Source organism: Equus caballus, chromosome 24, assembly GCF_041296265.1.
Source record: "Equus caballus isolate H_3958 breed thoroughbred chromosome 24, TB-T2T, whole genome shotgun sequence".
NCBI classification, from domain to species: domain Eukaryota; kingdom Metazoa; phylum Chordata; class Mammalia; order Perissodactyla; family Equidae; genus Equus; species Equus caballus.
This window is the reverse complement of record NC_091707.1, coordinates 17,450,239-17,594,417: the sequence shown is the minus strand read 5'-3', so window position 1 is coordinate 17,594,417 and position 144,179 is coordinate 17,450,239. Positions and strand designations below refer to the sequence as shown.

Sequence of the window (144,179 nt, the reverse complement as noted above, 5' to 3'; positions counted from 1 at the left end):
CTCGACACTATGCTCGAGTGCTCTCCATGCTCAGTGGCCCCACGGATGAGTGGGGACGTCGATCAGTGAGATGGAAATAGCAGTAGAGAGCCTGCTGCTGGGGCTGAACAGGAGAACTGAGGGGCGGCTTTGGACGTGTTGAATCTGAACTCAAATACGTTATGAAAACCAAACTCGACTGATAGTCACTCTCAACCTTGCCATCTCTTCTCAGTCTTTGCTTGGATGTTACCTTCTCAACAAGGTTTACCCTGGCCGCTCTGTTTAACATTGTATCCTGTCCTGTCTTCATATCCCCTGTGCCCCCAACTCCTCTTTCCTTGCTTTTCCCTGCAACATTTGTGACCCCCTAGTGTATTACATGTTTTATGTATTTGTCAAGTGTATTGTCGCTGTCTGTCCCCTCTGAAGGATGTCAGCTACTCCCAGGCAGGGGTCTTTGTTTTCTTCACTGCTGTCTCCCAAGGCCCTATAACAGGGCCTGGCCTGTGGTAGATGCCAGCAAATATTTGTTGAATGGATGATAAAAATTAATTTTTGCCAAGACTGTTTATAGACTCCCAAATTTGTCTAGAAGACTAGAATTCATGTTTACATGTCAAAACCACAGCAGTGACCAACTGGAATAACTCCATGAACAACTTTATTTTTCTTTTTTAAAGATTGGCATCTGAGCTAACATCCCTTGCCAATCTTCTTTTCTTCTTCTTCTCCTTCTTCTTCTTCTTCTCAAAGCCCCCCAGTACGTAGTTGTATATTCTAGTTGTGGGTCCTTCTGGTTGTGTCATGTGGGACACTGCCTCAGCATGTCCTGATGAGTGGCGCCATGTCTGCGCCCGGGGATCAGAACCAGCAAAACCCTGGGCCACCAAAGCAGAGGGCATGAACTTAACCACTTGGCCACAGGCTGGCCCCATGAACAACTTCTACTGATTTATATCTTATCTTAGTGACTACTATTAAATTAGTTGATTAGATCTATTTTGACCCTTTCCTTTTTAGTTTTATGAGGAATGGCACTGTTTCCTGATAGGTGCTTTTTGTTGAGCTTGTTAAGATGAAAAATTGTGCTTGTGTTTTCTCTTTTGCTCCCTATGGTTTTTCTTGACTCTCATTGTATTGATGTGCTAACATCCTTAGTGTAGTCAGCTAAGTAAGTAAATAAATCAGCTAAGGAAGGAAGGCACGGCTGGGTCAGGGCTGTTTCTCTGCAGCCCTCACGTCTGATGGCTAAAGCGAACGCTCTCAGTTTAACTGCTGCCCTCACACGTTGTCGCGATAGACACTTACTGGAGATTTCTGTCATGAACAGACCGTGATTCAATACCAGCCAGGGAATTTTCACAGGATAGCAAAAGGCATGTTCATTTTCCATTCTCTTAGGTCCTTCCAGTTCTCTTATTCTATTACGTAAAATCAGGAGAAAGCAAAATATTTAATACTACATTATCTCAGCTGCCGCTGCTCTCCCCCAAAGCCATGATTCAGCGATGAGCACTGTAGCAATGGGTACTGCAAGCACACAGTGTACGGGGGGTGAAGAGTCCTCTTGGAATACTCACAGCCACGGTGGAAAGCGTGAGCCTGTTACCCAGTACTCTATATTCAAGAAACCACATCATAAGTTTTTCCAGGAAATTAGTTCCCAGAAAAGAAGTTCTCTTTAGTCAAGCATACGCTTGTGTGTGTGTGTGTGTGTACGTGTGCATATGTATATGTGGTGTATATATGTTTATATATGAGTGTGTATTTGTCCATGTGTATATGTGTGTGTATACGTATATGTGTATGTGTGTGCAAGTATGTGTATGTATGTGTGTACATATAGTGTGTGGGTGGTGTGCGCATGTGCGCTCTATGAGGAAGGGCACAGTGTAACCCAACGTACTTTCCTCCTTGCCTTCGTTACCCAGAGACTTGACGCTGCAATCACTCCTCGGCAGCACTAATGAACTCTTCTCAGAGAGTTCCTGGAAGACGCACTTCTCTGCTTCCCCAGATGTCCCCGCTCTGTTTCTGTCTTCAATTGCTGTGTGTGTGTGATTGTTCACATTGTGAGGCAGCTGAAATCCTTTTTGGAAGGTGTGAGATACAACCTGCAGTGTGGTCGGTTCCTCTGGTCTCGGCTCGTGTTTCTGGCAGGGGAATCTGAGGATCTCTCAAAGTGATAATGACAGCAAAAGTGGACTTTTACTTCCCTGCTCTGGAAAGTAAACTCTTAGTTCTCCAAAATTTTCTGCACATAACTTTCTGCTCACAGCAAGTAAGACACAAAGTCAGGATTCTGACTGCAAACCTCCAGGTTCTGAAGCCTGTGTGGCCACAGGGTGGACAGAAGCCCCGTGTTTTCCCTGCCTTGCTGACTCAGGAGGGGAGACTCCCAGGTTCTGCGTGCAGCTGGGCCCTTCAGAGCCTCTTCCCTGGCCCCCAGTGACTCCGCCTCACTGTGCGACACCCAGGAGTGGGCACGGTGACAAGAGTGCTGAGGCAAGGGCTCCACGTGGTGTCCTCTACTGGACCCCGGCTCTTGGCCTCCCCCCATGTCCCAATGGAGGGAAGTGAAAAATAACCCTCTGTCGTCAGGCTAAGGGTAAATGACAACATCCCAGCCGGGATCCCGGGCCTGTGGCTCCAGCCTCGCCGGGTCCTGGGAAAGAGAAGAGTTACATATATAACCATGTCTCTCGGCGGGGGGCTGGGGTTTCACTTGAGAGTCTCCACCCCCGCATCCCCAAATGCTGTCCTTGCCCTTTGTGAATTAAAAAAAGCAGATTTCCAGTAGAGCAGGCCCCGGCACCGGCCTCGTCTTCCTCCTGCCCTGCTCTTCCTCTCCCCCAACATCCCATCTCCCTACTTGGTTTCAGTATTCCCTTTGCTGGGTTTTAAATCTCAAGCTCCAGCCCTCCGCTATCCCCCTTAATTTCTCTGTTGTTCTTTCTATTTCCCTGAATAGCGTGGTGCCACGTCAAGCCTTCCATCCTGTGCTTCAGCTATTAAGGTGTTGGCTATATGACACAGTGGATTTTGATTCGGATCAGTTAAAGCTAATAGCAATTTTCAGTAAAATATTAACCAAACACACACAAAAGTCGCTCGCGTGGCTCCATCCTCTCCTTCAATAGGGTTAATGGAGTCAGCTATTTACTCTGTCCACTATTCCACTGTTTTCCCACCTTCCACTCCAAATAAGAAAATGACACTAAATTCATTTAATACAAACCTATATTATTGTCTCAGGTATTTTAAGCAATGCTAGTTTGGAGTGTGGTATTGGAGAACGGGACCACAGCGTAATCTAAAACTAGGATGGGCACATCCACCGGGCACCCAGCTGTATTCCCCAGAGACTCACAAGCGCTCTGGTTGCATTCAGTTGCAATTCAAATGTGCAGACCCTCTCTCTGTCCTCCAGGAAACACAGCAGTCCGCTCCACCCCAGGCTGGCAAACTGAGGGCTTGACCTCAGCGTGTGGGACAAGCCCTCTTATTTGATTAGACTTCTGACAGGTCAAATATGTTGACCGTTCATGTTCTCTTGGCTTAGTAATCAGTTAGCTGAAGTTCTGGTCCTTTCAGCTTGGGGAGATGCAAATAATCTTTATTGAGCATCTACAGTGTGCCAGGCATTAGAAACCCCGACAGGGTCTCGTTTTTAATCTCCTCAGACTTCCTGTGGGTAGATGGGCTCATATTCCAAGTTTACATCTAAGAACAATGAGAAGCAGAGAGGATACATAGTTTGTGCCAGGCCACAAGGCCAGTTGGCGGTCGCGCTTTAGACAGCCCTGCGCCCCACGGTGCGGGCCTCTGCCCTGTCTCTCAGGCCTGAACTTACAGGGTCACTGCCCTGTGGGCAGAGTTTCTTGGCCAGGGGTTAGGAGCGGTGAGCTTCGGCTGGGCCGCACAGTCCCTGAGATGGTGTACAGACTGTGTATCTGTGTGGCCTTTCTGAGGAGGGGTCCATATCCTTCTTCAGTTCTGAAAAGGCTGCATGATTTAGAAACAATAGGCGCGACTGCCCTGGGCTTCCCTGGGGACTGGTGACAGGGCTCTGGGGACTCCACCCGTGCTCCTCGCTCTGACTTGGACTTAGCCAGGTGCTTGAGTAACAATAAGATATCAACAACGACTGTTTGCTGAGGCTCTGCTCGGTGCCAGCTGTGCCGGGCACCCTCGTCCTCGACAAGGGCTGGGGAAGCGCAGCGGCCTGCCGTACGGCGGCTGTCGACCTGCCCGGGGAGTGTTCAGAACAGAGCGCCCTGTAGCTGCTGAGCGTAGGAGTCTCCAGGCCTCTTAGATTTCAGATAGGACGCTGTTCTCTCCCACCCAAGGCCCCTCATCCCCCGGCTGCAATAAACCCCTCGAAGGTGCATGGCTCCATCACACACAGAGCAGGGCACAGAGGAGAAGAAAGGCCGATGTGAGAGCCAGCAAGCTGCACTTGTCGCTCCTCTTCTGCCATCAACTCCAGTGGCTCTGAGCTAGATACTCTTGTTACTATAGTGTTCCCATCTCTAAAATGAAACTAATACCTCCCTCCCTCTCCCCCTCTTAGTAAACCAACAAACCAAAACAAAAAACAAACTTCAAAAATATGTGGGCCTTACTTACGATTATGAAGCGAATGAGGTCCCGATCATTTAATGCAACTCAAAATTAATTCATTTTATTGACATCTTGGAATATTTGTTTTTAAGCATCAAGCTGGGGGGATAAAATAACGAAGACACACCTCCTGGCCTCAAGGAGACTAAGACCCAGTAAGCATAGAAAGGCAGGTGTATAAAACAGCTGTAGCACAGGGTAGAGTGGAGTAAACCATGTAAGAAACCTGGAAATTACTTGCCGTGGGGGTCAGAGAAGGAGAAATACTTTGCTTGGGGATTAGATCAGAGAAGGCATCATGGAGGAGGTGGCATCTGAAGCCTTGAAAGGATTTCAACAGGGGCAAACATTTCTGAAGGCATGAGCAGCAGACAGCGACGAAGGGCAGCGGAAGTGTGGGGCACAGTCAGACCCTGCTCGCAGCCAAGGTTTCCTGGAAGGTAAGAACCTGCAGGCTGGAGCGAGGGCCAGAGTCATTTACCTGTCACCTCTAGAGGGTCTGATTTAAAGGCCTCGAGTAAAATTTGGGCTTTAGAATTTTTTACGCCCCTGGGTGATTCTCATTTGCAGGCAAAGCTGGGAGCTATTGGGTAGATGGTCTTTAGGGTTCTCTCCAGCCTCTGAGAGGAGAATTGTGCCCTTCTTTTTGTTTTTTTTTTTTAAAGATTTTATTTTTTCCTTTTTCTTCCCAAAGCCCCCCGGTACATAGTTGTATATTCTTCATTGTGGGTCCTTCTAGTTGTAGCATGTGGGACGCTGCCTCAGCGTGGTTTGATGAGCAGTGCCATGTCCGCGCCCAGGATTCGAACCAACGAAACACTGGGCCGCCTGCAGCGGAGTGCACGGACTTTAACCACTCAGCCACGGGGCCAGCCCCAGAATTGTGCCCTTCTTGACAAAAGGGACTTGATCTGAAAATGTGGGTGACTTGTAATTGCTGAAAACCTCATTTAAAGCCTTTGTCCTGGGGTGATGAGTGCCTGAATAACCCTGGGGGCTGTTCAAAGCGTGTGGTCCAAAGCCCAAGCATGGCTTAACCGAGTTAGGTGGGCCTGGAGGGACTGGCGGCCTGGAGGGACTCGCAGCCTGATGGTCCTGCGCCATTCACCTGGGGCAGCGTCTGCCCAGCTCCCCCGATGGCTGCTAAGGAGAACACAGGCCTCAGGTCGCCAAATCTTGTGCCTTTGCAAGAGCAGCCAGAAATCTGGCCAAAGATCCTGATTTTATGATGCTAGTAAAAAAATTCCAATTTTTAATATAATGCTCTACAAGCCAAGCAAAACACAAATGCGAGCCAGATGCGCCCCCCAGGCCCCCGGTTTGACTCCTCAGCTTACAGTTGCGATTATTAGAAAGAACTGGCTTTCACCTCTATCACATGATGGCTACTCGACAACAGTCTTTAGGGAGACGATGCTTGCGCTGGCTTCGTGTGTCCTTTTTTTTTTTACTGCACTGTCTGGCCGAGAAGACATACAAAAAGCTCCCGTGTGCATTTATTAACTAACGGCCAATATTGTTTCGTCTCCACTCTCACTCTCTCTTCATGTTGTTTGAAGCAAATCTCAGATATCATATCATGTCATCAGTAAATATTTAAACATAACCACAGTACAATTATCACACCTAAAAATGAATAAGTATTTCTTAATAATATCCAAAGTTCAATTTCCAATTATCTAAATGTCATAATTTTGTAAAAGTTCGGTTTGTTTGAATCAGAATCCCAATAAAGTCCACACATTGCAGTTAGTTGATATGCTTATGTTTGCTTTTGATATTGTTTTTTGCATGTTGATTTTGCTGAATTGGCTATTATTAATGTGTTTGTATGTAACCTTCCACTAAAGGATTTGTAAAAATGTAATGAAGGTTTGCAAGGCCAAGCTCTGCGATTATGTTAGAAGTTTTTCGATATGGTAAGTCTTATAGACAGCTAAATTCTGTCAAAGAAAAATCCATTTTTAATGCATGATTGAATATTGATAATTAATGGGAACTATGAGGAAGTCATATGCAAAGATTAATTACCAACTGAGCTCTGAGAACGTTTTTCTTCCTTTCTAATCTTACCTCCTGAGAGAAATATTCTATTGGTCCTAGTGTGAATTGACAGATATGTCCAGAAAGGAAAGCCACAGACTTTAATCTTTATTGGTCATGCTTAATTGGATGTACTATTATTTTTTATTTGCAGAGACAATATTTTTCAGTTAATTCTTTCTGAAATGCTGGGGTGGGAAGGCGGGGACACTGAGGCCTCTCACCGCACTGGATGGATGAGGCTTTGAGGCCTGCGGTTCAGAATATTTCTCCTTATCGGAAGTGTTGGAAATCAACTTCTTACGCTGGGAAGTCTAGTCGTCTGAATCAAGATCATTGTCTACGGCCAACTCTGTTCACAGCTGTCACTAAACTCTGACAAAAAGGACTTCCTGCTTCAGAAAGTAGCTTGAGTGAAACGGACCCCTGAAATCCAAGTTCACTAAAACGAGGAAAAATATTGTGAGTCCATCAGGAAAAAAACAGGCGTGGCCGTCTGCCCCTCCCGGTGCGCTGCAATTGCACGTCCACTGAGGCTTCTGCTAAGGGGCGTCACAGTCAGTCTGTGACTGGCAGCAGCTCAGATTCGGTTTGCAAAGGTGGCTGGTGGCCGGTGGCTAATTACATGTTTGACAAACTTGTTGTTAAGACAATGCCGCATGTGTCCTCCCCCAGCCGCAAATTGCCAGGTTACTGGAGAGTTTCCTGTGTGGATACTAATTATGCCTAATTTGGTCCTGAGAGTTCTGCATTTGTCTTTCTGTCACAAAGTTTGTGATTACAAATCGCTCATGTTGATTGGGAGTGAGGCTAAATTTCTGATGGTTCGCACATGTAATAAAGCCATTCATGAAACCAGCAGCATTCAGCCGTCTGTACAAAACACAGAACATCCACGGTTATTTGCATCCCTGAGAAAAGTTTGCTTTCTCTAGGTATTTGTTTTCACAACGAATTAATTACCTGAAAAACATAGACAGAGCTTCCAAATGTGACACTGTGTGGAAAGGACAGCCACATGCTCTCTGGGAAGGGACAGTCATTATGTCCCCGAGGCACGTGAATTCAACGCCACACAAGCAGGCAGGTGGGCAACCTGGCTCCCCGGGGGGTGGGGGCAGATGCCACCCTACTGTGGTCTCTGATGTCACCCCTGCCTGGGAGGCCCTGGAGAAGACGGCTTTGCTTGAATACCGGAAATGGCAGGCAGCCCCTTGACAGCAAATCTACTAACCAGGAGGTTCTTCTGGGCTACGAGCCCAATCCCTGGCTGGGCTCCTGTCTGTGGGTGGTGGGAACATGGGCAGGAGTGAGGCCCTCAGGGCAGAGTTCTGGGGCCTTCTTGCCCCTCGTCACATTTGCCTAAAGGTTTTCCACAGAGCCTGATTAAGACACTGACTCTCCAATATTCTTGTCCTAGGACAACTCTAGTATCTGGTCTCCCAAGAAAAGAGCCTGGCGAGTGTTCCTGCTGCTGCAGAGCGAAGACGGCAGCCCCTGGGCGTGAGCCTGAGACACGGGTGGTGTGCGGAGAAGAAGGGGAGGGAGGGAGGTGAGGAAGCATGGAGAGGGCAGTGGCAAAGACGCATGTAGCTGCTGGGGCTCTGGGGACGAAGCGGGGACAGGGAGCAGAGGCAGGAATGGAGGGGAGCCAGTCCTGCCAGAGTGGACATGGCAGCAGGAGCGAGCAGTAGTGGGCAGGTCCTGCAGGTGCGGTCCTGCCCTGGGGACAGCGGGAGGTGGTGGACTGCTCCCATCCAGGTCCGGGCGCCAGGTCCGTCCTCACCTCGCCAGGTCTCTGAGCTGGGCCTCAGGTTTGCCGTCCTTAACCATCATTAATGAACTACAAATATCTGAAAACTGAGCTATAAACTGGCGATCTCCCTTTAAGAAGAGCCTTGTGCGCTGGCCTCCTGTCACTAAATCCCCAGGTGTTTTCTGAGGTATTTCGAGTCAGTAAAGTACTAACTGTTATGTTGCTCTGAACTGATTTTATCTGAACTTTGGGGTCGTCTGCTCCCCCAGGAGACTGAGGCCACCTTTGCTGCTCTATCAAAAAGCCTTCTATGTGACCGCAAAAATCAGAAATCCGAGGAGTCGAAGCTTCCCCAGCTGCTGGTGTGAGCATGACCAGGAAAAGACGGTTCGTTTGCCCAATAAAGGGGGCCTCTCTTCCAATAGGTGGTCATCGATCAATACGGAGCAACCAGAAGCATCCCTGTTACCCCAGAAGTGAGAAAACCAATCCTGTTAACTAGTAACCCAAATAAAGTCAACATCGCTGGCGACCAAGATTAGCCAAGCGGCCACTCCCAAGGTCAAGGAGAGAAGCTCAGATAGCTTGTTTCCTCTTAAGAATGGCAAGGGCCAGGTGACTTTGAGGTCTGTAATTGTGTCCCTCTCAGGTCCTCATCTGACTCCAGTAAAGTATAAATCACAATTACATTATTACATCATGCAAATTCAAGCCACAGTGGCTCTGTGGTGACAGGTGTTTTCTTCAGGTTAGTTTTCATGAGGACCACCACTTATATTGGAACTGGAGTTGAATCAGCAAGGATCAGGTTTGTTTTCTTTAAAAAGCACAATGCACAGTAGCTGTTGTGTTTCCCTTTGTGGTTCATGCATCGTGAGTCAGGGGAGGAGGGTGCAGGGGGCTGGATGATCTAGCAAGCTTCCCTGTTTGAAAACCCTGCTGAATCTATTCCGTCTCCTCGTCTGCTGGACGGGAAGAGGAAACCTACTTGACAGGGCAGAAAACGCACTAGGAGCCTGAATTTGGTGTTGTGTTTTGAGTTCAGGATCTTCTGTCATTTACTAGCTGTTTGGGGACAAGCACCCAAAAGTCTCCTCAAGTTTAGTTTCCTGATCCATGTGAAAGACGATTCTGGCTTCAGAGTCTCGTGCAGAGCAAAGGATAACGAGTGTAAGAGAGCCATTAGCACCCTGTGCCCCACCCACCCCAACCTCGGCCTCGGAACACTGTCAATGGATGAGCCAGCAAAGTGCTGTTGCCCTGCTTCCCGGAAGGGACCCCCTGGGGAGACATTCAGATGGGTTCTGGCGGTAAGAAGCCTGCAGGATGCCCTGGTCCTCGTCCTCAGTAAGGCGGAAGAGAGACAAGGCTGCTGCCCGTAAACAAGGGTGCTCCTCTGACACAGCACCATTGTTCTGCCTCCACGCCCTCCCCAGACTGCTTCAGGTTCTCCTGAGGGGCAGAGGAGCGCCTGCAGCTGCAGGCGCTCTTGGAGAACAGGCGACTGTTTTTTCTGGGGAGCCTGGCCTGGTGTAGAGCAGACTCAGAGCGGAAGAGGAGAGGGCAGGCGGGTATATGTAAGAGGAGTGGAGGTGAGGGCAGTGGGGCTGCAGGGAGGATGGTCAGAGTAGGTGCTAGTTCTGGATGGGACCCGCCCCAGCGACTCCCAGTCAAAGCTGTGTTTGTAATGCCGTTCCCCGGGCTGTCATTCTCTGTAGCACAGCCTTATGTTTACTATTTCCTAGCTCTGCCATGAAAATTTGTTGCAGGCAGAAATCTGGCATGGGACGTCTCAAGTCAAGAAGTTTTTGTTTTTCCCTTTTGATAGATTTTGAAGCACAGTCATTTAGTCAGTTTGACCTAGGGACGTTATCTCAAAGGAGACCTCCTCCCCCATCTTCTGGAGGTGACTTCTAGCACCAGAAACAGCTTTTTCCAAGATGACTTCAACCTACCCTCAGGGACCGAGCCTCTCCTGAGCACACCGTTCGTTACTCTCTGACTGATGGCAAGCATCACAGCCTTCCTCTTGGCATCCTTTCCTTTCATTTGTTCTGTGCCCCGAGCTTCCCTGGGCACTAGTGAGAATCTTGCAAATAGAGAGAAACACCTTCTGTACAAGATAGAAAGCACAAAAAAAGGAGGGGGGAGAATGACGGATGTTTGAAGTGCTTAAATTGCAGTCATAATTACTAAGAAATTAACATTTTGTTGGGAAAATTTAAAATATTTAGAATCCAGGGGGCCGGCCCCGTGGCCGAGTGGTTAAGTTCTCGCGTTCCGCTTCGGTGGCCCAGGGTTTCGCCGGTTCGGATCCTGGGCGCGGACATGGCACTGCTTATCAGGCCATGCTGAGGCCGCATCCCACATGCCACAACTAGAAGGACCCACAACTAAAAATATACAACTATGTACTGGGGGGCTTTGGGGAGAAAAAGGAAAAATAAAAAAATCTTAAAAAGAAAAATTTAGAATCCAATATAAATTTCTTTCAAGGCAGAAATGTAAATTTTGCATTTTAGCATTTGATCAAAGGAATGCCCACGGACAAAATGAGGGTGCTTGAAAAAGCAGCGTAGGCTACTTCCATTAAAACAAAGTGTACTGATAATTAAGGGCGAGATTAGTAAAAGCTTTACTTTTAGGTTAAATTTTAATTGCTCCCACTGTCCACTCATTTATTCATTCATCAAATATTATTGAATGTCTACCTCTTGCCAACTTCTCATTTAGGAAATATTATACAGTTGTTTTCTGAGGTTCTCCTTGGTAATCTTGTTATTTGACATTGTTAAAGCATTTTATAAAATGCAGTTCTTACTCGGAAAACTCCTTCTCTGGCACCGAAGACTTTTTCCTTCATAGGAAGCTGGAGACGCTACAGAGAAGCCACAGTGCCAGGAGCCGGATCACAGCACTGAGGGCAGAGTGGAACTCTGCATTGACTCTCTTAGGAGTCCACATAGGGAGAAAGTGTTTCTTGCGTACCCATTACAGACTAAATGCTTTACAAAAGTAATCCTATTTAATTGTATTCTCACAAACTACAGGTAGATAAGATTTCCAGTTTGTAGCTCAAGAAACTGAGGCAGGAAGGGATAATGAACTTGTACAAACTCAACAAACTAGTAGGTGTCGGCACGGCCAACCCTCTGGGCCTTTCAGCACATTGTCCATTTCCTCGGCACATGGCTTTATGGAGTGCCAGCTATGTACTAGGCTCAGTTCCGGGCACTCAGGATACAATGGTGAACCAGAGTCTCTGCTCTCTGGGGGCTTCCAGCCGGTGGGTGAGAAGGCAGTAAGCGAACATGTGATGAGGTGCTGGGTAGTGGGGAGATGAAGGGAAAGGAAGCCGGGTGCAGGGATGGAGAATGGCAGGGCGGACCGGGCTCTGTGGGTCTCCAGCGTCTCTCTGCCCAGCGTCAGGCATCCCTCTAGTGGAGTGCACTGAGTTAGCAACCTCCTTCCGGGATGAGAAGAGAGGATGCGTGGGAGTGCCTGTGGGCGCACACGCAGTCATGCGCTGCGTGGAATGGTGAGGGGGACAAGGAGACCAAGCAAAATTTGCAGAGGGCTTGTTCCCTGGGCTTCGGTCCATTCCTCTCTTTGTTCCTTTTCAACGCTTTAATGGCCTCCCAGCACCCCCAGCCTTCTCATCCACCTCTGTCCTTCGCTAAGTGCTCTGCCTCCTGGGCGATTCTGCTCTGAAGATGATAGGTATCACCTCCCCCCCTCCCAGCCCCTGGGATGCCACCATTTCCTAGTGACCTTGCTGTGTTCAGTCCTCCAGGGCCCATTAATGACCAGATAGCTAATTTTCTCTATACCGAGTTAGCTGATTTTGCATTTGTATTACGTTTTGATAGCTGCAGATACACCTGTGTTGACCGGCCCCAGGACCTCCTCTTATCTTTACATTCACTCCTTGGTGACCTCATCCAGTCTCAAGACTTTAAATACACCTAGAAATAGATGACTCTCAAATTTATACTTCATGCAGACCGCCCTATCTGACTTTCTGACCTCTCCCCCGGAAGTCCAACAGCATCTCAAAATGAAGACTGCATGTCCAAATCCTGGCTTCCATCTGCAGCTTCTCCATCAAGTAAACGGCAACTTCATTCTCCCAGCTGCTCAGGACGGCAAATTTGGGATCATCCTTCACTCTTCCTTTGTTCTCACACCCCGAAAGGGTTGACTCACTTTCATACAAATTCCGAATTCAGCCTTTCCTCACCGTGTCCTCCGCTACCCCCTGCTCTAAGCCACCACGGTATCTCACTTTGGTGATTCCAACAGGCTTCTGACCCTCCCTTTCTTTGGTCTACTCTCAGCTCAGCAGCCAGAGAGTGAGCCTGTGAAAAACCAAATCAGACCACATGGCTCTTTGGTTTACACCCTCTGGTGGCTCCCACCTCACTCACTCACTTGAGGAGTCAAGCTGGAAACCCAGCTCTCTTCACCCCTGCCTCTCTGGAAAAAACAAAACCCAAACCAAGCCCGGCCTGCTCTGGACGTTTCCCTCTCCCATGGGAGAGCCAGGGCGGCCGCCATTTTCAGGCCACACCCTGGCTCAGAGTTACCTTCACATGTTGATCAGTAAGTCATTTTAAAGTTGGTCAGGATTAGATTTTCTAAGAAATGTCCTCTCCAGATCCGAGAACTCTCCCTCCTAGCCCTGGAAGATAAGATGTCTAGTGGCTTTATCTAAGGAGAGATTGTCCCCTTTGTTGCCACCCGTATGGGAATCAGAGCCCACACCCACAGGAACTGCCTGTCTGTTTCCAGGAACATTTCACCCAGCGGCTCTCTTCTGCTTGGGCCTTCAACTACTTTCTCTCTTTTTTTTCCCCTTTAAGAAAACTAAGTCCGTTTTAATTTTATGGGCTTGACAGAACTAGGACAATAGGACGATGTTTGCTTGGATCAAATTTTTTTGTGCGAATTTTTCTGGCAGAATCAGTGTTTGCAAGAAGCAGATAAAACTTGACTGTTGAAGAACCTTGCTGTAGCAAGCAGCTGCCTGCCAGCAAATCTCCAGCGAACAACAGAGCGGGAGTCATTGTTAGCCAGGTAGGAGAGCCGGGAGAGAAAGCCCTGGGGCTTCCTTGTTGGGCTCTGAAGGAGTCAGTTGTTCAGCAATTACTGTGAGACAGCAGATCTGGGTACATGAGCTCGCTAAAGATAACATCTCAACTCGGTTTGCCCTCCTTACACAACGCAGGTGCTACGCATCCAGGGAGCCCCACAGCCCTGAGATATTTTATTCACCTCACACTCCGAGGAGTTCACTGACTGGAATTCAATAGAAACTGTTCTCTGTGTGAAAGTAATTTCAGAAAGTAATCTAGTTTATGGAAATGAAAGGCATCAAAACACAAAAAACACTGTTTCTCTACAAGTGCTTTGCCTCAAATATTTGACATGGAAATTTGTATAATCCCTCTGGAGGCACGTGGGCTCCACCAGTGGTAACATCTTTTGAAATGAGTTTCACAAATGTTTATTTGCCGTGCCAGGCTGACAAATAATTTAGACGATCGAGGCATCTTACCGGAATCAAACTTAATGATATGGATCTCAGACGACTGTGGAGGCTAAAAGGTGTGAATTTTAATTGAGTGTTGGGGGTGACGTCACTTTCAAATACTGCCCCAGGGAGCAAAGGTGTCACTTGGCTGCTCTGGGTCCCGAATGTCTTTGCTATATAGTGTACCTCAGAAACGACAATGGATTGTCCACTGCCACATTCTGCCTCCTTTCTCCCACAGCGAAGTCTTCCTAGACCTGCCTGGAGGGAGGGGCAAGGGGAGATCCTGAAGCAATGGGCAGGCTCAGGTCCCATGTGGGCGCCTGGTGAAATGAGGCGGGCTGCTTCTCCCCACCCCTTAAGAAAAGAGTAGGCACAAGATGAGCCCTTAGCAAGACAGGCCTTAGGTGAGAATAGAGTCAAGGAAGAGGGAGAGAGGGAAGCTTACGTTTTCCATTATCTGCTGAACCTGAGTGTCCATGCAACCCCGATTTTCTTCCTTTGGGGGAGAACTGGCTTGTCCTCTTAGAAAACACTCTGTTGTCCTGTGACAACCCCTTTCCTCTTGTACAGGAGGCCCTAGTGACGAGTGTCCTTCCTTGGAACCCAGGTCCACAGTCAGAGAGTTAATATAATCCATATGGCTCAGCCAGTGGCTCAAGCAGCCCTGTTTTACAAAGATCAGCAGCGTGGCTGTGTCTGCACGGTGGGTGAGGAGCAGAGCCAGTTGCAGACCAAGGTTGCTGCTCCCTGGTCCAGCATCTTCCCTGTCCCAGTCACCCTCCACAGCCTCGATGATCACTAAATGCTGATGGTGTACCCAGGCCAGAGGAGGTTCTCCTGGAGCAGGGAGCCATGAATCTCACATAAGACCTAAAGAGTATGCAGCCCGTAGAGTGTGGTGGAAACCATGGGTGGGATAGTGAGCTTCTGGCTTCTCGACACCTCCACCCCATGACCTGTTTTCTGAGTCTATCCTGACCTCCATCCTGCTGTCTGTGAGACTCCTCGATCTGGAGGCCTCATGAGCACCTCAAACTCTTCAGCTTCCATCCAAGCCTGTTCCTGTTGCTGGATTTCCATCTCTGTTTGTGATACAAGTCATCAAATCTAGAAACCTCAGCACGGCCAGTGCCACTGTCTCCCCCTCTGCTCCACCTCCATTCTTTTGATGCTACCTCACCGTCCAATCTTCTTTCTACTGGTATTCTTCAACAGGGCGTAGTGGTTGTCCTGTTGTGAGGTTGTCCTATGCATTGCAAGTCATTTAATATTCCCGACCCTTGCCCACCAAATGACAGCAATGCCCTCCAGTCACCGTGACAATCAGAAACAGCTCTAGACGTTCCCAGATGTCCCCCAGGCTTGATGTCTTTCCAGTTCAGAAACACAGGAACTTTTCCTCTGGTTTTCTTCTGTCACTACTCTGGATTCTGACAATTTACTGTTCATCTGAGATGCTGGATTTCAGGTGATCTAACTGGCTTTCTCACTCCGAATCTCTCCTTTCCCCAGTGCATGTTGCACAAGGCTGTTACATAATGTTTCTAAAGCCCAGCTCTGATTCCGTTACTCCCTCTTTAAAACATTAGCGGCTCTGTACTGCCTATGTGATAAAATCTAACTCCGTAACCTTGAGTTCAAGACTCTGCACAAATAGGCCTTCACATCCCTTACTTTCTCCTGTTTCCTTTTCAAGATCCTCATGTCCCAAAAGGAACGGTGAGTGAATATTTGGCCAGAGTGCCAGACAGTGGATGATTTGCGGGTTGTCTGGTTAACTAACACTGCGTCATAAACCCCTCAAAACTTAGTGGCTTAAAACATCAACCATTGTTATTTTTATTATAAATCCTTGGGCAAGAATTTGGGCAGGGTTCTTCTGGGCAATTCTTTTACTCCATGTAGTGTGAACTGGGGTACTTGGTGGTTTCAACCAGTGGCTGGTCTGATCTGGAGGATCCAAGATAGCTTCACTTGTGTGTCCTGGCACCTCAGCACAGACAGTGGCAGGCTGGGCTCTACTGGTTCCCTCCCCTTCTCCATGTGGCCTCCAAGCCTCTTCAGGTGTTCTCCCCAGAAAGGGACTGGAACTTCTTCCACAGTAGCTCAAGGTTCTAGAGGAAGGAAGCAGAAACTGCCTGTCCTCTAAAGGCTGGACCCAGAACCAGGAGAGCAGTCACAGCCTGCCCAGATTCAAGGAGTGGGGTGGGGGCACAGACCCACCTCCCGAGGGAAGGAGTCTCAGGAATTTGCAGCTGACTCTAATCCTCCACCACAGGGTAGATTACACCGTATGAGTGCTATGACAGCACAGATGGCAACCTGTGGCTTCCACCTTTACAGTTCTGCAAGTTTCTTTCAGACATTCTGTCCTCAGCATAGCCCTGAGGTGGAAAAATCCTCACATCAGTCCTATTTTACCCTCTCTCTAGTGTCCCTTGGTCTGACCTATTCTCACCATCTGCTTTGAGAAAGCTTTAATCAACGGCACTTCATGGCCACACCCAGGGCCACTGCTGAACCACAGGATCTGGAGCAGCTCTGTTCAATAGAAACATAATGGGAGCCGCAGGACTCACTTTACATTTCCAGTAGCTACATTACAAACTAAAAAGAAACAGACAAAATTAATAATCCATTTTATTTGACTCACTGTGTGAAGAAATTAATATTTTAACATGTAATTAATAAAAAGTAAAATTATCGAAATGGTTCACATTCTTTTTTTGATACGAAGACTTCAAAATCCAGTGTGTGTCTTACACACACGGCACGTCTCAGTTCAGTCCAGTCCAGCTACATGAGGCCAGTGTCTACCATACTGGACAGCACAGGTCTAAACTTCTGTCACCGTTCTTTTCCCCCTTCTCACGCCCCCTCCAAACCCTCTACAAGTGGATTCATGCCAGGATAAACACTCAGGCATCCTTGAAGGGGCAAGCCACCGAAGGAAGAGCTGAAGGAGAACCTCCCTCGTTGCTTAGGTGGGGGTGGGATAGAGTGACGACTGTTGGTACATTTTCCTACAAGCTACAGACCCACCGCCTTCTTCCTCTGCAGCTGCCTTTCCAAGTCAGATCCTCAGTCTACCTATCTCGAGCAAAGCACTCTATAAAAATTCAGATTGACTAAGGAGCTAAGTGGCTATTCAGTTTAAATAAGCATTCTGGTTTATCAAAGAATTCACTTCAGAATTGCTTAAGCTGGAGCATTTCTCTTGTGTCTTTAAAATACATCCATTTATTTTTAAAAGATTTAATCACATTTCACCAACATCTACTGAATGAAATCAATTATCCCTACGACGGAAGTTTGGCTGAAAGGTGATTTCGGGGAGGAGCCTGTGCCCAGAGGGGAAACACCCATAGAACGCTAAGGCTGTAAGAACGTCACAGAGTCCAGTCCAGGGACAGCAAAGGCCGGCACCAGAGCCAGCTCGACCCATGGCTGACAGCACAGTGGCCTGCCCTGAGGACAGTCCTCATGAAGAGGCCCCGGCAGCTTCTCTACACTTCCCCCCAGACAGCTGCTCCCAGTGGACCCGCAGCAGCGCTGAGATGCAATCGGCTCTCTCTGTTCTTACAACACGTAGGGCAGCTGTGGGATTACCGCTGGGCCCCCACCAGTGTTCCAAAATTCACCTGGGCACCCTATCCAGGGCTGATTGGTCTAGAGTGGACACCTCACCTAACCTGGACCCGGAGCCCTTTCCTAAGATTTCACATTTAGGAGACCAAGAGAGCACGTCAGTGAGTCTCTCTGGCGGCTGAAGCTGTAAACTGGAAAATTCAGGAGCTGTCTGGGCTCTGTTTTACCATCAGGGTAAGTCTGAAGCCAGAGGATGGAGCTGCTACTCTGAGGAGAGTCAAGGTGAGACAACAGAGCCCTGGCGGCGTCCCTTGGGCCCCTCGGTTGTTGAGCTTTCTCTTGGTTTCCACGATACAACAGCAACCGTCCACTAAATTATCCTTCTGTGGAAGGACAGTGACTTGGCTTCTCTTGTTTGTAAACCTAGAGTCATAAGTAATATACAGGGCCGGTGTCATGGGCATTGCACAGGGCCCTGTGCTTAGAAGGGCAGTGTTTGGTTTAATGGTCTGCTGTCACCATCTTGAAAGTCTTAACAATTTAGAATAAGGGGCCCTGCTTTTTCATCTTGAATTGGGCCTGACAGATGACATAGCTGGTCTTGCAGATATGCCTTCATTTCATAAGAGGAGGTAACTGAGACAGATGAAGTCAGTAATTCATTTAAAGTCTCAGAGCAGGGTACAGAATCCATTTTCGGTCCAGTGGATTCCAGGTTGGGACTGAGAAACTGACATAAACAGATGAAAAGGGGGGAGGAGGATCATTTTGTTTCTGTTGCTTCTTCCATGAAACGGAAGCTCCCTAACCCCAAATCTTAATGGCCATTGTTCTGCTTCTCAGTTTTCCTGTAAATAAGCAGGAGGAAGGGTACGCAGAAAAAGGCTCGCTGGTGTCACAGACCAATTGTTCTGAGAGAAGGAAACATTTGCCACGTTGCCAGGGCCGACCTCATTTCCCAATTTCCCAAAGACCCAATTTCCCCAGCTGCTTTGTTGACATAGCAACAGTGAATTCTGAAAAGGTTGTTATAACATTAATATGTATTTCGTGGTGGGCTTGCCCTGTGTTCTTCCCTAACCTTGTGATCTGGGTCTGGAAAGAGGTGTTTTTGGCATCTGGCCACTGAAATATAAGAAACCCAAGGCCCACTTCATTGAGTGGGATGAAAACGAAGGAGCAGCTTCGTCTGTCAGCACTTTCAGACAATTGGTGGAAAGGTGGGCTGCCCAACCCCCCAGGCTTCTCAGCCTTCCCAGAGTGAAGGGGCTGACTATGTAGATGTTTTAAGTAAAAGCTGCACCTTGGGATACATTTCCATCCTCCTACTACTCAGGGTGTTAAATGTAGCACCTGTGAGTCATTGTGTAGAAAATCAATTACACCTTGGGCCCAGTGATAAGAATTCATCCCCCTGAGCTCAATTTTCAAAAGGCTTCAAAAGGCCTCCCACCTCTTTTCCTTTTTCCAATGCAAATGAGCAACACTCAGGAAATTTGCATGCCAAATTCCAACAAGGGTTTCAAGCGAGTAAATGGTCATATTTATAGTAATAGCGGTAGTAGATGAGTAAGAGGTATTTAATTAATGTATGTTGAATGTGTAGCGTTTCTATAGCACTTAGTTTTCAAAGCTTTTCTTCCTCCCATACATCTATTTGATTTTTAAACAAGCAAATAAACAAACCAGAAGCCCTGTGATGTGGATGCAAGGGAATTATTATCCTCCTTTTACTGATGAAGAAAATAAGGCTCGAGACAGGTTTTATCATGCCCAATGTCACATAACTGATTCATAAGTGTCAGAGTGATGATTGAAACCTGAGTTTGACCCTCAGCCAGCACTGCCCTTCTGCTGTGCCACATTGTCTCATAGTATTTCAGAAGGGACAGAGGGACAAAAAGGAGTGGTATTAAGTTATTGTGGGAAAGTGCAATCAATAATTGCTACAATGTGTTAAAGGCTTACTAGGTTTCTGCCATGGATATTAACTCAGTTAATTATTTTAATTATACTTTTTAGTTTGAGATAACCGTAGATTCACATGCAATTGTAGAAAATAAGGAGAGTCTCTCCCAGTGGTAACATCTTGCGGAACTACAGACACCGTCAGAATCAGGACACTGACGCTGACACAGTCAAGACCGTATTTCCTTCACCTCAGGATCCCTCATGTTGTTCTTTTCTAGACACACCCACTTCCCTCCCCGCCAACCCTTGGCAACCACTCATCTGTTCTCCAGTTCTATAAATTTGTCATTTCAAGGATGTTATGTAAGTGGAATTATACAACATGTAATCTTTAGGGGTTTTTTCCCCACTCAACACAGTTGTCTGCAGATTCATCCAGATTGTTTCCTATATCAGCAGTTCATTCCTCTCTATTGTTGAGTAGTATTCCATGATCTGGATGCACCAGTTGGTTTAATCATCCCCTATTTAAGGACATCTAGGTTGTTTCCAGTTTTCAGCTATTATGAATAAAGCTTCTATAAACTTTTGTCTACAGGTGTGTGTGTGAACATAAGTCTTCACTTCTCTGGGATAAATGCCCAGGGGTGCAATTATTGGGTTGTATGATAGTTGCAGGTTTAGCTTTTTAAGCAATTGCCCAACTGTTTACATTCCCACCAGCAATGTATGAGAGGTCCAATTTCTCCACATGCTCACTAGCATTTGGTTTTGTCATTATTTTCACTTTAGTCTTTCTGATAGGTGTGTTTTTCTGATATTTCATTGTAGTTTTATTTTGCCTTTCCTTTATGATCTTGAACATCTTTTCATGTGCTCATTTATCATTTGTATATACTCTTTGATGAAATATCTCTTCATGTCTTTTGCCCATTTTCTATTGGATTGTTGTTTGTTTTTTGTTTTTATTTTACTGCTGAGTTTTGAGTTTTATATAGTCCAGATACTAGTCGTTTATTGGATATACGATTTGCAATATTTTCTACCACTTTGTATGTTGTGTGTGTGTGGTTTTTTAAAATCATCTTAACAGGGTCTTTTGCACAGCAAACTTTTTAATTTCTTTTGGAAGATTAGCCCTGAGGTAACTGCTGCCAATCCTCCTCTTTTTGCTGAGGAAGCCTGGCCCAGAGCTAACATCGTGCCCATCTTCCTCTACTTTATATGTGGGACGCCTACCACAGCATGGCTTGCCAAGCAGTGCCAAGTCTGCACCCGGATCCGAACCTGTGAACCCCCGGCCACTGAAGTGGAACATGCGCACTTAACCGCTGCACCACCGGGCTGGCCCCAAACTTTTTAATTTTGATGAAGTCCAATTTATCAATTTTTCCTCTTATGGATCATGCTTTTGATGTCAAGTATAAGATGTCCTTGCCCAGCCCTAGATCCTAAAGATTTTCTCCTATGTTTGTTTCTAAAAATTTTATAGTTTCCCATTTTATATTTAAGACTATGATCCATTTTGAGTTAATTTTTGTATAAGGTGTGAGATTAAGTGAGGTCTTTCATCTCTCTCACCCCTGTGCACATCCAATTGCTCCAGCACTGGCAACCTGGAAACGACTATTTTCTTTTGTTGAATTTCTCTTGCATCTTTGTTAAAAGTCTGTTGGGCATATTTGTATGGGTCTATTTCCAGGATCTCTGTTCTGTCTTGTTTAATTTGTAACAACTTTTTGCGATAGAAGCTCTTGCTATCTCCATTTCACAGATGAATAAACTGAGGTGAAGAGAGTGGAAGCCAAGTTTCTATCATCCAGTATTTGCTATTGTAAGGGGCATGCAATGAACGCTAGCAAACACTTCTGCTTATAATGAGGGAAAGCGGTATTAAAGGTGGGTTCAATTACACTAAAGGTTATTCTATGAAGAGTCAAATCAGAAAGAAGCCTCTATGCTTCCTTTAGAGACATCCCCATCCAGCTCATCAGAAAAACATTAAGAAACAAAATAACTCAACGTGGACACGATAAAGTGATTGAAAACTGGATTTATCGTTCTATTAGGCTCAATAAACATCACTTTATTGCCCTAATAACCTAATGAGAACCATGATTTGTTAAATAAACTAACCATCAGGTGAAGAAGAAAACTGTCAGTAGGGGACCTTCACCTGCTGACGGACAGCTGTGACGTGAAAGCTGGCATCATGTGGTGATTACGCGAGAGGTTTATCAGAACGCAGATTCCTGAGCCACGTACTCCAGCTACTCAAGCCAAATCTCCAGGCTTGAGCTGCTTCTATTTAATTTATTTATTTACCTTTCCCCCCTGTGCTTGTGCATGGTTTCTGGGGAATTTTAATGCATTTGGTCATTGGATGAACAAGAGAACTAAAACAAGTTTTAAAAAATGTGGCAGACTACCTTTCAGAGAAGAAGAGTTGGGTCCCATTTCAAGAAATTGAGAGGACATGAAAAACCCTTTTATAATGTCCGCTCTTTGGTTTTATGGGAAAAAAAGAGCTTCCAAAATTTTGCCACCAGCTTCTTTCTCATATTCAGGACTGAGCGTGATGGCTAAAGATTTAATCAACTTTTAATTTAATAAAGGTTGCTCTGCAGGGTTCAAAAGCATTCTACGTCTAGGCAAAAGGGACTTTTCTGGTAGAGGGTGGTGGTTTATTTAGGAAAGAATCTAACACAGGTACCTGAAATTGTCGTTCTCTTCCTTTTCGCTGATGAGCACATCAAAGATGGAATAATCAATTCATGAGCAATCCAGAATGATCTGCTCTTTGATTTCTGGGTCATCTTCCAAGAACCTCAAAGGTTTATATATGTTGTCTTCTTAATCTTCAGACCACATGGAGTGGATATATGGTTTACTCCTCAGCATACATCCCACCTTACATTAGCCTAACCTTCTTCCACTGCTCATCTCCTATCACCCTCACAAGTGATGGGTCAGAATTGGGCACAGTGTGGAGAATTTCCAGTGCCCTCCATTTTTGGTTCTACCCTCCTTCCCTAGCACATAGGAAGATCACACTTCTCCATCCACTTGCAATTGGATCGGGCCATATAACTAAAGGGCCACGAATGAAAGTAACAAGTATCACTTCAGGATTCAGTGTTAGATTGTTGCCCAAGACCCTCCACCACTCTCTTCTTCTGTCACAGTGGAAGAGTATTTGGAGATGCAGGTGCCCCAGAGATTTCGGAGCCAACTCACAGACATCTCCACCCTGGAAAGTCTCTGGACTCGAGGCAGACTTTGCATGAAGCAAGAAATAAACCTTTGCTGAGATTTAGGGATTATCTCTTACTAGAGCATAATTTAGCTTAAGCTATGACCATATTCTAGAGAGGAGAGATGAGAGAAAGTCCAGTGGGGGCTTTGGGGAAATGTTTCCTCTCTCCTAAAAAAAGGACAGGAAGAGGTGATTTCTCTTTTTCCTCTGGATTTTGGGTCTGGGTGTGAGGCCTGGTGCTGGCTGCTACAGCTGTGTCGCTCCCAGCCCAAGGGTGAGGCTAACACTTAAGATGGCAGAGCAGAGAGGACTTGGGTCCTTGATGACACCTTTGAGCTGCTGAATCAGTCCCAGAACTCACCGTACCTCTTCTTTTTTCTACGTGAGATAATAAGTCTTCTTATTATTCAAATTGATTTGATTTGGAGTTTCTGTTACTTGCAATTGAAAGCATCCTAACTGATAAATTAGGGCTGTTAGCAAGGCAAGATTAAAGTTACTTCAGTTCTCTGCAACTATTACTATTGTAGCAGAGACATTGCTAAAAGCTCAATTTCTCATTTAATTAAATGGGAAACTAAATTTAAAATAAGATGATGTACAAATTTGCAATTGTTCCAAATGCTGTACAGTAATTAAATCTTTAAGACTACTTAAGTCAGTAAGAGAACCTGTCTTCCAGCTGCGGGATGACACAGAGGTGCTGCGTCTTCCTGGCTATACAGGGATGCTCAGTCATGATGCTACAATCTCCCACAGAGGTCCTGGTTCCTGGCCTGCTAGACTCAGCCTCTCCACAAATGGAATGTACAGATTTCACAGTTGCACAGGATGTTTCACACGGAGGGTAAGGTAAAGGAATCTGAACAGGGCTTGGTGGCACCCTGGGATGCCTTTTAAGCTGAGTTTCTCTTCTTGGTGCCAGCTTCCCAGGATAGTCTTTTATTAGGGGGAGTCCAGGTAAAATATGTGCCTTGTCACTCCAGTTCTGAGTGGTCCTAAAAACTCAGAAAGGAGCATATATTCTTGATATGACTCCCTTACAATCCCTTGGAGGAATCCCCACAGGAAAGTCTATGCAGATCCAAATTATACCCAAAGGACCACCTGGGAAGGCAGACGAAAGGGACCAAGATGGGGCCAGTGACTCAGTAGCCAGAGAAAGCGCTGGACCAGGAGGACAGGGAGGGCCACCACTGAAAGGGTGTGTGCGAGAACAAAAATGTTCTTCGTGGGGAGGGGATTATCCATGAGTGTTTGTGCTTCTTCCTGCTGCCCCTAAAATTTAACTTGCTTGTGTTATATTATTTTATATTGTATTATGTTTGACTTTCGGGGGACACAGATGGAGTTTAGAGTGAATAGTTAACTATGACATGTGATATGGGCAGCCATGGCTCTCATGCATTCACCCGCTCGCTCATTCATTCGTCCATGAAAAATATGTATTCAAGTCTCGCCGCATGCTAGACGCTGCTAGGCACACAGATAAGGAAGAAAAGATGCTGTCCCTGAATTCAGTATACTGGGGAGACAGACAAATCAGCAGGCCATGACCACCTAACATGACAAAAGCTGAGGGAGATTGTGCCTTGGCAGCTATGGGGACACCCCAACATATATCCCACAGCACAGCAATTCCACCAGCAGAGATGCACTGTCTTAGATTAGGGAGCCTTCTTTAGAAGGTCCCTGTTAGAAAGGATGTCTCACCTTGGGTTCTCCCAAAAAGGAGAGTCTGAGACAAGGGCTTATGTGCAGGTAGTTTATTTTGAGAAGTGAACTCCGGGATCTGGAGTGGAGGAACCAGGGAGGAGGAAGCAGGGAGAAAGGCAAAGCCAACCTGGGGCTGCATCAGGGAGCTGGTTATCACTGTGGATGTGTGGGATCAGTCCCCAGGGGGACATTCTGCTCTTATCTCCGTTGGTCAAAGTTTGCTTTGGGGGTGCCGACCCCTTCACACCTCCAGGTTGTGCGTGGATGTGTGAGCATCGTGGATGTGTGAGCATCGCTGAGCTGGCTCCCATAGGCAGTGGAGGGAGCAAAGCCCCGGGCAGAAAGCGGGCGAAAGGAAGCCCAGCTGAGGAAGGGGCTGTCCATCTGCAAGGGGGCACAGGTGTTGCCAGAGTAGCAACTGGAGCCAAAAGGTGGACTGAAGCCATGTGAGAAAGGGCACAAATCTGTCTGGCATAGAGGAAACGTTATCTGAGGGAGAATAAGTCACGATTACATTAGGCTAGTGCCAATCACTGAACACATTTATTCAATTCAAGGGTTTGCTGAGCTTTCTCCTAGAGTGCTGCTTGGCTTAGTCCAGGTCCTCCTGAGGAAATGGAGCAGAGGACAAGTGAATTTGATAAATCAGTGGGAGGAGAACAGTTGGAGGGCAGCAAGTGGTGGTGGAGAGGGAGAGACCCCCGAGGCCAACTCAGGCCACCAACTGCCTGAGGAGAGTGTAGAAAGAAGCCTGGGGTCCACCGTGGAAAGAAGGAGAAGAGCGCCAAAGTACATCCCCCCACTTCCCTCGGGAGAACTCCCTCCACAAGGAGAGCAAACGAAGACCCTTCAAGACAGGAGGGCACTAGGGACTCCAAGGAGAAGCAGGCTGGCACACTTTTGAGAGGCCTCAGAAGCCTGCATCTTAGCATAGTTCCTGAACAAATGCCACATTGCAAACCAGGCCATTACACACGCTTGAAACCTAAGCCATGTGTCCCCAGGAGGCGAGGCCAGTTTCTATACAGATTGGTCACGAAGAATAGCCTTCTTATGGCCTCACCAAACTTGGGTTTCACTGGAATTGAGTTACACCGCTGCTTGAACACACAATACCCCTCAGCCGGGAGCTAACACGCCACCTCTGTGCCCGTAACTCTGTGCTGTAATAGAGTAACTGTCAGAACCACTAGGCATCAGCTCTGACTCCTCTTTCCTTATTGGTGCTGGAAAATACCTTAGAGGTGTTTAAAAATAAATGCCCGGTGTTTTATCCCAGAAGGCCAAACATAGCCTGGAATTCCTCAAGCAACCTGGGCCCTATTTTTATTTTTTGCAGTTACAAAGATCCATATGCAAGGGTTCTAGTTCCCAAACCAGGAGAGGACAAAAGAGAGAAAATTATCCAAAATAAAGAAACAGAGTTTCAAGTCTCCAAAGTCACAGATGCATTCATCTCTCCCACTGCTTGCCCGCGTCTTGTGGCAGCCCCTCCTCAACACTCGGGCCGGCTCATTTAATCGCACATCAACAGCTGAGGCAGGTGTTGCTTTTCCCATTTTATAATCAAGGAGACCTGATGAAGTAACTTGCCTGAGATCACACAGCTTGAAGGGGAAAAGCCAGGACTCACACTTTGAAGTCTGATTCTGAAGCCCAGGGTTTGGATATTGAATCGGGAAAAAAAATAATTTTTATAAAAAGAATTTTAAAAATCCCCGTGAAAATTCCTTCTCTCCAAAAGGATAAGAGTCGAGACATTTCTAACAATTCGTCATAACTCCTCTGGGTTCTTGGCTCCAGGAGCAGAGATGGTACCCTTCCTCCTACTTGATGGTTCTGCAAAACCAGGCCTCCCAGCCACCCCACTCCGCAAGCGCAGCCAATTACTTCCTATACCCTCCTGCTAATTACGCCAAGTTATTCAGTCCCTTTGGAGGGGGGGGAGAGGTGGGGCCAGTTGGCCATAAAATACCTGCCTTCCACGAATATTCCTCTCTGGGGCTGAAGACTATTCTTGGCCACCCAGAGCCGGGAGCAGTAATATCCCTGAGCGGGGTAGACACGTTTTCTTCCTTTTTGACTCCAAAGGACGTTTGATTGCATCCCATGGTGCCGACAGGATAGCCTCCTGGTTAGATGAGTTGTCAGTTTTGACTGTCCTCCATGGCGGGTCGTGGGATGATTGATTTGCCTCTCTTTATTACGGAGAGTTCCTCTCTCACACACGGTGATGCCTACTGAATCCTTCTGAAGCCACTTGTCAAGTAAAATGAGGCACTTGAAAACAAGTGAATGAACAACCTCCTTCTTTTTAAAATTTTAATCGATTCTTTCATTTTGCCCTTGCCTTTGGCGGGTGACTTAGCATTTTAAATGCACACCTTTTCTCCATTATGCCCTCTTACCTGTTCATGGTGACTTTCAACTCCTTCTTGTGGAGCAGAATCAATATTCTGCTATTCCCTGTCATTTGGATGTTACTTTGTGCAAACAGTAGTTTAAGTAAATAAAAAAAATAACATCAGGAGCTCTGCTGTCTACAGAAATCAACAACAACGAGAAACAAGAAGTGGATTACCACTGAAATCCCTTTTGTTCTAAATTGTAATCAACTATATTGGATGCGACGTTTGTCCATTTTAAAAATTTAATAATGGGTTCTGGTTCTCCTGGTTCTATAAAAAGGGCATTTATAAATATTAATATGGAATACCAGGGAAAGAACAATACATAACAATAATGAGAATCACAAAATCCCGTCACATCTGACACTGCCATATCACCAGCTTAAGGATTAGCAGGTTAACCTTAGAGTTAAAAATATTGCTTCATGATTAAAAAAAAAATCTCAGAATAAAAAAAGCTCCTTGTTGCATTATATATTCCTTTTGGCTTCCTTACTTTCCTCCAGGTTCCGGGATCATTGCTTCAATTACCATTTTTGGGGACAGCAGGCCGAAGGGAAGGTGCTGGGTGGACTTATCTGCATTCTTTCTAGCCCAAGTCACACTGAGCTTGGGTTTTGTCTAATTCTAACCCCTGACACTGCTGGAGTCAAAGGCCTGGCCACTAATACTCCCATTTTAGCTGGTTTTTTTTATCCACCCGAAGCTCCATTTTAAATGATAAAGTTACCCAAGGTGTCAGTTTTCACCAGTATTTCTAAATACATCTAGTAAAAATGCAGCAATTTCACAGAAAATCCAAGCTATTGAGATCTAATCACTGCTTAAGCCGTGGCTTTATTCAAATCTGGATCACCAATATGGCTTAAGATGTAAATGAAGTGCAGAGAGAAATAAAGCAAGAAAATCTCCGATGGCCTTTCTCATTGCGATTCGCTGCCCGGCCCTTATCAGTCAATTAACGCTGCTGAACTTCAGTGGCGGCATCAGTGTAACAGCCCATAGCTGCTGTCCTTCTCCAGCCTCAGCCAAACAAAACACACTTTCAGTAGCCTTAATATGAAATGGAAAAAAGGTCAAAATAGACAGGCTTTGCCAAATAAATCCTGAAGATCCATTCTAATTTCCACCCATGGATCTTCTAAGTCGTCCTGGATGCTCTTTATGATACGTTGATCCACACTTAGTTTCATTAAAACTTTGTGACTTGGTATTTTTCAACCTGATAGCTTCACTAAACTAGTTCTCAGAGTGTGTGCTAAGCCGCTATGCATAAAACTACTTTGCTGTCATGGTGGCTTCTAATATCACCTAAACGCAGGCAGCGGCTGTTCTGGAAATGAACCTGATCTACATGCACTCCATCTGAGCTTGGGAATTACTGTGCTTTTGCTTTTACTGGATGTCTTATGAGGAAGAGGTGCTGTCCTTGCAGCCCCCACCCTAAGCCCTTCTGAAACCGAATGCTAAATTATCTACCATCCCGTATTTGTTCTGGAAGCAATCTACACAGAACACGACTTTTATCTGCTAAGGTTTCCAACTGGGATTAACAGATGCTAAAACATTTGGGGAGGAGGGAGAGAAAGAGGGACACACGGAAGAGAAAAGAATTAAAATTAAGGTCTCTTCCAACAATGGCAAGGCAAAATTCAGAGGAGATTCAGATGAAGCTAAAAAAGCAAGAGGTCTCTCCCAGGGGCGCACCAAGGACCTGGCTTTACCGACATGAATTTTAAAATGGTCAAAGAAAGGAAATCACCACCCTGGGCTCTGGGCTACTCTGACAATTACTTCCGAGCTGGCTGGGGCTCCCTTGCTCGTTAGTGCCTCCTTGGTGTCCCTCCACTTGGAGATCTGACAGAAGCCTTTATTTCTTTATCAATTGCTGTGGTCAGTATACATTACTGCAGTCAACAGAACTGTAGGCAAAGAGGTGAAGGTTATTTTTCTAGGGGAAAAGGGGACTAAACATAAAATAAATAAATCAGCAAGGCAGAAGAACCAATTCCTAGCCACAGCTGAGTCGGCAGTTGCCATGTTTTCAGGTAACATGGTGTCTTCCAAGATTTCACCCAACATGACAGGTGGACAGCCTTGCTCAGCGTCCACTTACTCGGGCACAGGGTGGGAAACCAGTCTTCACTTTAGTGACCTTGCCTTTCTCCATAAGCTTCCTCTCAGGCTGAAATCTGACACCAGGCCTGCATTTACATTTATAAACTGTCAGGCTTTGCAATCAAGTCAACCTGGATTGGAAACCTGACTCTTTTGGCAACTGGCTGTGTGACCTCAGGCACCTTCTCTGAGACTCAATTTCTCCATCTATAAACGGAGATGGCAGCATGGATTAGGTGAGAGATCTTATGTGGAGCACCTAGGCCGGTGCCTGGTACATGCTCAATCCTTATTACATGACAGTTAGGATAAGGAGACTTGTTATCGTTGTGACTCTGCAAGTACTGAAAACTGAGCGTGACTGTTCACTGGGTCTACTGAACAAAACAAAGCGCACGCTGAAGCACAAACCTCCACTTTGCCAGCGTTGTTGAAAGCCTCTCACTGCAGCCACACTGCACCTGCATGCCCCGCGTTACCTGGGAATGAAGGACACCTAATCCTACACGCCGTCCTCTGCCCACTCCTGCACCAGATCGTATGTTGTGCAGGCTTGAGTCCCCAGGAATGTTGGGAGAAGGAGAAAAGGCCTTAGGGGAATTCTTAGAGCAGCACTGTGGGCTCTGCTACGGGGCAGTTAGCCACCCGCCTTCGCTCTCTGCTCTCCCTGCCCCATTTCCCAAGATGGCCCCAGGAGCTCTGCCCGCCGAGCCCAGGCGCTGGCCATCTCGGAACATGCTCGGTTCTGCTTTCCTTGTGAATCTGGAACCTCTGCGAACCTAGGTCAGAAAAGCGAAGCTTTCCGAGGAGAAATTGATGGGTATAAAGACCAGAGGGGCGGAGGAAGAAGCCGCCAGTGAAGTGCGTTTCCTGTAATCCGGAAGAATCTGGTTTCAAAGTTCGGTTTTAGGCTTCCGGAGAAGTGTACTGATCACCTGTACTGATGCCTGAGAAATGAGTTAGTCATCTCCTTGTTGATGGCATCAAAAAGCTTCTGGCAACCCAGGGTGCTGGAAGAGGCCTCCTACAAAGTGGTGTGGGTGGGAAGAGCACTGGGCAGAGAGGTCGGGGACTCCTGTCCTTGCTCGCCACAGAATCACTGACTACCTCTCTGAACCCTAGTGTGGGCATCTGGAAAATGAAGCGGTTGATACCATTAACAGGAATGATTCCTGAAGGGCGAGACTATAGGGAGAGCTTCCACTCCCCACTTTGAACACGTCTACTTGTTTAAAAAAATTCCTTTTAACAACATACTCGTATTATTTTACAATATAAAAGTTTTCACTGAAAATGACCCTGAAGTAACGGGCTGGGACTAGATATTCTATAAGATCCGCGGGAAATGGTGGGTATGGATTGCAGAGGTGGCCAGGTGGGACAACTGAGGAAGTCTCTGAGCTCTTGTCATGGCCAAGACAAGCTAGGATCAGGAATGTCATCATCAAGATGATCAGATGGAATTGGGCCTGTAAGACCCAGAGCCTGCTGAGACCCGGTTCTCACAAGTCAGATAATCATAGGACCGACTTGGCTACCTCCCAGAAGGCTGCTGGTCCTTTCGAACGTTTCCTGGAGCCATGAAACGGAGTCCTGAGGGAAGGGGAGCGGAGGGCTGCAGCTGCCCTGTGTCTCCCTTGGCTTGGAGAATGGCCCCTATGGCTCAGACTGGGCTGATAGGATGATCCTCCAAGGTCAGGGTTTGTTTGCACTTTGCAAAGAGTGAGCCTGGCTCCCAGCAGCAGCTTTAGTCAATTCCCAGAGGCCATGGGTCTAACACTTTGTGACTGGCCTTTTCTGGCCCAGGGTAAACTCCCTGGGTACCCCTGCCCTTCTCCCCTCTTCATGCCCATGTCCTTTCACCAAAAGGTGGCTCAACAGCTTAGATCAGTAGCTTGCGTATCAAACCTGGCTGCCTATCAGAAGCACTTGGGTCATGAGTTAATGACACAGATTTCTGAGTCCCATCCCAGGAGGTTCTGGTTCAGTTGGTCTGGGTGGGACTGTCAGCTGCCTTTATTATGAAGCACTCCAGGTGTTGCTGATGCCACCAGGCCAGTACAGTGACACCCACTGTGACACATTACCAGATGATTTCTTTAGGGCTACCCAGGTGCAGCGGTGTGGGCCTGAAAACATGGTCACCCACAGACAAACCATCCAGAGCCTAAACGCTAACCCCACCCTGCCCCCATCCTCTGCGAACGTGGGTCTCAGGGGTGGGAACTCCACATGGGGCTGCACATGTTTCGACAAAACTGAGAATGCCTCTCCTCTACCCACAGTCACCACTGCCCCTGCCCCCTCCCCTCCCCTGATGGCAAGTTAATGCACGGATGAAACAAACCTCCAAAAACAAGGAAAGCTCTGCGTGGAGCATTCTTGGCTTCGGGAGAATTCGGTCCAGTTCACCACCAATACCAAGGCTGGCTTTTGCTTATGTTGATGATAAAGACTGTAAACAAAACATCCTTTCTCTACTAATTAATTCCCTTCGAAGAACTCTAAGGATCTTTAATTACACAGTTTGAAAACAGTGGTTACCCGATCGGGCCGATCGGCCTGTGCACACTCCTCTCTCTGACCACCTGGATGAAATCTTTTCTTGTTTTCCTGCTTCACACTCCTACGATGGGCTTGCAGTGAATCCTGTCAACTAAACGCCTGACAAAAGTGCTCTGATGTCAGGTATAAAGAATGCCACCTACAGCTTAATGTCTGAAAAAATTCTGAGGGCTGCAAACAAGGAAGGTTTTTGTCTTCTTAATGCCCAGTATGCAATCGAGTGGAAATGCTACTTCCACCCGTAATCTACAAATGAAATTAAAGTTGTTGAAAGACGCAAGGTAAACCAGAAGCCTTTGTTTCTTTGCAGAACAGGAAAAATTTAAACCACTAAATGTTTTAGCAGATTTACTAAATTTCCAATTAAATCTTGAAGTCTGTTATTGCAGAGCCCTGAGAGGGCAGTGTCTCTTTCCTCTCTCTCTCTCCCCGCCCAACACACATATAATTATCAGCAAACCCACTACATCCTCTCATATTCAGCCTCACTCTGTTCCATTTGTGGGGAAATTGGGGTGCAGAGAGGGGCACACAAGCTTGAAGGGGAATGAGGCCAGCTCAGCAGTGGCTTGGGGCATGGCCCAGGCTAGCCTTCGGAAAGGAGCAGCAGTTTGCCCCACGTGAGGGTTCCAGGGCCCCAGCGGGTGGAGGCAGCCTGGCTGGAGCGGGAGGGCTTCAGCGGGAGCGCATTCATGGGGAGGGCGTCAGATCTGCTGTACAAGAGCACCCTCTGCCAGCTGGCATGGAGGGCTGGCTGGAGAGGCCTGGGGCCCAGAGTTGGGAAAGGGCACAGGACCCTGCACAGAAAGCCGGTGGGGCTGGGGCCGGGCAGGAGAGAGATTCTATCTGCACAACTAGACAGAACATTCACCTCTGGAACAATAGCAGGTCCAGGCAGGGGCGATGCTGATTTTCCAAGGGCTCTCCACGTTAATCCGCCCCACCAAATCCAGCCACTAGGAGCCTGAATGGTCCTCCAGACACCCATTCAGTAGAAAATGACGGGTGATTTTTGCCCTTGTCTCCGGAGATCTCCAGTGAGCACCGCTGCTCCGGCTGACATGTGTTTGTAAAGATAAAGCACCAGCCTACTTTGGGGGCCCTCCCAGGCTATTACAAAGAGCAAGTGGTGCCAACTCGGGCTCTGCATGGCTTTTTAGAATTGAGCTGTTAATTTTTTTTAGATACGCACCTCTTTCTGAAAAGGATTTGAAGCAACTTACAATAAAGGCAAACACAATAAGGTCATTCAACTAAAATTAGAACAGCAAAGCCATGGAAAGGAGGGAGAAGCAAGCAGTGACTGTGAAGTGTAATAGAGTTACTAGGATTTAGCATCAGATTAGTCTCTGAGCTTCCTGGCAGCCCAGGCAAAACAGGACACCCAATTAGATAGTCCATACACCCTACTAGAAGGAGTCAGAACAATTCTCCAAGAGAAGCATGCTTTTTACTCTGGCATTGTTTCTTTTAGAAAGTCTTTTAGCCTTTGTATGGGAACTCTGAAAACATGATATAGTGTGTTTGACAATCTTTTTGTATAGCAAATGCAGAGCCTACTCTGATATAGCTATTTCTTGCTATAATCTTTGGTGCTTGTCAAAGGCATACATCAGTCAAAACTCAATAATGGTAAATCTTAGTGGGAGAAAACAGAGTGGGGGATGGGGAGTAGCTAGACACATGTGCTACAAATTTTAGCTCTTCCGTGCTTCATTCATTCATTGATACATTAGATATTTATTAAGTCCCTACTGAATGTCAGGTTCTGGATGTGGGGGATACAGCAGTAAACTAGCAGGCAAAGTCATACTCTGGGGGTGTGATCTAAGCTGATACTAGGAAAGAACTCGGCATCCTTGGGGTGGGGAGAGTGGCTAGTAGGCAAGCTTAGTTAGCCTAGTTGCTGAACAAGGGGAGGGTAACAGATAGGATGCCTTCAGATATAAGTCTCAGAGATCCCACCTCCTCCTGCCTTAAACAATAAAGAAATGTGTTTTCTTTGACTCAGCAGCTCAGCAGTGCCTTTTCTATGCAATACCACCTTCACTGTTGGCTCCGTCCTCAGCTGACAGATATGGCTGCAGGAGTTTGGGAGTTACAAAGACAGGATGACCTTCAGAGTCAGGCAGGAGACTGTTCCCGTGGCTTTCACTTAGGACGAGGACATCTTTCTAGACCCTGTACCCACCCCATTCAACAGACTTCTCCTTTTGTCTCACTGGCCAGAATTGGCCCACATGCCCATTCCTGATCCAGTCCTGGCAAGGGGGCTGGGGTGACCCTTAGACCCAGTAGGCCACCCTTGGAGCTTGGGCTGGAGCTGGCTTCCCCTGTGGCACTTGGCCAGGTAGGGAAGGAGGACAGTTGAACAAACTGGGATTGTGTTAGGCAGGGAAAGGAGCAGGGGACTAGAGGATGCTGGAGTAGGCAGCTAGCACTGCCATTTTGGTCTTTAAATGCCACCTTCCTGGGACATCAAGATTAGTGTTGGTGAATAGTCATCAAGGCTGTTGGAATGTCTGTCTTCTTGGCTTTCTTAGAAAAAGAACATTCTTACAATTTGCCTTATTTCTTGAGTCAGACTTACTATTTCCCAACCTTCTGCCACTGCTTCAGTTTAGACCTTTACTTCCACTTGTACATTAAAAAAAAAAAAAAATCTCCTACCTAGTCTTTCTACCTCCAATTTTACTCAAATCTAAGCCATTTTCCATACTGTTAGCAGAACAATCTTCTTAAAAATAAATGTACAATATTACTCCTTTGCTTAGCAACTTGTGACTTCCTATTGTGTACAATATAATGTTAACAATTTTTGCATTAGCACACAAAAATGAAATATTTAGGTATGCATTTAACAAACATGTACAAGATCTATGTGAGGAAAACTAAAAAATTCTGGTGAAAGAAATCAAAGAAGATCTAAAAAACTAGAGAGATATTTGTGCTCATGGAAGGAAGACTCAATTTTGTTAAGATGTCAGTTCTTGAGGATTGCTGGGAAGATGGAGGTGTAGGCAGACTCTGAACTCGCCTCCTCCCATGGACTCAACAAACTTACACCTCCCCTGAGAACAATTACCCCTGAGACAGAACTGGAAACTGGATAAAAAGAACCCCTACAACAAGGGACAGTGCTGACTGAAGTGAAACAGGCAGGAATTCCTCCTTGGAGAGAAAAAAGCCACATTGCAGTTGTGGCGCTTCACAGCCAGGGGCAATCTTACTGTATGAAGCTCTCCCTGGAGGAGTGGGGCATCTGAGCAGGAGAGTACCTGCCACAATAAGCAGCTTTTGGACTTAGTACAACCAAGATGAGTGGCATAATATCTGGCTTTGCTGGCTATTAAGTACTTTGGGGAATAGCCCCAGAAAAGCTATTAGACATAAGGAAAAAAAGCCTGCTCTTAAAGGGCCTGTGCACAAATTTACCAGTTTTGGAAAGCAACACAAAGTCACCAGAAAGAAAGGTGCACAGCCCTTTGGTGAAAAGAGACTCACTTGGTAGGTTCTGGGCACATCTCAGGGAAGCAAGAGGTGACTGGGACCACCTCTCCAGTGACTGAGACATTGGTGGCAGCCATTATTGTGACCAAACACTGGCATGCTGACACAGACACTGGAAGACACCATTGGAGTTTTTTCCCTGATCTGTTAGTGCAGGGCTTTGCCCCACCAACTAGGGCACCGATTTAATCCAGCTCATCCAGGGCAGGCAACCTGCCCTTAGGGACTGGCCTCACCCACCAGCAAGCCCTTGGGTAACTTGTGGGCCTGCTTAGATGGGGGTGTGTGGAACTGCTGCAGCAGGGTGAGTGGGTTCCCTTCAGCTGGGTGTGGTGTGCACACATGTGCAGGACTGCATTGATGGGGTGTGTGGGCCTGTGGGTGGTGGGTCTTGTCAGCCTCAGAAGACTTGTGCTTCTCAAACAGCCACATAGGGGATCTGCCTCCACCTTCCAACACTTGAAACAACTATTTGCTGCCACACATGGGGCTGGTTCCACCCAGCTGCACTAATGAGAGAACTGACAACAGCCTTGCAGGCCAGAGGCATATCAGCAATTGTAAGCCCCTGAGCCTAGCAAACAGCCATGCTGGGGGCCTACTCAATAGAAAAACTGCAGCAGGAATGTCCTGTTAGACCTTGCAGCCAACTGTGCTGGGGCTCTCCTGACCCAATAAAGTGAGTGAAGGGACCATAGCAACTACACGCAGCCAGTGTTAAAACCAGTTGGCCAGGGGGACAACCTAGCCTTCCCATGCACCTGCAGCAAGAGCAACCCTGCCACAACAGAAGGACACACATAGTCCACACAGGGGACACTCCTGGAACATTTGAAACTGGTGACAAGAGGGAAGCATACTGCTGAGCTTCATAAGGCATCTCTTAAATAAGGCCACTTCTCCGAGATCAGGAGACATAGCTGATCTACCTAATACATAGATATAAGTACAGAGAAATAGGCAAAACTAGGAGACAAAAGAATATGTTCCAAATAAGGGAACAGGACAAATCCCCAGAAAAAGAACTAAACAAAACAGAGATCAACAATCTACCTAATAAAAAGTGCAAACTAATAGTGATAAGGAGGCTCACTGATATTGGGAGAAGAATGGATGGATACAGGGAGAAATTCAACAAGGAATTGGAAAATATAAAAAAGAACTAATCCAAACTGAAGAATACGATAATGGAAAAGAAAAATTCACTAAAGGGACTCAATAGCAGAGCAGATGATACAGAAGAATGGATCAGTGAGTTGGATGAAAGACTAGAGGAAATCACCCAAGTTGAACAGATAAAAGAAAAAAGAATGAGAACCATCTAAGGGACTTCTGGGACTACATGCAGCACACTAACATGCATATTATAGGTGTCCCAGAAGGACAAGAGAGATATAGGAGCATTTAATCCATTGACATTTAAAGTAGCTATTGACAAGCAGGTACTTACTGCCATTTTGTTACTTTTTTTCTGGGTGTTTTAGTGGTTCTTCTCTGTTCCTTTCTTCTTGTCTTGCTCTCTTCCTTTGTATTTTGATGACTTTCTTTAGTATTGTGTTTCCGTTCCTTTCTCTTAATTTTTTCTGCATTTATTATAGGTTTCTGGTTTGTGATTACCATGAGGTTCAAATATAATAACTTACTTAAATAGCAATCTATATTAAGTTGATGGTCTCTTAAGTTTGATCTCTTGCTAAAAGCTCTAATTCTTTACTCCTCTCCTCCCACATTTTACGTTTTTGATATTTATCCTCTCTTTGTGTGTGTATGTATCCATTTACCTCTTATCATGGAAATAGATAATTTTAGTACTTTTGTCTTTTGACATTCATATTAGCTTCATAGTAGGTTGATCTGCTACCTTTACTGTATATTTGCCTTTACCAGTGATTTTATTTTATTTTTGGTAATTTTCTTATTCCTATTTGTGGTCTTTTCTTCTCCATTTAAATAAGTCCCTTTAACATTTCTTATAAGAGTGGTTTATTGATGATAAACTCCTTTCATTTTTGCTTGTCTGGAAGACTCTTTATCTCCCCTTCCATTCTGAATGATAACCTTACCAGGTAGAGTATTCTTGGCTGTAGGTTTTTTCCTTTCAGCACTTTAAATATATTGTGCCACTCCTTTCTAGCCTGTAAAGTTTCTGCCGAGAAGTCAGCTGATAGCCTTATTAGGTTTCCTTTGTATGTAACTTCTTGCCTTTCTCCTGAAGCTTTTTGGATATTCTCCTTATCTTTAATTTTTGACATTTTAATTATAATGTGTCTTGGTGCTGGCCTCTTGTGTGGTTCTCTCTGTGCTTCCTGTACCTAGATATCGGTTTCTTTCCTTAGGTTAGGAACCACAGAATACACATTCTTTTCTAATGCACATGGAATATTCTCCAGGACAGATCACATATTAGGCCACAATCAAAAGGCCCAGGGTGGCTGATTAGATTAAAAAACAAGACCCATATATATGCTGCATACAAGAGACACACTTCAGATGTAAAGACACTCACAAACTCAAAGTGAAGGGATGGAAAAAGATACTCCATGTAAATGTCAATGAAAAGAAAAGTTAGGGTAGCAATACTTAGACAAAATAGACTTTAAAACAAAAACTGTAATGAGAGACAAAGTAGGACACTACATAATGATAAAGGGAGCAATCCAACAAGAGGATATAACACTTATATATATTATGCACCCAACAAAGGAGCACCTAAATATATAAAGCAATTATTACCACACATAAAAGGAGAAATAGACAGGAACACAATAATAGTAGGGGACTTTAACGCTCCACTTACACCAATGGATAAATTATCCAAACAGAAGATTAATAAGGAAACATTGGCCTTAAATGACACATTAGACCAGATGGACTTAGTAGCTATATACAGAACATTCCATCCAAAAACCAAAGAATACATATTCTTTTTGAACACATGTACATGGAATATTCTCCAGGATAGATCACATATTAGGCCACAAAACAAGTCTCAATAAATTTAAGAAGACTGAAATAATACCAAGCATCTCTTCTGGCCACGATGAAAGAAAACTAGAAATCAACTATAGGAAGAAGACTGGAAAAGCTGGAAATATGTGGAGATTAAATAAAATGCTACTGAACAAATACTGGGTCAATGAAGAAATCAAAGGAGAAGTAAAAAAATACCTGGAAACAAATGAAAATGAAAATACCATATGCCAAAATTTATGGGATACAGCAAAAGCAGTTCTAAGAGGGAAGTTTATAGGTACACAGGCCTACCTCAACAAACAACAAAAATCTCAAATAAGCAATCTAACAGTGCACCTGAAGGAACTGGAAAAAGAACAACAAACAAAGCTCAAAATCAGTAGAAGGAAGGAAATAATAAAAATGAGAGCAGAAATAAATGAAATAGAATTTAAAAACAAGAGGAAAAATCAATGAAACTCAGAGCTGCTTCCTTGAAAAGATAAACAAAATTGACAAACTTTTAGCTAGACTCACTAAGAAAAAAAAAAGAGAAAAGGCTCAAATAAATAAAATCAGAAATGACAGAGGAGAAATTACAACAGACACTTCAGAAATACAAAAGATTATGAGAATACTGTGAAAATCTATTTACCAACAAATTGGATAATCTAGATGAAATGGATAAATTCTTAGAATCATACAACCTTCCAAAACTGAATCAAGAAGAAATAGAGAATTTGAATAGACCAATCACCAGTAAGGAGATTGAAACAGTGATCAAAACCCTCCTCCCAAATAAATGTCCAGGACCAGATGGCTTCCCTGGTGGATTCTACCAAACATTCAAAGAAGACTAAATGCCTATCCTTCTCAAACTCTTCCAAAAAACTGAAGATGAGGGGAAACTTCCTAACTCATTCTACGAGTCCAACATTACCCTGATACCAAAACCAAAAAAGGATAACACAAAAACAGAAAATTACAGGCTAATATCACTGATGAACATCGATGCAAAAATCCTCAACAAAATACTAGGAAATCAATTACAACAATATAATATATAAAAAGATCATACACCATGATCAAGTGGGATTTATTCCAGGGAGGCAGGGATGGTTCAACATCCATGAATCAGTCAATGTGATACCCCACATTAACAAAATGAAAAATAAAAACCACATGATCTCAATAGGTGCAGAGAAAGCATTTGACAAGAGACAGCAGCTGTTTATGATAAAAACTCTGAATAAAATGGGTAAAGAAGGGAAAGTATCTCAATAGAATAAAGGCCATTTATAACAAACCCACAGCTAATAGCATATTCAATGAAGAAAAACTGAAAGCTATCCCTCTAGGACAGGAACCAGACAAGGATGCCCACTTTCACCACTCTTATTTGACATAGTATTGGAAGTCCTGGCCAGAGCAATCAGGCAAGAAAAAGAAATAAAAGGGATCCAAATTGGAAAGGAAGAAGTGAAGCTGTCACTATTGCCCATGACATGATTTTATATTTAGAAAACCCTAAAGAATCCACCAAAAAACTTTTAGAAATAGTAAATGAATACAGTTAAGTTGCAGGATACAAAATTAACATATAGGGGGTGACCTGGAGGCACAGTGGTTAAGTTTGCACGTTCCGCTTCTTGGGGGCCCAGGGTTCACCGGTTTGGATCCTGGGTGTGGGCATGGCACTGCTTGGCGAAAGCCATGCTGTGGTAGGCATCCCACGTATAAAGTAGAGGAGGATGGGCACAGATGTTAGCTCAGGGCCATTCTTCCTCAGCAAAAAGAGGAGGATTGGCAGTAGTTAGCTCAGGGCTAATCTTCTTCTTCAAAAAAGAAAAAATTAACATACAAAAACTGGTTGCATTTCTATACACTAACAACGAAGTAGCAGAAAGAGAAATTAAGAATACAATCCCACTTACAATTGCAGCAAAAAGAATAAAATACCTAGGAACAAATTTAACCAAAGAGGTGAAAGACCTGTACGCTGAAAAATACAAAACATTGTTGAAAGAAATTGAAGAAGACACAAAGAAATGGAAAGTCATTCCATGCTCTTGGATTAGAAGAATTAACATAGTTAATAATAATCCATACTTCCTAAAGCAATCTACAGATTCATTGCAATCCCTATCAAACTTCCACCCTTTTTATCATAGAAATAGAACAAAGAATCCTAAAATTTACATGGAACAACAAAAGAACCAAAATAGCCGAAGGAATCTTGAGAAAAAAGAACAAAGCTGTAGGTATCACACTCCATGATTTCAAAATATACTATAAAGCTATAGTAACCAAAACAGCATGGTACTGGCACAAAAACAGACACACAGATCAATGGAACAGAATCGAGAGCCCAGAAATAAACTCACACATCTATGGACAGCTAATTTTTAAGAAGGGAGCCAAGGACACACAATGGAGAAAGGAAAATCTCTTCAATAAATGGTGTTGGAAAAACTGGACAGCCACATGGAAAAGAATGAAAGTAGACCATTATCTTACACCATACACAAAAATTAACTCAAAATGGATTAAAGACTTGAACATAAGACCTGAAACCATAAAACTTGCAGAAGAAAACAAACATAGGCAGTACGCTGTTTGACATTGGTCTTAGCAGCATATTTTCAAATACTACATCTGAACAGGCAAGGGAAACAAAAGAAAACATAAACAAATGGGACTACATCAAACTAAAAAGCTTCTGTACAGCAAAGGAAACTATCAACAAACAAAAAGACAACCCAACAATTGGGAGAAGATATTTGCAATCCATATATCTGGTAAGGGGTTAATATCCAAAATATACAAAGAATTTATATATCTCAACAACAAAAAAGTAACAACCTAATTAAAAAATAGGCAAAAGATCTGAACAGACATTTTTCCAAAGAAGATATACAGATGGCCAACAGGCACATGAAAAGATGTTCAACATCACTAATTATTAGGGAAATGCAAATCAAAACTACAGTGAGGTATCACCTCAAGCCCATCAGAATGGCTATAATTAACAAGAAATAACAAGTGTTGGAGAGGATGTGGAGAAAAGGGAACTCTCATACACTGCTGGTGGCAATACAAACTGGTGAAGCCACTACGGAAAACACCTTGGAGATTCCTCAAAAATTTCAGAATAGATCTACTATATGATCCAGCTATTCCACTGCAGGGTATTTACCCAAAGAAGGTGAAAACATGAATGCATAAAGATATATGCACCCCTATGTTCACGGTGGCATTATTCAAAATAGCCAAGACTTGGAAACAACCTAAGCATCCATCAAGGGACAAACAGACAAAGAAGATGTGGTATACATACACAATGGGATACTATTCAGCTATAAAGAAAGATGAAGTCTTGCCATTCGCAACAACATGGATGGACCTTGAGGGTATTATGCTAAGTGAAATAAGTCAGAGGGAGAAAGTCAAATACCATATGATCTCACTCATAAGTAGAAGATAAAAACGACAACAGCAACACAAACAAACACATAGACACAGAGATTAGATTGGTGGTTAGCAGAGGGGAAGGGGGAACAAGGGGGGGTGAAAGGGGCAACTGGGAACACATGTACGGTGATGGATGGTAATTAGTCTTTGGGTGGTGAACATGATATAATCTACACAGAAATCAAATATAATAACATACACCTGAAATTTATATAATGTTGTAAATCAATGTTACCTCACATTAAAAAAAAAAAAGATGTCAGTTCTTCCCAACTTGATCTACAGATTTAGTGCAATCCCAATCAAAACCCCAGCAAATTATTTTGTGAATATAAACAAATTGATTAGGAAGTTTATATGGAAAGGCAAAAGACCCAGAAGAGCCAACACGATATTGAGGAAGAATGGAGTTGGAGGACTTGTACTACCTGCCTTTGGACTACCTGACTTCAAGGCTTAAAGCTATAGTAAATTGAGACAGTGTGGTACTGGTGAAAGGACAGACAGATCAATGGAACAGAATAGACCCACAGAAATAGACTCAGACAAATGTAGTCAACTGAGCTTTGACAAAGGAGCAAAAGCAATTTAGTGGACAAAGGACAGTCTTTTCAACAAATGGTGCTGGAACAACTGGATATTCACATGCAAAAAAAATGAATCTAGACACAGCTGTACACCATTCACAAAAACTATTTGTGAATAATTTTTCACAAATGGATTTGTGACCTAAATGTAAAATGCAAAACTATGGACACTTTAGAAGACAACACAGGAAGAAATCTAGGTGACCTTACGTTGGGCGATGACTTTCTAGATATAACACCAGAAGCACAATCCATGAAAGAAACAATTGATAAGCTGAACTTTATTAAAATTAAAAACTTCTATGAAAAACTATATGCCAACAAATTGGAAGAAATGGACAAATTCCTAGACTCCTACAATCTCCCCAAACTGAATCAGGAAGAAATGGAGAATCTGAATAGGCCAATCACAAGTAAGGAAATAGAAACGGTAATCAAAAACCTCCCCAAAAATAAGAGTCCAGGACCAGACGGCTTCTCTGGAGAATTCTACCAAACATTCAAAGAAGACTTAATACCTATTCTTCTTAAACTATTCCAGAAAATTGAGGAAGATGGAGTACTCCCTAACACATTCCATGAAGCCAACATCACTCTGATCCCCAAACCTGACAAGGACAACACAAAGAAGGAGAACTACAGGCCAATATCGCTGATGAACATAGATGCAAAAATCCTCAACAAAATTCTGGCAAACCGAATACAGAAATACATCAAAAAGATTATACACCATGATCAAGTGGGATTTATACCAGGGACACAGGGATGGTTCAACATCTGCAAGTCAATCAACGTGATACACTACATCAACAAAATGAAAAACAGAAACCACATGATCATCTCAATAGATGCAGAGAAAGCATTCGACAAGATCCAACACCCATTTATGATAAAAACCCTCAATAAAATGGGTATAGAAGGAAAGTACCTCAACATAATAAAGGCCATATATGACAGACCCACAGCCAACATCATACTCAATGGACAAAAACTGAAAGCCATCCCTCTGAGGACAGGAACAAGACAAGGGTGCCCACTTTCACCACTCCTATTCAACATAGTACTGGAGGTGCTGGCCAGAGCAATTCGGCAGGAAAAAGAAATAAAAGGAATCCTAATAGGTAATGAAGAAGTAAAACTCTCGCTGTTTGCAGATGACATGATCTTATATATAGAAAACCCCAAAGAATCCATAGAAAAACTATTAGAAATAATCAACAACTACAGCAAAGTAGCAGGGTATAAAATCAACATACATAAATCAGTAGCATTTCTATACACTAACAATGAACTAACAGAAAAAGAACTCAAGAACTCAATCCCATTCACAATCGCAATGAAAAGAATAAAATACCTTGGGATAAACTTAACCAAGGAAGTGAAGGATCTATACAATGAAAACTACAAGACTTTCTTGAAAGAAATTGACAACGACATAAAGAGATGGAAAGACATTCCATGCACATGGATTGGAAGAATAAACATAGTTAAAATGTCCATACTACCTAAAGCAATCTACAGATTCAATGCTATCCCAATCAGAATCCCCAGAACATTCTTCACAGAAATTGAACAAAGAATCCTAAAATTCATATGGGGGAACAAAAGACCGCGAATTGCTAAAGCAATCCTGAGCAAGAAAAATAAAGCCGGCGGAATCACAATCCCCGATTTCAAAACATACTACAAAGCTACAGTGATCAAAACAGCATGGTACTGGTACAAAAACAGGTCCACAGATCAATGGAACAGAATTGAAAGCCCAGAGCTAAAACCACACATCTATGGACAGCTAATCTTCGACAAAGGAGCAGAGGGCCTACAATGGAGAAAAGAAAGTCTCTTCAACAAATGGTGCTGGGAAAACTGGACAGCCACATGCAAAAGATTGAAAATTGACCATTCTTTTTCACCACACACCAAAATAAACTCAAAATGGATCAAAGACCTAAAGATTAGGCCTGAAACAATAAGTCTTCTGGAAGAGAATATAGGCAGTACACTCTTTGACATCAGTTTCAAAAGAATCTTTTTGGACACTGCAACTCCTCAGTTGAGGGAAACAATAGAAAGAATAAACAAATGGGACTTCATCAGACTAAGGAGCTTCTTTAAGGCAAGGGAAAACAGGATTGAAACAAAAAAACAGCTCACTAATTGGGAAAAAATATTTACAAGCCACTTATCCAACAAAGGGTTAATCTCCATAATATACAAAGAACTCACACGGCTTAACAACAAAAAAACAAACAATCCGATCAAAAAATGGGCAGAGGACATGAACAGACATTTCTCAAAAGAAGATATGAATATGGCCAATAGACACATGAAAAGATGTTCATCATCGCTAATCATCAGGGAAATGCAAATCAAAACTACACTAAGATATCACCTTACACCCGTTAGATTGGCAAAAACATCCAAAACCAAGAGCGACAAATGTTGGAGAGGTTGTGGAGAAAAAGGAACCCTCATACACTGTTGGTGGGAATGCAAACTGGTACAGCCACTATGGAAAACAGTATGGAGATTCCTCAAAAAGTTAAATATAGAAATACCCTATGACCCAGCCATCCCATTACCGGGTATCTATCCTAAGAACCTGAAATCAGAAATCTCAAGAGTCCCTTGCACCCCTATGTTCATCGCAGCATTATTTACAATAGCCAAGACGTGGAACCAACCTACATGCCCAGAAACTGATGATTGGATAAAGAAGATATGGTATATATACACAATGGAATACTACTCAGCCATAAAAAAAGACAAAATTGGCCCATTTGCAGCAACGTGGATGGACCTCGAGGGTATTATGTTAAGCGAAATAAGCCAGTCAGAGAAAGACGAACTCTATATGACTCCACTCATAGGTGGAAGTTAATATATCGACAAGGAGATCTGATCGGTGGTTACCAGGGAAAAGGGGGGGTGGGGGGAGGGCACAAAGGGGGAAGTGGTGTACCCACAACATGACTAACAAAAATGTACAACTGAAATCTCACAAGGTTGTAATCTATCATAACATTAATAAAAAAAATTAAAAACTTCTGCTCTGCAAAAGACACTGTTAAGAGAGTGAAGAGACAGCCACAGAATGGGAGAAAATAGTTGCAAAACACATATCTGAGAAACCAGTTATCTAAAATACACAAAGAGCTCTTAAAACTCAACAATAAGAAAACAAACAACCTGATGAAAAAGTGGGCAAAAGATCTGAACAGATACCCCACCAAGGAAGATGCACAGGTGCCACGTAAGCATATGAAAAGATAATCAACATCATATGTCATCAGGGAGTTGCAAATTAGAATGAGATTCCACTACACACCTATTAGAATGGATAAAATCCTGAACACTAACGGCACTAAATGCTGATGAGAATGTGGAGCACGAGGAACTCTCCTCCATTACTGGTGAGAACGTGGTACACACTCACTTTGGAAGACAGTTTGACAGTTTCTTACAAAGCTACACATAGTCAGCATATTATCTAGCAATTGTGCTCCTTGGTATTTTACCCAAATAAGTTGAAAATTTATGTCCACATAAAAACCTCCCTTATTCATAACTGCCCAAAACTTGGAAACAACCAAGATATCCTTCAATAGGTGAAAAGATAAACTGAGGTACATCCATACAATGGAGTGTTATTCTGCAATGAAGAGAAATGAGCTATCAAGTCACAAAAAGACATGGAGGAATCTTAAATGCATATTGCTAAGTGAAAGAAGCCAATCTGAAAAGGCTACATACTGTATGATTCCAATTATATGACATTCTGAAACAGGCAAAACTATAGAGGCAGTAAAAAGATCAGTGGTTACCAGGGGTTCGAGAGAGGTGGGGAAGGCTGAACAGGTGGAGGATGGGATTTTTAGGGCAGTGAAACTATTTTGTATGATACTGTAATGGTGGATATGTGACATTACGCATTTGTTAAAACCCCAAAACAAGAGTGAACCCTAATGCAAATTATGAAGTTTAGTTAACAATAATGTATCAGCATTGGTTCAGCGATTGTAACAAATGCACCTCACTAATGTAAGATGTTAATAATAGGGGAAACTGTGTGGATTGGGGGGAGAACGAGAAGAAAGGATGTATGTAGGAACTCTCTGTACCTTCCACCCAATTTTTCTGTAAATCTAAAATTGCTCTAAAAAATAAAGTCTATTAATTAAAAAAATCTTTAGTACAACATGAAAGACCCTTCACCGTGAGAGCGGGACCATCTTCCTCAGCCTTATCTCCACAAATTCTTACCACACATCCTGTGCATTTTGGCACTTCTCATTGTTCGTGAACACACTGTATCATTTTTTGAATCTACATCATTGTACTCTGCTTAGAATACTGCTTTCTTTATTCATTGCCTGGCAAACTCCTATTTATTAAAGTAAACATTGCTGGCATGCCTACTATGTGCCAGACCTATCAAAGTCCCTATCTTAGAGAAGCTGACATTCTTTTGGAGAGACAACCACTATAAATATTTCACTAAAGTATTCAGGTTCATTCAGCCTTGCAGTTTATAGTTCAGAGTGTCAGAATTATCCTCATAGTTATAGGATGGCTTCTGGAAACTTCCCCATTTCTTCAGATGGTAATGTTGCCACTGCCCAATGGTGGAGGGATGAAATGGATGTTGGAGTATCAACTATCATGTATATTACCAATGTGTCTTCCCCTGTAAATAGTGTGCCCATTCTACAGGTTAGCAAGTGAGGCTCAGAGGAGTTCAGGAGTTTAGGTAAGGCTACTCAACTAGAAGATGGCAGAGGTGGTATTCAAACTCAGGGCTCTGAGGAAAGAATTCCTACCACCTGCTGGTGGCTTCATCCCAGACAGCCCAGAAAGTAGCCCCAGCAGGGAGCTTATTCCAGGCTGTAGGCTGGTCTGCCCAAAAAGCCAAGCTGAAATCCAGCAGGGTCTGTCCATGAAGAGAAGGTTTGGAAAGATCCTCCAACCCTATCAATAAATGGAGGCACTGGATCCAGCCCCTTCAAAGTTTCAGCATGCCAGAGGAGAGCATTGTTAGTTTTCGCGCTCCTGCATCCTCTCTGCCTAGCTCAATGCCTGACCCAGAGCTGATGCACTTCAAATACCTGCTGACCGAGTATCAGTAAAGATCCCTTAGCTTTATCAAGTTCTTACCCCTTTTAAGGCCCTTCCAGCTGCGCTGTCTCTGATGTGCACATTAGCCCTAAGGACAATGCAGAAAGAATTCATAACTCTCACGCTATGATAAGGAAGGAGTCTGGACCAGAACCCACATCTCCTCACGCCCAGAGCACATTCCCTGTGTCAGACTGCCCTCGAAGAAGCAGGGGCTCCATGCGCAGGGCAGGGCAGGGGAAGGAGGCTCACATTGACTGAGCGCTCACGACTGAATTACCTAATTCAGCGTTCGCAACAGTCCTGTGGGGTTGGATAATATTTCCACTTTACAAATGAGAAACTGAGGCTCATCAAAGTCGTTACTTGCCTAAGGTCGCAAAGTTAATAGGTGCCATCCTAGATTCAAAGCCATTTCCACCGGACTCCAAAATTCATGACTTTTCTTTATCTAATGCCAAGATACCTCCCAGTTTTCTAAATTAGGAAAATTTGAAAGGGTTCTATGAAGTGAGTGTATTTTTGGCATGGAAGCTGGCCCCCTGCTGCTCTTTAAACAAGAATGAGGCAACAGTAATGCTTCAGGCTCAGCCGGGTCAGTTGAGAGTTGAGATCCGATGCTGCCCTCAGCAAAGGGGGGCCAGTTCTCGGCACACGGCCTCCGTCCGGGTCAGCTGACGCCTGAGTGGGGACCGCTTTAAGAGGAACATTGATCTGTTACACCGCGGAGGTGACCACAGTGGGAGATGTGAGCCTGAATAGCACTTTTTTTTTTGACGAAGAGATGAGTTGTGTCTAACCTGGAGACGACCGAGGAAGTCCGTGGTGTTTGATAAAACGTGGAAAGCACTTTAGTAGAGGAGCGGTGGACTTACACAACGTGTTCCAGGAAGCAAAGCCATGAGCAAACTGCAGTTCACTGAGAAAAGAGGACTCGACCCCAAACCCAAATCCGTGGCGGAAAGGCCAGCCGACACGTGGGGAGCTCCCTGCGGTCTGTTCATCATGGTCCTCCTGTGTCGTCACTTCGCACTCCGTGCCCACCTGCCCGCTGTGCAGGAGAGGAATTTCTGCGTGTCTCAGCCCAGCTTCTCTAAATGTCAGTGCGAGAGGCAATAGCTTACGAGCTCCCTGTTTATTGGGGCGGGCGGCGCAATCCCAGGGGAGCAGAGCCGGGGAAAGTGGAGTGCGGAGGGAAGCAGGGAGAGAAGCACGGGAGCGGTACTGAGCTGGCCATCGCTTTGTAGCAGGAACGGCTGACGGCTCCGTCTTGTGGGATGTCTTCAGTCTTCAGAGAGGGTGTGTGAACTACCGTGTCCTAGAAGAGTCTATCCAGGAGGAGAAAGAGCCCTCAGGTTCCCTCCCATCCCCCTTCCCACTGGCCAACCTACCTGTGCGTGGTCAACTTTCCTGCACCGCGGATTGTGCACATTATCCAGGCTCTGGGCAGCCACCGGGGAAGCCACGGCCCATGAGCGAACAATCCGGCCGGTGGGTTCCTCCGTTTGTTGCTGCACCGGTGACCTGGCTCCACAACCCTGGGAACAGTCAAGCTGTCACTAGGTGCTCTGACCTGAGAGTGAGGCGAACATATGGTGGCATTCAAACTGAGTCCACTCTGCCCTCTCAGTCAGAGCTGGTGCCAGAAGGGAAAACAGACCGTCTAAGAGTAAGGACAGGAGGGGAAGGAGTCAGAGCAGAGCCAGTGATCCTGGGATGTGTGTGTACAACGGCAGTGGATTTTGAATGAGTACTTACAATGGACCAATTTGCATTTATTACATCATTTAGTTATCTTAAACCCCTATGGAGTAAATATTATCGCCCACATTTTACTGATGAAGAAACTGAGGCTCAGAGAGGTTAAGTAACTGGTCCAAGGCCCCCCAGCGGGCAAATGAGAAGAGAGGACTCACAAGTCTCCTGGGCTCAGAGCTCACACTCCTGACCACCTGCCACACCCCAGCTCCTCACCAGGGCTGGTGCTCCTGGAGGACAGTGCCTTGAGACACAAATCCATGAGGCTGGAGTAAGCTCCCTCTTAAGGACCTGGGAAACACACGGTCGTCGGAAGAAAGCAAGCAGGTTATGATGGTAAAATGTAAAGGCATGTAGGACAACAGACTGAGCGAGGAATGTTCGAAGGCTCACTGTGGTTGACTGCCCTCCCCTAGAAACGTCTCAGTTTATAGTAAAAATTACACATTTTATTCTGAATGTGTAGGTAGAGAACTATGTGGGAAGCTTTCCGGCAATCTCTGAAGGCAAAGAAATAGGGCTGTAGTGAGAAGGCAGTGCTGAAGGGAATGCTCCTTCGTGGGGACCCAGGAACTGCGGGATGCTGGGGCGCCCTGCCTGTCTGCCGGCAGATGAGAGGGAGGAAGGCAATCTAGCAAGCACAGGGCCAGGGCGTGCAGGGTCGGGAGCAGGGGGGTCAGCGACGTGAACCTCAGGCCCCCCTGCGTGGAGCTATGAGAGGAAGGGCAGCAGCATACAAACGATTTAGCAAAGGAAGCAGCATTGTGATGCTGAGGTCTCCTTTTCTTTCCGGTGTTTATCCAATTCCATCCAGAACCACAGAGGCACGTTGAGAGGTGACCCTGTGACAGGGTCTGTGAATTACCTCCAGCCTCTGAGGACGCCAGAGCTTCCAAAGGGATCACGTGGATTTCTCCTCAAGTAACTGAGGCTCCTCTGGATGGTGTCTGCAAACACTTTGGAAAGACGGAGGAAGAAGAAATACTTTTTCCCGCTTCCAAATTAGGGATAAATTGAAGATCAAGTTGAAGAGTAAGCCTAAGTGAACGGAGCCTAGAAGGAGAGTCGGCTCCTCGGCTGCTGGGCAGGCGTTGATGCGGCGCTAGCCCAGCGCGGGGTCACTGTCAACATCCTGGGAGGTGGTTGGGACAGAGGATCCAGGGACTGTCCAGGAATGGGAAACTGCCAAGTCATCTGAAAGACCATCCTTTCAGGTCTGGGCTGAGGCATCCTAACAGGGAAGCAGGCTGTAGGATGGCGCGGGGCTCTCCAGATACGTTTAGCACTTGGCGACCATTTGGAGGGCAAACCTCACCTCCAGTAATCCTGAGAACAAACATGATGGAGAGACCCTCCCACCCACACATGTTCCTCTGGCCTCCTCTCGCCTTCACTCCCCTATAAATTTCAAACTCCTGAGGGTGGCACACGAGGCCCTTCAGAACTGGCATCAACCAACCAGTCCATGCTGTCTCCCCATTACTGCAGCCCTCACTGCTATTTAAGAGGCACACAGACCTATTTATTCCCCCACCACACCACGTTCCTTCATGTCTCCCAGCCTGTGCCCAAGCTGTTCTCTCAGCTTGGAACACAGGTCCCACCTCCCTCTGGAAAGCCTTCCATTTCCTCTGAGTCTGGGACGGTGCCCTCCTGTGGACTCTCCCGTGCTCAACCCGCGGGTAGCGTTTATTGCGTGGCGATTACCCATTGACCGGTCTGTTCCTAGAGCTCCTCTGGAAACTCCCTCGGGCCGGAATCCGCCGGGTTTCTGCTAAACCTGCAGCTCCTGGTGTGCGGCCAACCACCTATGAGTTGTTGGACAAGTGGATTCTGAAAAAAACAAGTATTTTTTCAGTAAATATATAAACAAAACGCATTCATAATTCAAGTCATTAAAGTTCCTATACATGAAGTCTTAAAATAGTAGTATAAACTTGATTGGCATTTAGTTATAGGAATTCTGAGAGGGGCTGTAGGAGTTTGGGATGAATTCATGGAAGCTTGACCATGGAGAGGGGAACTTTGGGGATGAGGGGGCTCAGGAAGGAAGGAAGGGTTTGGGGATGGTGAGTGGAATTAGATGGGCACAAAGGAGAGCCCCTCCCGGAGAGTGATGGGCATACGCTGCACAGGTTGGGTTTGGCACCTTGGTTACCTGGCCAAGGACTCTGGGCTTTACCTTAGAGGCAGGGTTTGGAAAGAGGAGTGACACCACGATAATGGCAAGTGAGGAGGATGAGTTTGGTGTTTTGCACAATCAATCAGAGATGGGAAGGCTGCTTGGGAGCTACAGCAGTTATGCTGCACACAGCCTGGGTGAGGTGATAATAATAAAGATGGTACAAATGTTGACCTATGGTGGGTTCATTATTGCCTCAATTGTTTACCTGCCCCCATGCCCCTTAATAGCGTTACACATTCACAGCCCAGCCATGGCCTCGTGTGGACAGAGTGTACTTTCCCTCCCTCTTGACTTTCAGCTTGGCCAAGTGACTTGCTTTCACTGATGGGATGTTAGCAGGTGGAATGTCAACAGAGGCTAGGATGTGCTTGTATGGTTGGACTTTCTCCACTGGCCTCTGCCATTGTCGTGAGAAGAACATGTATTGCTGGTTCCAGAAAAATGAGAGATACTTTGAACAGCCTGGAGCCAAGCCCAGCTGCGCCCAACGTAGATTAGCTGAACTTCAGTCTAATTACAGGTGTGTAAGCAAGGAACAAATTCTTGGGGTTGTAAGCTGCTGTCCCACCTTTCTTCGACCGCTCCTCTTCACATGGACTCATCCCTTCCTTTACCCAGTCTACCATCCGTTCTCTCTGCTGTGTCAGGCACCTCAGTCTCCAGCTGTTCTCTTTGCTTGCTCCTTCTCATCAGCATTAAAGCTAGCTCCGCTCTCTCCCATCATTAAATTAAAACCTCCATATTGACACCCTAGCCCCCCTCCAGTAATCATCCTGTCTCTCCTCCTCAGTCTGGTTTCTGGGAGAGCTGTCCATACCAGCTGCTACGCTTGTCTGCTTATCCTCCGTCCCACTCATCCCTCCACACTGAAATTGGGTTCTCTCTACCACTTCACAAAGCTGCCATTTGTAGACAGCTTCCTCTCAGCCGTATTTGCCTGTGGATCACTCCCTCTCTGAAACCCTCTCTCCCCTGGGTCATTTGGTACCAATGGGCCGTTGCTTCCTAGTCTCCTTCCAGGGCGCCACTCTCCCTATCCTGTTCCTCTGGGCCCTATCCTAGACTCTCTTTTACTCCTTCTCTACATCCTGCTTGTGGGACCTCACATCTATCCCAAAGGCTTCATCTATCTCTATGGCTTCCAATCCTCATCTTCAGCCCAGAGCTCACTCCTGAGTGCAAGACCCATAAATCCAGATTCCTAATGGAATCTCATTCATTTATCCAACAAACATTTTATTGAGCACCTCCTATCTGTCAGAGACGGTTGTAGGTGCTAGATATGTGTTTGCTGTCATGTTTAGTGCCATCAAATGGGTTCTGACTCCTGGCGACCCTGTGGACAGCAAAGCGGGAACCCTGCCCAGTCTTTTTGTGCCATCTTCTCACCTTCCAGCGCTAAGGCAGAAAATGCTCTGCTGCTGTTCATGAAGTTTTCATGACCAGTTGTTCTGGAAATTGGTGGCCAGGTCCTTCTTCCTGGTCTGTCTTGGTCTGGAAGCTCCACTGAAATCTGTCCACCGTGGGTGACCCTGCTGGTATATGAAACATCGGTGGCACGGCTTTCAGCATCACAGCAACATGCAGACGCCACAGTATGATAACCGACAGACGGGTGGTGTGGTTCCCTCACCAGGAAATGAACCCGGGCTGTGGCGGTGACAGTGCCCCTGGGTCTGGCTGCTGGATATGAGGTGTGAACAAAACGGACAGGAAGCCCTGCCCTCACAGAGCGTACATGCCACTGAGGCAGGGAGGTGAGACAATAAACAGACGAGTAAAATAAACAGTGCATGAGAACCACAGGAAGATGGTGAGCAGAGGAGGCCGTCACCTACTCATGTTTGGAAGGCTCAGCCGAGCTGCGTGTTACGAACAGGCTGGGCTGGAGCGCAGAAATAGGGTTGCCAGTTAGCTGGCTTCTAATTTTGAATGCCCCGCAGGCACCTCACACTCAAGACTCCTCATTGCCTTGCCCCAAACTTGCCCTCCCTCCTGTGCTCTGTAGTCATTGAAGGGCACCCACACTTCCCGGACTGGAGCTGGGACCTGACCATGGCAGCCCCTTCCCCTCTCACCTAACCAGCCACGAATCCTGTCCATTCTGGCTTCATTCATTCATTCATTGATTCACTCATCCATTCGTTATTTCACTCATTCACCAAATTTTTACTGAACACTTACCAAGGTTCAGCCCAGTACTAGAGAGGAAAACAATCAGACATGACCCCTGTCCTCTAGGAGCTTAGAGTTTAGTGTGGGAAATAGACAGTCAAAGCAAAAATAAGCTGATAAACCTATGACTTCCTCTCATGATAAGCCCATAAAGAAACTGAACTAGTCTCAACAAAAGAAAAGCCCGAAACTCTCAGCCAAGGTGGCCAGGAAGACCCTCCTAGGGAAGAGACAGGGCTGAGAAGGGATGTGTTACGTAAGAACAGGGCGTTAATTTCCTAGAGCTGCCATCGCCAGGGACCACACACTGACAGAAAACAACGGAAGTTTATTCTCTCACACTTCTGGAGGCTACAAGTCAGAAGTCAAGGTCTCAGAAGGGTCGTGCTCCCTTCGGGGCTCCTTGCCTCTTCCCAGCTGCTGTGGTTGCTGGCAATCCTTGGCTTGCAGACACACCACTCCAATTTCTGCCTCCATCTTCACACGCCTTCTTCCCTCTGTGTCTATATCTTTGTGTGTCCTCTCTTCTTCTTGTAGGGACACCAGTCATTGGATTTTGGGCCCACCTTAATGCGGTATGACCTAATCTTTTTGTTGTTGTTGTTGTTGAGGAAGATTCACCCTGAGCTAACATCTGTGCCAGTTGTCCTCTATTTTGTATATGGGTCACGGCCACAGCATGACCACTGATGAGTGGTGTAGGTCACACCTGGGAACCGAACCCTGGCCACCAAAGCAGAGTGCACTGAACTTAACCGCTAGGCTACAGGGCCAGCCCCAGTATTACCTAATCTTAATTAATTACATCTACAAAAACTGTATTTCCAAATAACATCATATTCTGAGGTTCTGAATGGCCATGAATTTTTGGGAGACACTATTCAACCCAGTAAAAGTGGCAAGATCTTTTTCAGGCAGATGGAGCAGTGTTTACACAGGCTCTCAGGTAGGAAAGGGCTTGGAGAGTTTGGGGCCAGGATGGCTGAAGTGTGGGCATAAGGAGTAGGACAGACCCTGGGGAACTTGGACAAGGAGGCAAAGCCAGGCCACGGAGGAAAGAGGGAGAGGAAGAGGGAGTGAGAGAGAGGAAGGTGGAGGGAGAAGGGGAGAGAGGGAGGGAGAGGAAGAGAGAAGGAATGAGACACCAAGGACCCAGAAGAGGACACCCAGAGGAGCAGAGTCCTCAAGAAGGCGGCCAGCACAGGATTTCAGAGTTGGCACAGGGTTGGCTTGTGATCGGAGGAGGTTTCAGGAGTGGAGGAGGGCGAGATGGACACAGAAGCAAGTGGGTCTGATGGTGAGGAAGAGAGAAATCCTTGCTAATGGCGTCTGTGTTCTCAATGAAATGGGAGATGGCTGGAGGGTGGAGGAAAGGGAGCTGGAGTTTGGAGGAGAGAAGAAGCTTGTTGTGATGGTTGTCTGGAGAGGGAGGGAGAGACCAAGCTTACCAGGATTGACAGGCGGTGTTAGGAGCCCTTTTGAGGTTTGAGGTTCTCTAGCATATTCCCACTCTTCTTCATTCCTACCATCACTTTACCTAGCTGGGCACATCATCGCCTCTAAGTCATGGCAGCCGCCTCTGATTGGTTTCTCTTCTTCCCGTCTTGTCTCTAGTCCCAGTCTATTCTCTGCTTTGCTGTCACTGTGATCATCCTAAATGACATGTCATCACATCCCAGTTTAAAATGCTTCCAATAGTGTCCCATTGCCCTCAAGATACATCCCAAACACTTTATTGTGGCTCTTAAGATCCTCTAAGAGCCGGTCCATACTTGCTTCACAGCTTCATTTCTTGCCACTTCAAATTCCGCATTTCAACCACCCAGTATTACTATAAATTCTATGAATGTGCTATGCTCTCTCCACCCTGAGGCTTTGCACTTGCTCTTCCCTCTTCCAGAAATATTCTCTCCTCTTGCTCCGGCCCGCACCCCTCCTCTGCCCTGACCATCTCTCCTCCCCATTCCCTTCTCCGTGGTCTCCTCCCCCAGGCAGCTTTCTTTGACATCCCCCCCTGGATTCCAGGGAGGTTTCCTGCATCACCCTCCATGGTTCCCTTCTTATAGCAGTTACCACATTCTAATGTAATTGCTTCTTTATTTCAATTTGGCCCTGGTAAAACTATCGACCCCCTAAAGTACCATACTTACGTTTCATATTGCCTGACATATAGTGGATATTTTTTAAAAACCTGTAAATAAGTAAATAAGTGAAAAGATGAAAACGTTAATGTCCATGCTGAAGGTCATGCGTCACTCAGAGCTTTAGAGCAGTTGACTCTGCTGCCCATGAAGACACAAGCGATTGAACTCCACACAGGCGACATCAGGGGATTGCTCTCGGCACCGCCCTAGGCCCTCTGGACTCAGCTACTTGCTTCACCGTCGGAGCTCTGCTGGACTTCTGACTCTCCATCGTGAGCTGCAGGAGGCTTCCACACAGGATAACCGCTGTGTCTTTCTGCTCCTGTCTCTTCTGCAATCTGTGGCCTCTGTTATTCTGTGACAGGTTATGCTTTTCTTTATAAGTCATCTTCCAGCTTCTGAAAGCCTTGGGACAGTGTATGCTTGGTACTCTCTTGGGTCATTTGATTTTGAGTTCTCAGAAATTCTTGGGGGTTTTTTCTCCCATCATTTCATTATAAAAATTTTCAAGCATACATAAAGGTTGAAAGAATTTTTACAGTTAATATCCATGAGCTGACCAACTGGATTCTATAATTAAGATTTTACCATATTTGCATTATCATGTCTCTCTCCATCCTTCTATATATCGATTAGTCCATCTTTTTTTCTTTCAAGTAATTTTATCGGGATTATACTGGTTTATAATAGTGTGTAATTTCAGGTGTACATTATTGTTTATCAAGAAATTCTCTTTTTCAAGCTGCTTTTTCCCTGTAGCATAAACAATTTTGTCCCAGTTCCCACACTTGAGTGGCACTTCCTAGTCTGCCCTCCAGCAGCGTCCAAAGATGTGCTTCCACTCACGCCTGCCCACGTTGTCCTAAGATGGCTTCTGAAATGACCATGGAAAAGCGGAAGATGCTCCGGTGTCTGTTTTGTGTCTTTCCCATCGGCAGGCCCTCTGAGTTTTTTGGAAGCACGTTGGTTCCATCAGCTCATGCAGCCCCAATTCCTGCAACCCAGCCATGAGCGCTCCGCATCTTTAACCCACTGCATCGATGATGTAACAGTGTCCTTTCCCAGTTCCAGTCTTTACAGCAGGGGGTCCCCACCAGCTTCTGTGTCATTAGCTGGTAAAATCAGCTGCCTTTTGCTCTTCTGTCCTGTGTTCTAATCATCTGCTGACTAACGTGCCCTAGATAGCACATACACAGACACAATGCACCAACTTTTGCTAATTCTTCTATTGCTAGGATAGAGGAAATTAAACAATTCCCATCCCCCCTCCCTTTTTTTGTGTTGCTCTCCGTACTTATAAATTCTTTTTTTTTTTCACTTATTATATTGAGGTCATAATGGTTTATAACATTGTGTAATTTCAGGTGTACCTTATTATCAGTTTCTGTATAGACTGCATCATGCTTACCGCCAAAAGTCTGGTTTTTATCCGTCACCATATAAATGTGCCCATTTACCTCTTTTGCCCACTCCCCCCTCCGCCGCCTTCTTCTCTGGTAACCACTAATCTGTTCTCTTTGGCCATGTGTTTGTTTATCTTCTATACATGAGTGAAATCATGCAGTGTTTGTCTTTCTCTGTCTGGCTTATTTCACTTAACATAATACTCTCAATGTCCATCCATGTTGTTAAGAATGCAACCATTTTCTCTTTTTTATGGCTGAGTAGTATTCTAGTGTGTGTGTGTGTGTGTGTGTGTGTGTATACTACATCATCTTTATCCATTCATCAGTTGAAGGGCACTTGGGTTGCTTCCATGTCTTGGCTATTATGAATAATGCTGCAATGAACATAAGGGTACATAAATCTCTTTGAATTGTTGATTTCAAGTCCTTTGGATAAATACCCAGTAGTGGGATAGCCGGATCATATGGTATTTCTATTTTTAATTTTTTGAGGAATCTCCATACTGTTTTCCATAGTGGCTGCACCATTTTGCATTCCCATCTGCAGTGTGTGAGGGTCCCCTTCTCTCCACACTGTCTCTGACATTTGCTATTTTTTGTCTTGGTAGTTATAGCCATTCTGGCAGGTGTAAGGTGCTATCTCATTGTAGTTTTCACTTGCACTTCCCTAATAATTAGTGATGTTGAACATCTTTTCACATGCCTGTTACCATCCGTATATCTTCTTTGGAGAAATGTCTGTTTATATCCTCTGTCCATTTTCTGATTGGGCTGTTTGTTTTTTTGTTGTTGAGTTGTACAAGTTCTTTATGTATTTTGGAAATTAGTCCCTTGTCGGATATACGATTTGCAAATATTTTCTCCCAGTTGGTGGGCTGTCTTTCATTTTGTTCACAGTTTTCTTTGCCTTGCAGGTGCTTTTGAGTCTGATGTAGTCCCATCTGTTTATTTTTTCTTTTGTTTCCTTTGCCTGAGTAGACATGGTATTCAAAAAGTTGTTGCTAAGACTGATGCCAAAGAGTGTACTACCTATACTTTCTTCTAGGAGTTTTATGGTTTCACGTCTCATGTTCAAGTCTTTAATCCATTTTGAGTTAATTTTCACGTACAGTGTAAGATAATGGTCTACTTTCATTCTTTTGCGTGTGGCTGTCCAGTTTTCCCAACATCATTTATTGAAAGGACTTTCCTTTCTCCATTCTAGGATCTTGGCTCCTTTGTCGAAGATTAGGTGTCCATAATGTGTGGTTTTATTTCTGAGTTTTCAATTCTGTTCCATTGATCTACATGTCTGTTTTTGTGCCAGTACCACACTGTTTTGATTACTATAGCTTTGTAGTACATTTTGAAATCAGGGACTGTGATATCTCCAACTTTGTTCTTTTTTCTCAGGATTCCTTTGGCTATTTGGGGTCTTTTGTTCCATACAAATTTTAGGATGTTTTGTTCTATTTCCATGAAGAATGTCATTGGGATTCTTACTGACATTTCATTGAATCTGTAGATTGCTTTAGGTATTATAGACATTTTAACTATGTTTATTCTTCCAATCCATCAGCATGGAATATCTTTCCATTTCTTTATATCTTCTTGAATTTCTTTCAGTAATGTCTTATAGTTTTCAGTATATAGGTCTTTCACCTCTTCGATTAAATTTACCCTAGATATTTTATTCATTTTTTGTGATTATAAATGGGATTATATTCTTGACTTTTCCTTATGCTAGTTTGTTTTTAGTGTATAGAAATGCAACTGATTTTTGTAAGTTGATTTTGTACCCTGCAACTTTGCTACAGTTGTTGATTATTTCTAATAGTTTTCTGGTAGATTCTTTAGGGTGTTATATATATAGGACCATATCGTCCACAAACAGAGAGAGTTTCCCTTCTTCCTTTCCAATTTAGGTACTTTTTATTTCTTTTTTTTTGCCTAATTGCTTTGACAAAAACCTCCAGTACTATGTTGAATAGGAGTGGTGAGAGTGGGCATCCTTGTCTTGTTCCTGTTCTTAGAGAGATGGCTTTCAGTTTTTCACCATTAAATATGATGCCGGCTGTGGGTTTGTCATAGATGGCCTTTATTATGCTGAGGTACTTTCCCTCTATATCCATTTTGTTGAGAGTTTTTATTATAAACGGATGTTGGATCTTGTCAAATGCTTTCTCTGTGTCTATTGAGATGATCATGTGATTTTTAGTCCTCATTTTGTGAATGTAGTGTATCACGTTGATTGATTTGCAGATGTTGAACTATCCCTGTGTCCCTGGTATAAATCCCACTTGATCATGGTGTTTGATCCTTTTAATATATTGCTGTATTTGGTTTGCCAATATTTTCTTGAGGATTTTTGCATCTACGTCCACCAGCAATATTGGCCTGTAATTTTCTTTCTTTGTGTTGTCCTTACCCAGTTTTGGTATCAGGGTGATGTTGACCTCATAGAATGAGTTAGGAAGTATTCTGTCTTGTTCAATTTTGTGGAATAGTTTGAGAAGGATAGGTATTAAATCTTCTTTGAATGTTTGGTAGAATTCTCCAGAGAAGCCGTCTGGTCCTGGACTTTTGTTTTTGGGGAGGTTTTTGATTACTGTTTCAATCTCTTTCCTTGTGATTGGTCTATTCAGTTTCTCTATTTCTTCTTGATTCCGTTTTGGGAGGTTTTGAGTCTAAGAATTTATCCATTTCTTCTAGGTCATCCCATTTGTTGGCATAGCACCTATAAATTTTTGTTGGAACAATCCTGCTTTACCTTTTTGTCCATTTCTGAAGTAGCATTTATTTTTAGTTCAGAAGAAACTATTTCTTCTTGTGTACAGTTTATAAATGAGCTTTTTCAAAAAAAAGCATGTTTTCATCTCTGTAATTGTTTGGAGTGTAGCAGGTACAGTGCATTAATGTTCAACATTTACTCCACTCACCTTCTAGAATGCCTTCTGCATTGCAGAGGCTGGGAAATGAAAACTGTATTTCCCAGAGGCCCTTGCCGCTGGGGTTCTGGATACGAGTGAGGTGCAGCCATTCAGATGCAGTCACCTGGGACTTGAAGGTGGGAGTGAGACATAGCCCCCATTTGTGTTCTTTTTGCTGGCAAGCAAAGTCACGCACATTTTGTTTTGCTGTGCCTGCTCACTAGCCTTCTGTGTGTTGAAAGCAGCGGTGGGTCAGCCACTTGCTGGTGTGGGTTCTAGTGGGCACTTGGGTGGTTCCAGTTGTAGCTGTTGCAGGGACTTCCTGACCATGGTGGCTTCCTGAGGGTGACAGTGGTGCCACAGTTCTGGAGTTGGGGGCAGGAACAGTAACTTCCCATTTGGCAGAGGGCTTCCTGGTGGTAGAAGGCCTCTGCTCTGTTGGCGGCTGGCTTCTGCAGAGCAGTGGTGAGGTCATCCTGGAAAGGTTACACCCAGAGCCTGTCTCTTCAACCCTCCCAGTAATGCTGTGAGCCGTGTAATGCCTTGTGATAAGCCCCTTTCTGCTGAAACTAGCTGGAATGGATTCTGTTCTTTGCAATGGAGCCCTGTCTGATATACCATGGGAGTACTTATTTGCAATATTAAATATAGTTTCTGATTAGAAAGATTTTAAGGCAAGAGAAGTTGCTATCTAAGAAGAGAGGAAAGGTTTATAATGTTTATTGGTAGCAAATTTTTATTCATAGGAGCCAAATCAGGGCTCTTGCCATTTTGGGTATGCGTACAATCCTCTGCGACAGTACCACCAATAAGATTTTAGGGGTGGATGGGAAGCAGAGCTCTGGAGACCCCAACCTTCTCATTAAGCTTGAACTCATCCTAAAACTCAACCCTAAATTCTTAAGCCTGCATGTTGAATTCTTCTTCCACAACCTTTCTAATGATGGATGGCCTCTCCCTGTTCTCTCCCTGCCGTCTCTTTGCTCCCTCCCCTCAGCAGGCGCCCTTCACCACCACCACCCATCCCCCCACCAAACACACACAGGGCCCAGTCCATTTGCAAAGAAAGACTGTGATATAAACAACAAACTACAGTTTCAAAGGAGGAATGATAACAAGATCTGCAGGAGAGTAAATCCCAGGGAGAAAGAATCATTGTTCCCATATGAAAAGCAGGAGAGGGAGAGAGTAATTCATGTGGCAGAGAGAGGCCGATAAGGAGAATGGTCTAGGAACGGGCAAGTCAGTCCTTGTCTGTAGGTCCAGGTTCCACTTCTCTACAATTTAAGATTAGGCGCTACTTGCTCATGCTACAAAATTCAAAGCTAAAAAGGGCACAGAGCAAGTCTCCTGTCATCTCCAAGCCCAGGTTCCTGGTGTCCCCCCCGGAGGCCAGCTCTGGTGGGTTTCTTCCCCAGCTCATTTTCCCAACAGGGCACTTCTGATCCCTGGATTGTGTGGAAGCCTCCAAAATCATGGGGAAGAGCTCCAGAAGGGGGAGAGGAGTCTGTGGTGGTGGGGGGTGGGTGACAGCCAGGATTCCAGACCCACCGGCTGGTGCCTTGCCGAGGGTCTGATCATGCAGCATGGATGGGACACCTGTGGTACCCACCCTCAGCCACATGAGCCTCACGAAACCACTGATTCCCCGGCGGGAGGTAGGCCCACGCCTTTTCCTTTAGCATTATTGTCTGTTAGGTTTTATAATGTTGTGTTTTATTCCCACAGCTTCCCCCTTCAGCTGCAAATTAGAGAATGGGTAGATGTTTGCTTATATATGTCATGTTGTTGTCCTTTCGGGTCCAATGCATCTGAAGCAGGAGACTGTGTTTGTTTTTTAAACTAAGAGAAACACCAAACACCCTCTGCCTAGATGGTGGAGAGCTGCCCCATTAGGAGTTTACACAATAAAACTCTGTGCCAGTTATAGCAGGTATTGAGACCAGGAGAAAGAGAAAGAGAGAGAGAGAGGAAACCTGAATAATCCTTTGGCAATTCTGAGTGTGACACAAGATTCTCTTCCTTCTTAGCAATTCTGTGCCTCATTCCTGATAATTTTAGGGTCTGCTGTGTCTCTTGCTACGAGCATTAGCATCAGCAGCTTTCAAAATGACTTACCAGTTAACCCCTCCAGAAATCTTAAGACATTATTCTTTTCGTCTCCAAATTTCCCATCTCTAAGCCTTCTAATTCTCCTTCAAATTTCCATCTGTAAAGTTAATACAATCCAATAAGAAAATAATGTCCTCTTGAGACGTTGACATGCTCAGAGCCATTTTATCCTGCCCTAAAGCCTGGAAAGTTTGAATTTTCCTTAGGATAAAAAAGTAAGAAATAATAGAATAATTCACTGTACTGTAACAATTAAATCCATCAATTCAACATTGCGCATTGGTAAATATAATGCTCGCAACAACCAAAGTCTCCCATGTATTGACAGACAAAAACAAAGTTATAAATCTAAACCTCCTATTCCGAACCACATTCCTAAATGTAAATAAGCATCCAAGCATGTTGCTACATATCTTTACAGAAGCAATTACCAGCAAGCCTTATCAGGGGCTAAGTCGCCAACACACACAACGCTTATCTGCTACGCCCTCTACTGGACAGAGTACACAAGGCAAGTCACATTATTTCCAATTAATTTTTGGCATCATCACGCTGCATCTGCTTTAGGAATGCAAGGCGTGAAATTTATAGTAGCAGGTTTAATATTTCACCCAGCCAAAATTATTTCGCTACAAAGACTTACCTTTGGTGAAATATTTTGGGTTGGATTTTTTTTAATACATGGATTGCTTCTCTCCCTCTTGCAACCCACCGTCCAAACTCTCAAGCTGTCACCAAACTCAGTACGTGGCAGGAATAATTTCATGCTGAGTAAAATGTGTTTAATTTTAGATCCTGTAAGAATAATTACTTAGCATAATGCCACTTAAAATGTATTTCTATCTGCAAATGCTAATGAAGCTACAAAAACCTGAATCATCTTTGGAAAGAATTAGGGTATTAAGGGTGCTCGTCTTCACTCCTTCTTCTCCTGTAGGGACTGCCTCAAGACAGAAGCCGGACCAGAGGAATGATCCGAGACCAGATCCCGCTGTCTTCAAACCAGGTGTGAGTCCAGTGGCTTCTCGGGGCATTTCCTCCCACAGACCTCTGCTGAGGCTCCGCAAGAGGCTGGAAACAGGGCGTCGGGCCCTCGGAGATGCCCCCACTCAGTGGACAGCCACGCGGGAGTCCCCACGCAGGGCCAACGAGGACCACCCACCCTACTGGCGAGGCTGGCTGCAGGCCTGTGGCCTCTGGCCTTAGGGGTCTTGTCTCTTTGATCATTGGTGCGCCCAAGTCGTGAAGACAGCCGTTCTACCTATTGCTCATCTTGAGGCTTAACACAGTAAACAAAGAATGACAAGGAGTAAGAGGGAAAAGGAGTGCTTTGCCTTAAAAAAATTGTTTTAACCCTTTTTGAAATAATTTTAGAATTATAGAAAAGTCGCAAAAATAGTTCAAAGTTCCTGTATACCCTTCACTCGATCTCACCGAATTTAATATCTTACATGACTGCTAGTACAATTATCAAAACCAGGACACTAACGTCAGTGCAACACTATTAACTACACTCAGATTTTAATTCTGATTTCACCAGTGTTTCCACTAATACATTTTTCTGTGCTAGGGTCCAACCCAGGGTGCCAACTGCCCTTCGTCGTCACGTCTCCTCAGGCCCCTTCGCTCTGGGACCTTCTCTTTCCCGACTTTGACACTTTTGAAGAGCACTGGTCAGGCATTTCACAGAATGTCCCTCAAATTGGGTTCGTGTGACGTTTCCTTGTGGTTAAACTGAAGTTGCCCATTTTTGGCAAGAATACCACAGAAGCGCAGATTCCATCTCATTGCTTTGTGGAAGTGGGACCTGTCCTTTTCCAGCAATGAAGCTGGGCAAGGGCACGAGCTGAAGGCCCGGACCGGTCATGCACCCCTGGGAACCCGAGAGCTGGGCACGGAACCTCGGGCGCGCGGCTCGCCTCGCTCCGGGTCCCTCCTGCCTCGTTCCCGTGGGGGCGGCGGGAGAACGAGGGCATTGCTTCGCTCCAGGCAGACAGCGAGCGCCAGCAGCCCCGCGCCACCGAGGTCCGCGGCCGCGAGGAGGAGCCGAGGGCGGCGCTGTCGTGCAGGGGGCCCGTGGGGACAGAGGGGCGCCCAGAAGGGCGGGCGAGCCGCGGGTCTGCGGGTCTGGCAGCCCTTTGTGTTTCGGCGGGCTCTGGATCACCCGAGAAAGACGCAGGCAGGCCCCGGTGGGAACCGGCTGACTCGTGCTGGGGGGGCAGACGTTTCTGAGCGCCGTCCCAAGCAGAGGCAGTTTCCATTTCCTCCGCGCGGTTAGACGTGGTGGTGAGAAAGGACCTGGGGCAGATTTTGAGGACCTCCATTTTGGCTTTCTCCCCCTAGAATGGAAGCTGCGTCGGGGACAGGCCCTGCTCTGTCTGGCTCCCCTCCCCCTCTCAAAGCCTAGGTCCCGGCCTGGCCCATTGTAGGAGCACAGAAAATGTTTGGTTAAATTAATACAAAGATAAGTGAGTGAATGGAGTACTCATTAACAAAAATACTGCTGGGCACTCCGCTCATCCCCACCTGGAAACCCACGACCCCGGCCCCAGCGTGGCCTCGGAGCCCAGCAGCGGCCCTGAGCGCCGACTCCAGCCTTTCCGCCCGTGCTCGTCCTGCAAGTGCCTGGAGAGGCTGAGCTGGGACAGGGCTGTTCTGTGAGAGGCTCCTGGGACCAAAGGAATCCACCCTGCTCGGGGGAGGTAGAGTCAGACTAAATGCACAGACAGACGGCAAAATCTAAGTTTGGGGAGAGGAGGCAAAGAATGTTGAAGCCGCCTTCCGGGCGGCCGCGGCTCGGGCAACAGCGGAAGGAGGCAGGATGGCATGGTGACGGGAGGGGGGATGGCATGGTGACGGGAGGGCAGGATGGCATGGTGACGGGAGGGCAGGATGGCATGGTGACGGGAGGAGAGGATGGCATGGTGACGGGAGGGGAGGATGGCATGGTGACGGGAGGGGGGATGGCATGATGACGGGAGGGCGGGATGGCATGGTGACGGGAGGGCGGGATGGCATGGTCACGGGAGGGGGATGGCATGGTGACGGGAGGGGGGATGGCATGGTGACGGGAGGGGGGATGGCATGGTGACAGGTCGCACAGAATGGATTTTCCCCGGGGCGGGGGGCAGTGTGCAATCGCAGGTTGAGACGTGTTTCCTTTATTGATGGGACTGATTTCATTTCTTCATCTGCTCAGTGCTTCTTGGTTACTCTTAGAATTGCCGGGTTTCCATATAATTTAAATAACACTTTATAATTATCACTATAGTTTAAATCGAGTTATTTAAGTTTTCCAGATGCATATTTAGTGAGGACTTTTTAAAACATACAAGAGAGAAGCAAAGCACTAGCAGGCTCTGAATTCTTACTTACTCGGGTTTACAGAGTAGATGAGAAGCGGTTTTACTGGCATATGAATGAAAACAGCCAGCACTGTGACAGGTGCCACTACCGCACACTGTTCAATGCACTTTATATGCAGCAACCCATTTCGTCCTTACAGACGCACCCTCAGGTCAGTGTGTTATACGCCGGTTCCACAGAAAAGGAAGCTAACGCACACAGACACTTCCAAGTCATCCAGCTGGCAGGAGGCAGGGCTGGGGTCTAGCTCTAACCACTACATGACCTGGTGCTTCTAGTGCCATCTAGAAGGCCTGTGCTTTCTGGAACAGCCTGTAACCTGGGAACGTGAGTGGAAGAGTTGGGAAGGACTAGGTTTCCACTCTTTGCTCTTTTAGGACAAAAAGAACACAGCAGGCGCACGTCCCGGCGTGCGCTTCTTCAGGCACGCCGTGAGAAGCGGGGCCGCGCTCCCTGCGGGGTGGCCGGGGAGCGCCTGCAGGAGACTGCACGAGGCAGGAGCCTCAGGGAGCGGGCGAAGGTGTTTGCTCCAGTACTTGTTTATCCAGGAGCATTTTATTAAAACGAACATCGAATCTCCATCTTAGCAAAATTTCAAGCAGGTCACATGCTTCACAGGACAGTCTAAGAACAATTATTACGAAAGCTCATGGAATTGCTTTAAAACAAAGTTCTGGTTGGTCTGATTCTTGTAAAGGTTCACACGCTTGCTGTGTACAAATTAGCTGACAATATTCAACAGGTTTAGGCTCAGTAGATCATCTGTTTGTTCACAAGGGGGCACGGAAAAGGAAAACGGTGTTGTCTGTTAGCATCAGAAGGAGCCTTTGCCTCATGAGCAATATCAAATTTAGTTACCTCCCAAAAATGAAAGGTCAAATTACTTCCAACTCTGACAGGAAATGCAGGACATTTAGATGGTTTCTGATCACTGAAGCCATTCAATGGATACCGAATGGGATTAGTTGTCATAACAACAACAATAATTATTATTATTGTTATATATTTTTACAAATCACACATATGACTCACATAGTTAAAACTAGACAAAGAGGCCCCCTGCCCTTCTGGACACTGTTAGAAATTTTTCATAGTGTGGCGGAAGCAAACAGGAGGATCGTGAACACTGGCTCTAGGTGGTCTTGGTTTCTGTGAGGAGAAGCCCAACTCCTGAATCGGTGACCTTCCCTGTGGGGCTGGGACACACTTCCTTCTGCAAAACATGGATGTGCTTACATGTTTGAAGCCTGCGTGGGAAGAGAAGGCATGCATAAACCAGCGCAGGCTTTCTCAAGGGAGCTCTCAGTAGCTGATTCAGCTGGAATGTAATTTATGCTAATAAGTTCCTAGATTTCAAAGTGACTTTTTCTTATCACACTAAAACCTTTTAATTTGGATGTATATTCCTTAGTCTAAGTGGTTAGAGAAATTTTCTGTCAAAAGCCAGAGATACAACTGGCCCTGTCTAAAAAGGAAAGGAAAAAGAAATTATATTTCAGAGGTTTGGAGGAGGGGAAGAAAGATCGATGCATGGCTTTTAAATAATTTCCTAAGACATAGTTCTTGATTTCACACACCACTCACTTCTAGAAAAGTCTACCATAATTTTAAGATGGCCACATTACTTGGAGACTTTAATGTGACACAGCGTTGACAGTGAAATGTAGCTGGTTTCATTGAACTGTGCTGCACGAGGCGGAAGTACACCAGACTGAGCCGCGGGCTCAGGTTCTAGTCCCAGCTCTGCCACCACCTAGCTGTGTGACATTAATCAAGTCTCTGACTCACTGTAGGCCTCAGTTTCTTCATTTATCAAACTACATTAGTCATGCTACTTATACCAGATGATCCCTTACTAACCTTTTTGGTGGCTTTCAAATTTACTTTTTACTATGACCAACAATAAGTACATTTTATGTTGTGACCCAGTACACATACATTTATAGATTTATTCGTGAATGTTTTAGATATGTACAAATACACACAGAGTGTGAGGCATATGTTACACACTCATACATGAAATGAAACTAAAAATTTCTTGAAACCGTACTTACCCTTGCTGCCTCAGATGCGGCACGATAGTTTCCATTTCATCTCATTAACAAAACGCTGGTCAATTTCCACTAAGCTGGCTTCATGACCCAGTTTGACAATCACCGTAACTAGGCACAATCCTGCACCTCGAGGGACTGGCTCCCGGTGACTGCAGGTGACTGCAGAGGTTAATGGTTAAAATTCTGATCATTGAAAGAAAAATATAAAACTGTGTAGGTGCAGGCCCACATATTGAAGGAATAGGCGACAATTTTAGTGAAAAATTGTGACACACTAAATAAAAACAACCACTAAGTACAAGCTCTATCATGGAACTTACCCCTTTTTGTTTTTTTTTAAAAGATTTTATTTTTCCTTTTTCTCCCCAAAGCCCGCCGGTACATAGTTGTGCATTTTTAGTTGTCGGCCCTTCTAGTTGTGGCATGTGGGAGGCTGTCTCAGCGTGGCCTGTTGAGTGGTGCCATGTCCGCGCCCAGGATCCGAACTGGGAAACCCTGGGCCGCCGAAGCGGAGCGCACGAACTTAACCACTCGGCCACGGGGCCGGCCCCATGAACTTACCCGTTTTAAGCTCTGAACTTGATAATAACTGAACTTTGGTTTTTCCTTCTTCTAGAAGCAAAACTTTTTTTCAAATTCCTCTCATCCGTTAGACCGGCTTTTGACTCTTCGGTCAAAGGAACCCTAGTGTTTTGATAAGTGGATCAGCTTCTCTTTATAAACAACCCCTTTTAAAGTTTCTGTCACTTTTGCTAGAGTATTTTAAAAGAGCCTTTGATTTTTTTTTATATTAACTTTTAAAACCACGGTGAATAATAAAACAATTATATAACGTTTTCCTTCCATTTTGAAAACCTATTTTGAGGGAAGATACTAAAGAGTCGTCTAGTCCCTGTATCCTTTACCCGTCCTCAAATCCCCAGTGGGCCATCTGTTGCAGTTTTTGAGTTCAAGTCCTGGTGTGCCAGGGTGTTACAGGGATTTCTGTGCCTCAGATGATGCTCGTGGATCCAGGGAATCATCAATATGCAGGGGATTCATTTAGGCTCCATCACACCATAATGCAAGGATGAGAAAACTGGATCTGATTCCCGAGCAGTGTTCCCTTTCTGGCTTTAATCACACGTACTTTCGCATATAAGCGACAACCACAGGTTTTAACGGTATTTCCAACAGTTCAACCAGCTAGGGAATATTTCATTTAGATGAGAGAAATCTCAAAATATCTTTTTTAAAAGGTTACATTACAGAATAACCCCCTTTAGGTAATACTTCTAAATAGAAGATGATTATGGTTTGTTTGTATATTTTAAAAAACAGGACATAATCTCCATTCACTAGTTTATAATATATAACATAGAATGAACTTACCAATATAAAGATTGTATTCCTTCCATCATACTTTTCCCCTGGGAACTACTTATACAGATTTATAACCAATTCTAAACAATTAAAATTGTGAAAGAGTTTTAAATCTGGCTTGTTTCCAATTGTCTTTTATTAGACCTTTGACACCAACCTCATCTGAGGGCAACTATGCACAGAAAGACTGGAGGCCGCTCGTGGGCTCTGGGAGGTTGGGTCACTGGGACAGGAATGTGGCCCAGTTATTTGCCTTTGTGTTCTTGATCTGTATCTTGAAACTTTCTCAGCCTTATCAACTTTTCTAAAATCATCACTGTATCTCTATTGCTGACAAGTAACGCTCATCAATAACGCTTTGGATCTGCGGAAAAGGTCCAGATAACTCCACTTACAGGTCAATAATTGCTGCCTTGTGTTTACCGCTTTGGAACTTCTCCTCATCTCTCCCCCTCACCTTCGTTTTTTTTGCAATATGACATAAGCTAGTCTTCTTAGTACATACAATTCCCACCAAATATGTTACACTGTTGAAGAACAAACAGATTTTTTTTTCTTCAGAAAAACTTCTTTCTTAAGATACATTACTATTAGTTTCCTTTCCGATATCCAGGTAGGCACATTGCGCTATTCCTGAGGCCTTTTTTATACCATCCATGCTGATCCAAATCAAACAGACCTTTAGAGGGTACTGACAATGACGTCTTCATTGACTATGATCGCTGCTACAGCTTTAGCTCCCTGTTTGCTCTGTAATACTGTGCCAAGATCTTGGCCTTTAGATGTTCCCAGAATCTCTGGAAACATTACTTATTTGTTTGTGAGTATAAACTTTAGAACATTTTTGCATCCACAACAAAATATGAGATGAACAAAGCAGTGTGGATTGTTTTCTTCAGGGCAGAATTATTTTCTTTACCTAACCATAGGACTTGGAGTCAGCTAGAAGAACAGAATTTTAAGTAATACCCCACATTTGTGCATTTATAAAATATCCCAGAATTAAAACAGAGTAAAAGGATTTGCTGTAACAGGATCTTTTTTTTTTAACATTTGGTATTAAAATTTTTTCTGATTATTAAAAGTATTAACATTTTTAAATTCTGAGGGATATTGTTGGGACCTATGATTAAGGACTCACATTGTTTGACTTTTAAAATATAAATTTAAAACACTGCTTTTCATATCCTTGCCTGGTGACTTAAAGAAATCAGCAGGGTATCATAAAATACTCCTAGTACTCAAAATGGCTTTAATTAAATATCATAAAGGCTAACATCATGGTTCTATCATAAGAAAATCCTAAGAATATGGACAGAAATAACTTTTCACAATTTCTATTTGAAAATTTCAAGATAGTATCCTAGTAATTGATTCCCTTCTATTTTGGCTGCATTTTGAATAATAGAACAAAAGTATTTTTTAAATAATGGCCCCTTTGAACAAACAAAGAAAAGAAGAAAGTCAATAACAAGAACCACGCATACCTCCCATCAGGAGAACAGGGCTGGGAGGTTTGTCAGAGAACGCGGGCCACATCCCCGCCTCCACCACCCTGCAGTGTGCACTGGCCTCTGGGCCGGACAGGAGGCCACGGCAGCCTGTGGAGAGGCAGACAGTTTTGCTGGCTCCCACTTGTTCCTCAGGCCAAAGTCCAGGCAGAAGTTGGCCTTATGGGGTTCCTGTCGTCCTGCCAACACACGGCACTCCAGGGACACTGCTAGGAGAAAGCTGGCCAAATCCTGCATCAGAAGTCACCTCCTTCACGTTCTCTTCCATGGCGGGGCTTAGACTACAGGAGACCCCTTCTGCCAGATTTTGTGGTGTTTGTGCACTAGCCAAGGAAAAGTAAGAGAAGGAAAAAGAAAGCAGCTTGTTCAACCTCACAAATAGAAAGGAGAGAATTCTTCAAAGTAGTTGATCTGGGAATGAAGCCCAACATTCCAAAATCTCAGCTCAGTTTGCTATTTTTTCATTTACTCACGGTCTTTAGAAGTTTAAATAATCATGATCCTACCTACTCTGAGCCGTCATATCATTACTTTCTCAAAGAGAGCGTGGTCCAAAGCTATTGTTGCACAAATACAGAACAATTCACGCACCATTTGACAACAGTCAACACACAAAGCATATTCAGACATATTATGTAGCGTCACAGTATACACAAATTTGAAAAGCAGATACTCTCAAAAAAAGGCCTTTACTGGCCATTCTTAAAGCCGTAAACAGGAACTATTACTTCTAATAAGGTTCCTCCGATACCACATGTATGTGTAGATGCTCAAATGAATATTTACATGCATACACGTGGATGTTCAGAAACAGACGTGACGTCTCACACATGCACGCAGTCTCCTTTCTGAACCAATAAAGACGGCACTTTTTCCAGGGAATGTTTATTTGAATTTTATTGTACTTTTTTTTAAGCGGAAATCATAATCTTACATAATTTCTTTCAAATGGATAAACTTAAGACAATTTATCAATGCTTCCTTAAATTTTTACACCACACTGAACTCCAACAGGTTTTTGTTTTAAGGTAAACCAGGTTTTTGGTTCTTCCCTGTGGAGAAGTTACTTTCAAGTCAGTGAAAGTTCTTGGCCCATGATTAAAAGTCTTTGCCAATTAGTACTCAACAACTTCAATTCATTTTTTTCTGGTTCAAGATGAGTAGGAGCCTAATAAGGCTGTGATAAAAGGGCAAAAGGCACTGAGAGCCAAAAGCGGATTAATGAGCTCCTCCATTTATTTGTCTTCCTAACAGCTGAACTGTTACAACTATTGACACTCTTCAAAAGGTCCCGCTCTGAACCCCGTCCAGGCACTGCAGGCTCCAGTGGACATCTTCAAACCCAGAGAATGCGGGGCAAGGGCTTCCCCTGTGTGATGCCAAAACCAACAAAGCCCCACGGATCAGGTAATGAAACTTCAGCTTTTCCCCTTTGAGATTTATTTACTGGCAGCTGACAAGGGGCAAATTCAGCTCGAATTGTGCAGTCAAGGCCCTGTCAAGCTTTTCGAGCCACCCTTGTCTTGAAGCACCTTCATGACTGGCATTTCACTCAAAAGCCCTCGGCACTGGTCCTTAACAGCTTATGACATCACAAAGGACACTCCAGACAGATGCCTACATGGCATCCTGCAGCATTTTAAAAGAGAATTAGTGGTTTTAATTATGGTCGTAGTATGAAAGGGAACCATGCAAGCTCCACAGGAGACCTTTGATCAGACCCTTTTGCTAGTACAATGCCACGGAACTGTGACTATTCCTGGTAAGGGGCCTTTTCTTGCTGAATGACTCACCAGTGATCTTTGAATGCAGACAGGCTTCTACCCCTCCCTCTTCATTAGTGAGCATTTCTATACAGTGCTTGGAGTCTAGGAGCTCCACAACTGGGCGAAAGAATCCCCACCGATTCTGCCCTTTCCTTAGGAAGTGCTGAAGCACTCGGACTGACTTTATTCATTAAAACAAGTTGCTATTAATTAACTGTCATAATAAAATAAAGAACTATTATTTGCATTTCTTACTATGTTCTCTTTAGTAATATGTATAAAAGATGCTTGTAACAGAAATGAATTCATTGAACCACTTCCCCGTCCCCTCCCCCCAATCTCCACCGTTTTTTTTCCTTTTGGCAGCAGGAGCTGCCTAATTATTGGGCCAAGATTTATGAGCCCAAATAGAAGTAAAACACAAATATAAAATTAATTAAGGAAATACAAAATCCTTTTTACTTGCCAATCAGTTTATGCAACTGAGAAAAAAGCAAACAACAAATTAGCTTTAGGTTTTAGTGATTTCAGAGAATTATTTAAGACAATCAAATATACACCTCAACTTTTTTTCAAAGGATCACCCAGTTGTGTTTAGCTTGAAGTGTGAGATTATGTAACAACCACAGACACAAGAGGAAAAAAAAAGAAAAAGAAGCATTCTAACTTGAAGCATAACAAGATTCACTCTTAAAAAAAAAAAAGATTTCACTTTTGGGAAATAGAGAGCGTCTTTGGTCTGGTATTAACGTTTTCAGAATTTAACCTTCAAAACCAATGCCAATAATCAGGGCCCTGTGAAGACTCGCAATTGATGTTTTAAGTGTATGAAAATAGTTCGTTCTCTTCTAGCATCTAATCAAGCACAGTCATTTGGTGGAAGACTGGAGGTGGGAAGCTTTTTGAAAGCGTCTCACTGAGATGCTCGTTTGGTAACGTGGGATGAACAGAGCTCGCATGAACAGCACATCTCAGTCACTAACCCCGTTAAGCAGTGCTGCTGCGCCACGTTACTTTTATTTAGGAGGTGACTCAGTCTTCAATTTTTATACGGTTTCTTTTCTTGGATGAAAGTGTTCGGACTTCAGAATTTTGACACTGAATGAGGAGCGGGTTCTCACGTTTTGCTGTCTCAGACATTTTTCGTATTTCTCAGACTTTGCAGTTCTTTTCTCAGGTGCTTCAGAGCAACTAAAATAGCAGCCAGCTGCGGGTCATTCCGTGCTTTCTGAGTGTAGAGGCGGAAATGTCTGATGGTTTCCGATAACAAGACTTCAGGGTCTGCACCTCCTTCCCGAAGGCGCAGCAGCCGCTCACAGGCGATGGCATAGTTCTTGTGCCAGTTCACTGGGTGTTCCTTTTGTAAGTAGACAATCTCCTTATAAAGCTGGAAAACAGTAAAAATGTTGGTATTCCCTTGTTATCCCTTGACTTTTTTTCAAAAAACAGAGAAATTAATAACATAAGAAAAAAATCGAAGCAGCCTACAGTAAAAATCTAATGGTTACTGGGCCATGCAGAAACGCAAGGACGTTGCTGTAATTATTGCAGTAGCAGGAGGCAAGGACGCTTCATCTAAAACTGCTTCTGGGGTTTTCAGATGTTGCAGAGGGAACCTAAGACACGCTGTGTCAGGACAAAATGCTCCTCCTCCAGAAAGATGTTCTGGAAAGGGATTTAGTTCTAATCATGGAAAGCTGTTTATCAACAGGCAGAAAAGTTGAAACTCTAAATTTAGCTGTTGGGGAAAAAAATAGCTTTCTTTAGAAACTGCATGGAAAAAGAACTTTAAGGAATTTAAATTCCGTCCCTCATTTTTACATAAATTTCTCTCTACATTAAAAAGAACAGTAATAACAATAGCAACAATAAAACAATTTAAACACACCCAGCATCAAGTAGGCTGGGCATAACAGAATGTAAGAGACATCCTTAAAGTGAGATTTTGAAAATCTTCACAGTAACCTACAATTATAATTTTCATAGTTAAAAGTTTGCCCACAGGAATTCAGAATTTTGTTTTTCAATATCAGAGATAATACTAACTGGAAAGAGTTAGAATTTTTCTTTCTTTTTTTTTTTTTGGCGAGGAAGATTTGCCTTGTGCTAACATCCATTGTCAATCTTCCTTTTTTCGCTCCAGGAAGATTGTCCCTGAGCTTACATCTGCACCAGTCTTCCTCCACTTTATATGTGGGATGCTGCCACAGCATGGCTGACAAGTGGAGTAGAACGGCACCTAGGATCCAAACCCGAAAACCCCGGACCACCAAAGCAGAGCACATGGAACTTCTAACCAGTCGGCCATGGGGCTGGCCCCATGAGTTAGAATTTTTGATACTGAATTTTCCAGAGGAACATTTAAAAAATAAACAAAAAAGAAGAACGAATCTGCAAAATGGAATATTACCCTTGCTTACTTGGGAATTTCACAGCCTTCCTGGGGATTATCTATTGAAGGGCAACTCACAGGATCTTGAATCTCCCATGGCCCCATGAGAGCACAGAGCAAGCAGTGGTGCCTTCTCCAGGACAAGTGCCCTCCGGATGAGAACTGTACTCACCACGTCATTTGGGTGACAGGCAGCCAGTCACATTCTCTATTTCCCCAACCCCTACTCCACAGCAGACAAATGCATATCCAACCTATTTCAAAATAGCATCCCATGAAAAAGTCCCCACCCTGTGTCTGACATGCCATTTTGATCTGTAACGACCCTTAGTCTTCAAGGTGCCTTTTAAAGCAATTTTCCCCTTAGTTTCCTTCACTCCATAAAATAGGAAAGAGTCACCTCATGCCTTCACATACATCAAAGCTACTGACAGCCTCCTGCTCTTTTATTTTCTTGGTAAAATAGTCAAAGTTCTCTACCTTTCCTCAGTCTTTTTTCCTTGTTCCGCTGTTTCTCTTGCTGAGCCTCCCTCGGACGAGCGACATGTGTGAGTGCGTGCACACTGCCGACACAGAGGGGTACTCAGGAGCTGCTCAGCTTCCCTACTTTCCTGAGTTTTCAAAATCCTGTTAAGGTTTTGGAGTTCAAAACCGATGCCAGCACTTCAGTGAGCATTTCCCAAATGGCTCAGGACAAAGAGAGGCTCCTCCCGACCTCTTGCTGTAGTCTTTAGGCACTAGAACCAGCAGACTGTCCTTGTGAGGACGCTGTTACTGATGCATCACCGGCACGCTCTGACGGCCTGTCAAGCCACGTGAGCCGCAGCTTGAGAGGCCAGTCGTTTCTCATCACGTGAGTTATATTTCTTCCTGTGTGTGTGTTACTGTGACAGTAGTCTTGGTGGACTATATTCTATTTATTGGGGACATCTTTAACTTATCACATGTATCCTAAAGCTGACAGGGATACTCCCTGCGTCCCCACTACACCTGAACTTAATGTTCTGTACAAGCTATGGAGCGGGATAATGGAAACAGTAACAAAAATATCTTTCACCTCTAAAAAATAATGTTCTTGAAAAACCGGTACTGGGGGGTAGATTTGTGTGGACCCATCAAGTATTTGGCCTCATTTGTCTTGCAAACAATGTCAGACATCTGGAGATGTACGCACAGGAGACACCCATAGAATGTGCTGCAGACTGGCGTTCACAGAGATTAAAGCTCACAAGCCCAAAGGGACAATAATTCAGGAATTAGCTTCCGTAGTGGCCTCACAGCTGACCGTGGAACACATTACTGATCAGAGTATGTCATAGCAGTAAGTCTCAGATTTCTCCCAAATACATACTTGTTTTTCACAGGATCAGAGATAAATAGGACGTGATATGACCAGGATATGAGAGATATTCTATAAAGTTTAAAGTTCACGCTTTTTTAAGAAAAATTCACCAGCTGGAACGGTTAATTGACTCATAGTTTGACGATCAATGGCGGAGGCCTTGAACCCGGACCTCTCGACTGCCAGACAGAGCTCCAGCATGCTGCCTCCTGTCGTTAGTTGCTTGCTGCCCTCAAGGGCGGGCGCCTTGGAGGGCCCTGCCTTGGCCCTGTGGCTCCCTCCTTACAGCCTGTCCTCCTTCCTCCACTCTCTCACGACCCTGCGCCACCACTTGTCTGGCTAGCCCCTTCTGATCATTTAGGATGCCGCTCCAGTGACATCTCCTCTGGAAGCCTCCCCCTCAGCACTCCCCTCTCCAGGAGGGTGTCCCCAGGCACAGCTCTCTGCAGACTCTCCTCCAGTCACAAGCCTGAGCTGAACTGAGCACTTTATCTTCTGTCTCCCTCCCTCACCTGCTGCCTCTTCGATAGCAGGGACAATGCTCGATTGTCTCCACCACAATACTGGGTACAGACTGGGTGGTCAATCAGTGCTCTGTGAGTGAATGAATAAATGAATAAACAATAAACCAATGATCACAAAATTTAGGAGTAAAACCAGTCATCCTGATTGGACATCATGCTATTTTGACTTAGCACCAAACAAGTGCCCAGGCTGAGCAGATCCACAGCAGCCTCAAGAGAGCAGGAATACCTCCTCCACTCACACAGCCAGCCCCTGGGCTCTGCTCTCACTGGTCCCTTGCCAGGACGTCTGTCTCCTACAGAGCAGGCTCCAAGACTCTCCCTGAAGGTGTCTGAAGAGGCTGGTGCTCAAATCGCAGAAGAGCAGGCACTTGTTCAAGCAGAGCTGCGGCAAGCCTCTGCTCACACCCGACTCCATTGGAGGCCTGGCTGCGCAAGAGCTCAGTCTGCCTGGTCTCAGTCTAGTCGGCTTCCTGGGCCACAGTTAGAAGACAGCACCACTGTCCAAGACCCTTGAGGTTTCTCATGAAATCTCAACCAGCTATGGCCCCATCACCGCAGGGCAGCCAGGGCCATGACTTCTGCAGAGAAGGCAACCTGTCAGACTTGGCTTTTTTTAATAAAGCTGATATTTATAAAGCCTATTGCTGTTGTAACAAATAACTACAAATGTAGTGGCTTAAAACAATATAAATTTATTATCTTACACTTCTGGCGTCATAAAATCAAAGTCTTTGCAGAACTAACAGGGCTGTGTTCCTTCTTGAGGCTCTAGGATCTGTTTCTTTGCCCTTTCCGTCTGCAGAGGCTGCCTGCACTGCCCAAGTTGTGACCCCTCCGCCATCTTCCAGGCCAGCTGTGCAGCACCTTCAGATCTTCCTCTCTGACCTCTGCTTGCATCGTCGCATCTTTGACTCTGACCTTCCTGCCTCCTTCTTAGAAGGACCTTTGTGATTACATTGGGCCCACCTGGATAATTTAGGATAATCTCCCCACCTCAGGTTCCTTAAATTAATCACATCTGCAACGTCCCCTTCGCCATGTAAGGTCATCTATTCACAGGTTCTGGAAATTTGGACATGGACATCTTTAGGGGGACCATTATTTGCTGACCACAGCCATTTACTTTAGACATTATTTGTGATACATATGAGTATTTTTCCACTTATAATGCTTTATAATGCCAAATAAATCTGGAAACAAACAAAAAAATTCTACTGTGATATACCCTCTCTCCATCCCAAAGAATCACCCCCACCCTCCTGCCCAATATGACGATATACATAAAAGTATAACCTACGGTGTAGGCGTGAGTGTAGAGCTGGGCTTTCACATCGGAAGGCATACTTGCTGTTTCTGCCAGGTTAAAGATGAAGAACGGTGTTTTCATCCTGGGATTGGGGATGGGTGGGAACCTCTATTAAAATCATGTCAATTTCACATTCAAAGCTAAATCTGCCAGACCTTCCCATTGATAAGGAACATACAAAACCCTTTATTATATTATTTTTCCTTCTCTCATATTCATAGACCTTTACTCTGAACCAATAGCAACCCCTGCTTCCCCCACTGCAAGACACTGCATTCACACTGACTGTCAAATCTTTTAGAAAAAAGCTTATGTTCATCATGACTACTGGACACTGTTTTTCCTCCAGATGTGCATTATTGTTATGCAAGAGCATCTGGGGAGGGAAAGACTTGCTGAGTTGGTCAGCACAAACCTGAAGGTGCCCATTGCAACGGCTCATGCCATGTGTGACCAGTTCTTCAAAGGTGGCTGGGCTCTTTGACCACATGAACTCATCCAAATTGTATTCAGCACACCAATTAAATCAATACCTGCCCGAATAATGACCTGCTTTCTTCTTTTATGTGATTTCTCCCCCAGCTTTCCCGCATTCAATCACAGTGAAGAATTGTGCAAACATATGGTATATCTTTGATCCATTCTTCAAAGCAAGTATTTGTCCCTGTAACTAGACTAATAACTTGTAATATGCTGTTGTTTGACTTTTTAAAAGGCACTACTGCAAAAACTATGCTATATTTATTTTTATAATTGCTATTTTGGAGCTGTATTTCTCGACAACTTTTTACAAACCTCTTTAAACTTAAGCAAACCCTTTATACCATAACTCAATTCTTGGTGCAAAGCTCAGTCCCCAGCCCAGCATGGGCATCAATACATTTTTGCTGACGGAAGTCCTTCATAAGGAATTGGTACCTCTGTCTGTATCAGTGAGGACATTTACATTAATATTTAGGCCAAAGGCTGTTAGTGTTAGATATTTTGATTCTTTTTTATTTTATTTTATTTTAAAGATTTTATTCTTTTCCTTTTTCTCCCCAAAGCCCCCTGGTACATAGTGGTATATTTTACTTGAGTCCTTCTAGATGTGGCATGTGGGACGCTGCCTCAGCGTGGTTTGATGAGCAGTGCCATGTCTGCGCCCAGGATTTGAACTGATGAAACACTGGGCCGCCTGCAGCACAGCGCGTGAACTTAACCATTCGGCCACGGGGCCAGCCCCTATTTTGATTCTTTTAACAGAATGACAGGAACCAAGAAAATCAACAGCATCAACATGAAGTGTTCTGTACAGGAACACAGAGAAGCGCAGCATCCAGCACGTTAACAGGCACATCTCTTTTCATACGTCTGCCTGCTCCATTAGACTGAGCTCCCTGAGAGTGGGAACTGCACCATATTCTCGTGTCGCTCCCACGCCTAGCACAGTGGCTGGCCTCTAGTAAGTCTTCAACAAGGGCTTAAATAGTTAACTAGCACATGACACACGGAGCCAGGGTCCTCATTGCCTTCTCCTCACTCAGGCGCCCTCACTTTGCTTTAGCTGAAGCAGGAGCGCACAGGAGTTACAAGTGCTCCAGAGTCAGACAGATGTGGGTTCTGATAGCTTGTGGCCTTGGACAGGTAACCGCTCCACCTTCAGTTTGTTCTTTTGTAAAATGGGGATGATAATAACTTTTTCACAGGGTTTTGTGAGGATGAAATGAGATCATGCATGTATAACGATTAGTACTATGCCTCAAAGAAAATAATTGATCATAAATGTTATTTTTATTATCACCACTTGCCCCTACTCCCAAAATAGAAAGTGCCACAGGCGACCTCTCTGCTATATTAAAAACAGACTGCAAACATAAAAATGTAGATTAGTCACCTTGCCTGCCACATCTCCTCATTGGCCACAGACTCCCAAGAAGAAGGATCAAACCTGTAGTTACAAGAAAACGGCAACATTTTTCTGTCAGCTACATTTATTGCTATAGACATGTAATCCTGGTTTTATAATCTTGCAAGGCCAATATGCTGGATCTTGAAGTACTGATAGGAAACAAAATAATAAACTTACTCTTCCAGAAAAGTTCAATTGTTAGGAATTTGGGGTTTTGGTAAATGTGTTCTTAATTTGCATAATGAGCCCCAGTGCCTCATGGGAGCAAACAAAGGACTAGTGGGAAGAGGCTGGAGGCATGTGGGGAGCAGCTGTTCCTTAGAACTGTCAGCTGGGCCGTGGTGCAGGGCTAAGGCCTGGGTCACCCTATGGACACAGCTAAGAGCCAACGGGTTGTGAAGCAAAGTGATAAACCTGAAGAGAGGGGACTCCTGGCTTTGAGAAATCATTGTGGGAGCTAGGAAGCTGCTTAAAGAACACTGGCTAAACCATTTACTGGCTTTTTCTTTCTCTTAATTAAAAGTTCTCATTACTTATCTATTTTGACAGAACCGAGATAACGAGTGATGCTGTGTCCCTGAACTGCTGTTGGCTGCTTGGAGGATGGGTGATTTTCTAACTCTCCCCAGATGGTCACAGAGTGCTCTGATGGAAACCTACTTCTCCACCTCTAGCTGGTGCACAGCAGTGCGCTCTGTTTGCTCTCATTGATTCAAAAAGCCTTCGTAGCATTTGTTCATATGGTCTTGCCTGTTGTTCTTGAATTATAAGCAATGATTATCTAATCTTTAAATAACTCCTAATTTTAAAAATAGGCAATAGAAGTACATTTCTTTAGATGATGATTCATTCTCCATATGGGGAAGTGTCAACTTTACATAGAAATGCTTCAGGAAGACTAATCATGCCCAAAACAGCATAACCAGGCTGATGACAAACAACTGTGAGGAAAAGTTACTTAAGTCCCAGTCTTCCCTATAGAGCACTGTCATTCTTGAAGAAAGAGACACATGACAAGTTTATGCAAGTGAAAACTATCATGGGCAACAGAGCGCCTTTTAAAGCGCTTCTGCAGTTCACGAATCTCTTCCACCTTCAGGGTAGGAGATACAGGGTGGGGACGACGTCGCATTGCAAGAGCCGGAGTGGAGGTCACATGCATCTAACTGCTGTGGTGCCCGCAACCACAGCCTCCTTTCCCTCCCATCTTCTCACGGTTCTTCAAACACGAAGACAAGAAATACATGTCCTCTTTCTCTATTATGATACTCTGTGGGAAGCAAATAACAATACTAACAGCTAATAAAAAACAAAACAAAAAATACCAAAAGAAATTAAAAGGCACTTCAAAATTTAGTAAGTTTTTGAGGCACACAAAGCTGCTGTACTCTGATGAAAAATGTAAGTGCTCTTTGTACCTTCCATATTCTTCAGTCCAGTTGTAGATGTTTCTCGTAAGTCGAATCCATTCCTCCGGGTTGAATACAATCTCTGAAGGAACTAGTTTGTCACAAGAACCCCACGGCCACAGTGAAAAGTTCTTTTTCCAGGTTGGGTCACCTTCATGAATTCCTATGCAAACAAATGTTTCTTTTCTATTGAAAATAGAAAAAAAAATTTTTTTAACTTAAAGTTCTAAATGTTAAATACAACTCATGAGGGCCATCCCTCTGAGGACAGGAACAAGACAAGGGTGCCCACTTTCACCACTCCTATTCAACATAGTACTGGAGGTGCTGGCCAGAGCAATTCGGCAGGAAAAAGAAATAAAAGGAATCCAAATAGGTAACGAAGAAGTAAAACTCTCGTTGTTTGCAGACGACATGATCTTATACATAGAAAACCCCAAAGAATCCACAGAAAAACTATTAGAAATAATCAACAACTACAGCAAAGTAGCAGGGTATAAAATTAACGTGCATAAATCAGTAGCATTTCTATACACTAACAATAAACTAACAGAAAAAGAACTCAAGAACTCTATCCCATTCACAATCGCAACGAAAAGAATAAAATACCTTGGGATAAACTTAACCAAGGAAGTGAAGGATCTATACAATGAAAACTACAAGACTTTCTTGAAAGAAATAGGCGATGACATAAAGAGATGGAAAAACATTCCTTGTACATGGATTGGAAGAATAAACATAGTTAAAATGTCCATACTACCTAAAGCAATCTACAGATTCAATGCTATCCCAATCAGAATCCCAAGAACATTCTTCACAGAAATTGAACAAACAATCCTAAAATTCATATGGGGGAACAAAAGACCGCGAATTGCTAAAGCAATCCTGAGCAAGAAAAACAAAGCCGGCGGAATCACAATCCCCGATTTCAAAACATACTACAAAGCTACAGTGATCAAAACAGCATGGTACTGGTACAAAAACAGGTCCACAGATCAATGGAACAGAATTGAAAGCCCAGAGATAAAACCACACATCTATGGACAGCTAATCTTCGACAAAGGAGCAGAGGGCCTACAATGGAGAAAAGAAAGTCTCTTCAACAAATGGTGCTGGGAAAACTGGACAGCCACATGCAAAAGATTGAAAATTGACCATTCTTTTTCACCACACACCAAAATAAACTCAAAATGGATCAAAGTCCTAAAGATTAGGCCTGAGACAATAAGTCTTTTGGAAGAGAATATAGGCAGTACACTCTTTGACATCAGTTTCAAAAGAATCTTTTTGGACACTGCAACTCCTCAGTTGAGGGAAACAATAGAAAGAATAAACAAATGGGACTTCATCAGACTAAAGAGCTTCTTCAAGGCAAGGGAAAACAGAATTGAAACAAAAAAACAGCTCACTAATTGGGAAAAAATATTTACAAGCCACTTATCCGACAAAGGGTTAATCTCCATAATATACAAAGAACTCACACTGCTTAACAACAAAAAAACAAACAACCCGATCAAAAAATGGGCAGAGGACATGAACAGACATTTCTCAAAAGAAGATATGAATATGGCCAATAGACACATGAAAAGATGTTCATCATCGCTAATCATCAGGGAAATGCAAATCAAAACTACACTAAGATATCACCTTACCCCCGTTAGATTGGCAAAAACATCCAAAACCAAGAGCGACAAATGTTGGAGAGGTTGTGGAGAAAGAGGAACCCTCATACACTGTTGGTGGGAATGCAAACTGGTACAGCCACTATGGAAAACAGTATGGAGATTTCTCAAAAAGTTAAAAATAGAAATACCCTATGACCCAGCCATCCCATTACTGGGTATCTATCCTAAGAACCTGATAACAGATATCTCAAGAGTCCGTTGCACCCCTATGTTCATCGCAGCATTATTTACAATAGCCAAGACGTGGAACCAGCCTACATGCCCAGAAACTGATGACTGGATAAAGAAGATGTGGTATATATACACAATGGAATACTACTCAGCCATGAAAAAAGACGAAATTAGCCCATTCACAACAACGTGGATGGACCTCGAGGGTATTATGTTAAGCGAAATAAGTCAGTCAGAGAAAGACGAACTCTATATGACTCCACTCATAGGTGGAAATTAGTATATTGAGAAGGAGATCTGATCGGTGGTTACCAGGGAAAAGGGGGGGTGGGGGGAGGGTACGAAGGGGGAAGTGGTGTACCCACAACATGACTAACAAAAATGTACAACTGAAATCTCACAAGCTTGTAATCTATCATAACATTAATAAAAAAATATATAAATAAAAAATAAATAAATAAATAAATAAATAAACTCATGAGGGGTCATTTTTGACTCCTTAAACCTTGGTTACCAATAAACCATTTGCAAACATTTTGGTTTATTTAAATCTTTCCAAAATAGACTGTTTGAAATTTATATTCATGTAAAAAAGCTGTTTTAGGGGATTGATAACAAGTGCACAGACATAAATGATAAAAGCTGCCTGTTTGTAACATTAATTACTCCGGGACAGGTGCTGTTATAATACAAACTTCTGTGGTTCTGTCTCATGCGTATACATATTATTTGACACCTTTTAAGTCAGCATTGTGTCCCTACTTAGAAGTAGTCTTTCTCAAATTCCCATTGCACTTTATTTTTTTATCTCTTCTTTCATTATTTTATTGTACTTATTCTTTGCATTATAAGTCTTTCTGAGTAGCCCAGAAGCATCCTGAGGATAGGCACTCTCTCTTTGAATTAAGTGAATCTCACATAACATGATGAATAGCTAATACACAGTATTTGCTAAGTAAAATTAATTAGATTTGAATCACTATTAAGAGCTTCAAATCTTGTAAAAATCAGTAATAGAAATAGTTTAAATAAGCTTGGTTCAAAAACATTATAATTGAATAGTTCTATTCCAATTTGTGGTGTACGCCTTAATAGCTATTATTAAGTAGGGGAAAAAAGTACATTAGGAGAAATTACTTGAAAATAAAAAACTTTATGAACTTTACAAGACACTTCTGGCTTAGACTTTAGATGTTTTCCACCATTTATTATCTCCATGATTTTGGGAAAATGACCTAACTACTTGTGTCTAGTCTCCTCATCGGTGAAATGGGTATAACTATCTTTCAGAGCTGGTTGAGATTAGATGCGACAACTGATAAAAGCACAGTCTTAAACTGTAACAGAGTCCCGGCTCTGGGGAAGATGGAGGAGGCACATTCTGCTCTGTGTCTCCCACCGCACGCAACCATAATTCCTGGACAGAAAACATGGGACAGCTATCCGAGGACTCTGAAAACTAAATGGTAGAAAGAAGGTTGGGGGAAGAAACCAGAAGTCTAAGTTCTACCAACTCTGTGGTGAGTTCACCAATTTTTCCCTCCCAGTGTTACCTGGCCTGGACTCAAAGGAAGCCTGAAGCCCAGAAGTACACATCAAGTGAGGAAAAAAAGAGCTCCAAGAAAAGCCCTTTTTTTCTAGCCCAAGGAACAGGAAAGGGAACTCTTAAGGGTTGGAGAAGGCAGAGGAAATCCTCTGGATCGTTTTCCCTTCTCTCCTTCCCCAGGCAACGGCAATAATACCGTGCCAGCAGCAGAGGCAACAGCACAGCGATGGCAGGTGCAGCTGGGCAGGTTCCTACAACTCTGAGGGAAGAACTCTTCTCTCTAATCAGAGCAGCTGTAGTTCCAAGAGCAGGGGGCAAATCCCCATCACTCTTTGCCTCTTTCAGTCTTCCCAGAGCCTGGCCCCAGATGTAGACAGTCGCAGGAACTGCATGGCAAAAGAGGGAAATTAAAGCCTGGGGAGCTGGAAAATACTGGGGTGAACACAGAAAGGACGGTAATCAAGAGAGCAGTCCCATAAAGTTGTGCATGAACTCCTGGATTATCTCTGAGCTCAGCATGCACGGATCTGACCTTAAACAGGGTTTGAGAAATGAACCACAGGGCAGACCACCACCCAGGTCCCAGACTGGGTACTGGGTAGCACACAGAAGGGATTAATCTAGATAGCACTATAAATCCTTTGAAAACAGAACTGACATTAGAACCAGAGTTCACAGAAGGAAGGGCAGAACTTGCAACCTGAAATTAACCTCGCTGGTGGCCTGATAAACAAACAAACAAAGTTAACATTCTCCTTAGAATTTAAATAAGACTCAACTATTAAAAACGTCCAGGATACAATCCAAAATTACTCAGCATATAAAAAACCAGGAAAATTTCAACTCACAACAGAAGACATAATCAAGAGATATCAATTCCAAGATGACACAGATGCTGGAATTGTCAGACAAAAACTTTAAAATAGCTGTTATGACCATGCACCAAGAAGTAAGGGCAAATACTCTTGAAATAAATGGGAAGATAGAAAATCTCAACCAAGAAATTGAAGATATAAAGAGGAACCAAATGGAAATTATGGACTTGAAAAATATAATGACTGAAATTGAAAATTCACTGGGTGGGCTTAATATGATTTTAGAAAGTGTGTGTATCATGAACTTGAAGATAGAGCAACAGAAATTATACAATTTAAACAGAGAGAAAAAAGATTGAAAAAAATGTACAGACTCTCAGGCACCTGTGGGACAAGACTTAAAGGCCTAACATTCATGTCATCAGAATCCCAGAAGGAGAAAAGAAAGAATGTGGAGCAGAAAAAATATTTGAAGGAATAACATCTGAATAGCTCCCAAATTATGTGAAAGACATAATCTTACAGATTAAAAAAACTCACTGAACCCTAAACAGGCTAAACGCAAAGAAATCCATGCCTAGACACATCATAATCAAATTGCTGAAAACTGAAGACAAATAAAATCTTGAGAGCAGCCAGAGAAAAACAACATATTTCACACAGGGAAACAATGCCTTGAATGACTGCAGAATTCTCATCAGAAACCATGCAGGTCAAAAGGATGTAAAATAACATTTTTTAAGTGCAGGGGTGGTGGTGGTCGTGGGAAGAATTATCAATCCAGAATTCTATTTTCAGGAATATCCTTCAAAAATGAAGGTGAAGTAAAGACATTTTCAGACAAAGGAAAACTAAGAGAATTCACTGCTAACAGTCTTACTCTCAAAGAAATGCTAAAGGAGTATCTTCAGAAGGAAGGAAAATGATAGAAGAAGGAAACTTGGAATATCAGGAGTGAAAGTAGAGCAAGAGATCTGGTAAATATCTGGATAAATATTTCAGACTTTTTTCTCTTAAGTTTTAAAATATACGTATCACAGTCAAAAACAAAAAACATGTCTGATATAATATATATGACAACACAATCAAAAGTGGGGAGGTTCAAGGGACTTATATGGCAGTAACATTTCTCCATTCCACTTGAAGTAGTAAAATACTAATCCTAAATAGAATGGGAAAAGTCAAGTACACATACTGTAATCTCAAGAGCAACCACTGGAAAAATTTACCAAGAGACACAGTAAAAATCTCAATGAACAATTTAAAATAGAATACTAAAAATTCCAAATTATCCAAAAGAAGGTAGGAAGGGAGAAATAATGGAATGAGAAACAGAGAGAATAAACAGAAAGTAAATAATAAAATGGTAGACATATATCTAAATATATCATATTTACATTAAATGTGAATGGTCTGAATACACCAAGGAACAGATAGACATTGTCAGAATGGATAATAAAACAAGACTCAAATACATGCTGTCTACAAGAAACCCACTTTAAATATGGTATAGGTGGTTAAAAGCAAGAGATAAAAAAAGATATGCCATGAAAACACTTATTAAATTAAAATCAAAAACCTCAGAAGGATTTTTTAAATAAATACAGAGAAAGGTGAAAATGCAATTCAATGAAGAAAGGATAATGTTCTCAACAAACAATATTGGGACAATCCAACATTCATATGAGAGAAAAAAAAAGAACCTTGTCCTAAAACCTCCCACTCTTACAAAAATTAACTCAGAATGGAACATTGATCTGAACTGTAAAACATAAAACTATAAAACTCTTAGAAGAAAACATGAGAAAATCTTTGTGACCTGACATTAGGAAAAGAGTTCTTCACTATGACACCAAAAAGTATAAGACATAAAGGGAAAAAATGATAATTGGATTTCATCTAAATAAAAACTTTTATCTGTAAAAGACACTTTGAAGAGAATAAAAAGTCAAACTACAAACTGGGAGAAAATATTTATGAACCACATATTTGACAAAAGATTTCTATGTAGAATATATAAAGAACTCTCAAAATTCAATAGTAAGAAAACGAACAACCCGATAATCCCACTCTTAGGTATGAAAACATATTCACACACAAACTTGTACATGAATGTTTACAGCACTTCTATTCACAAATGCCCCCAAACTGGAAACAACCCAAATATCCTTCAACAGGTGAATGGATAAATAAACTGTGGTATATCCATACAATGGAATACTACTCAGCAATGAAAAGGAATAAACTATTGATACACACAACTTGGATGGATCTCAAAGGCATTATGCTAAGTGAAATATGCCAGTATCAAAAGGTTACATACTTTATGAGTCCATTTATATGACATTCTGGAAAAGGTAAAACTACAGTAATGGAGAATAGATCAGTGGTTGTGAAGGTTATGACTTCCGAGACAGTATGACTACATATGAGCAGCACTTGGGAGTTTTGGCATCATTGATCTGTTCTGTATCCTGATTGTTGTGGGGGTTAACAAATGTATACATGCGTTAAATTTCATAGTGCATGTTAAAAATAAAATAATAGATGTTCAATAAATATTAGCTTCCTTCCTTTTAAAAAAGTATCCATTTAGAGAGCTTTCATATGACACTGCTGGTCCAACACTTTGGGAAACAATGTCTCTATCAAGTGCCTTTCAATTGCTCATGTCTTTTGACTTAGTAATTTTACTTCTGAGAATCTTTTCTAATAATTCAAACTTCCAGCTCCTCCACAAGAAAACTATACACAGGCATTTGTTTGTAAGCTATAATTTTATTAGGTAAAAATTAAGACATCATATTAAGTATCTACTAATAGTTCCATTCCCCTATTATTATTAAATCACAGTACATGTACCTACTAGAACTATTTACAAAGGGTTTGTAAAAACATTAAGAAGATGGTTTTATGATATTCAATGAAAAAATAGGATTCTTCCACATTATGCTTTCAACTTTGTAAATAATATGCATTTTTGATCTATTTGTTATTTCTGAATGATAGGACCATACTTTTTTTTAGTTTTAAAAAAATAATTTCTTATTCTGTAATGAACACATACTATTTTTTAAACTAAAAACTTTATTTTAAAAACTGACACCAATAAACAATATTTATCTTGGGGCCTTGATTAGTCAAAAATATTAACAAAAATTTATGGGCCAGAATAGTCATCACCATGCTATATTATGATAGTAAAAGTCTAGAAACAACAACAATGTCCAAAAATAGGAGTAGTTGTCATGCATCTTTATCAGAATATCATAAACATCACCATGCTATATTATGATAGTAAAAGTCTAGAAACAACAACGTCCAAAAGTAGAATATTTGTTAAGTTATCATGCATCTTTATGAGAATATTAAGCCAAAAAATGATGGTAATGAGACATTTTATTGAACACATGGGGAAATGTTCATGATATGATATTATGTGAAAAAAACTGGACAGGAAACGCAACATTATCCCAGCTATGTAAAATATGCATGTGTGAGTATATATGCATGTGTATAAATAATTTCTGTTAAAAATGAATGTAATTCGAAAGGTTTACCAAAATGTTAACAGTGGTTGTCCTTGAAAGACAGACGATACTGATCTTCGTTACGCTTGTCCATATTGTCTAGAGTTCCCACAAAGAACATACAATATTTCCACAATGAGGACACCCCTCATCCATGCCTGTAGGATAAAGCCCATCACCATCGGGGCCCCACCATCCACATTCACCCCCTTACCCAGCCCTCTCGGCCCTGAGCTCCAAACAGGCTGGGACACCCCCGTTTCCCCAGAGCTCAGCGGGCCCTTTCCCTGACTTTGCACATGCACATCCCTTCAATCAGCCTTCTCCTACTCACTTGGCAAAGTCCTACTAGTCTTTAAGGCTCCCAAATTTTGTCCACACCAACATTATCGAGCCTACCAGATGATACTGTAATTTATTTGTTTCTTATTTAAGACACGACCTGAACCCCTCTCTGAAAGACTGTAACAGCAGGGATCATGTCCACACCTCTGCGGCCAGTACAGCTGTCAGGACATTTTGGACACCCAATATTTATTAAATAAATGTTGACTGAATGCCCCCAGGCAGAATTGCTTCCTCATCCATGCTCCCAGAACATTGGGCTTATGCTGTCAGCTAAATCATCCATTTAGTAAACACATATTGAACATTTACTGTGTCTCACACTTGACAAGGCTTTGCCAGTACAGAGCTTATCCCACCATATCATGGCCAGTTCTATTCCTCTCTGTGTATACACAGCCAGACTCTGGGCTACTTGAATTCGGAACTGACTCCCGCTTTATTGCCAAAGCCTAACGTAAGCTGGAACACAGTGAATTCAATAAACGTTTGTGAGGCTGAATTAAATAAATTCACAAAAAATGCCTATTTGGGGAAGTCAATGGTTCTTAAGATCTCATTTAACAATAGAATAATTAAATGTTACCCTCACAGTGCATTTATATCCATTACCTTCATATTACTTCATGAGCCACAGTAAACTCCAGACTCTGAACACCAAAAGCATCACATTATTGCGTTCTTAGTAAGGGATAACTTAACTTTGGAATTTACAAAGAATTTATGAGGTCCCTTTTATAAGAGAATAGAAATTATGAAATAAGTTTCTCTTCACACTCTGGACAATCCCAAGCATTTCACAGACAAGAGAAATTTTCAACACCACAGCACTGAAGCAGCTATTTACCCTTGACTTTAACTATGAATAATTTTATGTTCTCAAGTATAGAATTCACAATTCTCGTATGTTATCTCAGCCAACATAACTGTAGGTGTTTTTCTTATTTATAAAAATGTCTTATCCTTTATTAAAAACTCCATAAGCTATTTTTATATAGTGATTATTCCAGGAAAACATTAGCTTTACACTTAACAGGGGGCCATGGTGTTGATCAGGGGGAAACTATAATTGCTTGCGATCCACCTGCAATGATTTCAAGTAGGCAGGCACATCTCCAATTTCTCTGAATTGTACTAAGATCTTATTTGCTATTCTTGCTAATCTGTCTTTATTTTTCCTTTACCCAGAACAATAACATTTATTTCTGCCTGGCCTCATTTATGCACAGATATTCAATTTAATTACAAAGATAATCTCACTGGTGACAGAGAAATAGGTGTAGAAAATTGGTCTTCTGGATAAAGCACAGCTGCTATATAAACAATTTTAGAAAAGCTTAAGATTTTAGAAAAGCTATTATATGAAAAGAATGCTTACTGTTTATTTATTTCAAGAAAGTGATAAAGATTAAATGTGACCATTCCACTAGGTAATATTCCTTCCACAGGATTCCACCGGTTTCCAGGAAAGTTGACACCTGGTAAATGCTTGGCCATCTTGGGTAAATACCACTCATAAGTCATCATCTGCCAGAAAAATAACATATGATATTATACTTTTTGTATATTTCTTAAGAAAAATCAAGTTTAGCAAGTATAATGAAAAAGTTCTAAAATGCGTATGTACTCATTAAATATAAACATAATTGAAAAATACATACAAGCACAACCAAGGTATGTGGCACTGACGACTCTTCTAATGACTTAAACCTTGGACTTCATGTCTTAAGTTACAACTGTCTTTGGTAACACCAGCATCTAGTTTCACTTTGCCTCCACACATCTGATGGACTGCCCAGAATGACCCTCCCCCATTCGCATACCTAGAGAATGTGCTTCAGAACCAGCTTAAACATCGCTTCCTCTGTGATGCCCTCCTCAGTTTCTACTGCAGAACGGTATGGTCTATATTCTATAGCATTTGTACCTGCCTCTGTTATAGCTCTTAGCCTACTCCCCACTAGACTGCAAGCTCCTAGAGAGAGGGACTGTTATCTCCTCATCTTTGTGCACCTGCACCTAGCACATTGCCCAGCATGGAATAGCTCTCAATTACGTTTGCTCAAGTTGAAATGTCTTTGATGATCAGGCTAGACAGCCCAGGCAAAACATAGAGATGTGTCATTACTCCATTCTTCCATTCATTCAAAAATCAAGTATTGCTCACGTATAATGAGGAAGATATAATCCTTGCCCTTGAGAAGAGCAATCATATGATAATTTAGGCCTCAAAGCTAAACACCCTTTTGGCTAAGTTGTCTGAATTTATTAGTAGCTCCAATTACATAGCCTGACATGTCCCTTTGATTAAAATAAATCATTAGAATCAGAAAAAAATCATAATTTTCTTAATTCTGTAATTAACACGTACTTAAATTCTAGACTTTTATATATATAGATTTCTTTTTTTAAAAGAAAAGACTTCAGGGCCAGCCCAGTGGCATAGCAGTTAAGTGCACATGTTCTGCTTCGGTGGCCTGGGGTTCGCTGGTTCGGATCCCGAGTAAGGACATGGGACCACTTGGCAAGCCATGCTGTGGTAGGTGTCCCATGTATAAAGTAGAGGAAGAAAGGCATGGATGTTAGCTCAGGGCCAGTCTTCCTCAGCAAAAAAAGAGGAGGATTGGCAATAGATGTTAGCTCAGGGCTAATCTTCCTCAAAAAAAAAAGAAAGAAAGAAAGAAAAGACTCCTATTTACACTTTCAAAGCTTTGTTAAAGTTTGGATATCATCATTTGAGTAATTATGCCTTTGTTTTACTTGCCTTATACAAGTCATTTAACTAGAAATAAATTAATTTTAATCTAAGTGTATATTGTAAATATTCAAAAAATATTTACTGAATTAGATTTTATTTACCCAATAGTTTCAGTTCTTGGGGATATTAACATTAATTAAATACCCACTGTGTGCTATGACCTTAATGTTTTTCACTTAATTCTCACAGTAAGCCTATTATGTGAGAATAATCATATCAGATACTTTTGATTGCCCATCAACAGCTAATACCATCTTCTTTCTCACCAACATAATCCTGATTTTGGTCAGTAGCCCAGAGCAGCACTGTGCTCAGGTCTAGTCATCCCTTGTGCTAGTGAGCAGGAGTGGGCATATGACCCAACACTGGTTGGTGGGGCCTGAGTGGGGGCTTCTGGGGCCCATGTCACTCCCAATAGAGAGAGAGGGGTGGGGCAGGCCGCAGAAGCACTGTGCTTTGTTTTAGGATGTGATGTTTGGAACTGGGCATCCACTAGTCCAAGAGACCTGCAGAAAAGCTGCCTCGGAACCCTGACCTCCTTGCGCCGCTTGTGTCATCAACCCCCAAACCTCCTATCTCCAGGCTACTTGTTACGTAGAATTTAAAACTCCATAGTTTAAGCCACTCTTAATCAATGTTGTTTCTTGCACTCAGAAGCATCCTAACTTATATGATGATCATTTCCATTTTATAAATAAGGAGACAGAGGCTCTGGGAGGAAAATTAGCCCCACATCATACATCCAGGAAGTGACAGGAAGAGGACTTGAATTTAGGTCTAATTAACTTTGAAATTCATGCTTCTCAACTATAGCAGCTGCTGTCCCAAACAGTATTTAAAATCATACTGCAATACCATATTATCAGCAAATAACTTAGCTTTCGTCAGAAGCTGGACTGGAGATCAAATTAATCCATCTGCGTACTTGATACAAATGCAAACTGCTTATAAAAATGTGTGATTTGCAAATTTCCCTGTATTTGCAAATCCGTTTACACAGATTTCTCCAAAAATTTCTAATTATTCATTAATTCAACAAAATTTATTAAAGAATTGTGCCTAGTTATTTGCTGAATCAAACTAATCATAGTATTTTTTAAGATTAAGAATTTCTCTTTTCCTAATGACTGCTCTAAAGACACCAGAGATAGATTTGTTCCCTTTTAAGTATATATGGTTTAAATAATAAATCTTATAGTTTAAATATAGTTCTTCAGTTCCAGAAGCTTGTTTTAACAGACCTCAAAATTTTCATAACTCCTCTCAAAACATATTTTTGTCATAAGATCAACAAAGTTCACACAAAAATTCTATAGCAGAATTGTGGTTAATTTCTATTTTGAGTGAAATGTTTACTTACCTGCAGAATGACTTATTTTATATTCAACCTAATTTATTTTAATTCCTGGACCAGTGGGCAGTGTTAATTTGAATGGTTGAGTTGGCTGAATGTAAATAAGAACAATTAAAAAAAAATTCGTCGTTGGTGCTGTGAAGTGCATTCCAACTCCAGTAACCCTCTGGACAGCAGAGCGGAACCCTGCCAGGTCTTTCTGCGTCATCTTCTCTCCTTCTGGTGCTCCATCAGACAATGCTCGCTGCTATTCATAGGGTTTCATGGCCAAATTTTCCAGAAGTACATGGCCAGGTCCTTTTTCCTAGTCTGGAAGCTCCACTGAAACCTGTCCCCCATGGGTGACCCTGCTGGTATTTGAAATACCAGGGGCATAGCTGTCAGCATCACAGCAACACAGCCACCACAGTATGACAACTGACAGATGGGTGGTGTGGTTCCCTGACCAGGAAATGAACCCAGGCCACGGCAGCAAGAGTGCCAAATCTTAACCACTAGACCACCAGGATTGGCTTAAAAATAAATTTACAATACAATATTTTCATGGTTTGTCATGTGAACTAGAGACCTAGGATATTATTTGAATCTAACATGAAACACATTGATTTTTTTAATCTATTTTTTTTACTGAGGTAACATTGTTTTACATTATACAAATTTCAGGTGTACATCATTATATTTTGACTTCTGTATAGGCTACATCAGGTTCACCACCAAAAGTCTAGTTGCCATCCGTCCCCATACACATGCGCCCTTTAACCCTTTCACTCTCCCATCCCTCTTCCCCTTTGGTAACCGCCAATGTGTTCTCCGTATCTATGTGTTCGTTAGTTGTTGTTTTTAATCCTCCACATACAAGTGAAGTCATATGGTGATTGTCTTTCTCTGTCCGACTTATTTTGCTTAGTGTAATAACCTCAAGGTCTATCCATGCTGTCACAAAAGGCAAGATTTCATCTTATTTCTTATAGCAGAGTAGTATTCCATTGTGTATATATACCACATCTTCTTTATCCATTCTGTTGATGGGCACTTAGTTTGTTTCCAAGTCTTGGTTCTTGTGAATAATGCTGCAATGAACAGAGGGGTTCATATATCTTTTCAAATTAATGTTTTCCTGTTCTTTGGATTAATACTCAAAAGTGGAACAGCTGGATCATATAGTAGTTCTGTTCTTAATTTCCTGAGAAATCTCCATTCCGTTTTCCATAGTGGCTGCACTGGTTTACATTCCCATCAGCAGCATACAAGGGTTTCCTTTTCTCCACATTCTCTCCAACAGTTGTTATTTTTTGTCTTTTTAATAATAGCCATTCTGACGGGCATGAGGTGATAGCTCCTAGTTTTGATTTGCATTTCCCTAATAATTAGTGATATTGAACATCTTTTCATGTACCTATTGGCCATCTGTATATCTTCTTTGGAAAAATGTCTGTTCATATCCTCTGCCCATTTTTTGATCAGGTTGTTTTTTGTTGTTGAGTTGTACAAATTCTTTATATATTTTGGATATTAACCCCTTATCGAATATATGATTTGCAAATATCTTCTCCCAATTGGTAGGCTGTCTTTTTGTTTTCTTGATGGTTTCCTTTGCCCTGCAGGAACTCTTAGTTTGATGTAGTGCCATTTTTCTTGTTTCCCTTGCCTGAGGAGACATATTCAGAAAGATACTCCTAAGATCTATGTCAAAGAGAGTACTGCCTGTATTTTCTTCTAGGACTTTTATGGTCTCAGGTCTTACATTCAAGTCTTTAATTCATTTCGAGTTAATTTTTGTGTATGGTGTGAGAGAATGGTCTGCTTTCATTCTTTTACACGTGGCTGTCCAGTTTTCCCAACAACATTAATCGAAGAGACTTTCATTTCCCCATTGTATGCTCTTGGCTCTTTTGTAGAAAATTAGCTGTCCATAGATGTATGGTTTTATTTCTGGGCTCTCAATTCTGTTCCATTGATCTGTGTGTCTGTTTTTCTGCCAGTACATCTGTTTTGATTACTATAGCTTTGTAGTATATTTTGAAATCAGGGAGTGTGATACCTCCAGCTTTGTTCTTTTTTTCAGGCTTGTTTTGGCTATTTGGGGTCTTTAGTTGTTCCATAAAGGTTTTAAGATTCTTTGTTCTATTTCCATGAAAAATGTCATTGGGATTGCATTGAATCTGTAGATTGCTTTAGGTAACATGGACATTTTAACTATGTTAATTCTTCCAATCCATGAGCATGGGATATCTTTCCATTTCTTTGTGGCTTCTTTGATTTCTTTTGACAATGTTTTATAATTTTCAGTGTATAGGTCTTTCACCTCCTTGGTTAAATTTATTCCTAGGTATTTTATTCTTTTTGCTGTGATTGTAAATGGGATTGTATTCTTGATTTCTCTTTCTGCTAATTTATTGTTAGTGTATAGATACATAACTGATTTTTGTTTTTGATTTTGTACCCCGCCACTTTCCTGAGTTTGTTAATTATTTCTAAAAGTTTTTTGGTGGAGTCTTTAGGGTTTTCTCTATATAAAATCATGTCATCCACAACTAGTGACAGTTATACTTCTTCCTTTCTAATTTGGCTACGTTTTCTTTCTTTTTCTTGCCTAATTGCTCTGGCCAGGACTTCCAGTATTATGTTGAGTAGGAGTGATGAGAACATATTGATTCTTAAAACGTTCAGTTTAAATGAGAAAGAAGCAACTCATATGACTTACACTATTAGTTAAAATAAACAAAAGAATGTGATATATATCCTACCTAAGAGTGATTATGAAAATTGTACCCATCCATTATTTAAAAAAATAGTTTTTAAAAAAACATGTCTTCAAATTATTACAATTACTATATTCTAAGTATACTTTTCATATACTTACTTCCTGGTCCACTAATGAAATATCTGGTCTCAGTCCCTCACAATAATGCATGTAACGGAGAGAATTTCCTGGCAAATCTCCTCTGAGTAAGATAATTGCGTCACGAGGCATAGAGGCTAGAAGGTTCTTTGCAAATTTATCGATCACATAGTTGTTCCTTTGGTCACAAATGCTACGTAAAATGATCAAAGAGAACATTAAAATAGCAACACATTGCTTCAGTTTTAATAAGACTAGGCTTATTTCCCACTCCATTCCTTTCCTACCACACAATCTACATTTAGTGTTTCAAAGCATTCTAATTTGTATCTTCCAAGAAGATGCTTATATTTGAAAAGAGAACACTATCATCTGAAAAAAAAAAGGGGAAGGAATTAATTGTGCAATTGAAAAAAATCAGCGTACTGCTTTACTTCTGGAATTGATAATCATTTCCATAAAAAAATCAGTTGGTGCTCAAGAATAAGTCCTTTTGTTTCCTAAACGCATATCCAATTTCACTACAAAGAAGTAAGGTTTCTGATTCTACTTGGAATTTAAGATAATTTCTTGTTAATTCCATTTAGTCCAAAGGAATTTTCAGAAATACAAGAGGGAATCTGCCGATTTCTGACATAAATGTACACAACATTTGTCTGAGTCTCCTGCATGTACAGTCAATCCTCTCCATCACATCCCTGAACCACAGGCTCCCGTGTCCCTCTCTCCCTTCTAGACCGAGAAAGCATTAGGGAGTTGTTTACTTCTCTCCAGGCATTATTTGCCAATGCCAACAACAGCAGTACAACTCTTTTCAATGATGAAGTGGACTTTCTAACTTCAAAGAAAAACTGGCATGAATTCTGAAAGCTTCCCATGAAAAAAGTAACAGACTGCGAGAGAGTGGAAGCATCAAAGAATGCAACAAGCAATGCCCTTCCCATTATTATCAGGTCCACTACATTCAGTGGTGCCAAGAAACACAGCCTAAAGTCACATCACTGGGTTAGTACTACAAATCAAATAAACACTGCTAGGAACAAAATATTACCTTTGCCTTATAATTGATGAAACTGTTTCCGACTATGAATCTCTACTTTGCAGGGTGAGGCCCTCACATTTTGCCACCCAGAAAAGTTGCTATCTATTCCAGTCCCCTGGGGCAAATAACAGAATCAAAACAAAATAAAACCAGCCATCCTGAGCACTCATACCTGGTGTTGAACCTGGATTTCCCTAGAGACCCAAGCCAGGAGGAGACTGGGATAAAAAAGGTTGGGAAACACACTGCGGGCTTGCAAACCCTTCGTGAGCTAGCTATGGAGTTGTGTCTGAGACGTGCATCCCCTTCCCACATGGCCTCCTGGTGACGCAGCCTTCCTGACACTGTCTCGACCCCCGTATTATAAAGAACATTGGTTTTTAAAGTTAAGTTGAAAGGGGAAATGTAACTTTTTAAAATATCAATCGAATCTCCAATGGCTTTTCCACTTCTGTAATGTTTACTCCATACTGCTAGAAATAAAGGAATTATCATCTAAAACTTGGACATCTTTTATGTTAGACTCAGCTTTTCATTAGAATGGTTATTAAACAGGTTTTGAAAAATACATATAATACTAATAATGCATAAGGATTAAGAAACTTTTAGAATTTTATTACAAAATAATTAATATTCACTACCACAGAGTAAACTAGATAAGGCCAGGTATTACTCAAAAGATAAAATCTTTGAAGTATAAAGTGAATTATTTTAGAGCATACAAAAAGGCTCAAATGTCTTCACTCTCCAGCTAAGAGGCATTTTAGATCAGGGAATTTTACATATACTCCAGACCCGAAAGTATCTCTAAGGGTTCCTTAGAGGAAAGTACGCAGACAGTTTACATGCAACACGTGAACCCTTGTCTGCAATGCCCTGAAACTACGCATCATTCATGCTGAGATTCTGGTTCAAAAGTTTAAGAACCACTGCACCCAGCCCAGGCCGTCTCACTAGAAAAGTGTGAAAGTTAAAGGCGAAATAAAGTCCTAGAATCTAAATGCCCAAATGTCTCTGGCTTGAGTGCTACTTTTCAGAAAAATAACCATGTGTTACCTGAAATTAGAATATATTTGGTAAATTACAAAGAGAGTTGCTGAAAGCCATTCCAGATAATGAAGCCCACTGGTGTTCAGCACTCGGTTACTCTCAGAAACAAGTGCAGCCAAACCGACACCAGCAAGGACGGCCACCACGGCATTGCTCTGCATCCAGAATCGCTCGACCTGCGAAAGAGACGTGCAAACTATACATCCAGCTGCCTGATTTATGCAATCCATCGGGTACTTACATACTTTAAAAATACACTGCACACACCTAGTTGCTGATGCCTGCTGTCACTCAGGTCTTATTAACTGAGTTCCCCACCCCCACTCCATGCCACTTTCCTTTCCCATTTTCAAACATTCCTCCTTCCCAGTTTGACATGTGAATCATCCTTTTTGCATCCACTCATTTTTCTCAATACTTCATCTTGAACTCCTGCAATGTGTCAGGTGGAGAAGGGGGACCAATGCTTTTGCTTTGCTCCTGAAGTTTCCTTCCACGTGGGGAAGCTCCACTAGTATAACACCCCCTCACTCGCTTCCTCCTGGAGGACTGTGGGGATGGATCCAACTGGGGAGTCTGGGAGCGGGGTCTGGGCCTGATAGCCCTCCTCTCTTCTCTCCCTCTCTCTCTGTCTCTGTCTCTGTCTCTCTCCCTTTTTCTCTGTCTCTGTCTCTCTGTCTCTCTCCCTCTCTCTGTCTCTCTCTCTCTCGGAAGTGACCTGCCCACAGGAGGCACTTGTCCAGGGGCAGGCTCTGTCCCGGAGGCACCAGTGGGTGGGGAGGGCCTGTCCTGTGCAGCACTGCCTGTAACTAGCGTAGGTCTGTCCATTCTGGGATGCAGGTGAGGAAGCCCCCCACCCACAGGTATAAACCACGCTCTCCAATCGCAGTTTTGTCAGTGACAAAGGGGACTTTCCCACCCAGAGGACTGGTTTATTTTGTTTCTCAATTGATTCTGAATTCAGGTGATCAAGTAAGGTATTATTTATCAGGCCTTTTGAACACAAAAAAAAACAGTTGGTTTCAGCTGTTAAAAAAGAGCTATTTACATTTATAGAGTTTCTATTATAAGGGGAAGAATATCCTAATCTCAAAGATGGCAGCCAGGGAAAAACAGAAACGTGGCTGCTCTTTTGCACAGGCCTGGGACTGGTGAGGTCAGGAGTTTCCACTCAAAAAAAGTCCCACGAGACATGCAGTAGTCCCCGTATCAGCAAACACACACAGCGTGACCAGCTTACATCTACCTTACATTTATTCTTCTATTCAACTATTGTGTTAACTGAACATGACCTTTTTTTTCCCTAAAAAGAGACCTTTGCCTTACTGGTTCAATAATTTAGCTCTTGATTTATTATAATGTATATACAATTTTAAGCATTTCTGAGATAATCTGCTCTTCTATAAGATTCATGAAAGACAAATTTGTACATTCTTCACTAATTTTATAGTCAAAGGAAATATCTAAGTAACTTACCACACCCATGAAAAGTGGTTTTGAAATATCTAAATTTGCCCTCCAAGCAAAGAACAATGAATAAATGCAAAACATCCCAGTAAAAAGCCATACTAATGATGGGTTCTGTTTGTCCCTATAAAAAAATTTAAAATGTCCAAAATTATTTATGAGCATGAATATCAATAATAATATTACATAGTTTTAAACTATAGGCAAAAATATTTGGATCATAAAACTTTCCATTTTTAAGTAGGAACAAAGAAAGATCTAAGTTTTAAAAATCAGAGTTGGAATAAATAACCAAAACATAGTAACAGTTTATTATCGTACTTTAATAATTTAATACTGTACTATATTGTAGACAACTTAGAACCACACAGCAAAAGATATAAAGTGAAAATTTGCCAAAAAACCACAAATTATTAATCTTGTTAATTTAAGATGTAATTAAACCTATGCAAAACAAAAGAATTTCATGCATCAAAACAACGAAGACTTTAAAATGACAAATCTCAATGTTGGTGAGAGTGCAGCAGTATGAGAATGAATGCTAGTATGATCCCCAAGACAAGTTAATTTGATAATATATATCAAGAGCCTTAAACACATTCATACTCATTGATCCAGTAATTTGACATGTAGGCATAAATCTTTAAGCAATCACCAGAAATGTGGATAAAGATTAATCCACAAAAATGCTTTGGTATTACCTATAATAGTGGAAGAAGTAGAAGCAATCTAAAGATCCTCAAATTAGGAGAACATTTAAATTAATTCTCCTAGGTCACAGGATGGACTATCATATAGACATTTAAACGAAGTTAAGTATTTTTATAGTATGGGGAAATGCTCACAATATAATGCTAAATATTAAGGAAATAAAACTGTAAATATATGTACATATACACATTTACATAAAAATACACTCAACAGACTAGAAAGTAAATGAACTAAAAAATTAATGGAAATTAATAGTGCTATATTTTTTAGGTTATCTTTTATCATTGGAGGTTAATTTTATCTCCAGAGGAATTCAAATAGTTGTTTGATTCTTTTGCAATGCAACAATAATAATTGGTTATGGGTAGAGTAAGGGATTCAGTCAAAAGTTTAAGACATCAAATGACTTGAGATTGTAATATACTGCTCAATCTTTCAAAATTAGTAACCTATAGCAAAAAAATTAGCAAGAAAGCAATACACACTTGCTTTAATAGAAGTGGTTAGTCATTTATTTGGAATATAAAATATTATTGGCAATGTTTTACAATGACATACTGAAAATATTAATTGAATTAATGAATATGAGAAAAATAATAGGAAAAGGAATTATATTACTCACTTTCTTGCTAAACATATATTTGCCCAGACTGCGAGGGCTTGAATGTTGAATGAGAGTTGGGTCCTCATATTTGTTACCTGAGCACTGTAAAAGAAAATCTACCTTATTGTTGGCAGAAAACAAATTTGGTTAATTCCAAATAAAACATCCTTTGTAGAATACATCTGATTATGCACTGAATAGTTTTAAAGGCTGGAATCAGATTTTAAAATTATTTTGTCTTCTTTTAAATTTGGGAGACAAAGTACCAAAAGAAAGAGTTAAACAGTTCTGAGATTTGTCAATTGTAACATTTGTTTACCAACTTATATAATTTGGAATAGGATCAGAACAAATAATACTGTGCTTGTGATATTGGTATACTGTATTGATATTGTAAACCAATTTGTATCCCCAACTGGTTTGTCAAGAAGTCATCTGAAATGGATTTTTGGACTTTCTTCTATCAGCAGTGTAGACATGGCCTCCAGGGATTTAGCAATTGAAAACAAAGCTAATTCAAATAATTTTCTGAGGATCCAATCATGAAGAAAAAAAGGACAAGAGAAGTGATCTCCAACCATTCTTTTCCGGGTTATCTTCTTCCTTAAAAGTATTCCTTTTTTCTATATTATTTGGTTCAAAAAATGTTTAAACAATCTCCAAGAAATGCATGTTTTTTCTCCTACAATTAAACTAAATTCTTCCATTAACTAATAAGGATTTTCCAAGTGTTATCTGAGTTCTAAAATAGCTCTGGCAGTCTCCAATTTTTAAAAAACAAATGAATCTATCCACCATCTTGAAGAACTTTCTTCTCCCTACTGGCAATTTTACTGGAGAAAATGTGATGCCATAATTATGGAAACTACACAATGTGTATTTCACTAATGGAGACTCATCTACTATGAGAAGATATCCTTACTCCTTTTCAAATACACTTGAAAAATTGATTCCAGCATGAGGCCCATTTTAAACCATTCTTCAAAAGGAATGAAGTCAGTCTCAAAATTAATTCTTGGAAATCTGTTGCTTAAACGTAAGCTCTAAAACATGGTCACTGCCTAGGGTTAGATTCGATAATTTCCCTGTACAGGGTTGCAATTTAGAGATATGCATGGGGAAAGAATTTAATTTGCTTGACAAAAAGGGTAGATGATTAGGTTCCATCATTTTGAAGGATTTTCTAGTAAGTTAATTATGAGTTGCCTTTCTCAACACTCCTGTCCAGCTTCAACAATTAAAGACTAGGAATTCTCTCACTCAATCAGAGGGTGCTAGGATTATGCCTCTATTCCACATAGGAATTGGTTCAAATAAATAGTGTGGGTGTGAGTGGTCATCACTTTTGTCAAGTCTTTTTTTCTGGGTATAAAACCTAACTGCTATTATTTCAATGTGAAGGAGGCCTTCAAGTTCCTCAATAGATGACTTTTATGTGCAACTACTAAAAGTTAGATGTATGGTCCATACTCTTGAGAGTTCTTTGGAATTCATGTGGGATTTGTTAAGGCAAAATATATCAGTAATCCTGAGTGTGATAACAACTCCAGAAGGTAGGTAGAAAAGAGCAGGTGGTGAATCTTTTTGGATGGAGCAAAGCAGAATTAAGTGAAAGACCAGAAAAGCTGTCCTTACCTTTAAAAGGGAAACTGAGCTTCTTGCTACCTTCTCCCCAACAAAAAAGAAAAAGGAGCCACACATGTCTCAGTCAGATATAAAACGAAATATATAAAATCAATTGTGAGGGGCCAGCCCCACAGCGGAGTGGTTAAGTTCGCACACTCCAGCTCGGTGGCCCAGGGTTTCACTGGTTCGGATCCTGGCTGGGGACATGGCACCACTCATCAGGCCACGTTGAGGCGGTGTCCCACATGCCACAGCTAGAAGGACCCACAACTAAAAAATATACAACTATGTACTGGGGAGATTTGGGGAGAAAAAGCAGAAAAAAATAAAATAAAATAAAATCAATTGTGAGAACCATCAAAATAAGAATAAGTGGTGGCAGGAAAACATTTTCAAGATATAGTATAAGATGAAAAGCAGCAGGCTAATAAAACTATATATTTTATGATCACATTTTTGAAGACAAAAATATTGGAAGGATATAGACAAAAACGCCAACAGATTAATAATAGTGGTTATCTCTGCAGGTCAGAACTACAGTAATTTTAATTTTCTTATTCTTGCTTACTTGTATTTTCTAAACTTTCTATAATGATTATGTATCTTTTTTTGGAGTAGGGGAAAAGGTCATTTAAAAAGAAAGGAAAGAAGGAGGGAAGGAAGCAAACAAGCTAGCAAGCAACTAAGATAGAGACTGTGAACCTGTGAGCTGCCTCATGTGTGGAGTCGAAATACTCTCCCCATTTTCTTAAAATGGCTTTTGAATAGTCCTGAAAATCCAAAATTAATACTTAGTTAGGAGATCACTTAGTTGGGAGTTATAGAAAACTATTCTTGCCTAATTTTATATTGAAAAATGTTATAAAAATATTACAGGATTGGTATGGATATTTTTTAAGTTGTCTTACTCTGTGTAGGTTTTAAAGAAAATACTAACTCATTTTCAAAGAACGCTAGTAGATAATATACATGAAATATATTTGCTTAAGCTGGCTCTAATAAGGCGGGATGTTAAAAATATGTAAGTCAAAAATAGAGCTTAAGGACAGCTTACAGGAAAAATCTTAAGAGACGTTAAATAAATTAAGCTCTGAAGAATTAAAAAAGCATAGCTCAATCCCAAATAACAAGAAAATAATGATTCAAATTGCTAAATATAATGTTACAAAATGTCTCTGAAATAAAGAAGATATATAAAAGCAGAACAAAGAATAAATTTATAAAGCAACACTACACTGGGTAATTTGTATCCAACTGAAAGCTGAAACATTTTAGTTTTATGAATGAGAATGTGAGGAGACTGTAGGGAACATATAAAACTAAAATGTTTCGGGGGGCCGGCCCCGTGGCCGAGTGGTTAAGTTCGCGCGCTCCGCTGCAGGCGGCCCGGTGTTGCGTTGGTTCGAATCCTGGGCGCGGACATGGCACTGCTCATCTAAACCACGCTGAGGTGGCGTCCCACATGCCACAACTAGAAGGACCCACAACGAAGAATATACAACTGTGTACCGGGGGGCTTTGGAGACAAAAAGGAAAAAAAATAAAACCTTTAAAAAAAAAAAACTAAACTAAAATGTTTCAACTTTCAGTTGGATACAATCTCCTCACATTCTCATTCACTGCTGTTTTTCTTGCTCACTTTAAGCTTTATCTTTCCGAAAGAAATACTAAAATATTTAACAGGATACACAAACAACTGTATAGGTGAAAACCACTTCTCAGACATATTGCCTTCAGAAAGAGAAACTCAGAACTCTCAAAAATCACTTAAAAGAACTAATAGAGAATTGATTTAAAAATACTTTCAATATTTCATACTCACAGCAATATTTGACACATACTGGATCCTATTTCAGATTTGGCCTAAACATAAAAGAGAAAAGTTTATTTGCACAGGCATGAAACTGAAGCTTTGTTAGGCCATTGTATTTTAACTACCTTGATTTAAAAGACAGATGTTTTAAATATATAATGCAACACCCCTCTTCATTCAAAGTCTTCAGAGCGTTATGAAATTTTTGAAGTGAAGTCAGTGAAAACTAAACATATACATCTTTTAGCAAGAATTTCAGAAATAATAATTGGCTAAAGATCACTTAAATTATTCCCTCAGGAATGAATAACCCATTAACGAATTAATAGACTTTACACTCTTGTTAGAGAGTTTCTTTAAGCTCTTTTTGGGCACTTTGACTAGAGCTCATTACCACCTGTTAGTCTATAATTTGACAATTATGTGTGAATTATACAAATTTCAAATCTGCAATGGCCCTCCAGCAATATTTTAATGGAATAACTAATATAAGTAAACCAGAGCATAAATTTAAATTATCAAACTCTCTAAGGCAAAAAACAATTAATAATTATCCTTTTATTAACCTATTTTATTATGAAATATCTCCTACATACAAACAACATATATAGAATATATTTAAAGGATAAAGAGTTTTAAACAATCTATAGACCCACCATCCAGTTAAGAGAGAAGTGCATGAATAGCATAGGTCCCTCACAAAGCCCTCACAGGCCTCACCTTTCTCATTCCCTGGTGGAAACTATTACCTTGAATTTTGTGTTACTTATTCCCCTACTTTCTAAAAATGTATAGTTTTACTACTTCTGTATGCATCTTTTGAGCAATAGATTGTTTTAGTTTTTGCATGGTTTAGAATTTTGTACAAATGGTGTCATATAATATGTACTCTTCTGAAACGTGCCTTTTTAAGTAGGACGCAAAAAGCACAAACTGTGAAAGAAAAATCTGATACAACTGTCTTAAAATAAAAAACCATCCATTTATCCTTTCATTTTCCAGGTAAACTTTACTATAACCACATTTAGTGTTTTCCCCTAATTTATGTATTAGGGAAAGCAAGACCTTTTGAACTTAGAACACACTAAATTTCACATTCAGTGAAATTATATTTTATAAAGTACTTACACAAATGTACTACACTAAATACAACATGAATACTATTCATCAAATATGTAAAAAGAAAGTGTTTTGGTTAAGGTAAATTAAAAATTCTGATTTTTTTTCTTTAATCTTTCCCAAATATTTTTAATCACAGACCAAGAGCCCAAAGTGATACCCAACGCTAAGAAGACTGAAATGCTTCAACTGCTGGCAGGAGAGTCTTTTCAATGCCTGTTATCCTGAAAAGTATAGTCAAGATATAAAACTGTATGATCTCAGGTTAAGTGAATCCAATTTCTTTCTAATGTATGTAAAAGTCACATTTCAAGGGGCAAGTTTGTTACATAAGTAACTGAAATGAAAATTCTACCTACTGTCATCCATAAACATTGATTGCTTTTTTTTTCAATCAAGGTCCAGGCAGAACACTGAAGTTTTGCCACTTATTTCCTTAAAAGGGCTTTAATTACAAATTTACCAGACTGAATGTTCCATATTCTTCCCTGAGAAAATGCGTCAAAAACCCTAGCAACGTTGTCTGGTCTCCCCAGGTCCAACGGGCTTGATTGAGGTAGGATGAGATGGGAAGGTAGGTGTAGGGCAGCAAACCAGCAAAGCAGCACAGACTCAACTTCAGCAAAGAGCCCAGGGAGAGTTCCTGCACGAGAGCACATTGCATCGTCACCGTGTTTATTCAGCGACTCATCCTGGGCCTTCAAGAACACATCGAGGAAAACATCAGATATGTTTACTCAGAGCTGATCTCTCAATTCATATTAAGTCACCACAGAACACTATGTTAAACCTTCTGATTACTGTGGATTACTAGAAAATTGCATCAGCCTGAACTTCTTCACATGGCAGGTGAAATACGAGCGAAGCAAATAATACTAACGAAGACTCATGAGTATCATGTTTATTGCATCTTTTACATTTAAAACCATGTCATGACACGCAGCATTGCACAGCTGAGATAACTCACTTGGAAGTGATGAAGTTGTTTGGCTAATTTTGAATATATCCCAAATATGGTTCTATTACCAATTCACTTATCACCTCATCAGGAGTAGGCTTCAACTACATACTCTAATACGATTATACATTGACAATATGATTGTTCTACAAGGGTTTTGGACATTTCATGGAAATACCTGGCACAAATGAAACTAGCTTTTAAATAACCTCCCAGCTCATCCAAAAGCTCTTTTTTTCTCAATTTTACATGTAGGCTGGAAGGAAATTTTTGATGTTCTATGTAACAATGTTGCTTCATGTGAAAATATATTTCTCATCTGCACACTTCTAAAACAAAGGACAATATTGACAAAGTCTTATAAAGATTAAGTCCAAAAGAATTCTGGTATACTAGAAAGATTCAAATATTGGTTGCTTTAGCAAGTGGGAAATGGGGTCTCTTACAAATATCATAATTGGAAATTGCCAATTTTTACTTTAAAAAAAGGGGAAATTCATATGTGACTATGAATTCAAGAACTAAGGTTCACATTCACCAGAAATAGAGCAAACAGTTGACTTATATTAGTATTTTCAAATAAATATTCTTAATTGAAAATGGAGTGCTTTTATTATTATACTGATTTCATTTGATATTTCTAAAGTAGTAGTGAGATGCATAAAAAATGATGGCATAAAAAGAGTAAGAAGTAACTAATCGAACAACATGGCTTTGCTATTCTTAAAAGCAGTTTTAAAGAAAGTAAATGTTTATATTTTAGCAGTTTCTGCATATTATAAAGTTCAACTTAGAATGGCAAGATGCAGCTGCTGCTGAATTTTCCTTTTGTGTGGGAAACAAACAGGGAGACAATTACATGAGCACTATTTCAGAGGGCCCAGGAAAGTGGTTCTGAGTCCCAGCTGCACATACATTAGAATCACCTGGGGAGCTTTGTAAAACTATCAAGGTCTGGGCCTCACCCCAGATCAATTAAATCAGAATTATTTTACGGTGGGAGCAGCATAAATACACACACACACACACACACAAATATATATATACATTAATACAGGTATGTATATACAGGCATGCATCGTTTAATGACCTAGATAGCGTCTGAGAAATGTGCTGTTAAGCGATTTCGTTGTTGTGCAAACATCACAGAGTGCACTTGGACAACAGAAGGTATAGCCTACTACACACTTACACTATATGGTACTAACCTTATGGAACCATTGTCCTATTTGCAGTCTGTCGTTGACCAAAATGTTAATGTGGCGCATGACTGTATGTGTATACATGCAATATATATACACACATTTACTTTCTTAAAGCTTCCCAGATAATTTAACTGAGCAGTCAGGGCTGCAACCAACCGACTTCCTGCTCTGCCTCAAATCACCTGACCAGCGAGACAAAACTATCCTTTCACTTCATTGGTAGACCTTATTTTCTAGCCTCTGCTACTTAAACAGTGGAAATGAAAGGTCCTTTGAAGAGTGATACTTCGCAAAATTTCATCATTCATCAGTAGCTGACCTAAGTACAGGGCAAACAGGCTCTCAGACCAGGCTCCTAACTTGTCAACTCTGAGTCTTGCATGGTTTAAACAAAGCAAATGGCTCTCCTTTCAATCAACTAACACAAAATACATGCTTTTTAGGTTCTTGCCAGAGAATGCACTTCTCTGATATCTGAAAGCAACTACTCTGATGTCAGAAGCCTGGCTAAGAGTGACACCATCAAGATGGCAATATACAGCATCCCCAACTTCAGTCCTCATCACAAAAAGACCAACAGCAACTATCCATGGACAAGACACCATTGTGAAAATCTCAAAATCTAGAGGCGAGGCTGAAGCACGTCCCCAGACCACAGAGACTGAGAAGGATCACACTAGAAGTGTCAGAGGAACATTCTGATCACATCGCACCTCCCCCAGGCCAGCACAGCGTTGCACAGAGAGGGCGCCCCTGGGGCTAGTTTTCCCAATGGGAAAAGAGAGTCCCGAGTGGACATCCACCTCCCCTAGCATTGCAGGATGCTTCCCAGGAGGCCCACTCTGGTCTCACCTCATAGGGACCACTGAAGGGGGATCTGTGGCGCTCAATCAGTGGGCATCAGCTAGAGATGGAGAAGGGAAGTGGGGCTTACAAAGCAACCAGCGCTCAGATCCTGGCAGACTGCATTCCTGCCTGCTGGAGCAGAGATCCCAGCCAGTGGGTCTGCCCATCTGCAGAGTGGAGCCAGTGGCTGATCCCACCCTAAAATAATTCTGATTTAATTGATCTAGGGTATATCTTAACATAATAAAGCTCTCATATTCTAAGCCCGCAGCGTATATCATATGCAATGGTGAAAGGCTGAAAGTTTTTTTTCTAAGATCAGGAACAAGACAAGGGTGTCTACTCTCACCACCCCTATTCAACATAGCACCAGAAGTCCTAGCCAGAGAAATTAGGCAAGCAAAAGAAATAAAAGGCATCCAAATCAGAAAGGAAGAAGTAAAATTGTCTCTGTTTGTGGATCATATTATCTTATTTATAGAAAATCCTAAAGACTCCAACAAAAACCTGTTAGAACTAGTACACAAACTCAGTAAAGTTGCAAGATACAAAATCAATGCACAGAAATTAGTTGCATTTCTACACACTAACAACAAACTACCTAAAAAAAATAAGCAATCCCATTTACAATAGCATGAAAATAACAAAACACTTAGAAATAAATTTAACTAAGGAGGTGAAAGATCTATAAAACTATAAAACATTGACGAAAGAAATTGAAGAAGACACAACTAAATGGAAAGATATCTCGTGTTCATTGATTGGAAGAATTAATATTGGTAAAATGTCCATACTACTCAAAGCTATCTATAGATTCAATGCAATCCCTATCAAGATTCCAACAGCAATTTTTAGAAAAATAGAAAAAAAAATTCTAAACTTTGTATGGAACAACAAAAGACTTTGAATAACCACAGCAATCATGAGAAAGAAGAACAAAGCTGGAGGCATCACACTTCCTTATTTCAAACTATATTACAAAGCTATAGTAAACAAAACAATATGGTACTGGCATAAAAACAGACACATAGACCAATGGAACAGAATTGAGGCCCAGAAGTAAACCCATGCATATATAACAAGGGAATCAAGAATACTCAATGGGGAAAAGATAGTCTGTTCAATAAACAGTGTTGGGAAAAATGGAGATTCACATGCAAAAGAATGAAACTGGACCCCTATCTTACACCACACAGAAAAATTAACTCAAAATGGATTCAAGACTTAAATATAAAATCTGAAACCATAAAATTCCTAGAAGAAAACATAGGAAAAAAGCTCCTTGACTTTGTCATGACAATGATTTCTTAGCTATGACACCAAAAGCACAAGCTATGAAAGCAAAAATAACAAACGGGACTACATTAAACTAAAAAGCTTGTGTACAAAAAAGAAATGATCAACAAGACAAAAAGGCAACCTACAGGAGAAAATATTTGCAAACTGCATATCTGATAAGGGGTTGATATCTGAAAAATATAAGGAACTCACACAACTCAACAGCAAAAAAACAAATAATCTGACTAAAAAATGGGCAAGGGACCTAATAGATATTTTTCCAAAAAATATATTCAAATGGCCATCAGATATATGAAAAGGTGTTCAACATCACTAATCATCAGGAAAATGCAAATCAAAACCACAATGAGAATAGCCTTACACCTGTTAGAATGGCTATTATCAAAAAGACAAGAGGTAAGCGTTGACATGGATGTGGAGAAAAGGGAGCCATTGCACAACGTTGGTGAGAATGTAAATTGGTGTAGTCACTGTGGAAAACAGTACGGTGGTTCCTCAGAAAATTAAAAACATAACTACCATATGATCCAGCAATTCCACTTCTGGGTATATATCCAAAGGAAATGATACCACTGTCTTGAAAAGACAGCTGTACACCCATGTTCATTGCAGCATTATTAATAAAGCCAAGATGTGGAAACAACCTAAGCGTCTATCAACATATGAACAGAAAAAGGAAATGTGGTGTGGAATGGAGTATTATTCAGCCATAAAAGAAGGAAATCCTGCCATTTGTGACAACATGTATTGACCTTGAGAACATTATGTTAATGAAATAAGTCAGACAGAGAAAGATAATTACTGTATGATCTCACTTATATGTAGAATCTAAAAAATGGAATTCATAGAAACAGCATAGATTGGTGGTTGCCAGAGGTGGGGGCTGAGAGGTGAGGGAAATTAGTGAAAGTGGTCAAAGGGTACAAACTTCCAGTTATAACACAAATAAGTTCTGGGGATGTGATGTACAGCATAGTGAGTATAGTTAACAATATAGTCATGCACTGCAAAATGACGTTTCGGTCAACGATGGACCACATATACAATGGTGGTCCCAGAAGATTAGTACCATGGAGCTTAGGTATGTAGTAGATTATACCATCTAGGATTGTGTAAATACACTCCGTGATGTTCGCACGATGAAACCGCCTCAGGACACACTTCTCAGAACATACCCCTTTCGTTAAGCAATGCATGACTACTGTATTGTATGTTTGAAAGATGCTAAGAGAGTAGATCTTAAAAGTTTTCAACCCACACACACAAAATTGTAACTATGTGAGGTGATGGAGGTGTTGGTTAACTTTATTGTGGTAATCATTTTGCAATATAGATAGATTAAATCATCACATTGTATACTTTAAGCTCACACAATATTATATGTCAATTATATCTCAATACAGCTGCAAAAAAAACTAAAAGAGGAATGAAGACTAGGGAAAAAAAAGAAGCCTGGCTAAGATGACTGATATCAGGATGCACTGATATGCATCTCCATCTGTGCATCCATCAATTCACAAGAAAAATATTTGGGCCTCCTCAGGTGTGTATTCAATAGAAAAGTCTTCACTGAGTTATACTTTTTCATATCGTATCTCAATTCTTTTAACCAAGGGCTTATATAATAAAAAATTATATAAAGAACTCTATAAAATCACTATTAAAGACACTGCCTGTCACACTGTTTAACATCCCTTACATAAGGTCTTATATGATTGACTTAATAGAATTCAGTTCCAAGAAAAAGTTGGTCTTTCCTGTCAATTGTTATGTTTCCTTTTCATTTTTTTTAATCACATAAAAAGAATTTTAAAAGCTCCACATTACCCTTTTTGCTTTGTTGCCAAGAAGCTAAGAAAGAAAATGCATTCAAGTGTAGTAACTACAATTATCTAAAGCTTTGGTATAATTATTTCCCTATTTCTATATAATAATTTTATTATGTGTGTTTTTCTTAATATAATTCTGATTATAGCTGGGTATAAGTGACAAATAATGAAATGATAAACTAAGGTGGCTGAGGTGTAATTAACAAACAAACAATAAAGTAAGTGAAATGACTCCAGTATTGGTTTTGTATATGGACTATTTTAACCTCTGCGAGGAAGACTGATAGAACAGAGTTTCTATCTTTCCAAGAACTAGTGTCTAACTCTGCTCCCTGCCTTCTCCTTGCCTTACGTCTCCATTGCCTAACAAATAATTTTCCTATATTGCTCTATACCGCCATCTAAATTACTAATCATTTTTCCTTTCAGAGAAAGAAGAAACTAAAATAAATCGTTTTTAACTCTAAGAAAATCTGTTCTGAGAAAACAGGACTGTTATTTACCAGAGATGTTATTGTTTATTTCACAATGGCAACAATGGTGTCTGTTGTGTTGAGAGCTGAATCTCCAGCACCGAGGCAGCTGCTGGTACCGAGCAGGCACTCAACAAACAATTGGATGAGTGAATGAACTATTATTAATACACTATTCTTCATCGTAGAATGTAGAATAAAACCATTGAGGACATTTGCTATTTTTTTTTAAGTCCCTTTAGCCTATTTTCATCAAGTTGTTGTTCAGAATCCATAGGAAAATTATGAAACAGACCAGATGCCACTGCAATCAATACTGCATAATTTTTGTAAATCCAATTTTTTCAGTCAATGTTGTTAGGGCCTAAGGTTATTTATGCTTTATATAAAACTAAAAAAAAATTAAAGCCCCATGTTTTCTGATGCCATAAATGCTATATCGTGCTTAAATAAAATATTATGATTTTTTTTTTACAAAATGCAAAGACCTACCTTCTCTTTTAAAAGTCGAAAGAGAATCCATGGTACTATGCACAAAACATAGAGCACTATTGTGTGCTGATTACATAAGCTAAGGCCACAGCAGAAAGCACCAATTTTGGCTATCTGAAAATAAATAAAAGAAAAAAATCCAAGCTAAACATTCACCCAAAACTCTACATAAGCACAATAGTAAAAAGCTATTCTTTACATCAAAACCAAGTATTTGTACCACCAGCAGGTTACAATCAACCTCTCAGATGCAAGAAGTCAGGCTTTAACAGTCACTAATATTTAACACCATTATTTTTTATTAATATTTTTCATTCTCACCAAATCATTGCAGTTTGCCCTTAAATGACTGTCTTCAAACTAAGTTTTAGAAAGTCCTGTATGGTGACTAGATGAGTCCTAAAAGTAATAGGATATCACATAATTCTTATTCAAATAAAGTTTATAACTGAAGTTCAGCAATTCTTTCTACCTTTTCTCCTATTAAATTAAATAAATGAAATATAATACTTTGTAATTAGAAACCTGGTTATCCATGGGTGGTGTTTTTGCTTTTTTTGAACATGCGTTATTTTCATAATCAGTAAAAAAGTTAATTTTAAACCAAAAATAAACTTTCACAGCATCACAGATCTGTTTACAGAAACCACAGACGAACCATGATGTTCTTGTGTTTCTGTAGTCGTTACCGACACAAAGCTGCCTAGACTAGGATGATGCGGCTCTTTCCAACGCGCAGACTGTAAGCCCTCAGAAGACAGGCTTCCTTCACATTTCAGACGATTCTGACGCGAGCGTTTGCCTTACAATTCATTGCAAGCTCTTCCAAACTATGTCATTTTTACATCTGATATTCTCCTTTCAGTTAGAAAAAGGACAAATTTGATCTTTTTGCAATTAAGGAGCAAGTCAATGTACCATAATGATATATAATTTGAGAGGGTCAATCCAGAGCTTCGCATCTTAAGATCACACACATACACACACACAAACAATGAAGGAACTATCTAACAAGCCTGTCTTTCCCATAGGACTCAAAAGGGATTTCAGAATCCTCTCATTCTCCAAAAAACTTTTGAACTCTAAGAGAAAAAAAAAGTCCCATGTTTTATAAAGGCTCTCATGGTTCACAGTAAAAGAACTGAGAATATCTTCTCTCTTAACATGCCTAGTTTACCTTGACAGTAATCAGAATAGATAAACAGTATCTAAACCGAACTTAAAAAGAAATACAGCATCTGTCTAAAAATTAAAACAAAAAGTGACTTCACTTTGATCAAAATAGGTTACCTTTGATCTTTCTTCTGCAGTTGCTGCCTCCTCAAAATGTACAGTAAGAGCCATAAGCAGCCCCACAAACAGATTGTTTAAGCTAAAAACCTCTGCTGCAATGGACCACTGCCATGTTAGACGAGAAAATGAAAACACCCCCGCAGCAAGGATTCCTCCAGCATATGAGCCAGAAAGCCTGCAAAGACAGATAACATGAAATCTTCTTTCCCAACAAAAAGAACTGACTTTATTTTCCTTTTTATAAACTGTAGCAGCAGAAATTATGTCACCCAGCACTATCCCAACATATTATATGGTTAATACATTACTTCACGTAAAATTTCTTTCAAAAGATTTTAATTAGGAAGTTCATATATTAACCTATTAACAAACAAACAAACAACCCTGCTGGAATCCTGTGGACTGAAGGAGGTTTAGTTATCAGATCTAACCTCTAGGATTCAAGCCAATTCAGAAAGCCTGAAGAGATAGCAGCCAGAGAGATAACAAACCTATGTCATTTTTCTTGCTGCATCTATGAAGAATAATGATGGTCTGGTGAATGCTGAAATACGTTTAGTTGTAGAAATTAATGAAATGGCAAGATACCTATTCAAGAACATTCATTCTCACTTCTTGTGGAAGTTTGGATCTAGGTACTTTCTACAATTACCTCCCAGCACATGGCAAAGGTTACAATATGTGGTGATGTTAAGATTTTTTAAGCTCTTAGTTTCTGATGATTTCTTCTTCACACAAAGTTGAAGTTAAAAATGATATATTTTTTAAAGAGACAGATGAGAATGTGAGTTTTAATAACACAAAAAGAATCAAATGCTATACTTGGAAACAAATTTCTCACCCCAAAATGCCAACAAGAGCCATATATTTCAAATCAATCAGGAATCTGGATCTTGGTTCAGAGATATGATTTGAGACTGGTAATGTGGCTGAATATACCAGAGCATATCAAACCAAAACAACTTTATATTTCACTATAAATCTAAAAACAAGAAAATTAAAGCTATTACTGAATATCTATTTCTAACAAGTGTTATGAAATTCAGAAAGCATTACTGTGTCTAATAATTAGGGTATTATATGGCCCCATGTCATTACTTTTTAACTACATTGTTTTGTATAAAAAGTTACGGAGTAATTCTATGGCTTTTAACCAACTGCTATAGAAAAGTTAAAATAAAAATTTGAGTATCATCAAACATGTTTTCTTTTGAGTTTCTCTTTGCAATTGTTCCTGTTTTCTTTCCCTTATAAAAATCATCAGTTTCCTACTTATTTCAGAGGCCCTCATTCTCCCAGTCATCCTGATTCAACACACTAAAATCATTTCTTCCTTCCAAAGTACTTTCCAAATTTATTTCAATTTGTATTCCTACTGCCTTAGATTCAATTATTTTAATAGTTTCCTAACTTGTCTTCTGTTTTCCACTCTATTCTGCAATATAGCATCAGATTAAACTTCCTAAAACATACTCTTTATGACTACCTAGCCCCAAACTTAAGAACTCTTCATTGCCTATGGGATAAATTCTAAATGAGTCAGCCTGGAATGTAGGTTCCCAATAAACTGGACCCCACATAGTCACTAATTACCAACATTATCTCCATCTACTAGTCAGGCTACTCAAAACTCCCTAATAAGACATGCCTATTCCTAGCACCACACCTTTGCTTATGCTGTACCCCTGAAATGAATGCCCCCTTTGCTCCTTTCCATATAGTCAAATTCTACTCTTTTCTCAAACTGCTCTTCAATTCCCAGGTTTCTAGCCCATCTCTGAACATCTACAGCATTTAATTGTCTTAACAATTATTTTGACGCTGTTTTTGAAATGTGAACTGGAGTTAAACTTCACTTATATTGGAAGCATCTAGCCCCAAGCACAGAAAGGAAACAGTGAATGAGAGAATGAATTAATCTTAAAGCATTAGTAACATTTTTAACAGAACTTCTAAGTTCATCTGTGAATATTACTTTGGGAAGTCAGCATAAGATACAAGATTCCCCCCTCTACTTAAAACATAAATTAGCATTCTTGGAGAAAGGACTGATTCCAGGGCTGAGGGAGCTCAAGTAAAAAATGAATCCAAAACATCTTGTGCCAGAAAGTAAGGAAGTGCTCAAACAGGGATATGACAACAGGACCCAGGAGGTAGCTGAAAGGGGCTCTCACAGGCCAAACTGGGGATAACTTGACCACCAAAATAATTATAGTAATAGAGTGTAACCCAATGAATAAACAAAAACCCATGAAGCTATACTGATGCACATACACGGAGGAGACGGGAACGTCCATAGAAAGTTAACTAGTAACTAACAACTGTAGAAGAAGGGATGGCATCAGAAATCACCATTTGACAACCATCATGATAATCATCGATGGATACCAAACTAGTGGGCTAAAGTTTTGCAGTAACAGAAATACGTACATAGTCTAAAGGTATCTCTTTATAAACAGATTAATTAAAACGGAAAAATGTTAGCCTTACAGTGGCAAAGGTGGCAGACGCAATCTCAACCACATGATCAAAGTTAACAGCCCAGCAATAGGATAAACATCATATGCTTCCTGACCTATTCCAATGAAAAGAACACAGCATCATTTCTATGGCATTCCTGCCAAAAATGCATTACCTGAATCTAAGCATGAAGAAACAACAAACTCAAATTGAAGGACATTCTGCCAAATAACTGGCCTGGATATATCAAAAAATGTCAAGGTCTAGAAAGACCAAAAAAAAAATCATGAAGAACTGCTCCAGATTAAGAAGACAAAAGGGATATGACAAGAGAATTAAAGGCGTGATTTGGGATTTCCTTCTGCTATAAAGTGCATTATTGGGACAAGTGGCAAAACTGAAGCAGGTCTGAAGATCAGATAACAATGTTGTATCAATGATGATTTCCTGAGACCTGCACTGTGGATATGTAGGAAAATGTCCTTGTTTTAAAGAAACATACTCGGAAGCACTTAAAGGTAAAAGGGGACCATGACTGCAGCTTACTGTTAAATGGTTAAAAACAAAACAAAACAACACACATATGCACAGGGTCAAGAATAAGCAAATGTGGTGAAATATTAACTTGTGAGGAACCTGCGTGAAGGGTATACAGAGTGGGCTATTCTAGCTACTTTGCTATAAATCTGAAGTTAAGTCAAAATAAAAAGTTAACAAAATAGGGGCTGGCCCCACGGCCGAGTGGTTAAGTTTGCGCGCTCCGCTGCAGGCGGCCCAGTGTTTCGTTGGTTCGAATCCTGGGCGCGGACATGGCACTGCTCATCAAACCACGCTGAGGCAGTGTCCCACATGCCACAACTAGAAGGACCCACAAAGAAGAATATACAACTATGTACTGGGGGGGCTTTGTGGAGAAAAAGGAAAAAAAAAAGTTAACAAAATAAATCAACATATTCCTGAGATAATAATTTGCTAACATTTATTGAGTTTTGCCTGCCATGCGTCAGATATTCTTCTAAGTGCTTTCCTTATAGTAATTCATTTAATTTTTACAATAACCCTATGAGTGGATGCCATTTATCTTCTTTTTTCAAATGAAGAAACTGAGGCCCACAGAGGTCAAGTAATTTTTCCAAGGTCCTATGGCATTTAAGTGGCAGAACCAGGATTCAAATCGTTAGTCTAGCCATTTAGTCCCATTACAGCATGGGGTAAATGATGGTTATTTAATCTTAATGTCAAATAATTTATTCTAGATTAATGATATACTGTATTTTTACTTGGTTAAATATGTACATCCTGGAGTGAAGAATAGAAGTTTTATAGATTATTAGAATTGTATTTATTTTTACTTTATCAAAACAACACACTACCAGCTTGAATTATATTTAACATCTCTCAAGACTGATTTTAACCTTTTTTTTGAAAGGGAAATAGGTCAAAGTTTAAAACCATGAGACAGTTAATTAAGGAGAATTGAGAAGAAAGTCCTGATATGTAGAATCCTCAGGAAGAAAACTCACTAACCTACAATGATTTTTAACAAGTTATTATGCTTCAGAAGACATCCCAAAGTGTTTGAATTATTGACACTAATTATTGAAATTATGAACTATATTAACTGCCTTTCCAAATATTTCATAAGGCTTTAAAAATTGAAGAGAGAAAGGTAAAATTATCAACTTCAGTGATAAAATCTATCCAGTCACCTGAGCCTATTACACATAGTTACATGCATTAGCATTTTATTGAAGACTGATCCCACATCAGCAAGGAGTACAATCTGAATTTTCTCCACCCCCACCCCCACCCCCACCCAAGTCAGAATGGTTTTGCAATGAATAATCCATATACTCTTTCATCTGATTCTCCTTGATATCAGGAAATAATTTCTAAGACTGCTGGGTAAGGTTATAAAAGAGAAGGCAACCAACTGATTATAAAACCAGTAACAGAAATCAAACCTATAATCTTGATCTTTTTAGCATCTCAAATGAGCTTGCTTAGAAATCAGACTAAGTCTATAGGAATTTGGGTTGCAATCCTAATATAAATTGAAGACAAAAAGAGTAGTGGATCTTTCGGTTTTTGCTTTGCTACTCACCATGTAAAGTCCCTTTCTACGCTTGAGGGATGCCCAGTTTATGAGGCACAGCCCCCTCCTATTACACCACTGAAAACACAAGATACTTTCCGGTCTTCCTTGCAGGTAGAGCATGAGTGTAGGTCCTGGGCTCTGCCTACCAGAAGCACCTGCTCCATTCTTTGAATTGGAAACTCCTGAGGCAAAGAAGCAGGGATGGGGCAGAACCTACTGAGACATGGCTGGTGGCATTAATGTGTCATTTCCATAGACGATGATGGCAGACTTTCAGGGGCAATATTCAGAATCCAGGTCAGTGCTGGAGGTGGAAGCTGGGGTGTCCAGTGTCCAGAGATGGCAGCGGTGGTGGTTTCACTAGAACATACCTGCCTAGAACTCCAGATGTTTCAGGCTCAGAGCCTGGTAAGCCAGCCCTCCTAGAAATTCTGCAAGCTCTCCAACTTCCTTCTTTTCCTCTTTCTTTTTACAATTCTAGAATTGAAAGTTTCCTTTTGTAAAAAAGACAGTTTTACTGATATATAATTCACATATCATAAAATTCACCCATTTAAAATGTACAATTAAAGATTTTTGGTGTATTTACAGATATGCAACCATCACCACAATTTTTTTTTTTTTTTTGCAGGGGAAGATTCATTCTAAGCCAGTATCTGTTACCAATCTTCCTCCTTTTTCTTCCATCCCCCCCACCAAGCCTCAGTACATGGTTGTGTATAGTTGTAAATTCTTCTAGCTCCTCTATGTGAGCGGCCACCACAGCATGGCTACTGACAGACGAGTGGTGTGGTTCCACATCCTGGAACTGAACCCAGGCCGCCAAAGCGGAATGCACCAAACCTTAACTGCTAGGCCATCAGGGCTGGCTCACCAGTCAATTTTATAATATTTTCATCACCTCAAAAACAAACCCCATCCTGTTTAGCTGTCACCTCCCTACTCCCATCCCTAACCCCACCCCAGGTTTAAACAACCACTAGTCTACTTTCTGTCTCTATAGATTTCCTTCTTCTGGACTTTCACATGAATGTAATCATATAACATGTGGACTTTTGTGACTGACTTCTTTTACTTAGCACAGTGTTTTCTAGGTTCATCCAACTTGTAGCACGTATAAGTATTTCATTCCTTTTTATAGCTGAATTAATATTCCACTATATAGATTTACCACATTTTGCTTATCCATTCTTCCACTGATGGATATTTGGGTTGTTTCCACCTTTTGGCTATTACAAATAATGCTGCTATAAACATCCATGAACAAGTTTTTGTGAGGACATATGTTTTCATTTCTCTTGGGTATCTAGCTAGGAGTGGAACTGCCAGGTCATATGGCAACTCTGTTTAATTGTTTGAGGAGCTGATAGACTGTTTTCCAACATGGCTGCACAATTATACACTCCCACCAGCAGTGGATGATGGTGCTGATTTCTCCACAACCTAGTGAACACCTGTTATCCGACTTTTTGAGTCTAGCCATCCTAATGGTATGAAGCGGTTTCTCACTGAGGTTTTGATTTGCATTTCCCTAATGGTTAATGATGTCGAGCATCTTTTCAAGTGCTTATTGGCTATTAGTATATCTTCCTTGGAGAAATTCAGATCCTTTGCTCATTTTTTAAATTGGGTTGGCTTTTTATCATTGAGTTGTAGGATTCTTCCCAGCTTCCTTTCAATACATTTCTTCTCTGCTGAACTGCTGGAATCAATTGCTTGCAACCAAGAATCCTGACCGAAACAACTGGATTTCCCTCTTTATTATTTCTATTAAGTTTTCAAGGGAAACCATGTGAGGAAATTCTGAAAACAAATGCTGAAGTTGTCAGAGCTTTGTGCAAAATAGAAGAGAGGGCAGTATGCCTAAGAGCAGAAAGTCAGTGTGCACCTATAAAGAGAGTATGTAGAATATGAAACATTTTGAAGGCCTCATTGTTTTGCTATTTATGTTCTCCATAAAATAAGGTATATAGGCTCAGTCTGTATGAGTTTTCTTTGATTTCAACAGCCTTTTATAAATCAAACTGTGAATGTCCCTTAAAATGCACATATTTTAACAGACTGCCTGTAAAAGTTTGCTTTATGCTAAGATTCAGAATTAATCAACATTCACCAACTATGTAACATATACACTAGTGAATCAAGAAAAGTAGAGATAATCTAAACCATCTGTCGTGGAAACTCCACAAACTGAGGAGGGATACACAACAAGGATTTGTAGGAAGCAAGAGATGCTCAGCTGAGGCTGGAGACTGCAGAGACGGTGGATATGCAGCAGCAGCATCAGTCTGCACGCCTGTGGAAACGTCTGCAGCAGCCTGAGCCAAGCTTGGAGAGGTTGGACTGACCCAGGGTTAGGGGCCTTACTAGGTGAGTAGGACAGAAGGAGAAGAGGGAAAGGGAGTTCAAGTAAGGAGCCACAGGGCCTACATCGCATAGGGAAGGAAGTAAAGCCAGCAGGGGGCTGACGGAGGAGATAAAAAGGATGAGCAAAGGGTTCCAGGTCTCATTTAAATGAAGACAAGTGTACAGGCATCAAGGAAATGAGTGAACTGAAGGCTGAAGTCATGCCAGGGAGTGGAAAGTGGGTTGGAGAAAGGGACATCAAATTGTTAAAGGGTGGAATAGACCCATTAAGCAAGAGTGGACTCTACTGTTGAACCAGCCCCTGATAGAAAAGAGTTTAATAAAGCTCTTCTCCAAATCACAAGATTTTCATTAAAATTAAGTATCTGTCCTGAAAGACAAGCAGTACATCACACGTTAATAAGTGCAGCGTGAGTGCAACGTAGGAAGACAGGTGTGTGGCCCTGTGCCACATCACATGCAGGCTAACAGGGAGACGTGATGCCCCCCATCACTACACCGCAGGCTGAGTCTCCGACCTGTTGACGAGTCAAAGGATGATGTCACAATGGTAAGGGTGAGGACTTTCTGAAGACTTCGGAGGTCTTCAACTCATTCGCTGACTCTATAGGTAAGCAGCCTCATCACACTGTTCAAGGCATATTCCATCATCTGAGCATGCTTCCTTTCACCTTACTGAGGCAGAGATAAACGACAAAAGCAAGCTGACACCATGGATGATTTCACGAAGGCAAGCTGCAGCGTCACTGCCAGGCTCAGTGTTAGCCTCACGCTGTCCACATCTGCAGCCTCCACCCTCTCTTCTCTGCCTAGCACTCTGCCAAATTAGCACCCAGTGACCAGCGACCTGCCAAACACAACAGGCTTCCAGACCTCTCTGCTGCGTTGATCACTCTGCTGAGTTGACATCAGGGACCCCCACATCCCTCCGGCTTTCCTACTGTGGCCCTGGATCTCCCTCCTGTGTTCTCTCCAAATAGCTCCTCCTCTTCCGTTAACTTCTTTAAAGCCAGTGTTTCCCAGGATTTCATTCTCAGGCAATTGTTGTTCTCACTCCACCTACTCTGCCTGGGTGGCTTTTATCCACCACCTTGATGTCAACCACAAACTGAAAAACCAAATCTGTCCGCAGCACTGCCTCTCGCTTGTTTCAGACTTACATGTCTCCACCTGACAGTTGTACTCCTCACCACAAAGCCACCCCACCTCTGGATGTCCCACAGAACCTCAATGTCAAAATTTCTCATCCTCTTCCCTAAAATGCTTCCTGCTCCTGGGTTCTCTCTTACTGACTTTCATTATCTACCTAGTTTGAGTTAAGACACCTAGGAGTCATCATCAAAGCTCCTTCCCATGGTGAACATACCACATCTTGCCAATTTTACTTCATAAACATTTTAAAAACTCATTCTCTTCTCTGCACCCATTCCACCACTGCCTTGTCTCAGCTATTCTCATCACACAGCTTTGTGTGCTCTCTGACTCCAGTCCGAGGCCCACCGCTGCCACCAGGGTAAGGCATCTAAAACATCTCACCTTGCACTTTTCTGCCTTCAACCCCTTAAGGACTCCTCTTTGATCATGAATCATATTACAAGCTCCTCATCACAATAGACAAGTCCTTTTATGATCTGGTCTCAGCCCACTCGTAGCTTCATTTTTTGACATAACCTATCTCTTTTGACACACCTATCATAACATGGTGTTCCAGCAACACTAAATGACTTGCAAGTTCCTGTACTAACAAGCTGTTTCTCCTCCACCTCTGGGTTTCTGTGCACATGAGCGTCCCTATGTCCGGAGCACTGTTTTGCCTTCACTTGGCCAGCTCCCACTTATTGCCTACAACTCAGCATAGGCATCTCCTTTCCAGGAAGATTCCCAGAAGTACTTTCGCTAAGACTAGCGTAGTTGCCACTCCTTCAGACATTCATTAAATCAAAGGTATTGAATGGGTACTGAATAGACAGTTTTTTCTATATTTCTAAAAAAACATGATCCTGAAGAATAGAAATTTTTAACTGTAACCTAATCAAAACACAATAAGGAAACCAGATTTGAGGAACTTAAAATTCTCTAAATAATGTATTACAAAACCAATAGAATTATTTTTGAACTATTGATACCACTGGATAGCCATGCCAGCATATTAGCGCCTTTTTAAAACTAAAAGGACAGCTCAGTTTACATATACATACTTATGTGTGTATGTGGGTGTCCCTAGAAAAGCTATCTGATTTTTTAAAACTAAATGTTTTCCTACCTATTTTATTTCAGACATACTTCATCTTTAGTTTTTAATGCTCTCCAAATACAATGGTTTCTAGTTACCTCAACTTAAATCCAACCATTTCCAAATAATGCTTTATAAAATTACTTAAGCTATTATTTAGAAACTAATCTTTTTTTGAAAATGGAAAGAAAAGATGTCTTGGTATTGGAGTAAATTTTGCTTCTTTTAAGAACTATGTCCTTTATCTTTGCTGCCCTTTACTGTTATAAAAGCGGTATCTTAGTAACAAATGAAATTAAGGAAAAAATTAAAGGATTCATTTGATTTTGTTACATTGATTTTTTAAAAATAAAGTCATGTCCATATGGATATAGCTTACAGAAACTAAGGAATAATCATTTCATCATTCTGTACTTTAAGTATTTAAATATTATTTTGGCAAGAATACAGAAACAAAAATTTACTTAAGCATTTTTTTTCATATTACTTGATTTATTCCTTATCTATAACATAAATATTTCAAAGGGAATAAAAAAATATAGAATGTTCATAGTTACTCATATTGCCTTTCACATACTGATGTGTAAAGAATATCTCTTACATTTTCTCAAATTTTTGTGAAATTTCAAACAAAATACCTCAAGGTTTCCACCTTAAGTCTTACTGAGCTAAATATCAATGAACCTTCCATATGAACAAGGCACTGCAAATCTGAGATAGAAAAAGACAACTTACATAGGTGATGCTGCAAAGACGTTGATGCGTGTGTCTGAAGGTGAATCTAGTCTTAACTGCATTAAGCAAATGAGGTGACTGAGCAAGCACTTATTATCTGGTTATTTATCAGTTTTTTTAAGAAGCTATGAGTCCAATGAATCTACAGAATTCCTAGAGCCTCCAATTAATCCACTGTCTTGAATTTGGCCCATGACGATACCTCTCAATGAAGGTGCCCCAGAGTAAGTGATCAGACAAATCAGTTGTAATCTAACTCTTTCAGGGAATAATTCTAACCAGAATACACACTCTACAATTTTTTTTTCCTGAAAAGGCTACAACATATTTTTTAAGTTTTCTTGGCAGAATTAGATTACATAGGTAGAATGAAACATTATTCATAAATCTGACTACCTAAATACTATTAAATGATTGATAGCCCAAATTTCTGGTAAGTAATCTTTCTTGTAAAAATATATAGAAGGAATATTCAATCTGACATTATTATTTAAACATGAGTTTTAAATGAAATTGTTGGTTTGAGCCCACAAAATGAGCTGTTTGGTATCATCCATAAAGTCTAATGTACAGATGGACTATAAATATAAGTACCTCCCAAATAAGACAGAACAAGTGTCAGGTACCTGTAGACTAAGTCTGATTTTTTTTTCAAACAAAAATGACATAATCAAAAGCACCATTGCATTTTTTCTTGGCAATCCAGGAGTCCTACTTTCAATTTCCGTTTTTTTTTTTAAATAAATATACTTAAGAAATTATTTACTTTTTTTAAAGATTGGCACCTGAGCTAACATCTCTTGCCCACCTTTTTTTCTCTTCTTCTTCTTCTCCCCAAAGCCCCGCAGTACATAGTTGTCTATTCTAGTTGTAGGTCCTTCTGGTTGTGCTGTGTAGGACACCACCTCAGCATGGCTTCATGAGCGGTACTAGGTCCGTGCCTAGGATCCCAACCGGCAAAACCCTGGGCTGCCAAAGTGGAGCAGGCAAACTTAACCACTCGGCCACGGGGCCAGCCCCAAGAAATTATTATTTTTTTTAAAAAGCTACTAAGGAATTAATAAATTTATTTATTTACACTTAATGTACTAAAGTGGCATCTTAAAATTAGCTCATTAAAATTAAAAGACATACATTCTTCCATTGAAATTGATAAAATTGATAAAAATTGTTTTTCTTCAGTTTATTACTTCAACAAAACTAATAAACTGGAGAAAAACAAGAGAAATTCAAAGAGGATGTGAACAAAATGAGAACTCTTTTCACCAGAACTCTTTAATAAAATTGCAAAATAGCCTAAACTATTTTCCACTTTAACTTAAGAACATTTATGATGAGCTAGATATAATATGAGAAAAAAATGTTTTCCATTTGCAATCTAATTCTCATAGAGCCTCAAAGAAGGAGGTCAAAGGAGACAGCTCTTCAAATGAAATATGTATTTTTAGAATCTAACCTGACTACAGAAAGATAACGTCTTATGAGGCTATACAAAGATCACACACTTCAAACACAATTACCATGATAATTTTAATAACATAACCACCATATTGTAAGAGAGAGTCACATGTCAATCCTAACAATCAAAATCAAGATTTTACACTCCTAGAGAGGTATGCTCAATTTTCAAGGTTTCACACTAACAATGATACCGATGATCCAAAATACTAAATAATCTAAAAGTCATTGAAGTATGTTTTATTTTATATAAATAAATATATTTTATATTTTACATTGCAGTAAATAAATCTTCCGAATTGCTTTTTATTTGGGTTCACACTAAAATCACGTAGTTCACATTCCAAGAGAACACAGAAGTTAGGCAATGAGGAAAGATACATCAAGAGTGTGATAGATAGTATGAGAAGGGTGGTCAAATGTCTAAAATCTCACCCAGATAATGCGAATGACAGCCATTCTCCACTAGGGTAAGGGATATGTGATGCCATTAAGAGTATCCTAACAAATGCGAGGCTCAGAATTCTGTGTTTAAACCTTAACTGCTCTCTTTTTGGCCCACACAATCCATGAGCCCCAGATAAGATTCCTAAGACGGGTACTGATTGTGCAGTGGTTTTCTCACTGATGGAATACTATCCATCTGTTGACACAATGGATAAATCAGGAGGTTACAATGTACACCATTGACACAAGTTTACTATTGATGATAAGGCGTATTTTTCTTTCCACTACACGGTATTTGATTTTCACGTGTAGTCACATGTTTGTCTAACCCTCAATCAAAAGGCAAATAACAGAAACCTGAAATTCTTTCAGAATACACATTTGACGTGCCTCATAAAATTCATGAATCTATTTGTCTTCTGTGCTACTTGCATGCAAAGAACCCAACATGGAGGGTACACTCCCCTCTGTCTACACCGAAAACTCCTACTTGAAATGAGTAGAATCAAGTAGGAAGGCCACAATACAGCATCTGAGCATTACTGTTAAATAAATTACTATCAACTCATATTGACAACTAAAAAATTGCAATGGATTTCAGGGAAGAAGTATGGTAAAGCAGGATACTATTAACAGCAAATCTACCACCCCCATCCTCCCAAATTCTTATCTTTATGGGTCTTATTCACGAAAATTATACAAATGTTACCTTCTGGCTCATTCACACAACCAACATGCATGTATTTATCTCTTCAGTGTATTTGGAGAATGGTCAAACTGGGAAGCTAAGCTACTGACAGAAAACCACTCAACACTCTCTTTCTGTGGCAGTGCACTCAACACTCTTTCGGCAAATGCATATTGAGCATCTAATATGTGCCAGGTACTCTGTGGGCAAATTATAGTCAGTGGCCATTTAGACAGCAGTGGAATCTAAATTTCTTCTTTTCAAGTTTAGACCTAATGAATGTAAATCAATAATTTAGGACCCTGTATATTAAAGTTATATCTCTGAAACCACCATGACACCTAAAAAAGTGTAAAACATTTCCATCTTTAATAAATTTGCAAGTAAGCCCTTTTTCCCACATTTTATAAAAATTTACTTTCACTCCAGATAAAATCCTACCAAGCTTTGTTCTATTTCACGAGATTCAATCAAAAAGAAAAAACTGTTCTCCCCTGAATTTTCAGCTACATAAATACCAACTATCAGTACACTAAAAGGAAAAGTACAAAATATTATTCCTGATTTAAAACCACTAAATAAAATTGGGGAAAAAATTTAAAAGCCTTTAGAAGGGGAAAAAAGCACAACTGAAACGGAGGGAATACGATTACGAATAGCTTCCATAAATAAAATGTAATCACACAATTTCCATTAGAAGTAAGATTTTTGCATTTGCCAATAAACGAGAAAAGCTATTTAAGGTTTAGAACAATTCATTTTATTATATCCCATCAACTTATCCCTGAATATCGAAAAGAAAAACACCGAATTGGGCTTTATAGGAATCACCATCATTTACATTTTACTAAGTTTTCATGGTATGTCAAATAACTTGCACAATGGGAGTCAGTGTCTTCACAAAGCAGGGCCTAGTTTAAAATAACTCACAAATTACAGATTTTTGTCAATTTTGCTTGAAATGTTTAAAAGAACACAAGACTTCAGGATTAGCTTGTTACTCAATCTTGATAGTGTATTTTGTATTCAGTAGCAAAAGTGAAATTGGTTAAATATATTCCAGCATGTTATTCTCAAAGGCACGGGCCAAGGCATCACTCCAGGTCCTTTTTAACTCAAAACTTAGAAGATGCTGTATAATTTTTAAAATGTTAAAATACCAAAGGTATATGAAGTAAACCTAAAAGATCCAAATAAGGAAAATCAACAGAATGAGGGTATTACACTACTTTCATCAGCAACGCTAACCAACTTAATAAACAATAGAGATTTAATACTAAGTAGTCTTATTATGCAAAGTTATGAAATATATCTTAATATTTCAGTTCATTAAGACTTTCCCATTTTTGTAGCTTTGAAAAGCTGCAAATCTCTATGAGTTATGATCTATAATTTTATTTTTAAGAAATAGATGCATTTATTATTATGGCCATAATGACTGATGACTAGTTCCGGTGGCAAAATCTCGGCAGGAACCAGATTTAGCAATTTAAATGTTTTATAAGTTTTTGTAATTGAGGAAACTTTTCATAATCTGACATTTGTTAAAACCACTTATTAGAAATTATGCAGCACAGTAGCTGTGGAAATATGAGCTAGCTTCACAATTATAAAGTCAGCCTATGTAGCCCTTTCCTATTGTATACAGTGGCATAAACCCCACCGCGGCCTATCAGCTAACTGGCAGGCAGGGGGCTGCTCTATTCAAAGTGAGAGATACAAGCTGCAGGGCAAAAACCTGGCAGCTCCCATCTGACCCCACAATCCCCTACTGGTGACAGCTCCAAGCTCCATGGCAAATTAGGCCTTCTCATATTACAATTGGAGAAGACAGATTCCATTAGCAGTATCTGAAATTGAGTGGAGAGCTGCACTGTTATCAGACTTGACTCATAAGCACTGCTATTAATCAGAGCTATGATAGCATTTATATATTTCAAGCTATCTGCTGCCGCTGTGATATTCTGCTACAAAGGGTTGATGGGACTTAGGAAAGTGAACAATAGAGCTTTCTGGGAAAAGCAGAGTAAATCAAGAAAGTCTATGACTTCCGCACATTCTGAAGGGATTGTGGTTTACATAAATTTTCTCCCAATTGGAGATTGAGCTCTTCCTCATCTTACACATGGGATTTAGTTGTCACTCAATGGTAACAGCTGTGAAAAGGTGAAGCGGCCCACCGCTCAGAATATTGCCTTCGCTTTTAAAGCAATTAACCCATGAACAGGAGGATACCTGGTGATATCAAAGGGATTAGGCCAGGCAGTGCATTATTAACATTCCCTTGAACTAATTCTAACTCTGACTAGCTGTCAGAGAAGACTCCACAGTCTTAAAAAAGAGTTTTTGCCCTGCTTTTTTTCCTTCAAAACGAAGTGCTGCTATTTCAGCCTAATATGTCCCTCTACTTATAAGAAAATGCAAATGAACCGAGCTCTTAATATGCTTAACCAGTCCCAGTCAATGCAATTTTAATACAAGTATGAGAGAAATATATGATCAATTAACCAGGGATCAAGACAGATATTCTCCTGAATGGAAATTAATGCTCCAGTACTTCCCATTCTTCTCCAACTACAAAAACTGGGTGACTATTTGTTACTTATGCATAGTTACCTCTGAAATTAGGGAGAGCTTCACATTATTCTCTACGGCAATAATCTAAAATACTCTTTGAGCTGGAAAATCCAAATGTCTCTTAAGCAGGAGATTCTACATTCTCTAAGGTATGGCATTTTAATTTTCTATTCTTTATTGAATGGAATCCTAGCTGAAGCTATAAGAATGGCAGACACAGTGCTCAGAATCAAGTGTTCCTTTTCTAAGTGTGATCAAATTAATTTTTAGCAGCAGCATAATGTTTAGAAATATATAACTTATAAAGAATAAAATACCCCATAAATAGAATGTTGGCACAAAACAATCTGCCAGAAGAGATTTAAATATTAGTCAAATTGCTTATAAGTTCTTTGTAGTAAGCAGGCATAGTTTCAATATACCTTTAATTGTTATTAATATTCATATATTCTAGGTAACCTGCTTGGCATTAAGAGATCTGATTTCTTATTGTACAAAGTTAATGGTACTGGAAAGTTTTTTTATGGAAGTTTCCTGAAACAGAGCCTTTTAGAAGAAATATTTGAAAAACTGTTTAATAGTTAGTGACTTTGTCTTACTTTCTTCAAAATAAGCACTGAATTTTGATTATAAAAACTAAAACAATTTTACTTTCAATTCACATAAGTGCTCAACGAATACTGTCGAACGAATTCTTCTATCCTTCTGCAGCTCCTTTTGGCCCACAATAGTTTAAAAAGGATGCACTGGCTCTCAAGCCTGTTGAGAATATACCCCCTACCCTGTAACTACCAAAATAAATAACACAGGTGCGCCCTCATCTGAGATCATCAGCAATTTAAACCCTCCCTGAGGGAAAGAACTTTCATACAATGCTATCAACATGCCCCAGCCTCTTTTGGCGACACCAGAACACAGGAAACGCAAGCACGCTGAGGTCTCACGATGGAGATTTCAGTCCCTCCTTCTTCAGTCCATGGGACCTAGTCTGACATTTCTTAGAAAATAAGTTTGAAATTCAAGTACTAGGCAACACTAAATGGTGTTCATATTAGTCATTTATATTATCTGCAACTTTTTTATTTTGTACTAATAGGATTTGTGAATTTCAAATATGATACTTTAAATATCATACTATCAATCTTAAAAATCATTTACTTCAATGGCCTTAAAAAAGAACTTCCTAGTTCCTATAAATCACTAACTGTATTACATAGTCTTGAATGCACACATGTACACATTAATAAAATGAATACTATTTCATATAAATGAAATGTATTAGATTAAACTCCCTTAATATAATGCATGCTTAAAAATACCCCCGAAGGGGACAATACATAAATATACACAGAAACAACAGCCACAATCTTACTATTTTTAATTCAATACACTAAAGTGATACATACAGCTTTCAATGTGCTGTTTTACTCATATGCTTTCTACATTAGGGCAGAGCAAACATAAATGAGTTCTTGCCAACCATTAGGAAAGATTGACAAAAAAGGCAGTGTTAATGACATCTCACAGCTTTTAAAAGCAAGAGAAAGATGCAAGAAAAGCAAAAATTACATAGTAATTGGAAACAACGAATAAATTGTTCTTTCAGTCTGTCATGTTTACTGAAAAAAATAGAGCTTTTTACATCAACACATTTAAACAGAAATTTGCTTTTGAAATACAATCTTTGTTTAAAAGGCACAGAAGGTCTTTATGTCCACCCCAAGAGCTAAATATAGTGAATGCTATGTGAACAATTACCTGAAAAAAAACTAAACCTGTTAAAAGAATTAATTTACTGCACACCAGTCAGCACTAATCCTACATGTACAGTAATGTTCTCTTAAGTGATGGGGGAAAGAAAGAATAAAACTGTTTCCTGGATCAAAAGCCTTCAATATTCAACAACAAAATGGAATGATGATTTGGTCTGTAAACGTATAAAGTAATGAAATGTCTCCTAAACAAATTCTGATAAAGGAGTTAACCTGTAAAGGAATACATTTACTGTATGCTGGGACTGGAAAAAAGCCGTCACTGTAACGGCAGTACAAAAACTGTGTCCTGCTGTTGGGTTTATATTCACAGAAGAAAGGTTTTAAAGGTTAAGTTCAGGTCATACAACAAATGAAATTGTAACAAGCCAGCTGACATTGTATAATGTCTTCTTCCACTCAATCAATAGGCTACTGTTAGTCCTATTACCATAGAGATGGCTTGCTCTTTCCTGAAGGGTGTCTATTGTTTGACAAAACAGATTTGCCACTTGAACTAGGTTGTTCCCAAAGGACGTGTACCTTGTCAATTATTTGTATTCAAAATAATGAAGTACTTTCATATTAAAACGTATGTAAGAGACAATATCGTTAGACCTCTTTTCTGAAAGAAAGCAACTTTTCCAAAGTATTATATTACTAAAACCACTCAAATATCCAGTTTAGTCATATTAGGAGTTTTTGATTTAAAACATATGTCAGTAAATATACAAATTTGCCATTAAAACTGTATAGTAAAAGAAAAGGGTCACAGGCTAGTGTGCTAATCTAAAGCCCATTAGAATCAAGCATAACAATAAAAGCTATTTTAAAAACGTGGACAAGTCAAAGGAAAATTATCGTACAAAGCCATTTGGATTCTACAAAGATAAAGATTTTTATACATAATTTTTACAGTGGTTTTCATGTGGAATGGCATCAACAATTAAAATATCAAAAAACATGGAAAAGTTTTAGAAAACTAATCACTTTATATAAGAGCTATTTATATCCACATAGCATTTAAATATATGTGTATGCTATAGAAATGATCTTTTAAAATACAGATGCACTATCTAAATAAATACAAGTATTAATTTTCTTTAAATGTCCGTCTTAAATGTCTTGTAAAAATTAATAACTCATACATTCAATACAGAACAGGTAAGCTCTAAATTCCAACTTAAATATTTAAAAAAAGATCAGTTTTTCTCTCAACAAAAATAATGACAGATTCTTAATTATAAAAGATTCAGAAGAAACAATTCTAATAAAGATTATTCTAATCATTTAGAAAAAGTATTCATAACACTAATCAATACAAGCAGAGATGTTATTTTAAAAATTTCATACTTAAAGATTTGGCTATTACTGAAAACCTATAAGACTGAAATAGAAACACATTAAATAATATAAAAATTTGGTAAATGATCAACAATTATGACATTTGAATCTGGCAGCTTTCCACAAATAGATTTAAAAGTATGCTTTAGTCATAATTATTTTAACTTTTACCTTTCTATAAATAATTAAAAGGGAATTTAGAGAGAATTTAACCAAAGAGCAATATTATGACTAATGCAAATAAAAACATTAGTGTCCAAAAGTGACATCTGAAATTGTCTATTCAAATTTTACTATATTTACATACAAAAATTATTTGTTTTTATAATGAAACCTGCAATAGTTTCTGAAAGTCTTTCAATTTGGTTTTCCCTTTGCAGGAAGTATAATTTGTATTTTTCATTATAATCCCCTTAGGCACAGGTTAGACAAATGAGTTTACAAATATCCTAAACTAATGACCCGTTTTTTAAGAGCAGGGTAGGCTTCTAAACTAAGAAAGCCTTCTATCATGAAGTAAGTGGGGTCTAATTTGCTTATCCTCCCTACAGCTATAATGCAACAAAGTGAAACCTTACTAAAACCACATCCCAAACTGATTTCCTTAGTTAATAGCTTCATTTCAAAAAGTACACAACATGTGCGTATTTAGAACACAGGACAATTTGGTATTAGCTCAGACCTGATGGGCGGCTGCCCATCAGCAATACTGTGAGTAATTAAATGATATTTACCATTTATCAAAAGATGAACTTCATGTTGTTGAATTAAACCAGCCCATCTGCATCTCCATAAAATGACAAACCTTATTAGTTCTGCCTAACCAGAGAACTGTGACAATGAACTGGTGACACCTTCACTCCATTGTATGAAGCAGAACCAAACGTGTCATCATTTGAGGGAGTCAAATGCATATGAAACTATTGTAAATTAAGAAAGTGAAGTCACATGAGTGATTAGGAATTCCAAGCAACAAAAGATTTGTTCTTTTTAATGTACACACTTGGGCTATAAGAAAGCTACCTCTCCAACTAGTCAAAATTAATTTTAACTAATCAACTACTTTACCTGAAAGCAGTGAAAAAAAGTAATGATGCAGCTACTGCTCCAAACAAGCCGCACAGAAGATTGACTCGGTAAGCAACTGAACCAAAAGGAAACAGGGTAATTGCCAGTTGAGCCACCAGAGTGAACAAAGGATAGCCAGGAGGATGGGCAACCTATGGAAAAATTAGCAACAGTGAGAAGGTTTTCATCTCGTAAAAGAAGAGTCACACTGGCTTTAATTGAAAAGTAGCCCTTTTCTCAGGCAAGTATAAAGACTAAGAGCCAATGACTAAATGTTTGAATAGTGGTTTTCCATTGTAATCCTCTTGTGCCAATACAAATAAATATTTTCTTTAGTGGATTTGGCAGCGTCTCTCACATGGTGTGTCACCTACAGAAAGGGTGACACATTCATTGTCAGTTCTTAAGTAGTTTGTTCTCTGGGTTCACAGTACATTAGGGTCATTTAAAAGGCTACTGAAAAAAAGCAGGTTCTGAAATATCGTATTGGTTAGAAAGTTGAAAGACCACACTGCTATCGGATTACCACCATGCTGACAGTCCTAAGGTCTTGCCTAAAGGGATCATGCACCATAATAAAGTTTATTAAATAATAAACTTATTAAAACTGTTAACCCGATTTATTTTATTCTCCATAGCTTATACAAAATTTGGGGTGATAATAAGCCAGCTACTGTATATATAGTAAAGGCTTTGCTTTATAATTTAGTTTAATTGGATTTAAAACTTAAAGTAAATTGTCACGTACTGTACTTATAAGTTACTAAAAACTGGGGTTTGAAAATAAATTAATCTACTTTACTCCATGCTTAATTAAACTTTCTTAATTCCTAAAACTGTTAATGAGAGCATTGATTAAACAATAAAACTAATACTTACTCCAAGCTCATGTGCGGCTGTGATCAGTTCCCCTGTGAAAAAATAATGTAAAACCAATAATTACTATTAGAAAATGACACTCCTCCAAAGTTTTCAAAATCCAAATGCTTGCATTGGGGTTTTGCATTAATTTAACTGGATAAAACTGTAAATCTGTAGAGATTTAACAGCATGAAATAGTCTAAGAATATTTTCCCCCTTAGGTCTTATTGAACAAACTATCTTTGATAGTTTTTAGTAACTGGTCAGTGGAAATATAGGTGAAGTCCAGTTTTTAAAAAAAAATGCTTATTTTCCCTCCTGAAAGTTGTATACACTTGCAAATATATAAAAACGTTTACGGCGCATTAGTGTAATATGCTCTTTATCCCTCAAAAATTTAGTCCAAAACTGTCTATAAAGATACAACCTTATCATATATAAAATGTGCAGACATCTGAGTTTTGGACACTCCATAAAATGTTCCATTCTGCCCTAAACTGGTATTTGGATATCTTCTCTACATTAATTATGTTACACACCTTTAAACAATTACCAAATGCTTATTAGCTCCAGGTTATTTTGGTAAGCTTTACCATACATTTTTTTAAAACATTAATCATTATATTATTTCATAGTTCTTTATAATTCCTCACCATTATTAATTATTTCTAAAATTATGATGCAGTAACTCAATGCTTATTTGTTAATATTTTAAGTATCCAGAGCACAGGGACCATTTCTGACACATCCCTGTACACTATAATACAGTACAATGTAAGAAATCAATTAATACTTATTGATGATTAATGAAAGTTACTATTATGTATTAGGAAATATATTAATGTCCATTTTCTATCCTTCAATGGATATCAATGCTCTTAATTTCTACTACCCCAGCCATAGTTTATACCTTTATCCTCTCTGGCCTGGACTACAGTAATAGCTTTGACCAATCTACTTCAACTCATCTTCATAGTGAAATCACTTATTACTGCCACCCCCATCCCCCCAAAAAAGGTTGGATCGTATCCCTAGTCTAAAATTTCTCAGCAGCTGCTCTCTCCTTACTGAATGAAGTTCAGATTCCTCAGGATGACATGCAAGGCCTCTGTGGCTCCAGGTCCCTTTACAAGGCTTATATCCATGAAAACCTCAGTCAAATCTGTTACCCACTGTTCCTCTGGAACGGTCCTCTTTCGCACCTCTTATCACTCATTTTCTCACAGGGCATTCTCTCCTACATCCTTCAAGGCCTAGTTCAATTGCCACCTTCTCATGACACCTTTTCTTATACATCTCTGCCCGGCCTCCCCCATCAGAAGTAATCTTTTCTTCCTCTTCCATAGAGCCTGCTTGGACCTCTCTATTTCACACCCTATTTAGATCGCCTTATATTCTGGTTAGTTGTTTTCATTTCTCTTTCCCACTAAGCTGAAAATATTATCCTATCCATTTCAGGATCCTGTCCAGAGAGCACCACCTCTCCCTCCTCTGGCCACACAATCTAATTCAAGCCTTGCCCGTAGAGGCTGACAAAATGACCTATCACATTGTCACCCTTGCTGCTCAGACACCTCTATATTAGGTGAGTGACTGCTTGCATCATGGAAGCCCCATAAGGGCACCCAAAGACAGATATTGCTCACTTAAGTCTATTACTTAAGAACATCCTTTAAGTTTTCTGAAGATATTCAAGGGCACCTTAGAAACCAAAGGCACTTTTTGTATCCTACCTACTTTCTAAAGAAATTGTTTGTGACGTAAAAATATTTAAAATAACTGTTCCCTTTGTAACTACTGTCAAGGATATTCTATAGTTTTACCCTAGAATGGGTTAGCCCTTATGTCTTCACTCCCAAACTGTTTTCATCAGTTTTTGGTTCTTTTATTTCTATAGGTGCGATGAAGCAAAGTTACATTCAAATTTTCAAGGTCACTATTCATTCTCTTCCATTTAAAATGTATTTAGAATTACATTTAACATTAAGAAAAATAGCCTGTCTTCTCTAACTTCTTTTTACCATTAAAAAGTCAACATGCTGTTATTCTTTGCTGGAGTTGCTGGTATAAAGATAAATCTGGAATGCGACAAATTTCCATAACCAACTCTCATCAAATGTTAAACTAAAATCTAAGTAGAAAAGATGCTACCATTCAAAGTCTATAAACGTATCCTTGATAAAAAACTAAACAAACTCTTAAAATTGAATATGATAAAGAGAAAAGAAAAAGTGAATAGTAAAAAAAAAAGCCTACTTGGTCCTTGCTCTCAACTCTTTACATTAAGGTTTCCTCAAATTTAAGTCTTACTATGACCTGCATCAGAAATATCTGCTTTTTAAAACTGAAGATCCCTTGAGCATACCCCAAACCTACCTACATAAGACCTCTGGCCTTGGGGCCAAGCTGCCCAGGCAATTCTGAAGTACAGTCAAGTTTGAGAACCACAGCTTTTTTGTCTGGGACACAAATGGGTGGCAAGCTCAGAGTGGTTAGTAGATGCTTAAGCTTTATAAAAACCAGCTCCCTCTATATTTTATATTAATTATACAATTATATTGTCATGTAGCATCTTTTAAAGACAGTATTCTTAAAATATACAAACACATATACAAGCTAATTTATTTTTCCCAAGAATAACAAATAGAAGTAGATTCCCACCCTCTCCTCCAAGGGACCATGAGCACTCCAGCCCATAAATCAACCACGTGTACCAAGTGGTGCAAAAAAGAGTTTTGGAAAGGCCACACAATGTGATGGATTTATACAGTATAATTTTATATTTATCAGGAAAAAGAATACATGCTTTATATCAGTTTTAAGATGTGCTGTTTATTGATAAAAATATATTTCATAAACACAAGGGGAAGAGTACATTCAATATATGAACAAAACTATAAAGATATTGTACAAACTTTACTGGAAATACTTGGAAAACTTTATTTATCATCCCCCAAAATGAACATCAAAATACTAGAAGCAACCACTATTTAGCATCAAACTAAACAAATCAGAACACCTAAAAACTGCGTAACTCAAAGTGAAGAGATAACTTTATTTTTCATAGAAAACTAAAAGACGGTATTAATAAAGACAATAATCACAGATTTTTAAATAGACTTTATGACTACATATATGTGATGACAAATTTAACAAAGAATTTAGAGCAGAAGTTAAGAGAGCATGTTCTCAAGTCAATCTACTCCGCTTCTTTCCTTGACTGCCCCGACTTTTTAGCTGTGTCCTTCTGGACACAGCTTAGGCTTAGTTTTGTCATTTATAAAAGGAAGCTATTGACAGTACCTACAGCACAGAGTAGGGGCTGGGAGGGTTAAAGGACAATCCACGTGAAGCGCTTGGACCAGTGCCTGGCACACAGTAGGTGCTCAATAAGTGTTGTTAGGATTATTCATCCCACCCCAATACCTCAGGCTCAAACCACCAGGGTAACTGTCCATGTTTTCTTCTTTTTGTAAAGGTACACAACTACACAGCCCCTGAGGAAAGCTCTCTAATGTCAAAACTCCGGCAACTAGAAAGTTATTTCTATTAACATAAACCTTGGGAATATGGTGACTCCATTCCCCACTGTACTAATGAAACATTGCTCCCCTTTGTTCAATAGGACCTGAAAGAAAGAATAATGGGAACGGCGTGTAGAGAAACATCAAGGGTGTTTTATATTAATTATACAATTATATTGTCATGTAGCATCTTGACAATATGGGTGGGAGGCAGCCTTGAAGACGCCCCCGTGCGCCCGACTCCTGGTATCCTCACTGTGACCTTGTCCCCTGGGCGCGGGCTGGACGGACGGACTGCCCAGAACAGAACAGCGCAGCGGTCTCCGCTTCCAGGGGTAGGTTACAAGCGACAGAGGCTCGGACACAGGCGCCCTCTCCCTCTCTTGACAGAGGTCAGTTTACCCAGGGACCCACTTGGCAGAGAACCGGATTGAGCTTGGAAGCGAATCCTCCTCCAGGGGAGCCCGAGGGGACCGCCGCGCAGCCCACAAGCCGACAGCAACCCGGACCCAGCAAGAGCGCCCGGCCCCGGAAAACGCGGCACGCCAACGGCTGCCGTTTTCAGTCCCTCGACTTGCGGGTCTCTTCAGCGGCAAGATAAGGATGCCTTCAGTTTCTCCAATCTATAGAGCCTCCTCCCGCAGTGACAGCACCGTTCTGACCGTGCTGGCCATTCCCAGGCATTACTGGAGGGCCACTTAACTCGGCAGCGGAACAAACCCTGGATCTCCCTCCTCATCCTACACGCCCAACCATCATTCCTGCGACCCCGGGGCGCGTGCGGCCCGCGCGGCTGCAGAGGCGGCGTGCTCGCAGCCACCCGGCCGCCGCCCCGGCCAGCGCCCCGCCCGACACGGTCCGCGGGCCGCCTCCCGCGCCCCAGCCAGCTGTCAAGCACGCCGCCACCGCCTCAGAGCCGTTCCGCCCCCGCCGCCTGCGTCCGCGTCCCTCCCGCTTCTCCGCCCCCCTCCCTCCCCGCGCCTGTGGGCGGCGCCTGCGCACTAGCCCCTGCGCCAACCCGCGCTCCCGCCGCCGGGCCCCGGGCTGAAGCCGCGGGGACTCGGGCAGCCCCGCCTGTGCACACGCGGGGCCGGGAGATGAGCCGCGAAGGGCACAGGCCGGGAGTCCCAGCGGGCGAGGCACCAGCCCGCACCGAAAGCCCGAGGACCGAGGGACCAGTCACAGGATGGCCACCGGTCCCGTTCCCTGGCCGCCGCCCGGCCCGGCCCGGAGAGCGGTGCGCGCACGCGAGGGGCAGGGGCGGCCTGAGCGTACTTTACCCGAGTCTCCCCCCGGCACCGAGGGCGGCAGCGTGGCGGTGAACACGGCCGCCACCGCCCCGAACACGGCCAGGCCGCCGCCGAGGCCCCCGGAGCGCCGCGGCCACGCTCGGGCTGCCCGCCCCCGGGCCGGGCCGTCGCCGCGGAGCCCCATGGCCGGCGGGCACGGAGGACCGACGACCGGCAGCCCAAGGCCCCGGCGAGGCGAGCGCGGCCGCGCGGCGGCTTCCGGGGCGGGCCTCCGCCGGGCGGGGGGACGGCGGCGTCGCCAGAGCCAGGCCCGGGGCTCCGGCAGCGCCCCTCGCGCCGCGGCTGACAGCTGCTGCGCGCCCCCAAGCAGCGGCTCGCGCGGGACGGCCTCTCGGGCCGCAACCTGGGCCCGGGGCCGCCGGCTCCGCGGCCGCCCCCCCGCGCGCCGACTTGGTCGCGTCTGACGGAGACGGAAGCAGGATGGAGGTCCCGGCGTGGGGACGGGCCGCCTCTGCCGCCTGCGGCGCGGGGTGGAACTGCACGGAAGGCCGGCCCGCCCGCCGGAGCCCACCCTGCCCGACCCGCCGACGTGGGCGCGCGCTGGGCAGAGGGAGCCGGGAAACGTGGTCAGCGCGCGCTTGCTACGGCTGGTCGTGAGCCCAGGTGCTAACTACTAAAGAGCCGAGTCATTTTCAGAAAGATTAAAATAAGCTAGTTGGTCTGTTTTTTTTCTTACACCGTGAGAAAAACTCTGCACAGGAGTTGAGAAACTTGTTTCTATATTAAATAACTCATATCGTGGGAAAGTGGTCTCCTACTTTAATGAAGAGAGGTATTTATTTTGGTGGAGCTTTGACCGCAAAGTGGGAAATGAAACGGAGACACAATACTTTCCAATTAGCTGCAATGCAAAAAAGAGTGGGGACGACCGGACAACCATATAGCACAGCTCTTAGTAGGATTTTTAAGCTTACATTTTACGTCATTATAGCAATTATTCTGGAGTGGAGGGGAGGAGGGCAACCTCCGTGGAATGCATAGCAAAATACACTGAAGATCAGTGGCAATCGAAACCGTGGCACAAGCGACCTGACAGGAACACAGTGTCTCACTGCAGAGTAACTAACATCCACTGCATAGAGTGGCGGTCATTGCGTCCCTTAGTCTTCCTCAGGTACTTACATAATGCTTTCTCAGCTGTATCGTAAGTTCCTGGAGGGCAGTGGCTATGTGGTAGGCTGCTCCCAAAGTTCCCTGACTCCGGATATTCGCTCCCCTGTGTAATCCTCTCCCCTTGTGTCTGGGCCAGATCTAGAGACTCGCTTCCATCAACAGAATAAGGCAAAAGTGATGGAGGTCGCTTTCAAGATTAGGTTATAAAAGACGGACTTTCATCTTGCTTGCATTCCCCTCGTGGACACTACCTCTCTTGCCCTCTCATTGGCTCTTTTCGATGAAGCCACCTACCATGTTGTGAGCTGCTTTTTGGAGAGGTCCACATGGCAAGGAACTGAGCGTCACCTCCAGCCAGCAGCCAGTGAGGAACTGAGGCCCTCAGTCCAACAACCTTCGAGGAGCTAACAGACTAACACTGTTGGAGGGAGCTAGGGAATGCATCTCTCCCCATGTGAGCCTTGAGATGACTCTCTCCTGCCAAGACCTTGATTGCAGCCTGTGAGACCCTCACGCTGAGGACCCAGTTAAGCCTCTCCCAGAGTGCTGTCCTACAGAAGCTGTGAAATAATAAATATTGTTTTAGTCCACTAAATTTTGGAGTATTCGTTACCCAACAATAGATTACTAAGACAGGCTGTCTCCTCTGTTTTCTGAAAGAGCGTACCAATGAATAATACTGACTGAGCCAAGCATATACTTCATTCCCTTTTTATCCATTTCATCTTTTGCTCATGAGTTTTATAAAAAGATAAATTTTCATCATGGCAAATTACTTTTAAAGGGGCATAATTCTTTGCCCATGTTTGGGAGGTAGAGATCAGCCCCGGAAGTATGAATTGGGGAGTTGTTCATGTAAGGATGAGATGAATAAATAAGTTGACAAAAGCAAAGTGTAGCGAGAACAAAGTTGAGGCAAAATGTTAGCCCATCTCTTCATTTAGGGAATGGCGGCAGAAGAGGAGAGAACCGTGGAAGAGAGTGAAGTACGAGAAGCAGCTAAGGAAGAAATGATGTCAATGAAGTATATGTGGTCAGGTTGTCACAGAGAGATGAAGGATGGTGAAGAGAGGCGCATCTTGGTTTTGTGGGGCTGGAGTTTATACAATTTGGAGTGTGCTCCTTTGGCTCTCCTTTTACCGCTGGCCTCTCCACCCAGCGCTGCCTCCCTCAGACCTCCAAACATCAGAGTGTGCCAGGGCTGAGATGTAGAATTATTCTCTCTCTTTCTGCCTTTCCTTCCCAAGACGATTTTATTGAAACTTTAAATAGTAACTATAGGCTGTTACGTTTCAAAGCTACATACCATAAATCTCTCCTTAAAGTTACAGCTTTTTTAAAAAAATTTTAACACAACTGCCATATGATTTCTTAATTTTTGTCTAAACAGCATTTCAAACCTGGCAGACTTTTTCTGTCTTATTTCCACTGTATACCCATGCCTGAAAAAAGTGCATGGCACAAAATAACACAACAAATATTTATGTAATAAATGGACAATGATAAATCACTGGTGTGTTTGTTAGGGATTGCGTTTAGCTGCTAGTAACAGAAACTCTGCCACAGTGGGTTAAACATGCAAGAGTTTATTCTCTTTCGTAAAAGAAATCTGGAGAAAGTCAGTCCAACACTGGTTTGGCAACTCCTTGATGTCATTAAGGACAAAACTGAGGTCCTTGTATCTTCCGGCACCATCCCACTCAGTTTACATCCTCAAGATTATCTCCTGATCCAAGATGCTGCTAGTGCTTCAGACATTACATCTGTATTTGAGGAAGAAAGGGAAAGCAAGAGGAATAGGGGAAAGTGTGTCTACTCCATCTTTCTGGAAGCAGAAGTCACTCCCCTTTGTTTTACTCTTTCTGAGCATTCAGATCAGCTTCACAGACATTAATGCGCTAATATTTGCCTAAGAAGTTGTCATTTAGGGGGCCAGACCCATGGCCTAGTTGTTAAGTTTGGCACACTCTGCTTCAGCAGCCCAGGTTGTGTTCCCAGGCATAGACCTACACCACTCATTGGTGGCCATGCTGTGGCGGTGACCCACATACAAAATAGAGGAAGACTGGCACAGATGGTAGCTCAGGGCAAATCTTCCTCAAGCAAAAAGAAAAAAAGAGAGAGAAGGATTGGCAACAGATGTTAGCTCAGGCTGAATTTTCCTCAGCAAAAAAAATAAATAAATAAATTGTCATTTAGAAGTCATTATCCCCCCAAACCCCACCTGAATAAAGTCAAATGTGTCTTAATCTCACTAATGTCTGTGAAATTTTAGTTAGAAACTTTAACTTAGAAAAATTAGATACCTGGGATACTATCTGATAAGCCGTCTACAATAGGACAATGCAAGAAGACACAAACATGCCTTAGAAAAATAATTTTAATCACTCAAATGTACTAGTAATCAAAGGAATTTGAAATGAAAACAAAGAAAAGCCGTTTTCACCTTTCCAACTGCCAAAGATATTTAATACCTATAGAGTATTGGTGATAAAGGAATTTGGTGTAACATTTTACAGGGCCGCTTAGCTACATGAATCAAAAATCTATGAGATATTCATATAATTTGACCTAAATGGTCTGTAAACATATGAAAATGTGTCCAATTTTATTAGTAATCATAGAAATGCAAATTAAAACCACAATGGGATAGATACCACTCGCCTACCAGGTTAGCAAAAATGAAAGTTTCACTATATATGCTGTTGACAACTGTGTGGAACAATGGAAATGTTATCAGGAGTGTAAGTTGTAAAACCACTTTGGGAAACAAAAGTGAAGATAAAGATACACAGAGCCTGTAACCCAGCAGTTCCACTGCAGGTTTGTACCTAGAGAAGCCTGGAGACAGATACAAAGTGTTCATAGCAGTATTGTTCATAAGAGCCCCAAAATAGGAGCAACCCCAAACACCCATCAACAATGGACTAGAGAAATAAATCCAAGTATATTTATACAGTGAAATACTGTACAACAAAGAGAATGAACAAACTGTAGCTAGCTCCCATGGAATAATACCGATGACTCTCACAAAACATATTGAGCGAAAGAAGAAAATTATAAAATTATACGTGTAGAAAGATTCTGGCTATTTAAAGTTGAAAGATAGTAAAACTAAACCAAATTGTTTAGAGACATATCCATAGAGTTTTAAACTATGAACAAAACTGGAAATCATCCTCACAGATGTTGGGATAATGGTCCTTACCTCTGGGGGTGATTGCAACTGTGGTCTCAGGGTCCTTGAACCTGTTAACTGCTTGAGTTTCCCAGAGACTTGTAAGAGGCCAGGGCAGAAGCTGCAAGGGTTTTTGGGTTTTTTTAATCACGTGGCCTCAGAAGGCCCAGAATGTTACTGGGTGAGTTACAAATTACTAAGACATGTTGCTAAGGCCAGCCCAGATTCGGGACGAAGGGAGTTAGACTCCACCTATCAAGGGGAATAGGGAAGACTTTATGGCCATCTTTAACGCATCCTCCAAAAAGACCCTTGATACGAAAATAAAGAAAATATATGGGGCAAATATTATTTTTTTCTATTTGAGTGAAGAAAACACATTTGAGGCAGGATGGCTGGAAAATTCAAAACATTGATACAATATGCATTTAGGAAAAGAAAAGTCTGGCCCCAACACAGAAGAGTCTTATAACAAATATTATGGTACTACTGTTTCAAAATCTGGTGAGCTCATACCTGAATAATTCAACTAGAATTTTTAATGATTCACGCTATTTTCAAAATCTTTTTATTCTAATTCAGGTTCAACTAATGAATTTTTTACAATCAGTAAAGAAGATGACATTAAAAAAGTATCTATCACATTGAAAATAAATATTGAATACTAGGATTGTGGATTTATCCTAGTGCCGATCATAGTACCTAGGACATAATAAGAACTCAAAAAGTATTTGATGATTGACAGTAGAATGGTTGTAGAGAGGATATCTAACTTCGCCATTGTTTTTAGAAAAGATTATATCTAACCCACCTAAAGAAGGTCTGTGCTAAGCCAGACCTCAGATATAAATCAAATGACAAAGGAAATTTAAGAGACCTATAACTATACAGGGTAATTTAGAAATTATGGAACTTATATGATATTAAACATTTTCTTAATAGTCCAGGGAGCAGCTTGTGTTAAATCCTGGCACTACTAATTATCTTTGTGATCTTGAACAAGTTTCTTAACTTCTTTGGCCCTCAGATTGCTCATCTGAAAAATGAGAATAATAACAATTCCATCCTCATAAGTTTGATCTGAAGAATAAGTAAAATGATAAAAAGAACAAAGCCTGGCTCATTGTGAGCCATAATCAATGTTTGCTATCATTATTATTATCCAACATTTAGAAGAAACACTCCAGGATATGATTTTAAAATAGGCCAAGTAAGACTCATACTTTTCTACTTCCAATTCAAAGTTAATTTGCTAGAAATGCAAATATATGAGAGAAACAAACCATCCATTTGCAGCCAGGATGTGAACTGGGAAGCTCCTTGCTCCCTAGAGTCTAACTGG

The 144,179-nt window shown here is 41.5% G+C and overlaps 1 protein-coding gene across 1 annotated transcript; it reads right to left on the bottom strand.

Annotated features, from left to right (window-relative positions):
* Positions 1-70,988: 70,988 nt before the first annotated feature.
* TMEM260 (transmembrane protein 260) lies at positions 70,989-138,958 on the bottom strand. The gene is made up of 16 exons (XM_023627787.2): positions 138,517-138,958; positions 133,731-133,762; positions 132,852-133,003; positions 113,623-113,800; positions 112,333-112,446; positions 105,694-105,873; positions 104,121-104,161; positions 100,691-100,774; positions 99,367-99,481; positions 97,897-98,066; positions 95,820-95,991; positions 90,223-90,371; positions 80,762-80,938; positions 79,329-79,382; positions 77,444-77,534; positions 70,989-73,272 (listed from the first exon to the last, which is right to left on the bottom strand). The coding sequence occupies exons 1-16, from the start codon at positions 138,668-138,670 to the stop codon at positions 73,018-73,020; spliced, it is 2,118 nt and encodes a 705-aa protein (XP_023483555.1). The 5' UTR covers positions 138,671-138,958; the 3' UTR covers positions 70,989-73,017.
* Positions 138,959-144,179: the final 5,221 nt, after the last annotated feature.

What these genes read in the sequence shown, in the direction of transcription:
- TMEM260 (XM_023627787.2), bottom strand. Translation starts at nt 138,670, where the DNA reads ATGGGGCTCCGCGGCGACGGCCCGGCCCGGGGGCGGGCAGCCCGAGCG. An exon ending in GGTGCCGGGGGGAGACTCGG is followed by an intron (nt 133,763 to 138,516) that starts GTAAAGTACGCT and finishes ATTTTTTCACAG; the next exon opens with GGGAACTGATCACAGCCGCA. An exon ending in CAGCCGCACATGAGCTTGGA is followed by an intron (nt 133,004 to 133,730) that starts GTAAGTATTAGT and finishes ATTTTTCCATAG; the next exon opens with GTTGCCCATCCTCCTGGCTA.